The sequence below is a fragment of the Balaenoptera ricei genome, chromosome 19, assembly GCF_028023285.1.
Source record: "Balaenoptera ricei isolate mBalRic1 chromosome 19, mBalRic1.hap2, whole genome shotgun sequence".
Taxonomy (NCBI): Eukaryota; Metazoa; Chordata; class Mammalia; order Artiodactyla; family Balaenopteridae; genus Balaenoptera; species Balaenoptera ricei.
This window is the reverse complement of record NC_082657.1, coordinates 7050268-7183253: the sequence shown is the minus strand read 5'-3', so window position 1 is coordinate 7183253 and position 132986 is coordinate 7050268. Positions and strand designations below refer to the sequence as shown.

Sequence of the window (132986 nt, the reverse complement as noted above, 5' to 3'; positions counted from 1 at the left end):
TTATGGTTTTATGGTTGCCTTTGAATGGCTCTGTAGTTATTCTGTGGAGAAACAGGGAAGAATGATGAAATCCTCTAGGTGCAAGCATTTGTGCTACTACATCAGGGTGGGAAAAGTCAGACAGTTGTCACTTTATGGTAATAAAAACCCAAGGGAACATCTGTCGTACAGGAAGAAAAGAAAAGGAGTGAGGGGGACTTAACACAAAGGAACCTGCCTTACCGAAGATCAGCAAATAGACTTTACTCAAATGCCTCAAGCTGCAGGAAATTTCAGATACCTGCTGGTGTTTGTGGACACTTTCAGAATGGGTGGAAGCATATCCCACCTGGACAGAAAAAGCCTCTGAAGTGGTGAAAGCTCTCCTTAAGGATATTATTCCCCGATTTAGATTGTCTTACACCCTTCAAAGTGACAATGGACCTGCTTTTGTCTCCAGTGTAACCAAACAGGTATCTAAAGCACTGCAAATTAATTGGAAAGTACATTCCTCCTGGAGACCACAATCAACAGGAAAAACCGAGAAAATGAATCATACATTAAAAAGCATTGCTAAAATATGTCAAGAGACTAATTTAACTTGGGATAAGACCTTGACAGTAACTGTTTTGTTTTATCCGGAGTTTATAATTGTTATCTGTGGGAGGGTTGGAATTTTAATCCAAGTGTGACTCAAAAGCTTTTAATTATAAACATGATGACATACTGCCCCCTAGTGGCGGACTGTGTAGAATTGGTTTAGGAAGGAGTAGGGAAATTTTGTAGCTCTCTGGGGGCTGCATGTTTGAAAACATTTTTTTTTTTTAATTTAATTTATTTTATTTTTTATTTTATTTTATTTTTGGCTGTGTTGGGTCTTCATTGCTGCGCACTGGCTTTCTCTAGTTGCGGTGAGCGGGGGCTACTCTTTGTTACAGTGCGCAGGCCTCTCATTGTGGTGGCTTCTCTTATTGTGGAGCACGGGCTCTAGGGTGCGCGGGCTTCAGTAGTTGTGGCACGCGGGCTCAGTAGTTGTGGCTCGCGGGCTCTAGAGCGCAGTCTCAGTAGTTGTGGCGCACGGGCTTAGTTGCTCCGCGGCATGTGGGATCTTCCGGGACCAGGGCTCGAACCCGTGTCCCCTGCGTTGGCAGGCGGATTCGTAACCACTGCGCCACCAGGGAAGGCCAACATTTTTTTTTTAAATCAAAATAGTACGCATACATAGCAACAAATTACTTTTATGGAAAAACTTATGATAAAAAGCTGCCCAGCACCTGGACACTCTTAGTGCCTCTCCCCAGGTTTTTATTTTTTTTAATCTTTTGCACATTTTATTTTTAAATTTTGGCAATATACTCGTGGGATACAAAATTCTAAATACATATGATGATACTAAAACCAAAGTCTTCCTTCCACTAAGGTCGCCTCTTCTGGCAGCCAGTGTTTTTCTCAGGGAGAATTTACACAGAATTAAGCAAAAAAAAGCACAACTTGTTTTACTTTTAATGGAAATGACAGCAGATAAATAATATTTTTACCATTCTTGTTTCTCTTACTGCCTTTTTTTTTTTTAAGTCAGAATCCTCCAATTGTAAATTTTAAAAATTATTTATGGGCTTCCCCAGTGGCGCAGTGGTTAAGAATCCGCCTGCCAATTCAGGGGACACGGGTTTGAGCCCTGGTCTGGGAAGATCCCACATGCCGCGGAGCAACTAAGCCCGTGCACCACAACTACTGAGCCTGCGCTCTAGAGCCTGCGAGCCACAACTACTGAGCCTGCGTGCCACAACTACTGAAGCCCGTGAGCCTAGAGCCCGTGCTCTGCAACAAGAGCAGCCACGGCAACGAGAAGCCCGCACACTGCAGTGAAGAGTAGCCCCCGCTTGCCTCAACTAGAGAAAGCCTGCGCGCAGCAATGAAGACCCATCGCAGCCAAAAATAAAAATAAAAAAGGAATAAATAAAATAAATAAATTAAAAATTATTTATTTTTTCATTAAGGTAATTAAGAATACATTTTGAAGACTATTTCAACTCAGTCCACAAAGAAAGTCTTCATTTCCTTTCTCTCCCCCGTTCCCCCTGCTTTCTCTCTCTCTCTCTCTCTCACAGTCTTACAGCTGAGTGATATTCTCCTGGATAGATTATTTATTTATTTATTTATTTATAAATTTATTTTATTTATATATATATATTTTATTTTTGGCTGCTTTGGGTCTTCGTTGCTGTGCACAGGCTTTCTCTAGTTGCGGTGAGCGGGGTTTTCTCTTGCTGCGGAGCACGGGCTCTAGGCGTGCGGGCTTCAGTAGTTGTGGCACGCAGGCTCAGTAGTTGTGGCTCGCGGGCTCTAGAGCACAGGCTCAGTAGTTGTGGCGCACGGGCTTAGTTGCCCTGTGGCATGTGGGATCTTCCCGGACCAGGGCTCGAACCTGTATCCCCTGCATTGGCAGGCGGATTCTTAACCACTGCGCCACCAGGGAAGTCCCTGGATAGATTATTTAACCAGTTCTCTACTGAACATTTAAGTTGTTTCTAGTCTTTTCTCTTCCGAAGGATGCGGCACAGAAGGCACTAGCACATCCGTAATTTTCCATGAATTTAACTGCAGATAAATTCCTAGAAATGGAATTTATGAATTCGGTAGACACTGCCAAACTGCCAAGGACATCTCTTTGTTATTGCAGTGAATTTAAGGACATTTTTATGGGAGAATAACATATGAATAGAAAAGTGTACAACATAAGTGTTCAGCAACATGAATTTTCAGACTGCATGCACACACCTGTAACTAGTACTCAAGATGAAGAAAGAGAACACTATCAGCCCCCGGGAGGATCCAGACATCACTTCCCCAAGGATAACTACTACCCCGATTTCAAAGGGCATACTTTCGCCTATTTATTTAGAGAATTAAAAGCACGTTGTGTGCACTCATAGGTGTTTCGCAGAGTGGTCCTTTTCGTTGCTGTATAGCACTCCACTGGGAATGGCCCACAGGTCATGCATTCTGCTGTTGATAAACTTGGGTCATTTCCAGTAAGCGGCTATGACAAACAGAGCTGCTGTGAACATTCTAGTTTGCGTTTTGTTGAGGCTGTTTGTATGTGTGTTGGTTGCAGAGGTCAGAGTAAGATTGCCAGGTCATGCAGTCACCATTCTTTAGTTTTACTACATGTGGCCAAATCGTTTCCCCAGTTTCCATGCCTACCGGCGTAGTAAAGAAAATTCTAGTTCCTCCACGTGCTTACTGAGAACTTCGGGAACTTTGGAACTGTTTCTGCTTTTAGTTCTCCCACTGGTGACCCCTGACACCTCCAGATTAGTGATGAAATCCACCGGCTTCTGAGAGCCAGCCTGGGAGAAGCAGTCGGGTGGGGTCTCTTGACGATGTCAGATCTTCTGATTCTTTTTTTTAAATAAATTTACTTATTTTTGGCTGCGTTGGGTTTTCGTTGCTGCGCACGGGCTTTCTCTAGTTGCAGCGAGCGGGGGCTACTCTCCATTGCGGTGCGCGGGCTTCTCATTGCGGTGGCTTCTCTTGTTGAGGAGCACGGGCTCTAGGCATGCAGGCTTTAGTAGTTGTGGCGCGCGGGCCCGGTAGTTGTGGCTCATGGGCTCTAGAGCGCACGCTCAGTAGTTGCAGCGCACGGGCTTCGTTGCTCCGCGGCATGTGGGAATCTTCCCGGACCAGGGCTCGCACCTGTGTCCCCTGCGTTGGCAGGCGGATTCTTAACCACTGCGCCACCAGGGAAGCCCCTTTGCTTTGAACTCTAGACCAGTGTCTAAGGAACCTCTGCTGAGAAAACACAAAATTTGTCTCCACTTCCCGTCCCGCCCTTCTCCCACAGCTTCAGCTGTGGTCTGACTCTTGCTTCCTCTCCTTGTTACCTTTGAAATCTTAAAGGAAACCTATGGCTTAGAGTGAGGACCTTGACTCACACCCCACCCCTCCCCGCAGAGTGTCTCAAAGGGCCTGTGAACTAAAGAGTGGGATTTAGGCTCCTTGTGGAAATCCAGAATTTCCAATCTTGCACCTTTACATCTTTATTTGGGGTGCGGCGTGGTCTGCACTACACATAAACAGGATCCTTGGGTGGGGAGGACTGAGAGAAAAGACTCGGGGTGGTTGAGAGCTCTTAAGAGGACAGGGATTGGGGGTGTTTAGAGAAGGAGGGACGATCTCTATCATTCTGGGTAAAGGGATGGGGTGGGAGTTTGCCAAGGTGGAGAGGTCTGTGGGTGGCAGTGTGGGAAACCTAGGGGAGGAAGGGTGCGAAGGATGTGGAGGAGGGCAGGACTGAATGAGGAGGGGTGCAGATATCTGGAGGTGGCTGACCTCTGGGTGAACCTGGGCTCAGCTATGGCCTTGAGCAGTGTGACTTTGAGCACGTTGTCTTCTCAGCCTCAGTGGGCTGTTCTGCAAAATGGGTACAAGCATTCTTCTCCCAAAACGAGGGACTGGGAGCCCAAGAGTGGGGCATGAGGGCTCTTAGGGACCAAGGGAAGGGTCTAGAAGCGTCTGAGGAACTGCTGGGTTTCCGGGGCTCCCCAGGGTGCAAGGATGACCCACCCTCGTGCTAACACCTTTCCCTGCAGCCGGACACACCAACTGGTCCTGTGCCAGACAGGGGCTTGCCCAGCACTCAAGGACACTCTGAATCTCGCCTGGGCATTAGATGAGAAGACCTTTTACCAAAATGAAAAGGTAGAGACTGTTCAATGAACAGAAAAGTATTTGCATGGAAATCTCACTTTGTTGAAAAAACTCGTGTGAGAAAGACCTGGAAGGACAGGACCTGGGTATCGCTCAGACAGTCAGGACTTTTAAGTCTTTATTTTTGCAATCTTTGCTTGACTGTATGCTCTGGTTCTCCACACTGCACAGGGTCTGCTTTTGTGATTCAATGGTTATTAAAAACATAGCTTTAAAGGCCACCCCTGCCCTCCTAGTCAAGTCTGAACTCTGGGCAGGTCCACTAGGCCTGGTTGCTCTGAACTCCTCCCTCTCTTCACACCTGCCAAGTACTTTGCTGCCTCAGGGACTCTGCACTTGTGGTTTCTTCTTCCGCTTCACCCTCCAGCCTCCAGGTGGTGGGGGAGGGAGTGTTCCTGACTGCCTTCTCTAGACAGGATGCCGGCTGTTCGCTTTCTCAGTCACACACAGCACTTCATTTCCTTTGCGTGTCTTATCAAACTTTACAACGGGAGACGCGTTCCGGGTCGCCTCCTGGGCTTCAAATTTGGCTTAACTCAAAAGAAAGTGCGGGGATTTCTATAGTCCGTTAAAGTGGCGCCCTCCTGTGGTCGCGGCCCAGACTCCAGCTTCTGGCCACTCAACCCATTTAAAGCTGTGCGTTTGCATTCGATTCAGATATTACTCTTAACGTGAGAACACATCAAATATTCTTAGCCCACGCTTTCAAAGTGCAGTCATTCCTGAGCGCACGCCGTCACCGGGCTCCGGCGCGGTGAATGAAGGCGCCACACGGTCTGTCGCGTCCAACAAGCCCATTTATTTGGTTTCCCGTGCGCTCAGGCCTGCATCACCGGCCGGGACTTCTCGGCCTGCAGCTTCACTCCGGAGCCCGCGAAGCCCGTGCCGCCCTAGAGAAGGAGGAGGAGGAGGAGAGGCGTCGGGGAGCTGGGGTGCCGTCGGGGTTCCCTAGCCCTCGAGGTGAGGTTGGGCCCCGCCCCCTTGGTGGGGCGGGGCCTCGGTAAGGGGGTGGGCCCTCTGGAAGCAGGTCGGGGTTACCGGAAGGCGAGGGGACAGGGAGGAGGGGTGCCACTCACCCGCTGCAGCACGATGATGTCGCGGTCCGTGAGCTTCTCTCCGGTCACGGGGTCCACCATGTCCTTGCGAATCAGCTTCTCCACGCACTCCACGGTGACCACGGCCCCACTGCAGTGAGGGTGACGGTGGGGTACAACGATCAGAGGCCCCGCCCCAAAGAGAAAGCCGCACCCCAAGCCCGCCCCGTCCCGCAGGTCCCCAGGCTGTCCCCCAGGTGACTCACGAGGGCCGCAGGACGGCGCACGGCGTGGCGTTGCTCAGGCTGTCGCGGGTCACGGCGCACACGTAGCGCTCGCTGCGCGTGATGAGCCCCACGCGGTCCACGGAGCTGTCGAGCGGCGTGAAGCGCACGGGCGTCAGGTCGGACATGCGCAGCGGCTTCCCGGACATGGGGCAGGTCACGATGCGCGACTGGGGAGCAGGAGGGGGGCCGAGTCAACAGGCGGGGCTAGAGCCAGGTGGAGGGAGGATGGGGGTCCCTGTGAGGGAGGGGAGAGGGCCCTCAGGACCCTGGCTCTCTCTGGCAAAGTGGGCACACACGGGCGCTTGCTGGGGTAGGCGGCTCACCGGCTTCTCCAGCTTGGTGGCCTTGGCCTCGGGGGTCAGCGACGGGATCCAGAAGCTGGGCAGCGCTTTGTCCTTGTCCTTGCCTGTGGGGCCCGCGCTGGACCCGGGTCGGGCATCATCTGCGGGGGCGGGGAGAGGGGTTCGGACGCCGCACCCAGGGAGGCACCCGGCCCCGCGGGACCCCCACCCACTCGCATGTGCACTTCTCTCTCACCGGGGCAGTTCCCGGAGGCGGCCTTGGGCGTGAAGGGGTTGAGGGGCCGGCTCACGATGGCCGCCTCCTTCTCCAGGAAGCCCCGCACCTGGTCCTGCGCGGCCGCCCGCCGCAGCTCCTGCTGCTCCTCGCGCCGGACGCCCCGCTGCTTCTCGTAAGCCTGCGGGCAGCCAGGCAGAAGCGAGCTAGGCCTCCTCCTGCGGCTTGTGAGTTTGGGGCACCCTAGCTGGGGGCTGGGTGCCTCTTTGAATTTAAAGGTGGGTGAACTGTAACCCATACAGGGGAGGTTCCTGGCAGAGGCTCTGTTTGCTAGAGGCTGGTGACCGCCTGGGTGTGAATCTTTAATCGGCTGCACAGTTACCCATCGTGTGCCTCTGCTGCCTTTGCTTGTCCCTTCACCAACTGTAGGACGGTTAAGCCATTTCCAGTTTAGCTGGTTTGGGACTCGGTGGTCAACAGCTTGGCTGAAGGCAGACCGCCAGAGCTCAAACCCTGCCTTTGTCACTGATTAGCTCTGTGGCCTCCAGTAAGCACTGTGACCTCTCCTGGCCTCAGTTTTTTCATCCGTAAAACAGGCTGACAATGGTGACCTACCTCGGAGGCTCACTGGGAGGGTTACACACGATTTTTTAAAACACTTAGCACCTGGCCTGGCACATAGTAAGTGCTCAATAAATGTAATTTTGGGCCATATGATATTAATTATACAGTATATCTTATCACCTATCTATTATACAGTCCATGCAGTGTAGACTCTGTCCCTGCCCTCAAGGGCCCGAGTTCCAGGATAGTAGGGAGCAGAGAAGGTTTATGGAGCCATGAAGGCTCAGGCAGCGTGAGGGCAAGAGGAGACACTGCTCCGGCCACCCAGTGAGCAAGGAGGGAACGCTGACGCTGACTGATGCTCGGGAAGGCTTCCGATGTGGGCTCCACGATGAGGGGGCCACCAGGCCGGGTGGAGGACCTGGGCACAGGGGAAGCCACGCACTACAGACCAAAAGCTCAACAAGAATCTGGCCCCCAGTGCTTCCTGAGCTCCGGAAAAGCTGGCAGAACAAGGAGGGAGACTGGGTCCCTCCTAGCCACAAAATGAGCTCAGCCATGGAAGGTGGGCCGGGCTCCAAGAAAATGCCTAAAAATTTCTTATCTGTGAGCATTTCCCGCATGCCCTGCAGTGCCCTCTAGTTTGGCCCTGTCAGCCCATTTTAGAGACAATAAAACTGAGGCCCAAGGAGATGAGCTGGCATCCACTCATTTACCAAGTATGTCCCGAGAACCTAGGGCCTTGGGGTGGGTGAGAGCCCTGCTCCCTGCCCCTGGGTCCTGTATCAGACAGCCACAGGTAGAGTCACAACTGTGACAAGTGCCAAAGAAGAGGTGACAGGGGCAGGCTCTCAGGGCCCTGGACTAGCAAGAGGCCAGAGGAGGCAACACCTGGGCTGAAATCTGGAGAACGAGAAGAATTTAACCAGAAGTGGGAGGGGATGGTGTGCCCGGCAGAGGGAACAGCACAGGCAGAGGCCTGGGCAGGGAGGAATTTAGACGGGAGGCCCAGCATCGAAACCGCCTACCCACGCCTGCATCCCCTTCTCCCAGCCCCACCACCTTCATCTGCCGGGCGATCTCCTTCTTCTGGTGCAAAATGTACTCTAGGATTGCCTCCCGCTCATACAGGTAGCCATCGGGGCTGCAAAGAGAGGAAGGGATGAGAAAACAGGGCCTGGCCCAGGCCACATGGCCAGAGGTTAACAGTCACCTGCCAAACATCAGCTCCCTGCCCAGGGCAAACACTAAGCGTCTTATAGGCAGCTGCTCACTCAGGGCTCGGCTTAGCTCTCTGAGGTGACCGCACTGTTTTAACTCTCCTGGCTTTATAATGTTCTCTGATGCATAGGCAAAATCTCGCGCCGTAAAGGGTTAGCTCAGCAGGCCTGGGCTGTCCAAACCCTGCACATTCCAGCCAAAGGACTGGCTCCTGGGAGGGCACCTCTAGGCCTTGGAATGTCCTGCCTGTTAAGAGTGTCTCTGTTTGCCTGGGAGGCTGGGACCATGTGGTGTGAGCTGGACCTCTGGAGGGGCTGAAGACCAAGGTCAGCCAGGCCTAGGTGACTAACCTCCAATAAAAACCCTGGACACCAAGGCAGGAGCGAGCTTCCTGGTGGGTAGTAACTGCTGCTGTGAAAATTAAGCGCTTTCCTGCGACTCTACTGAGAGAGACAAAGGAAGCTTGTGCCTGGTCTCTCTGGGACTCTGCCCCATCTGTCTTTTCCCACTGATTTTATTTATTTAAAAAATTTTTTTTGGCCGTGCCACGCGGCATGTGGGATCTTTTATATTATTTTATTTATTTATTTTTGGCTGCGTTGGGTCTTTGTTGCTGCGTACGGGCTTTCTCTAGTTGCGGCGAGCAGGGGCTACTCTTCGTTGCGGTGGGCGGGCTTCTCATTGCAGTGGCTTCTCTTGTTGTGGAGCGTGGGCTCTAGGTGCGTGGGCTTCAGTAGTTGTGGCTCACGGGCTCTAGAGCACAGGCTCAGTAGTTGTGGTGCATGGGTTTAGTTGCTCTGTGGTATGTGGGATCTTCCCGGACTGGGGATCAAGCCCGTGTCCCCTGTATTGGCAGGCGGATTCTTAACCACTGCACCACCAGGGAAGCCCGGCATGTGGGATCTTAGTTCCCCGACCAGGGATCAAACCCACGCCCCCTGCGCTGGAAGCTCGGAGTCTTAACCACTGGACTGCCTGGGAAACCACCCCCATTGCTGGCTTTAATCTGTAACCTTTTGCTGTCATAAACTGTCATTTGAGGATAACTGCTTTGCTGAGTTCTATGGGTTCTTCTAGTGAACCATTGAGCCTCCCGGTGGCCTCGGGGACCCTGAACCACGATCTACTCTCATCGCGATGTCTACAAAATGGACCAGTAGTTGAGCACATATTTAGTCAGTGGACTAAGTATCTTCTACCCATTATCTCACTGAAGCCTTTGCCAGACGCTGAGAGGCAGGTAACAGTAAGCACTCCACACGTGAGCTGTTATTATGGGCTAGCAACTTTCCAGGAGCCCTACCCTCTATTGTGAATGTATTCTTTTCCACACCCCATGAAGCGTACTAGGATCATGCCCATGTCTCAGAGGAGAACACTGAGGCTGCGGGAGGGTAGGTGGCTTGCCAGGGCGCCCTGGCTGTGCAGCCCCCTCCTGGCGGTTCCCTTGCCCTCGCCACCCTGACCCGCCCACCCGCGTTCCCAGCTTACGTAACAACAGGGTCGTGGCAGGGCTGCAGAGAGAGGCAGCAGCAGTCGAAGTCCTTGACGGCATCCCGGCTCAGTCGAATGTTCTGGGTGCCGTAGCCTGAGGCCGCTGGGGACGGAGAGAGGTAGAGGGATGGAGAGGCAGGAGATGTGCCCTTCTCCAAACCCGGAGAGAAAGGCACAGAGAGGACTCCGAGGTGGGGGGACTCAGAGAACAGGCAGTCAAGAGCTTGGGCTGTGCGTCTGCGTTGGGGACAAGGCTGCACAACCCACAGGAAGGCGTTCATCCCCAGAGGATGAGTGACAGACAGGCCCTGTCCCTGAGGCAGCTCAGGGAAGAGGCTCGTAACTGGCTCCCCTCGGGCCTTCTGGCTCTGTGACCAAGCTCAAGCGTCTGTACCTCTCTGGGCCTCAGTTTCCGCCTCTGGAATATGGCCTGACAACAGTGATTCCTTCCTCAGTGGGTGTTCGGGAGGCTTAGCATGGAAGGCACTTAACACAGTGCCCACGACAAGGCAGGGAGAAGGTCGCTGGCTCACGTGGGCTGTTACGTTTCCGGTCATGACCATCAGTCACGTGGCTGTTACTTACATGGTCAGGGGAAAGACACATGCCCAGAAAGCACAACCAGAGGAGCAAAGTAACATGGGGACTTCAGGGTCCATTTGTCCCCCCTCCCAACCCCAGTACCTGTGTCCTTCTTCTTCTCATGGTAGGTGTAGACGGCCCCCGCCGTGCAGTTCTTGCCGTGGCGCGTCATCCCGGGGGGTAAGGAAGGGGCAGCTGCAGGGCTGTGTGACCAGAGGGAGCAGAGGCAGAGAGGACTGGACCTTTCTGGCCCCCGATCTGATCTGATGGGAAAGCTGGGAGTGGGGCAGGGGAAGAGAGTTTTGCACACGTTAAATGGTTAAGAAATGCCTATACCTCCAAAAAAAAAATATGGCAATTAACCCTGAAAAAGACCTGACGTTTGCTTGTGGAAGTGGTGTCCGAAGGGGTACACGTTGTGAGTTACTGTGAGGTGGTGGAAGGAGGGTTATCTGATGGAAAGTTCTAGCACCAGATGTGATCAGTGGGGCTCGTAACACAAGTGGGGAACTGAAGCGCCCAGTAGATGTTCTGGATGTGTTGAGCGTGTGCTCTGTGTATGCCTACACGCTCATTTCAACCAAGCGCACCTGGGTTCCTTTAGGTGCAACATGCCTTATGCTCAAATTGTTCCCTAATGTGTCAATCGCACTGGAATAAATCTCGAGTTTTCAAAACAAGTGTTAGAACAGAACTGACTGTACGCGGAACTCTGGCAAATCAACAAGAAAAACCCAGCTACCCCAATAGGAAAATGAGCAGAGGATATGAAGAGGCGATTTACAGAAGAAGCTCAAAGACTAACAGGTAGATGGAAAGATGCCTCAAATTCTCCTCACAGGAAAACCACAGTGAGACATCATTTTAAATCTATCACTAGGCTGGTGGGCGAAACTTTGAGAGCTGGATAAGATAGGAGCTGGATAGGGTGAGGGTGGGTGATAGGAATCCCCTCTGGTGATGCTGGGGGAACACAGGCTGGTGGTACTTCAGCAAAGTGAGTGCAGGCGATTCTGCACTTGGGTGTATGCGCCCCAAAGGCGACACCCACTAGGGAGCATGTATGAGGATGTTCACAGTGGTGTTATTTATACTGGAGGGGAGTCAAAGGCAACTGAATATCCCGCCCTCGCGGAATGGATAGTGACTGCCCCTCGTGGAGACCACCCAGCAGTGAGATGCAACTGACTAGGTGTGTACAGAGCACCGTGGGTGACTTTTTTTCTTTTGGCAGTGCCACGCAGCTTGTGGAGTCTTAGTTTCCCAACCAGGGATTGAACCCTCGCCCTCGGCAGTGAAAGCGCGGAGTCCTAACCACCAGACCAACAGGGAATTCCTGTGGGTGGATCTTAAAAACACAATGCTGGGTGAAAAAAGTAAGAAATAAAACAATCTGCACGTGCACAAAATGATACATTTTAAACACCTGCAAACAAAAGATGATGCATGTAAGAATGACTGCCCATGTAGGGGAGGGGACTGACTAGGGGATAAATAAGAATAAATGAAACAAGAAGGAGGGGGTTATATGGATCAAAGAAATAAGACCTGCCTGGGCTTGAGTCCAAGGTTGGCCCCCTACTGGCTGTGACTCTGGACTTGTAATTGACTCTCTGAGTCCTTTGGTAAGAAATGGGGAGAACCATGGGATCTAGTTGACACGATTGGATTGCTGTGTGGACTAAATGAGGTCATACTCAGAGCATGGCATATGGAATGTTCAGGAAATATTCTCTCTGGCTCTGTGGCTGCAAGGAGGATCCAGAAGGTGGGGGAGGGAGGCACAACCAGGAGATCCCAAAATGTAAAAAAGCAACTTCATCTTTATTTTCCGGTTCGGGATGCTTTCAGAAACTTGCCTTTCACTTTCAAACTCAAACACAAACCTCTCCTTGAGCTACAGATCTCGCACTCCCCCTACTGGCGTCTTCCTCCCAGAAACCCATTTTTTTGTTTTGTAGGTATATTTACATAGAATAGATGCACAGACCTTAAGGATGCAGCTTGATAGGTTTTGACAATTGCATACACCCTCGTAACTACCCCCCCCAAATCGAGATGCGGAACATTTCTATCACCCCAGCTGCGGCCACGGTGCTGCTTGCAGAAGGTAACCTTGGTGAAACACCCCAACTCCATCCACCGCCCCTCCTCCAGCTTCCCCTCACCCCCAGCTTTGGAGCAAGCCCAGCACCTGCTGCCACCTCACCTGCCATCCCCCTCCTCCGCCCTGGCCCCCTGGCTTCCGCCCCAGCTCCCCCCTCCCCACTGGCACTCATGAAGGTCGAGTTCACCTCCTCAGGGACAAATTCCCCACTCTATTCTTAGTTGTCAACTGCCTTGACCCTCTGCGGTATTTGGCACTGGGCTGCTTGTCTTGTAGCCAAGTTCTTTGGCTTTGTGGACCGGGACATTTTCCCTCTGAGAGAGAGAGAGGAACCGCTATAGATGGAGCATCTCTTTACTTCGCCAGGCGGTCATGGGAATAATCCCAAGGGACACTGCTTGACCCCTGACCCCCAGGCCAACTCTCAGTCGTCCAACCTCAGCCACCCTCTGAGGTCCGTGCCATCCCCATCTCCACTTTGGAGAGAGGCAAACTCAGGCACAGAAGTGAAGCCATTTGCCTAGGGCAGTGGTTCTCAAAGGAAGGTCCAGGGACCCCAGGGGTCCCTAAGATAGTTTCAGGGAGTCCACGAAACTATTTCTGTGATACTAAATCATGTTTGGGACTTCCCTGGTGGTCCAGTGGCTAAGACTCTGTGCTCTCAATGCAGGGGGCGTGGGTTCGATCCCTGGTCAGGGAACTAGATCCCACACACATGCCGCAACTAAGAGTTCGCATGCTCCAACTAAAGATCCTGCATGCCGCAACGAAGATCCCACGTGCTGCAACTAAGACCCAGCGCAGCCAAATAAATAAATAAATAAATATAAAAAGAGCTCTCTAAAAATAAATAAATAAAACAAATGTGTTTGCCTTTGTTCCTCTCCTTCTCTCGAGTGTCCAGTGGGGTTTTCCAGAGGCTGTGTGACTTGTGCTTGTACATCCTTGGGTTTTAAAAATGTCTGTTATATCATGTGGAGTGAACAGAGCCAGGTACAAAAGGCCACGTGTTGTTGATTCCATTTATGTGAAAGGTCCAGAATGGGCAGATCCATAGAGACAGAAAGCAGATTGGTGGTTGCCACAGGCTGGGAGAAGGGGGGACCGGGCGGGGGGGGGCATGCAGTGGCTGCTAAGGGGTATGGGGTTTCTTTCTGCAGTGATGAAAATGTCCTGAAATCAGAAAATGGTGATGGTTGCAAAAACAGTGATTATACGGAAAACCACGAATTGTATACTTTAAATCGGTGAGTTTTGTGTCATGTGGATTATATCTCAATAAAGACAGTTTCATGTCTATTTCCCTTTCTGATATGGAAAATCTTTTTTTCTTTCGGCCATGCAGCGAGGCTTGCAGGATCTTACTTTCCTGACCAGGGATCGAACCCAGGCCCTCAGCAGTGAAAGTGCCGAGTCCTAACCACTGGACTGCCGGGGGAATTCCCCTGATACGGCAAATCCTGCTAGACAGAACTCCCACAAACAAAGGCTTTTTGGAGTCCTTGATGATTTTTAAGGTCCTGAGACCAAAAAGTTTGAGAACCGCTGACCAGGGTTGACCAGGGGTCAGCAGCTTTATTGTCTCCTCAGTGAGGAAAACCTCAAAAGAGAAAACAGAATTACTACCATCTCACATCACTAGCTTTTCAGAGAGGCCACATCCAAAGTAACATCAGCTGTTATATATCCTCCTTCCCATTTTACAGAGGAGAAAACAGGCCCATGGAGTCCCCCAGCTGGGAAGTGGCAACAGAGCCAGACTCGAACCCAGGCAGCCGGGCTCTGGAGCCGCCCCCTTAACCGTGTGACAGCTGCAGAGCTCCCGGGGAGGTCACAATCCAAGAATACAGGCCAACTCATTCCCGTTCTCCTACAAAGTCTTCAAAATCCAGAATCTAGTCCACTCTCTCAACACATCTCAATTCAGACACGAAAGTTTCATTAGAGAAACTTGTCCTATATTTCGGGTTCATAAAATTTACAGGAGCAAATGTACATTCACACGCCCTGCTTGTGCCAAACGTACTTAAAAGTTTTCCAGGGATTGAATCCGGTATCGGTGCTTGAATTTAAACTAATCAAAATGAAATGATCAAAAAAACACAGTCCCTCGGGGGCACTAGCCACATATCAAAGTGCCCCACAGCCTCTGGGGACTCGTGGCTACTGTGTTTAAAAAACATGACCACAATACCATTAATGCATTAATAATCCCTTAACATCCTTTACTATTCAGCTTGTATTCAAATCTCCCTTATTCTCTCCCGACCGTCTTTTTCTGCAGTTGATTCGTTTGAATCCTGAATCTCTTGGGATCAGAGAACCCTCTGAGAACTAAAGGATGCTACGAGCCCCCTCCCTTGAATAGCATGGGTCACATGAATGCTGCAGGCCGTCCCAGGGGGGCGGAGACCTGTGTTAAAGGAACCCAAAGGGCCGATTACACTCAAGGAAATCACAGACACAAACAGGATGTGTTGGAAGCAGGAAAGAGGGAGCTCCCTAAGAGCAAAAGCGAGGGTCTGAGATTTTCTATTAATAATGACTGGTATTTATTTAAGAGGTTTGGTGAACCTGGCCCTGTTCTAAGTATTTGATACATATTAATTCCATCGGATGCCACAACCCAAACAGTTGCTACAAACAAGGAAACAGAGGCAGGGAGAAGGTGCCCAAGGTCATGCAGCCGGGGTCTGACCCAGGCATGTGAGTCTGTGGCCTTCACCATCCCTGATGCTGTCTGGCTGCAGGCAGCCTCAGGCACTGTGCTGACAGCGTGGAACGGGGCAGCTCCTGTAGGCCTGGACCTTCCGCCTGGAAATCCCGTCCCCTTCCTCCTCCCAGGCTCCATCAGGAGTCGCCTCTTCTGGGTAGCCTGGATTAGGCATTCCTGGTGCTCTGACAATGCCCTGATTTCCGTCCATTATAGCTGCCACCCCTCAGAATTTCTCCCCCCAGACTAGAAGCCCCTAGAGGCGGGGCCTGGGTTGGACTCCAGGATGGGTCCTGGCACTGCCTGGCACCTGGGGGGCACAGAGATGTCAGATAGGATCAGTTAACCACTTCCAACCCTAGGGCCAGGGGAAGTGTGTAATCAATGAATGAATCATCCATCCAATCAATACAAAAGCACTGCAGGAACAGAAATGACCATCACATCCTTCTAACACTTATGCACCAGGCCCTGGGCAAAGTGCTTCATAATTCTGAACGCATTCGGTCCTCGGGATAACCTCTGAGGTAGGTTCTCCCCATTTTAGAGGTGAGAAAACAGAGGCCCGGAGGGATTATCTGGTCTCTTCCTCAGTCTGTTCCTTGACAGAGGAACCCTGGTGAGCTTTTCAAAAGGGAGCTTAGATCACGTCACTCCCTTCTACTGATCCTTGGACGTGGCTCAGGTGAAAAACAGCTTGGATAAAGAAATGTGGGAGGAATGAAAGAATTGGAAAGCCACCATTTTGCAACCCCTGATGACATAACTGATTCACTAAGGCACCTGATGGCAACTGGACATCCGCAGGGTGTTAATACTCGCTAGTAGAAAGGAGAAAAACATAGCTTTACAATGGCATGTTTGTGCTGTTCCTACCTGTATTAGTCAGCTAGGACTGCCAAAACAAAATGCCATAGACTGGGTGGCTGACACAACAGACAATTATTTTCTCACAGTTCTGGAGGCCAGAAGTCTGAGATCAGGGTGGCACCATGGTTGGGTTTTGGTGAGGCCTCTCCTCCTGGTTTGCAGATGGCTGGCCACCTTCTGGCTGTGTCCTCACAGGGCGGAGAGAGTGCTTGCCCTCTGGCATCTCCTGCTCTTCTAAGGACACCAACCTCATGGAGTAGGACCCCACTCTTATGACCTCATTAAACCCTAATTACTTCGGGAAAGGTCCTATCTCCAAATAGTCATATTGAAGATATAAGATTTCGGGTGGGGTTGGGGACAAACGTTAAGTCTGTAAACACTACCTGAAGCCCCTGATCAATCTCACCATCCCTAAAAGTGGGACAGCCAGGCGTGAAGCTAGCAGCTCTGAAGCAGCCATGCCAAGATGCCTGAAGCTAAATTAATCAAGCCTTTCAATTTAATTTCCTGATTCTAGGAAGCCAGAGGCTATAGCAGGGATCCGCCAGAAAAGGCTAGAGAGTAAAGATTTTCACCTTTGTGGGCCACATGGCCCCTGTCACAACTTCTTTTATGGACACTGGTATCTGAATCACATATCACAAAATATTATTCTTCTTTTGATTTTTTTCCAATTTTAAAAAAATTGAAGTATAGTTGATTTACAGGATTGTGTTAGTTTCAGGTGTACAGCAAAGTGATTCATATATATATATATATATATATATATATATATATATATATATATATATATTCTTTTTCAGATTCTTTTCCCTTATAGGGTATTACAAAATATTGAGTATAGTTCTCTGTGAGATACAGTGGGTCCTTGTTGGTTACGGTCTTTTCCAATTACTGAAAAATGTTAAAAACCATTCTTAGTTTGCAAGCTGTACCAAAACAGGTGGTGGTTGCCAATCACCTGTCTGACAAAGGAATTGTATCTAGAATATATAAGAAGTTTACAACCCAATAATAAAAATACAAATAACCCAATTTAAAAACGGGCAAAGGATCGAAACAGACATTTCTCCAAAGAGGATATATAAATGGCCAATAAGCACATGAAAAAAAATGTTCCACATCATTAATCATGAAGGAAATGCAGTCAAAACAGCAGTGAGGGACTTCCCTGGTGGTCCAGTGATTAAGACTTCGCCTTCCAATGCAAGGGGTGCGGGTTCGATTCCTGGTCCAGGAGCGAACATCCCACATGCCTCATGCCTCGTGGCCAAAAAAACAAAACATAAAACAGAAGCAATACTGTAACAAATACAATAAAGACTTTAAAAAGGGTCCCCATTGAAAAAATCTTAAAAAAAACAAAAACAAGAAACAGCAGTGAGATACCACTTCATACCCACAGGATGACTACAGTCAAAAAGTCAGATCATGGGCTTCCCTGGTGGCGCAGTGGTTGAGAATCTGCCTGCCAATGCAGGGGACACGGGTTCGAGCCCTGGTCTGGGAGGATCCCACATGCCGCGGAGCAACTGGGCCCGTGCGCCACAATTACTGAGCCTGCGCGTCTGGAGCCTGTGCTCCGCAACAAGAGAGCCCGCGACAGTGAGAGGCCCGCGCACCGCGATGAAGAGTGGCCCCGCTCGCCGCAACTAGAGAAAGCCCTCGCACAGAAACGAAGACCCAACACAGCCAAAGCTAAAATAAATAAATAAATAAAAATTTAAAAAGCTAAAAAAAAAAAAAGTCAGATCATGGACTTCCGGTGGTTAAGACTCCGCTCATCCACTGCAGGGGACACAGGTTCGATCCCCGGTCGGGGAAGATCCCGCATGCCACTCGGCATGGCCAAAAAAAAAAAAAAGTCGGATCATAACAAGTGTGGAGAAATTGAAACCCTCAGACCCTGAGGGTGGGAATGCAAAATGAAGCAGCCACTTTGGAAAAGTCTGGCAGTTCCTCAGAAGGCTAAACACAGAGTTACCATTTGATTCAGCAATTCCACCGCCAAAAGAAATGAAAACTATGTCCACGCTAAAACTTGTACACAAGTGCAAGCAGCATATTCACAATAGCCAAAAAGTGGAAACAACACAAATGTCCATTGACTGACGCGTGGATAAACAAAATATGGTGTATCTCATACAAAGGAATATTATTCAGCTTTAAAAAGAAGTACTGATACATGCTACAAAATGGATGAACCTTGACAACATTATGCTAAGTGAAAGAAACCAGACAGGAAGAAGATTCCATTTATGTGAAAAGTCCGGATTAGGTTAATCCATAGAGAGAGGGTGTGGCAGTTGGGGAGAGGGGGTGCGGCGGGAATAATGGAGGAGTAAGTGAAAGGCCATCACCATTTCAAAGAAGCAAAGAGACAAGTTCAGATGGTGGGATGATAACGGAATAACTGACCCAGTTTCTTCAATGAATCAATTGCCAAAAAAAAAAAACCAGGGTGGGGTGGAGAGGAGACTGTTTGAAATTAAGAGCAACTTAAGAGACATAACAATGACTTGAATGGATTCTGATTCAAAAAAGTGAAACTTCTTTTTTTTAAAGGCATTTTTTCAGAAGCAGAATTTGATTATGGACCAAGTAATAGGTAATATTAGGGTTGCTTTTGTAAGTGTAATAGTATTGTGGTCATGGAAGAAAATGTCCCTGGTTTTTTGTGTGCGTGTGTGCTTTTTAAAAATTAAAAATTTTTTAAAAAGTTGAAGTATAGTTAATTTACAATGTTGTTAAAATGTCCCTGTTTTTTACACATGTATCCTGAGGTATTTACGGGTGAAATCTCACGATGGATAGGATTTGCCTTATATATTTAATTTTAAAAAATACCCAGCCAATATGTCAAAAAATATTAATAACTGGTAACTCTGGGCGATAGGGATTCTTCTATTATTCTCTCACTTTTATATAAGTTGGAACATTTTCATAATAAAACATAATAAAATATTAAAGTGAAAGGACCCATCAAGACCCGAGTTCACACCGAATCAGCAACACCATCAGGATGTGAACCCAGGACTGCCTGACCCCAAAGCTCCACAGAGGAAAACGTTACCTTACAGCTACTCCGAGAGGGAAGCGGCCGTCAAAAAGGTGCAGGGAGGCGGCGGCAGGCGACTGCACAATCCTTCTCCGCCCTCCCCATCACAGTCTGGGAAACGGAGGCCAGGAAAGGGGTGCTTCTTCCTCAACTCTCACTCATTAGACCCCTAGGAGTCCCAGTCTCCTCTTTCCCCTGGGATCCCCGGCCCATCCGTCTGCAGTGGAACCAAAGCTCTCCTGAGAACTGCCGGCTGAAGGTTTGGCTACCTCCAGGGATTTCTGGGACCTGCAGTCCGGCTTCAAACTTGGGGCGCCTAGAGTGCTCTATTAAGGATTGCCAGGAAGTCGGGAATTCAAAATCCTGTCTTAGTCTCCCTCAGGAGCCCAAGACTCTTGCCCACCGGAAGGCGATCTCACTAACACTATCCTTCCACCGCCTGGAACTCACCTCACGAACGACTCCTCCCTCGTCGGTAACTACTTCAACTGTACCCCTACACCGGAAAGGAGCGCTGTTTTCCCTCTCCGCTCCGCTCACTTCCTCCCGGCGGAAAAGACCGGAAGTAGATCTGCCCCTATTTGCGGAGGTATCTCTTCTGGCTTGGTAAGTGCTCCCTTCTTCTCTTCCTCCCTCCGGAAACGTGAGTGGCAAGTCGAAGGTTCCGGTCAGTGAAACTGGCGTGAATAGGGGGCGTGCTTAGCATATACTAGGCGTTTCCCTGCGCGGGCGATTTCCTGCTTGTAGCTAGGCTTTGCTTCTCCCCAAGCCTGTGTTTAAGGACTAATCACTTCGCCCAGAGATTGAAAAGCCCGCTTACCAAAGCATATCATCCACTTTTCTGCTGCAAAATAAGAGACAATAGAGAAGGGACAACTCCTCTGTCCCCACTTTATAAATGGAGCAGTTGAGAAATCGGAAGTCAGAGCCGTTCTCAGGAAGCAGGAATTTACTACGGCATACCCACCTACCCCCAGGGACCAAGGCACAAGTTTCCCGCCAGTTTCTAGATACCTAGATATCTGGAGACCTAGCTGTTTATTTCCCTAGCTCTGTCTGGCGAGCTCTCTGGGGGGAAATTGGATAGGCGGGGAGGGGGCGCCTATCCAACTCCCTAAGTGCCCCACGGTGTCGGAGACCTTGGCCTCGCTATGGGGCTCTGGACCTTAGACCCTTAATCATAAGGTCCCTTTAAATACTTTGTCCCTTACCTGAGTCCCGCCCAGGGCAGGTAATCGCAAACCCCGCCCCTCTGGCCAGAAACCAGGATTGTGCCGACTATAGTGAGCAAGGTACCCCCTCCTTCCTCTCCCCTCCCTTCTCCCCTGTCCCCCTTCACGGCTGGCTGCAGCTGGCCGAGGAGGCCCTGATTAAGGAGGAGGGGACAGTGCTCACAAGTCTAGGCAGGTAAGTGAATGTCCCTGGAGGCAGAGCTTGGCTTGGGGACCCTGGCTACCTGGCTCCCTGCTCTTCTGGGACCCAGAAGTTGGGGCCCCCAAACCCAAGAGTCCAGGACCGCTGCCCCCTCCCCCAACTCCTGGACCCCAGGATACAGGCCTCTGGTTTTACCTCTTCTGTAATCTTTGATTCTGTGGCTGAATGTGGCAATGGGCACAGAGAGGTGGATATACATGGAAATTACCAGGAAGAAGGAATCCCTATCAATGGACATGTTTATGAGCTCCTACTTTGTGCCAAAACCCATGCTGGGGGCTGCAGACACAGCAGAAAAAAAGATAAACTCCTGGCTCTGGTTTCTGGAGGGACACTGCCTTTGCTGAAATCCTGCCTCTGAATCTTGCAAACTGTATGAACTTGGGCAAGTTCTTTTACTTCTCTGTGCCTCAGTTTCCTCCTGTATCAAATGGAGATAATAATAGCACTGTGGTGAAAATGAAACTGAGTTGATAAAGGTAAATGACCTTGAACAGTGCCTGGTCCAGGATACAGGCCACGTAAGTATCTGCTATTATTATAATTCCTGGACCACAGAGTCCGGGTGGGGAGACCTGGCCTCATTCTCCAGGAGCTGAGGCACTTCTCATCTAACCACACCTGGTTCCTAGTGTCCACAAAATATGAGGAGCCACCCCCCTGTGCTGCTGCTGTACCTGGGATTGACCACCTGCCTGGACACCTCACCCAGTGGGGAGCAAGACCAAGGTGAGCGTTTGCGGGAAGAGCCGGAGTCCAGGCACAAACATCCACCTTCCTCTGGCCCAGGAAAAACCCTGCCTGCAGTTGCCTCCTCCCCCGGGACCCCATAGCTCTTCATCCCCTTAAGTTCTGGCTCCTTCATGTCCCCCATACTAGGAACCCTCCATTTTTCTGTCCCTTATGTCTTTTGGGTCCAGAAGTCTTCCTGGACTCCCCAGAGGCCCAGAGCTTCCTGGGCAGCCGTAGGCGGATTCCACGAGCCAACCACTGGGACCTGGAGCTGTTCACGCCAGGGAACCTGGAACGGGAGTGTCAAGAGGAGAGGTGTTCCTGGGAAGAGGCGCGGGAGTACTTTGAGGACAATACTCTGACGGTGAGGGCCTGGGGTCCCCGGAGTCCCTTTGTCTTCTCCAGGACCTGGGGCGGGGGTGTCCTGCCCCTCAGCTCCCTCTGCCCTCGTGCCTCAGAGATCATCAGGGCGGGCTGGTTTGGGGGTGTAGAATCTCCCAGTTGATGCCTTTCTGCCTTCTCTCCTCCTGCCCATTCAAGGAGCGCTTTTGGGAGAACTACATCTACAATGGCAAAGGAGGTGAGTCGGGGGAGCCCTCTCATTCTGTGCAACTAAGGCAGCTCCTTTCTGTGGAGGCTGAACGAACATCCCCCAGCCCAATCTCACCCCCTCCATGTTCCATGCTCCTGAGTTCCCGGAGGGGGTTGGTAAAGAAATCCCCTCCTCTGAGACTAGAGCCCTTGCCCAAGGAACCCACCACACCTTACTCGGGGTAGGTCCCATGTCCCCAGGAAGGAGGACACTTGGAAGGAGAGGTTACAGCCCTGAGGCCTCAGGCTCAGAGGCCCTGGCCCACCTGAGCCCCTCTTTGGAGTCCAGAGCCCCAGCCCCTTCTGCAGCTTGGTTGCTAGGGGGGTCGCTCCCTAGCAACGGGTCTGGGCTAGGCCAATTGGTGGAAACCTGTCTGTCCTCACCTGCCCGATCAGCCCAGCCCCAACCCCTCCTCTGAGTTCTGAGGCCCCATCGTGGCTGCAGCCTTGTTGCTAAGAGGGGGCTGCTCCTTAGCAACAAAGCCTGGTCAGGCTGGACCAAGGAAGACAGCAGCACTCACTACCTGGTTGGCTTCCCCTCCCCCACAACCCCATCCTGGCTTCAGCCTGGTTGCTAAGGAGGCCTTCTTCCTAGCAACCACACCTAGCCAAGCTCAGGACCCAAGGCCTCCTGCCCACAGGAGGACCCCCCTCCAGGCACCGGGCATCTCACCCCTGAGTGGCCTGGTTGCTAGGGGTGGTTCCACCTTAGCAACAGGCCCTAAGTCTGGGCTGAAGTCCTCACATTGGTTGCTAGGGGAGGTAACTGCTTTGCTACAGGCCTATCAAGGAGTCCACCTGAAACATGTCTGAATCAGGAAGGCTGCTCCCCACCCCCCACCCCCCCACCTTCTTAGTGCAGCTTTTTGCTAAGAGGGCTAAAAGCCTGAGGTTTACTGTTTGAGGAAAGTCCCCCCTACCCAGTGCTAAAGGAAGTTTCCCCAGCAGCAAGACCTAGCAAGGCCTCACAAAGCCAGGGTCCTCCCTGTGCCCCACCCCCCTTTTCCTCAGACATGAAGCCTTGATTGCTAAAGGCGCTTCACCTTAGCCAAGGGTCCACATGAGTTCTAAACCCCAGCAATCTGTTTTTGAGGGGATGTCCCTACATTCCTCCTTGATAGATAAATTGTTCCTAGCCTTCTGGTAAGGCCTTGCCCCTCTTTAGCCTGGTTGGTAAAAGGTATTGCATTCCAGAGGGGACGGGGTTGCCAGATAAAATACAGGACAGCTCTCCCCCAGCCCAGTTAAATGTGAATTTCAAATACACAGGAATAATTTTTTAGTATAAGTGTATCTCATATATTCCATGGGACGTACTTATACTAAAAAATTAGAATTCCCTGGCAGTCCAGTGGTTAGGACTCCGTGCTTTCACTGTAGGGGGCATGGACGGGTTCGATCCCTGGTCGGGGAACTAAGATCCTGCATGCTGTCTGCGGTGGCTAAAAAACAAAAATCCACTGTTTATGTAAAATTCACACTTAACTGGGTATCCTCATTATTATTTGCTAAATCTGGCAATGCTCAGTATGGGGGTTCAGAGAGTTGGCTGTCTGAACTCCCTACCCTAAGTAAGCATGTCAACTGCAATCTTAGGAGGGTTCTCTCTCCTCTTAGAGAGACAATTGCCCTATTTTCTAGTCTCAGATGAGGTTATCCCAGGTTTCTGCATTTAATTCATTGCATTTTTTGCAACCTATCAGGGAGGGGTTATTATTCCCATTTTTGCAACCTATCAGGGAGGGGTTATTATTCCCATTTTTGCAACCTATTATTATTCCCATTTTTGCAACCTATCAGGGAGGGGTTATTATTCCCATTTTACAGAGCAGGAAATGGAGGCTCACAGAAATGAGTGAGGTGAGTTGCCTGAGTTCACACAGCTAGGAAGTGGCCCCAGCTCTGCCTTCTTGGCCAGTCGTCTTCCCTCAGGGGAAATGTGGAAAGGTTTCCCCTACCTCAGGGGAAGGTATCTGGATGTTGGAGAGGGTGACAGCCCCTAACGCTGTGCCCTCCTCCCCCCCATAGGACGTGGACGAGTGGACGTAGCAAGCATGGCTGTGGGACTGACAGTGGGCATCCTGCTCATGGTCCTGGCCAGCCTGGGAGCCTTTTGGTATCTGCATTGCCGTCAGGACCGAGGCCAGCAGCCCTGTCCTCAAGAGTAAGGGGGCTTTGGGGAGGAGGGGCTGGGGAGCAGGGAAGGGAGGAAGGGTCAACCTAAGGAGATGGGCCAGATTGGGGGCGGTTAGGCGCTGCTGAAAGATCTGAGGAGACCGTCATGTGGAGAGTGAGTCTGTGAGATTCTGTGTCCAGTTGTGGCATCTCTCTGACTATATCCACAGCACCTGGCACAAAGTAGGAACTCAATATTTGCTGCCTGGCTGTCTTTGCAGTACCAGTTTTATGTGTGATTATCATTCTGTGGGTATTGTATCTGGTGAGGCTGCAGCCTGTGGTCTCTGGGTGTCTGTGGGATGTCAGTTTCCGTGGTGACAAGGTGTAGCTGTGTTTGTGTGTGCCTGTGTCAGTTGTCTAGGTGTGTCTCTCTCAGTGGCAGGGTCGAAGAGAGGGCTTGAGCATTAGTCTTGAAGTATAGTGGGTCTAAAGGTTTCTAGGAAGAGTTTATTGTTAAGAGTGGATCTGGGAAATTTGTGGCTGAGTGTATCTCTGTTGTGTCTGTCTGTTTCTTGTGTGTGTCTGCCTGCCTCTGCAGGGCTGCCTTTTTCTCCACGACTCTCTGCTTGTATCTGGAGCACGTGTGTCTGTGAACGAGTCTGTCTCAGCAGTTGTTGATTTCTGTGGCTGCCTGTCCCTGTGCATCTGCCTGTCACTTCGAGGTGCTTTTCTGTGTGTAGAGTCAGGTTGACGGTGACCCTCTTTTTCCTTGGTCCACCTCCCTTCCACCTCTGTCTCCCCACCACCCTCAGTGTCCCTGTCTCCCTACGTCTTTCCTCCTTCTCCTGCTAACAGTGCACCTTCTGTCCCCAGGGCCGAGCTCATCAGCCCCCTGAGCTCTCTGAGCCCGCCGACGCCCCTGCCTCCACCTCCACCCCCGGGACTCCCCACCTACGAACAGGCGCTGTTGGCCCCTGGGGTGCACGACGCACCACCGCCTCCCTACGCCAGGTATGGGGCTGGGCTTCTGCCTGGGGGCGGGGCACAGAGGGGAGGGCACTGCCGGAGGAGGGGCGCGGGCTTAGGGGCGGGATTTGGAATTTTGAGCTTATTATCCGGGGCGAGGCTTGGAGGGCGGGGGCGTGGCCCAGCCGTGTGTGTGTGTGTCTTGGAGAGCGGGGGCGTGGCCTAGGCGTGTGTGTGTGCGTGTGTGTGTGCGTGTGTAGTATTATAGGGGTGTGCGTGTGTGTGTGTGTGTGTGTGTAGTATTATAGGGGGGGTGGGTCTTGTACCCAGAGGATAGGCTGAGACGCCCAGGTTGGGTCGGAGTGGTCTTGGTTGAGGGGGCAAAAACAGCCGGGCCTTTGACTCCCCACTGTGCCCCTCCCCTTGCAGCCTCAGGAGGCCGCGCTGAAGAGCTGTTTCGGAGCCGGGGTTCTCCGCACCGTGCCCCAGATTCACACCGGATTCCGGAAACCCCCAGGCCTCTTAAACTCCGGAGCTGAGCTTGGAGGGGTGATGGCAGTAGGGATCGTCCGGCCTGAGGCCTACCCTAACACACGTGTTTCCGCCGCGTACGGATACACGCAAGTTCCCGGGCAAAGTGTTCCCGCGTCCCGGCGCCTCGCAGGCCCCCACGCTCTCCTAATGGTGGGGGTACCCACCAGCCCCGCCCCCGGGATAGGCGTGCGTGGAAACTCCGACTCAGGCGCGCAGTGCCTCGCAGACTCGCGTGTGAGCAAGTGTGACACGGCCATCGCCCTCAGTGTCACGGGCCACGGACAGGCAGAGCCCCGCCTGTGTTCACGCGTGTTTTCGTGTGCTCCCCGTGCGCGCACGGGGGCACTCTGCAATCCAGGGAAAGGGTGGGGGGCATATTTGCAAGCGTGCTTGGTTGGGGGCAGGCACACACTGCACCTGGGGGACTGGAATTGAGCTCTTTCCTTAAATAAAAACCCTTTGGAAAAGAGACCCAAAAGAGTGAAATAATGCAAAAAAAACCCCAACAAATAAACTGAACCGCGTACCCGGGCGCGTCTGCGCACGGCGGAGCTGGCTTTCTGTACAAACGCTGCGCCCTACACCCTCAGGCCCTGCTAACGCTCTGTCTGCCTCTCTCTCTCTCTCTTTTTTTTTTTGCATTTGCACGGGATTGTGGGAGGAAGCGGAGCGCAGCCAGACACCCCGCCGCCCGCCCCCCCTTCCCCTCCCCCCTCCCCCAGCCGCCTTGTGCAAAGATGGCTGCACCGTGAGCGCAGAAGAGGAGGAGGCGGCGGCGGCGGCGGCGATAGAGCGAGCACCCAGCGCCCGCACCCACCCCGGGGCCGCCCGGGACGCCCCCTCCGGAGCGCGCGCCCCCCCTTGTCTCCTGCAAGCGCCGGGGCAAAGGCGGAGACAGCGGGGTCCCTCCTCCCCCTTCTTTCCCTCCAGGGGGAACCCCCCTTCCCCCCTCGTTGGCTCGTCGGCTGCACCCCCTCCCTTGCCCGCCCCTCCGCCCCTCCGCCCTCCGCCCCTCCGCCCCTCCGCCCCTGTCCCCTCCCTCCCCCGCCCGGGGCCTTCCCGGGCCTTCGGCGGCTGCAAAGAAAAAGAGAGAGAGAGAGGGAGAGAGGGAAGGGAAAAAAAAGCAACAGCGGAGGGAGCGGCGGCGGAGGAGAGCGCGCGCGCGCCCCCCTCCCTCCCTCCCTCCCCCTCCCCCCAATTTCCACCGCGGCCAATTCATGGACAGGAACTACCCCAGCGCCGGCTTCGGGGACCCGCTCGGCGCCGGGGCGGGATGGAGTTACGAGAGGTCAGCGAAAGCTAGGTAAGGAGCCGGGGGTGGCCGGGAGGAAGGGGCCAAGAGGTGGGGGCCCAGCCCGGCCGGGCCCGCCCGGCTACGCGTGCATCGCAAACTCCCCTCCGGCTTGCAAGGGAGCGGCCTTCCTCGGTTTGCAACGCCGCCGCCCCAGTTTGCAAATTGCAAACTCCGGTAAAGCCAGCTCCGGCATGCAAAGGGAGAGATGCCGCGGAAAAATGGGGGTGCAAAACAATTTCAGACGGAAAGGCCTTGGGAAGGTGGGAGGGACTGGCGAAGCAAGGCCTGGATTTCCCCCCATCCTTGGATTCCCGGTTTGCTGACCCCTCCCCCTCGCGCCCTAGGTTCTGCTCTTGCAAAGGTGGGAAGGAAAAGAGAATTAGAACGCAGACCTGGGGGGCGCGGCCCCCCCTCAGGTCCTATTGTTACGGGACTGCGCGAGGCCGCGCTACTCGGGGGGCCCCCCCAGAAATTACGCGCCCTGAGTGGGCACGGGGCCCCGCCCCCTTCCTAAGCTGGGGTTCTGTGTGTGCAAGGTGGGGGTCCTGGCATCTGAGACACGCCCCCTCGAGCTCCCCCACCCCCAAAGACAGAATCCTAGTTGATGGCGAGGAGTGGAGTGTTTGACCTCTTGAGTCTGGGCCATGGTTTGGGGCCGTTGCACAGGAAGATTAGGCTATTTCCCGGGTGTGTGGTTGTGTGTGTGAGAGTGGGCCCAGTGCGTATGTAGCTGGCAGCCTTTTCACCTGCGAATCTGCCCCTTTCCTGCTGTGTCACACCCTCACTCTTCACCTGCCCCCGAATCCCCCTCCCCCTATACACCTGGGTTTCCCAGCTTGGCTGGGCATGACCCCACGTGTGTTAGTATTCTCCATGTGGGACTCCTCGCTCTGTATCTTTCCACACAAGTGAGTTGGATACTGGTTTGCACACATACCTGGCTTTGTATGCGCCCATGCATTTGAACCTCAACCCGGGGGGATGGACGGTGTTCATGTTCACACTTGTGCCTGGTACTTTGCAGGAGTCCTATCCTCTGCCCACCTCCCATCCTTGCCCTTTGGGGAACAATCTGCCTCCTGCTCCCGACTCGGTTTGCACCATCCCGTGAGGTTCAGGGCCTCTGTGTTCCCATGTGTCTGAAGAAGAGGGGGCGTCCCTCAGGGATTGGCCCCAGGGCCTTGTGTCACCTGCGGGGTGGGGGCTGTGGAAGCAGGTCCAGATTTTCAACTTAAGGCACTTTCTCTGGCTCTTCACCCTCTCTGTGTCCTCCCTGTGCATGTCTGTGTTTGTAAATGTGAGGCTATCTGGGCTGTATTCACTGGGGCTCGAGTGGGGACCATTTCTATAGCTCTTTAGTTGGGCACTCGGATTCCCTTGTCTTCTTTCCTTTAGGGCCCAAGGTTCCTTAGGGTAACCCCCAGTCAGCTGGAAGAGTCTCCCAAGCTCCCCAGGGGATTTGCTGAGTTCCCTTCTCCGAGGGTAGCTTCGGAGGATACCCTAACATTTCCTTCTTCCTCCCAGCTTGGTCTATGGCAGCTCCAGGACCTCGCACCCCGAGACGGACATCTTACACCGCCAGGCCTACGCGGCCCCCCACCCACTGCAAAGCTATGCCACCAACCACCACCCGGCAGGTACGGCCCCTGTCCCGCCCCGCCTGGCCCTCCCTCCAGAGCAGATGATTGGCTGCTGAAAGTTACAACCTTCCTAATTGGCTCTGCCCTCCGTTCTGGTCCGCCTCTTGCTACTTCTCCTCTGATTGGTTGTTCTGAGGCTGCTTAATTTCACGCCGGATTCGTCTGCCCCTGTTTCTGGCCCCGCCTCTTTTGTTCCAATTGGTCCCGTCGTCTCAGCCCCCAAATCCCACCTTCTCTTCCAGGCTTTTCCGCCTCTCCAGCCCACCCCAATCCCTTCCCTCTGGGTCTGCTCATCCTCTTGGTTCTCGGAATTCTTTCTTCCTGATTCCCTTTCTTCCTGATTGGCTCCGATTCTTTGGACCTCCCCTTTCTTCCTTAGATTTGCCCACTGCCTTATTCTTTTCCTGTGGCCCTGCCTCTAGTGCCTCGGATTGGTTCCCTTCCTTTGATCCTGCCGCTCTCCTTCCTAGATGGATCAGCAACGAGGCTGTTGTCCAGTTTGACCCTTGACCCTCTTGGTTGGCTCCTTCCCTTTATTTCTCTCTCTCTCTTTTTTTTTTTAAATCTGGATCCTCTCACTTTGACTCAACCCGTTTTGACTTGTTCTCTGGTTCTTCTCAGTGGCTCCGGTCATCCCATCCCTTCCCCTTCCTTGCTAGAATTGCCTGATCCTTTGGCCTCCCTTGGACCATAAGGATGCTCTGTGTTTTGCTCCCATTTTTTTCATGTATGGATTTTTCTACTCCTTTGTCTACTTTTCTCCTTCTGGGCTCCCTGCCCTTATGATTGCATCGTACCCCATCCTGCTTATTGTTTCCTTAACTTGTCTCTGCCTCCTTTCTCTTCTTTGAATCTACCCCTTCTCTCCAACCCCTTTTCCTGACCCAAGTTGCCTTTGGCCTGCTCCTTTTCCTTTTCAACCTTGCCCTGTCCCCCACCTAGCTGACTCTACCCCCCCCCGACCCTCACCAGGCCTCTCTGGACTCTTCGACACCGGCCTCCATCACGCAGGCTCAGCAGGGCCCGACGCCTCCGTCATGAACCTCATCTCGGCCCTGGAGTCCCGGGGCCCCCAGCCTGGTCCCTCTGCCTCTTCTCTCCTCTCCCAATTCCGCAGTCCTTCCTGGCAAACAGGTAAGGCCATTGCCAGTCCAGGAGGGCCAGGGTGGGGCTGGCTTGTGGTCAACTCTGACCTGTGGTCTCCTCCCTCATCCCCAGCCATGCACACGCCAGGCCCCACGGAGCTCTTCATCTCAGGCGCCCTGCCGGGTTCCAGCACCTTTCCATCTTCCTCTGCCCTGTCGGCCTATCAGCACCCGGCTTCCTTTGGCAGCCGCCCCTTCCCAGTACCCTCTTCCCTCAGCCTCCAGGACCCCCCATTTAGTCCCCCAGCTAATGGGCTCTTGTCTCCTCATGACGTGCTGCACCTGAAGCCCTCGCAGGCACCCACGGTGCCCTCCTCGCTAGGCTTTGAGCGCCTGGCGGGGGGTGGTGTCCTGGGGCCCGCTGGTCTTGGCCCAGCCCAAACCCCTCCTTACCGCCCGGGCCCCCCAGATCCACCCCCACCTCCCCGCCACCTCCCAACTCAGTTCAACCTGCTGGCTTCCTCTTCCGCTGCTGCTGCCGCTGCCGCCGAGCAATCCTCTCCCCAGCTCTACAACTTCTCGGGTGCTGCCCCTGGCCCGCCGCCACCCGAGCGGGCCCTGCCCCGCCAGGACACCGTCATCAAGCACTACCAGCGGCCAGCCAGTGCCCAGCCCCCCCCGCCACCAGCCCATGCCCTCCAGCACTACCTGAGCTGCGGAGGGAGCTACGCCTCCATGGGCCACCGGGCCAACTTGGCCTGCAGCCCCCTGGGTGGTGGGGAGCCCTCCCCGGGCGGTGGCGAGCCTAGCAAGGCTGGGCCCAGTGGAGCCACGGCCGGGGCATCTGGCCGGGCTGCGGGCCCCGAGGCAGCTGGAGGAGGTGGGGCGGCCGGTGGCGGTGGAGGTTACCGCCCCATCATTCAGTCGCCTGGTTACAAGACGGGCAAAGGTGGTTATGGGGCAGCTGCGGGCGGTGCCAACAGGCCCCCACCACCCCGTTCGACTGCCACGCCCAAATGCCAGAGCCTGGGTGGGCCAGCAGCAGCCTACGCCACTGGCAAGGCCTCTGGGGCTGGGGGGGCGGGAGGCCAGGCCTATTCCCCTGGTCAGCCCCAAGGGCTTCTAGGACCCCAGGCCTATGGGCAAGGGTTTGGAGGGGGTCAAGCGCAGGACTTGAGCAAAGGCCCTAGCTACTCAGGGGGGCCCCAGCAGCCCCCTAGTGGTCCCCCGCCTCCTGGCCTAGCCACATGTCAGAGTTATTCCCCAGACCAGCTGCAGGGGCAGCTATATGGGGTGCAGGGTGAGCCGTACCCAGGGCCAGCTGCCCACTCCCAGGGGCTGCCCACAGCCAGCCCCTCGCTCAGCTACAGTACTGGCCATTCCCCAGCACTCTCGGGCCATGGAGGTGGTTGGGGGCCCAGCTCCCTGGGGGGCGGCGGAGAGGCCAGCCCTTCTCACATCATCCGCCCGCTGCAGTCGCCTCCGGCCCCTGGCCGCCCGCCTGGAGTCGGCTCTCCAGGAGCTCCTGGCAAATACCTGAGCTCTGTCCTGGCGTCAGCCCCATTCCTGGCACCCCCAGGAGCCGGCAGCTATGCCGCTGGAGCAGGTGGCTACAAGGGCAAGGGGGATGGCTCAGAGCTGCTGGCGGGCCCTGGCGGGCCTCCTGCTGAGCGCACCGAGGATGAAGAATTCCTCATCCAGCACCTCCTGCAGGCACCCAGCCCCCCGAGGACCTCAGGGGCAGATGGCCTGGTGGGCGAAGATGGGGCGGCGGATGCCTCCAAGGGACTTGGGAGTGGCGGGGCTGGGGGTCCCCCGGGCACACCCTACGAGCTGGCCAAGGAAGACCCGCAGAGGTACCATCTGCAGAGCGTCATCCGTACCAGCGCCAGCCTTGACGAGGGTGCCACGGCGGCCCTGGAGCTGGGCCTGGGGAGGCTGAAGGAGAAGAAGAAAGGGCCAGAACGGGGTGGCGAGACCCCCGAGGGGCTGGCCACCTCAGTTGTCCACTATGGCGCAGGTGCCAAGGAGCTGGGGGCCTTCCTCCAAAAGAGCCCTCCACCCCCAACTCCCACGGCCCAGTCTGCCCAGCCCGCCCCCCACGGCCTCCTCCTAGAGGCCGGGGGCCCTGACCTCCCACTGGTGCTGCCTCCCCCTCCCCCCCAGCTGCTCCCCTCGGTCCTCAGCCATGCTCCCAGCCCCTCTTCCAGTGCTCCCAAAGTTGGCGTCCATCTCCTTGAACCGGCCGCCCGTGATGGGGCACCCCAGCCTCCCCCCCCGCCCCCGCCACCTCCACCACCCATGCCCCTCCAGCTTGAGGCCCACCTCCGCGGCCATGGCCTGGAGCCGGGTGCCCCCAGCCCCCGCCTGCGACCCGAGGAGAGCCTGGAGCCACCCGGCACCATGCAAGAATTGCTCGGGGCCCTGGAGCCGCTGCCACCTGGGCCTGGTGACACTGGCGTGGGCCCACCTAACACCGAGGGCAAGGATCCCTCTGGGGCCTACCGCAGCCCTAGCCCACAAGGCACCAAGGCCCCCCGCTTTGTGCCACTCACCTCCATCTGCTTCCCTGACTCCCTGCTGCAAGACGAGGAGCGCAGCTTCTTCCCCACCATGGAGGAGATGTTTGGCGGCGGCCCCGCAGATGACTATGGAAAGGCTGGGCCGCCCGAGGACGAGGGCGATCCCAAGGCGGGGCCTGGGCCGCCTCCGGGCCCCCCTGCCTATGATCCCTATGGGCCCTACTGCCCTAGTCGGGCGTCTGGAGCCGGTCCCGAGACTCCGGGCCTGGGCCTGGACCCCAGCAAGCCGCCTGAGCTGCCCTCCACCGTCAACGCCGAGCCTCTGGGCCTGATCCAGAGTGGGCCCCACCAGGCGGCCCCCCCGCCCCCGCCTCCCCCGCCCCCGCCGCCACCCCCTGCCTCGGAGCCCAAGGGAGGCCTGACCTCGCCCATCTTCTGCTCTACCAAGCCAAAGAAGCTGCTTAAGACGTCCTCCTTCCACCTGCTGCGGCGCCGTGACCCGCCTTTCCAGACGCCCAAGAAGCTGTACGCCCAGGAGTACGAGTTCGAGGCCGACGAGGACAAGGCCGACGTGCCCGCCGACATCCGCCTCAACCCCCGGCGCCTGCCTGACCTGGTGTCCAGCTGCCGCTCCCGTCCGGCTCTCTCACCGCTGGGCGACATTGACTTCTGTCCACCCAACCCTGGCCCCGATGGCCCCCGGCGCCGTGGCCGCAAGCCCACCAAGGCCAAGCGTGATGGGCCGCCCCGGCCCCGGGGGAGACCCCGAATTCGCCCACTGGAGGTCCCCACCACTGCTGGGCCAGCCTTGGCCTCCACACCTACTGATGGGGCCAAGAAACCCCGGGGCCGGGGCCGGGGCCGAGGCAGGAAGGCCGAGGAGGCTGGGGGCACTCGGCTGGAGCCCCTGAAACCACTGAAGGTGAGGGGGAGTGAAACCCCGACGCCTGAGGGTTGGGACCACATTTGAGGTTCTTGGGCGTGGTAGGGGATGTGGTTTATCTTCCTAACACCCACGAGGAAATGAATCCGAGGGCTGGAATTCCAGGGTTCCAATGTTGTAGAGGTCTGAGAATTGAAACTCTTGTGTCTAGAGGGAGGCGGGGGGTTAGCGCTTGTATTCTTAGGTTCGAGATCCTGCAGGACTATTGATCAGGAGTCCTAGATTCCTGGGTCTTGTGGGAGGAGGGTCCGTGAGTAATGAGGGAGGGACCCCAGTCCTGTCATTCTGGAATCTGAGTAGAGGGGTCCGCAGGCATGAATTCTAGGATTCTGCAGGCTGACACTCTGAGAATTTGCACTTTAGGGTCTTAACTGGGGAGAGGTCTGGGGCCCCAGACCCCTGGGTCTGAGGGAGGAGGGGGCTTGGGGCCCTGGGCTTGTGGGCCCTGACTCCCCACTGCCCCCATATCTAGATCAAGCTGTCTGTGCCCAAGGCCGGCGAGGGTCTGGGAGCGTCATCGGGCGACGCCGTGTCAGGAGCTGACCACAACAGCCTGGACTCCAGCCTCACTCGGGAGAAGATCGAGGCCAAGATCAAGGAGGTGGAGGAGAAGCAGCCCGAGATGAAGTCCGGCTTCATGGCCTCGTTCCTGGACTTTCTCAAGTCAGGCAAGCGCCATCCACCGCTCTACCAGGCCGGCCTGACGCCCCCGCTCAGCCCCCCCAAGAGCGTGCCGGCCCGGGGCCTGCCTCCCCAGCCCCCCGCCGCGCCTGCCGTGCCACAGCCCCCACCCGCCGGCGCCTTCGGGCTGGGGGGTGCTCTGGAGGCCGCCGAGAGCGAGGGGTTGGGGCTCGGCTGCCCTTCGCCCTGCAAGCGGCTGGACGAGGAGCTGAAACGGAACCTCGAGACCCTGCCCTCCTTCTCGTCGGACGAGGAAGACTCTGTCGCCAAGAACCGGGACCTGCAGGAGAGCATCTCCTCGGCCATCTCCGCCCTCGACGACCCGCCGCTGGCCGGGCCTAAGGACACCTCCGCCGCGGACGGGCCCCCCTTGGCTACTGAGGCTGCAGTCCCCGGGCCACCCCCTCTCCCGGGGCTCCCCAGTGCCAGCGGCAGTGGCACGCCTGGTGAGCTCTGGGAAGATGGTTTGGGGGCGGGGCAGGGGTTTCCCGACATTCAGGTCACCAGGCCTGGTTGTGTAGATCAGGCCCTGTTCACAGTACAGGTGATTGATAGAGATTTGCCTGTTTACGAGGGTAACCTCCTACTTGAGGGCAAGCCTTTTGAGAAAGGGGCATCTTTTTCTAATCCGCCCACAGGTGCTAAGGGGACTCGCAGGGGCCCCAAGGTGGGCAGTGGAGAACACTGGGGGACAGGGCAGGCTGTAAGTGATGGGGGCAGGTGGGTGACAGGGACGGAGAGAGCTTTTAAAACTGATGGGGGACATGGGACCTGAGAAAGGCTCTAGGAGTTAGGGATGTGTAATAAAGGAAAGAAAAGGGTCTGGGGGGCAGAGAGAGACTTGGGAGGGTTGTTTAAAGAGAAACGTATCAACAATAACTAGTCAGATCTCGTGGGGGGCCATCGGAAAAGTCTTGGGGTACAGGCAAGTCTGGATGGTGTTCTGTCCTGAGAGGGGGGTTGGACAAAATTTGAGGGGCTTTGATGGGGGGGAACAGAGGCATTGGGGGAAGAAAGAGGTGGCGTTTGGAGAAAGGCATTTGGAGCAGTTAATGAGGCGGCTTGGGAGCTCACAGGAGTCTTAAGGAATGAAGTCTTCTGAAAGGTGGTAGAAAGATGGGCAGTGGGGAGTGAGACAGTGAGAGGCCGAAGGGAAGCATCAGGGAAGAGATGAGAAACACGAGGGTGCTAAGTAGAGTCCCTGGATCTGCCGTAACGAGGAGTGCCTGGATCTGCCGTAACGGCAGAGAGCATCGGGGGGAGAGGGAGCCTTGGAAGGGTCAGGAAGGCTCATAGCTTGGAAGGACCCAGGGATGGAGCAAAAGCAGTCGGGGGAGTCAGAAGATCTCGAGGCGTTAGAGGAGGAATGTTACAGAATGTCACAGGGAGTTAGCGGGAAGGAGAGGGTATTGCCGTTCCCGAGAGTGGAGAGCAGGCTGAGGAAAGGAAAGGGGAGAGCTTGAGTGGAGGAGTTTGAGACCTCTGAGCAGGAAAAGAGGAGGTAGAAGCACAGAAGGAGTGGTTGAGGAATTGGGAGGAACATTGAGGAATGGAAGGTAAGCGTCAGACTGGGGCTCCAAAGCAACAAAGAGACGTTTCAGGACTAAAATGGACATTGTGGTTGGGAGAGAGTTTCAGGGGCTCACAGAAGCCGCTGGGGCTGGGAAGGGGTCTCAGGGAGGGAGTCAGGTGTGGCACAGTGGTGACTGGGGAGCTGAGTGGCAGTAAGGGGCAGAGGGGCTGTTGGCACAGGGAGGGACATTCAGGGACAAGAGAAGAGGTGCTGGGATGGTGAATGGTATTTGGGGACTAGGAGTTAGGGCAGGGCCAGGAGCTTTGTAGGGACTAGACTGGGGGGCGGAGGGGGGTGTTGATGGGACCAGAGAGGCCTCCTGGCCATTGTGGTGGGGACACTGAGCAATGTACTGGGGCACAGAACTGCACTAAGACGCAAAGGGGGTCTTTGGAGGCTGGGGAAAGATGGGGAGGACCAGAGCGGCTTGTCTGGGTAGGAAAGTTTATTAGGACCTTGGAGAGAGAAGTTAAAGGGTCCTGGGCTTCTGGTAGGTGTCTGGGGACAGGGGTGGGTATTGAAGGTCAGGGAGGGGTCAGACAGGAGCTTTGCAGGAAGAGGAAGGTCAGCAGAAGAGGAATAAAAAGTGGAGATGGAGGGGGATTGAGGGCAGAGATGGATGCTAGGTGAAGAGCTCAGTTTGGTCAGGAGGGATGTTGGGATGCAGGGCGGGAAGAGGGCTGTGTTGAGACCCCCCAGAATAGGCTGGGAGGCCTTTCACTGGTAGCAGATAACAGGTCTGGCGGGCTGGGGTTGAGCGGGGCTCCAGCCCTGATGCCTGTCTCGCCCCCAGAGCCCCCACTGCTGGAGGAGAAGCCCCCGCCCTCGCCGCCCCCCGCCCCGACGCCCCCGCCGCCGGCCCTGCCCTCGCCGCCCCCTCTGGTGGCCCCCACGCCCAGCTCGCCGCCCCCACCGCCCGTGCCAGTCCCACCGGCCCTGCCCTCGCCACCCGCCCCGCCGCCCCTGCCCACCGCCGCCCCTGCCCCCCCTCCGGAGGAGCCTGCCGCCCCGTCCCCCGACGACCCCGAGCCGCCGGACGCCCGGCCCCTGCACCTGGCCAAGAAGCAGGAGACCGCGGCCGTGTGCGGGGAAACGGACGAGGAGGCTGGCGAGAGCGGCGGGGAGGGCATCTTCCGGGAGCGCGACGAGTTCGTCATCCGCGCCGAGGACATCCCTTCCCTCAAGGTGAGTCTCCTGTCGTGTCGGACAACTGGGCCCAACGCTTTGGTCACTGGAGCGTTTATCGAGCGCCTGTTGGATGACAGGCCCGGTGCTGGGGGCTGCAGGTACAGTGATGGCTGAGGCAGCCCATCTGATCCTCCTGAGTTGACAGTCATGGGGCTGATAGAGGAGGCCAGCTGGACCCCTGCAGAGGACTTGCACGCTTCTGAGATGTTATTTGGGTGTGTGTGTGTGTCACCGATAAATAAGGTAAACCCATTGTTAGCATTTATTGCAGATATTTTTGCTGTGGGTGCTAGGGTTATACTAAGGGACAAAGCTGATGAGGACGGCCTGATCTTAGGGAGCTTCTAACACAAGCCAAGGGATGCTTTAAAGGCAACTTGTGCCTTGTAGGTGGAAAGCTGAGGTATTGACGTGACATACCTATAAAAAGGCACACATACAACGTGCAGATGTAATAGCCAGTGGTTTGGGAATGCTTGTGTGTCAGGCCACATCTTAAATACTTTATGTTGGGACTTCCCTAGCTTCCACTGCAGGGGACACGGGTTCGATCCCTGGTCAGGGAACTAAGATCCTTCATGCCATGCAGTGTGGCTGAAAAAAAACAAACACTTTTTGTACACCAGCGCATCTGTTACTACTTCCTGTTATTCTACACAGGGGTGGGCACACTATGCCCCCCCTGCCCCCCCAAATCCAGCCCCCTGCCTGTTCTTATAAATAAAGTTTTATTGGCACATAGCCCCACCCACTCATTTACATATTAGCTATGGCTGCTTTCCCCGTCCACTAGCAGAGTGGGGTAGTTGCAACAGAGCTTAGCTGATCCACAAAGCCAAAAATATTTCTTGTCTGTCCTGTTATGGAAAAAGTGTAGTGACCTTTGCTGTACTTTGTTCATTGGACAGGTAGTTGGATCAGAGGGTTAATATAAGTGCTTGACAAGGGTAGGTGACATCAGATGCCTGTGTAGTGTTTCTCACAGAGCATGAGGTAGAGCGAGTACTCGGTAGGTCAGCAAGCCATTATCACCTTGATGGTGACCCCAAGGGCTAAGGCCGTTCTTCGTGTTACTGTCACTGACTGGGTAGCAACTATGGGGCAGGAACCATGTTTGGTCTTGGATGTATGTTAACACGTTTAATTTCTTTCTTTTTTTAAAGATTTTTTTCTTTTTTTTTTTTTTGATGTGGACCATTTTTTAACTTATTTTATTTATTTTTGGCTGCATTGGGTCTTTGCTGCTGCGCGCGGGCTTTCTCTGGTTGTGGCGAGCGGGGGCTGCTCTTCGTTGCGGTGCGCGGGCTTCTCATTGCGGTGGCTTCTCTTGTTGCGGAGCACAGGCTCTAGAGCACAGGCTCAACAGTTGTGGCGCACGGGCTTAGTTGCTCCGCGGCATGTGGGATCTTCCTGGACCAGGGCTCGAACCTGTGTCCCCTGCATTGGCAGGCAGATTCTTAACCACTGTGCCACCAGGGAAGCCCTAATGTGTTTAATTTCATCTTGGGTGTTGTTTCTTCTGAGTTACAGATGGAGAAATTGTAGGGTGAATTCATTATAAGGATAGTGCATATTATTATACTTTTGTCTTTTGGCCGTAGCTCGCAGCTCGTGGGATCTTAGTTCTCCAACCAGAGATTGAACCCAGGACCATGGCAGCGAGAGTGCCAAGTCCTAACCACTGGACCGCCAGGAAATTCCCTATTATACTTCATTATTAAGTGTGTTTTGGGAGAGGAACTTAGTGTGCTTTTTCCTATCTTATTTTCAATCTATTTTTTAAAAAATATTTATTTATTTATTTATTTATTTATTATTTGGCTGCACCAGGTCTTAGTTGCGGCACGCAGGATCTTCGTTGTGGCATGCGGGATCTTTTTTTTAGTTGCGGCATGTGGGCTCTTAGTTGTGGCATGTGGGATCTAGTTCCCTGACCAGGGATCGAACCTGGGCCCCCTGCATTGGGAGCACGGAGTCTTAACCACTGGACCACCCGAGAAGTCCTTTCAATCTATTTTATTGTGGGAAAAGTAGAGCAAATACAGCAACGGGGCTGTGTGTATCCATCACTCAGCTTCCACCGTTATCACCTCCTGGTTGGTTCTGCTTGCCTTCCACCCTGCCACATTCTACTCTGTCCACCCCAGCTCACCAATCCCAGACTGTATCTTTTCATTGTTACTTTGTCATCTTCTCAGTATGATATATGATACAAGAGAACATTCACAAGAGATATGTAAGTTGTCAAAGCAGGATGGTAGAGTGAAGGCTTACTTCTCCACTCCTCAGCCAGCTACCAGAACAATCCCAATGCCTTGAGTCTCAGTATCCCTCCCTGGCCAGTCCTCCCATCTCCCTCATAGTTGTACTCACTCTGCTAGTGCCCTGTGTACATTATTTCATTTTAACTTCAAGACTTCTGAGGCTCTTTGGCCATCAGTCTGGGACAGGCGAGGGAGGTGTCAAACGAACAGCAGTGACAGGAACGGCTACCAGCTCTCAGGGGATAGGATTTGGGGCACATCACATTCGGAATTTAGTTTAATCGTGGTAACCGATACATATCACGAAGTTTTATCAATTTAACTATTTTTAAGTGTACAGTTCAGTGGCATTAAGTATATTCACTTTGTTGTGCAAAGCTTCGCCACCACCTGTAAGTTTTATCTTTGTAATCTCCTTTCTTTATAGGGATTACTATCCCCCTTTTACAGGGAAGGAAACTGAGGCTCAGAGGATTAAAGTGGGCTTTCCAGGCTTTCACAGCTTGGGACCCACACCCAGTTCTACTGGCCCTGGGAGCCCACGCTCTCAGCACCAGAGTCAACCACTCTCTGTGTATATTCTACCAAACATTGATAGTGCTCCTAGGCGCCCAGCACTGGGCCAAATGAACAGGGCTCTGGGGTGGGGACCCTGACCGTCCCCAGTTTACGGATGAGGAAGTTCACGTTCAGGGAGAGGGAATCATTTGGCTGGTGGGTGCCAAGCCGGGATTAGAGCCAGGGCCATCTGATACCACCTCCCAGCTGGCATGGGGCAGGGCAGGGGGCCGGGCAAGGACTAAGATGCTTAAAATACAACACTAGTATGTGTTCTGATGGGGGACTCACAGCCCCAGGATTGAGCCACTCAGGCAGATGAGGACTCCTTCATGTGTCAGGAGTCAGGGCAGGCTGGCAGCATGGTCATTAAGGGCCCAGCTTTGGCGTTAATCTGATTGGCTTGAATCTCTGCCACTTCTGAGCTGGACTAGTGTTGACCCTTCCTGAGCCTCAGTTTCCTCATCTGTAAAATGGGGGCTGATGCTGTTAGTACCCCCTTCGTACAATGTGAGCACTCAGGCTTTACGGCTTGTCCAGTACTCTGACTGTGGGTGGCACGCCGAAAGTGCCCTATAAACTTTGTTTCTATTATTCAGTGATCTTGGGCAGATCTCTAGTGTAGAGTTTGGCAGACTTTTTTTTTTTGTAAAGGGCCAGATGGTAAATCTTTTAGGCTTTGCAAGCTACGTACGGTCTCTATCATGTATTCTTGGGTTTTTGTTTCTTGTTTTGTTTTTCTTTTTCACACTCCTTTAGAAATGTAGAAACCATTCTTAGCTCATAGTTCTATAAAAATGGGCCACGGGTCATAGTTTGTTCTAGAACAGTGGCAGCCCGATAGAAATATCGTATGAGCCATGTACAGCATTTTAAACGTTCTTGCATCCACACTTTTGAAAAGTTAAAAGATGAGTGAGGTTAGTTGTAAGGATGTATTTTCTTTAACTCAACATGTCTAAAATGTCATTTTAACATGTGGTCAATATAGGGAAAGTTAATGAGATGTTTTATGTTCTCTCTTGCTTACCGAGTCTTTGAAATCCAGTGTGTATTTTACACTCATAGAACATGTTGATGCAAATGAGCTGCGTTTTAAATGCTCAAGAGGCACATATGGGGAGGGGCTGCTGAATTGGACAGTGTAGGGTTAGCCCCCTCTCTGCTTCAGCCTCCCCACCTGTAAAATGGGAGTGATAATATTAACTCCCAGTCCTTGGAGATGTTGAGGGTTTATCAGGATGTAAATTCTGAGCATATAAGTTTGTTGGATGGAGAAAAGTATGGGGAGAGCGGGTCACGCAGAGAGAACAGTCTGTGCAAAAGCCCTGTGGTGAAGCATGTTTATGTGATGGGTAGGGAGAGATGCAAGGGGTTGAGTGACTGACAGCGAGTGCCGAGGCTGGGAAGGTGGGCAGGGTCCAGATCATCCTGTGGTGAGATCAGTGGGTGCCTGCTTGAGAATCTGCTCTGGGTTGTCTGGCAGCTTCGAGGGCCCTGGCCAGCAGGAAGGTGGCTGGGGAAGTGTGCAATCCTGATGACAGTCTGTCCACTGCCTTAGTTCTGTTACACTGACTCCCCTGTGTCTGATCCTGCAGCCTTCTCCTTAACACCAGGCTGGGTGCTTCTAGCTTACTTACTCACATCCTGCTACTTACTGCCCTTGTCTCAGCTTGTCACAGTTCAAATTCCCAGAAGAGAATCTGATTGGCCCAGCACAGCATTTTGGGTCAGGATGGGGTTCGTGTTATGCCTGTTGATTGGCCACCCCTTGTCAGGTTTCCTCCAATCAGCTGTGGCTTCCACTGAATGGGTGTTATGGGTGGGGCAACTTCCCACCAGGTGGAAGTGGGTGTGGTCAGTGACATGATTGACATGAGGAGAGGCAGGCAACACGTGGCTTTGGGACTAAGTGACCCTGGTTGGGGAGCAGGCAAGGATGATGATGCCATGGCCTGATGGCTGGGGGATAGTGGGGATCCTGGGAGGAAGAGCGGTTTGGGGAAAGAAGCCAAGCCCAATTGGGATGTGGTGAGTCAAGGGCCCCACGTCCAGCTAGAGAAACAGCTGAATCCTTAGAGGAGGAAGATCGGCAGTGGGAAGAGACAGAGGAGGGGGTTCCCTCCCCTGGCTGGGGGAGGGGGTGCTCTGATGGATTTTTCAGAAACTTCTGAGAACTGGAACAGGGAACATTATATCCACAGTGAGAGGGAAAAAGACACCCCTAGTGGGGAGCCCTGCATGTGCAGAAACCTGGAGGTCAGAAAGTCTGGGGCTTGTCTGCTGAGCTTTGAGGGGCTGGATGACCTGCTGGGCAGGGGTAGGAGAAAGGAAAGGAGACTGAGGCAAAGTCTCTATGCCAGGTTGTGGAATCTGCATTGGGGGCCCTGGAAGGTTTTGGAGCAGGGCAGGATGTAAATGAGCTTTTCAGTCCTTGAAAAGGATTTGAAACGGACTTTTCAATCCTTGGGCCTCTGACCTGGCTCCCTGAGGAGCCCGGAGGGAGGATTGAGAACCATGGTATCCTGGAGGAAGGCACTTGGGATTGACATGCCCATATCCCTGTCTCATCCTGCCTCACTCTTGTCCAATGGAATTTCAGCCAAGAACCTTTCTGGACCTCATTTTCATCTGGTTATTCTAACTCCTTCTTTCTGTTCCCCTGGGTGATCTGCAGGATATGAAAAAGCATTTGACCAAAAAACCAAGAATAGATAGCAAGTACTTGACACTCAGGCTCCAGTGCTGCAGCTGCTGCCAGTGGCAGACATCACTAATTAATCCCAGAGCTTGCTCCTGCTGAGCCTAGTGCTCAGGGCAGCCATGATCAGTCAGTTGGAGTTATCTGAATACTGTTTTTCACTTGACTATGGATTCTTTATTTTACTTATTTACTTTTTAAAAATATTTATTTATTTATTTACTCTTGGCTGCGTCGGGTCTTAGTTGCGGCATGCAGGATCTTTTGTTACGGCGCACAGGCTCCTCTCTAGTTGTGGCGTGCGGGCTCAGTAGTTGTGGCATGCGGGCTTAGTTGCCCCGCGGCATGTGGGATCTTAATTCCTCTACCAGGAATCGAACCTGCATCCCCTGCACTGGAAGGCAGATTCTTAACCACTGGACCACCAGGGAAGTCCCAACTATGGATTCTTTAAATGCAAGGGCTTGTCCCTCATTCATCTCTGGGTTATCACAAAGCTCAGTGCATATTTCCCACTATGTTCTTATTATTTACTTATCTGTGCCTGTCAGTTGCTTTTTTTCTAGAGCCACAGCTGTCACACACTTTACCTGGCAGTCCCTGGTCATCACCCAACCCCCCCACGGAAGATACAGTCCTTCCAGGACTCATTTAGGTATCACTTCTTCGAGGAAGCATTCTTGGATTCAGATTGAGTCCAGAGTCCTTCTTCTAGGCTTCTGGGGCACCTGCTGTTAGCACATTTATTACTTGTGCTGTTATTTTTTTGTGCCCGTGTCTGGTCCCCTGCTAGTCCCCTTACTCCCTGAGATCAGATGCTGGGTCTGACATCCTTTGGTTCCCAGTGCCCAGCTGGGGCACACAAGCCTTGGGGTGGGGATGGGGGTCTGAGTGTGCTGGGGGGAGTGGAGATCGGGGAGCCTTTGTGTCACTGTCCTGCCCTGTTGTGGACAGGCTGATGAAATAAATGGTCTCAGGTAACCCATCACCTGTTTATTCTTAGCACAAGCCACAACCTCACCCTGTTCTGTTTATTTGCTTGTCTGTCTTATTACCTCTGTAACGAAGACCCCAAGAAAGGCTTTGTCGATCTCGTTCACCACCAAACTGTGACGCCCAACACTGTATCTAGAAGATGGTGGGTGGATGAGTGCTCAGATTTTGTCATTTCTTTGAGTCATGCGGATGGCTTGTACCATCACACTGTATAGCTGTAATAACTAAAACCTTGTAGCCCAGAATGAATGGCCTATTTGCGGCAACATGGATGGACCTAGAGATTATCATACTAAGTGAAGTAAGTCAGAAAGAGGAAGATAAATGCCATATGATATCACTTATATGTGGAATCTAAAATACGACACAAATGAACATATCCACGAAACAGAAACAGACTCACAGACATAGAGAACAGACTTGTGGTTGCCAAGGGCGAGGAGGGGCTAGGGAGGGAAGGATTGGGAGTTTGGGATTAGCAGATGCAAATTAGTATATACAGGATGGATAAACAACAGGTCTATACTGTACTATATTATATAGCACAGGGAACTATAGTCAATATCCTGTGATAAACAACACTGGAAAAAAATATGAAAAAGAATATATATATGTATAACTGAGTCATTTTGCTATACAGCAGAAATTAACACAACATTGTAAATCAACTATACTGCAGTAAAATTTAAAAAACAACAACAACAACAACAACAACAGCATGAACGGCCTGATTGAGAGTATAGACGGTTCCCTGATGGTTCAGTTTAGGATTTGTAAACGTTATCACGGTGCAGAAGCAAGAGGCATTTGAATTTTGAGTTTTGTTCTTTTCCTGGGCTAGTGATAGGCGCTACGATACTCTCTTGTGATGCTGGGCACTGGCAGCGAGCAGCAAGCCACCAGCTCCTGGTCAGCCATGCAGTTAATCGCAAGGGTAAACACCTGATACACTTCCAACCCTCCTGTCCCCAGACAACCATTCTGTTTTTGACTTTCAGTACAGTATTCAATAAATTACATGAGATGCTCCATACTTTATTGTAAGATAGGCTTTGTTTGAGATGACTTTGCCCAACTGCTGGCTAATGTAAGTGTTCTGAGCACGTTTAAGGTAGGCTGGGCTAAGCTATGATGTCCTTAGGGGTATTCAGTACACTTTCGATTTAGGATATGTTCAACTTACGATGGGTTTATTGGGACGGAACCCCATGGTAAGTTGGGGAAGCTTTGCATCCCCAAATCTAAGAACCTCAGACAGCCAGAAGATACCTGTCAGCTGGAAGTCTGCTGATGCTTGTTAACGATGATGCCTTTTCTCTAAGCGGGTGTAGAGGGAGGACAGAGGGCCAGGAATTGGGGTTGGGAAGGGCAGGAATGGGGGTTGACCCTGCCGGCCTTCCTGTGCCCCTCCTCAGCTGGCGTTGCAGACGGGGCGCGAGCCTCCACCCATCTGGCGAGTCCAGAAGGCACTGCTGCAGAAATTCACTCCGGAGATCAAGGACGGGCAGCGGCAGTTTTGTGCCACCAGTAATGTGAGCCTGCAGAGGGGAGCGAGGGCTTGAGGGGCCCTGGGTGGGGTGTGTGGAAGCCGCTGTCCTCCTCACACGATTCTGATTCACCTTGGGTCCAAGATGTGTCCAGATGGGGGGTCTCCACCTCCCGGCGGGCTCCGGGTGCCTGCCGTGGTGGGCCAGGGCAGGGGTTGGGAGTCTTGGGTGTTGGGCTGCCTAGCTGGGGCGGAGGAAGGAGTTCCTCATGTGCTTCTTTTCCTCCGTAGTATTTGGGGTATTTTGGGGACGCCAAAAACCGGTACCAGCGCCTTTACGTCAAGTTTCTGGAAAACGTCAACAAGAAGGATTACGTGAGGGTCTGTGCTCGGAAACCCTGGCACCGGCCCCCAGTGCCTGTCAGGTACCATGGGGGCGGGGATCAGGTGGTGGGCAGGGCCAACAGGCATGGAGTGAATCATACAAGGAAATTTACATAACATAAAAACCATTTTAAAGTACACAATGCTTAGAAACAGAGTCGGGGAGGGGGTGCAGAGACCCAGAGAGTGGGGCCCCCAGAGAGAGGGGGACAGAGACCAGCTCAGCAAAATTCTGTGCTTAGAGCTGTGGGCTAGGCGGCGGGGGCGGGGGTACCCCAAGGAGGAGAATTTGGGTTTCAGGGGGTGCTGACTGCAGTCCCATCCATGTCCCCTTCCAGACGCTCTGGGCAGGCCAAGGGCCCCGCATCTGCCGGGGGCAGCTCCGCACCTCCCCCCAAGGCCCTGGCACCACCTCCTAAGCCCGAGACCCCTGATAAGACGACATCCGAGAAGCCCCCAGAGCAGACGCCCGAGACGGCCGTGCCTGAGCCCCCTGCCCCTGAGAAGCCATCCCTGCCTCGGCCCATGGAGAAGGAGAAAGAGAAGGAGAAAGAGAGGGCAACGCGTGGGGAACGGCCGCTGCGGGGTGAGCGGGGCACGGGCGGCCGGCAGATTCGGCCAGATCGGAGCCTCACCACGGGACAGCCCGCCACCTCCCGGCTGCCCAAGTCCCGGCCCACCAAGGTGAAGGCTGAGCCGCCCCCCAAGAAGAGGAAGAAGTGGCTGAAGGAGGCAGCAGGCAACGCCTCGGTGGGCGGGGGCCCACCAGGCAGCTCCTCGGACTCAGAGTCATCCCCCGGGGCGCCCAGTGAGGATGGTAAGGCCATCGGCAGCCGTAGAGCTGGTGGTAGGGAGGCAACTCTGGCTTTCAGAAGGAGGCATGGGTGGGGGCTATCCAGAGGGCTCCAGGTAGCATCAGCAAACAGTCACAGTAGTAATAAGTAAGTTAAAAATAATAGCAGTAGCTAACAGCTATATGGCACCTAACCACGTGACAGGCTGTCTTGTAAGTTCTTCATAGATGTTAACTTGTTTGAGTTTTTCACTGTGGTCCTAGGAAGTAGATACCAATATTATCCTCAAATACAGGTGAGGAGACTAAGACACCAAGAGAGTGCAGCACAACTGGGATGTGACATCCCACCTGAGTTGGAATGCAGCCAGTGGAGCATTGGGCTCTGTTCTTCAACACTGCGCTGTTTTGTCTCAGAATAGGCGGTTTCTGAGGGCTGAGGAGGATTGGGGACCAACATCTATCATGGGGACCCAGACATAGTGGTGTTCCCTGTGACTCCCTGGGTGACTCCAGGAAAGGGGCAACACCTCTTTGCACCTCAGTGACCTCACCTGTAAAATGGGTTAATAATAAAGTAAAAATGGGTATTCACAGAAAAGCACATAGGAGGGTAATCACCTGTAGTGGGCACCAGGTGGGAGCTCCATTGCTTAGAATGATGTCTGGTTTATGATGACAATAACAACAACAAAAATATATGTACACATATGTAAAATAAATATAACAGCTGACTTTTGTTGAGTGCTTACTAAGTGCCAGGCATCACTTTAAGCATGTTACACATTGGCTTATTTTATCTTTACATAAACCCTGTGAGGTAGATGCTGTAAAATTATCCTCATTTTATTTTTTATTATATTTTTCGGGGTTTTTTGTTTTTTATTTTATTTGTTTATTTTTTATCCTCATTTTAAAGATGAGAAATCTGAGGCCCTGGGAGGTGACATGACTTGCTCAAGGTCACATACTCTTTCAGGTGTAGTGCAGGGATAGCTGTTGTAACAGAGGCTAGTCACATGAGAGAGTTGGAATTATCTTTTCATCAAAGCCCTGGTGAAGTTGCGAAGTTCTGATTCAGTGCCAGATCTGGGAATGGCCCACATCCTATCTTCTCTTATCCCATTGGCCAGAACTAGTCACCTGGCCACAGCTAACTGCAAGGGAGCCTGGGAAATGTAGTCTTTTAACTGGGCAGTTGACTCAATCTGGCCAGGTGGAAGCAGTTAAAGCTGAGTCAGGGCAAGGTGCTGGCAAGGGAGGAGCTTCACAAAAGGCCCAGATTTGCAGGTTCTTTTTCTTTTTTCTTAAACAAGTTTATAGATCTAATTCACATACCATGTAGTTCACCTAATTTAAACCCATAATTCTCTGGCTTTTAGTATAGTCAGAGCTGTGCATCTACCTGGCAGTCAAGTTTAGAACATTTTCATCACCCCAAAAGGAAACCCTGCTTCCTTTGGCCATCACTCCCCTTTCTCCCCACCCTCATCCCTAAGCAACCAGTAATTTTCTATTTCTATAGATTTGACTATTCTGGACATTTCATGTAAGGGATATCATACGTACAGTGTGCAGTCCTTTGGAACTGGCATCTTTGCTTAGCATAATGTTTTTGAGGTTCATCCATGTTGTGGTGTGTATCAGTACTTCATTCTTTTTTTTTTCTAATTGAAGTATAGTTGATTTACATTATTATATTAGTTTCAGGTGTACAACATAGTGATTCAATATATTTATAGATTATACTCCATTTAAAGTTCTTATAAAATATTGGCTATGTTTCCTGTGCTGTACAATATATTCTTGTAGCTTACTTAATTATTATATATAGTTGTTTGCAGTACTTCATTCCTTTTTATGGCTGAATACTATTCCATTGCTTGGGTATGCCACATTTTGTTTATCCATGGACTAGCTTGATGGACATTTGGGTTGTCTCCACTTTTTTGGCTGATGCTGCTATGAACATATGTGGACAGCCCAGAATTTTCTGAGCCTATGAAATGGGAGAAACTAAACTCCGCACTCTTAGGGAAGCAATTCCCCCACCAAGGGGCAGTATCTTTCTTTGGGCCTGGGTCTCTCTCTGTTCACCCCATTTGACCAGGAGCCCCTCCTGGGCAGGATGAGCCTGACTCAACATCTGGATGCCCTGAAGGTTCTGCCCAGACTAGGAGGTCTCAGAACCAGGCCTCCTGCTGGTCCAAGACTGGTGATCCTCCATGTGCTAGAAGCTGATGTCTCTCCTTTCTTAGATGCACAATGAAAGTTCTAGAAAGAGGCTGCAGTGATGTTCCCTCTTCCCCTTCCTTTAGTCCACTCTCATCTGGCTTCCTCAGCCCCTTTCTGCAGGTGTTAATTGAGCACATACTATGCCATGAACTGAGGGTTCCAGCAGTAAACAGGAAAGACAAAAACATGTATCCTCGTGGGAGTTTACAGTCTCAGCGGGGGAGTCGATCAGATAAATATGTTATGTAATAGAACACAAAATAATAGGAAAAATCATCAGTGTAAGGCTGGGTCGGATTAAAGGCAGTAGAGAAAAATAAATCCGGTAAAGAGGATCCAGGCGGGATCCTGGGTGATATTTTGGGGGGAAGGGGGAGTTGCAGAAGGCTTCTGGAAGTGACATTGGAGCAGAGATCCGAATGCAACAGGGTTGGGGTGGTGTGACTTTGGGAGAGAGAACATTATGGACTGGGTGTGTCTGAGGATCAGGAAAGAGGCCAGCAGCTGGAGGAAGTGAGGGCAAAGAAGGAAGAGGACCACATCTTGGAGAGACAAGGATCCTGGGGCTTTGTGGCCCCACTGGCAGGATTTTATCAAGAGTGAGACAGGAGCCTTAGGAGGGTTCAGGCAGAGGCTTGATGGGGTCTGACTCCCATGGCTAAATGGTCACTCTGGCCTCTTGAAACAGCTGTCAGCAAGGACCGTCCATGTGGGTAAATCAAGTGGACATTTCTCGTGCCTTTTCCTAAGGGATGTTTTGGGGTCTCCCCACACGTGGTCCTCCTGCTTCTCTTTTCTCCCTGATGCTCTTTCTTGAGTTTCTGGTGGCTGTCCCTCCAGTTCCGTCCTTGGAGAATTCCCTGGTGGTCCAGTAGTTGGAACTCAGTGCTTTCACTGCCAGGGCCTGGGTTTGATCCCTGGTCAGGGTACTAAGATCCCCCAAGCCATGCGGCACGGACCAAAAAAAAAAAAAAAGAGTCCCGTCCTTGGCCTCATTGCTTGGCGTTCCGTATCTCTCACTTGGCAAGCTCCCACAACTTCCGTGAGCCTCAGACTCATTTCTTCTCCCTGCCACCTTCCAGCCCTACCCACCAGCAACCCCCTCCTTCCAGACCCCACCGAGCTGGTCCTAGTTTCTCTATCTCAGACACAGCCCCACTGGCAACCAAGTCACCAGGCCAGACCCTCCAGGAACCTCCCTCATCTCTGCTGCAAGGAAGCCCCCAGCCCTACCCCTCTGGCCCTGACTTCCCCCATCCCCTCTGCTCTTTCCCACAGCCCTAGCTCAGATGCTGGCCCTCCTGCCCCTCAATCTCTGTATCCTGATCCTCCAGCCCTGGGCCGGCCTCATCCTTTCTCATCTGGTCCATTGCCCTGGCCTCTGGTCTCATCCCTCCAATCCATCCCCTGGCCTTGGCGTGGTCTCCCTCCACTTACCTTCGCCCGTCCCTGCTCATAGCTCTCCCATGGCTCCCTAGTACCCCTCCCTAAGAAAGGCCCTCCCCTTTCTGCCTCATCTCAGAGGCCCCACATGGTCTGGCCTGCCCTGACTTGTGCAGTCTCAGCTGCCATCTCCTTCCTCAGTCTTGCCTTTTGTGACCTGATCTCTCAGACCTGATTCACTGGTTTGGAAACCAACTCACCTCTCGGACTTGATTCACTGGTTTGGAAACCAACTCTGATCTCTTGGACTTGATTCACTGGTTTGGAAACCAACTCTGCTGCTTCTTTAGACTTTACTGAAGCTACACTGAACTAGTCAAACACAATGGTCACCGGCCTGGAATACTCTTTCCTATCACTCAAGGCTCAGCGTGTGTGTGACTTTTAATAGCCTTCCCTGACTTGCCAGGCTGAGCTCATTACGGTACCTATGATTCACCGTTAGAGTATATTGTCCTGGTGTTGGAGAGTCTTCCCCAGGGGACGTGTACCTCACTGAGGGTAGGAATTTCTCTCCTGGTCCCTGGGGCTTAGAATACTGTCTGCCACACAGGCGGCCTAGGAGGAAGTTGGAATGATGGGCCATGTCTCCCTTTTTTCCCCCAGAGCGGGCAGTACCCGGGCGTCTGCTGAAGACCCGCGCGATGCGGGAGATGTACCGGAGCTACGTGGAGATGCTGGTGAGCACGGCACTCGACCCGGATATGATTCAAGCCCTGGAGGACACACATGGTGAGCAGAGGCCTGGGGGCCCAGAGCCCCCTACCCCTCCTTTGCCTCCCATACATCGTGGGGCTGCATCTCTTCTGACACCCCGTCTTGCCTTTCAGACGAGCTGTACCTCCCGCCCATGCGGAAGATCGATGGCCTCCTGAATGAGCACAAGAAGAAAGTCCTAAAGCGGCTGTCGCTGAGCCCAGCCCTGCAGGTGCTTGGGGGGGGGCTTGGCCTGCGGCGTCTGGGGCCCAGAGCTCAGGCACAGAGGAGACACGTGCATGTCAGCCACTGCGCTGGTCCCCAGAGCATCAGGCCCTGGAGGGGCGATCGTTGGAAGGGTCGGGCTTGGCCAGGAGAATAGTGGAGGCCGGGCTGTCTGGAGGGAGTCTCTGGGTTCCCAGCAGTCCTGCAAGCACAGATGGAGGTGAGCTGGGATGGCGTGGCGGGGTCATTGGCAAGGTCTGGGGTGGGCTGGTAGGCAGGCCCAGCAGAGCGTGGTCGTGGAGTACAGGTTTGGGGACAAAAGGTGCACTAGGGCCTGGGCCCAGGGCTCGCTCTGGGGCAGAGCGTTGAGTGGATTTTTTTTTTTTTTAGAATAGAGGTTTTTTTTTTTTAATAAATTTATTCATTTTATTTATTTATTTTTGGCTGTGTTGGGTCTTCGTTGCTGCACGCAGGCTTTCTCTAGTTGCGGCGAGCTGGGGCTACTCTTCGTTGTGGCGCGCGGGCTTCTCACCGCGGTGGCTTCTCTTGTTGCAGAGCACGGGCTCTAGGTGCACGGGCTTCAGTAGTTGTGGCGCGTGGGCTCGGTAGTTGTGGCTTGCGGGCTCTAGAGCGCAGGCTCAGTAGTTGTGGCGCACAGGCTTAGTTGCTCTGCGGCATGTGGGATCTTTCCGGACCAGGGCTCAAACCCGTGTCCCCTGCATTGGCAGGTGGATTCTTAACCACTGCGCCACCAGGGAAGTCCCCGTTGAGTGGATTCTGATGGCTTCTCTGTCGACGTAATTCAGGCTCTTCGAATCTCAGGCTCGAATCCGAAGTCATCTATGTAATTTCCCTTCTGGGATGGGATATCACGGTGGCTCCGAGAATTCTGGGAGAGAACATTAATTTGGTTTTGAGAATTCTGATGGGGATGTTAATGTGGTGCTGAGAACCGGGGGGTAAAATGTTAGGATGGCTCAGAATTCTGGAATGGATTTTAGGCCAGCTCTGAAAATTCTTGCTGGGATGTTAGTCTGACTATGAAAACAGGGGTAAAACGTTAATCTGGTTCTGGAACTCTTCATGGGATGTTAGGATGTCTCTGAGAATCTTGGGATTGACTGTTCATCTGGCTTTGAGAAGGGGGGTAGGATATTACGCTGGAGTTAGGAATTCCACTGTAATGGGAATTCCCTGGTGGTCCAGTGGTTAGGACTCCGCACTTTCAATGCCGAGGGCGTGGGTTCGATCCCTGGTCGGCGAACTAGGATCCCACAAGCCGCGTCGTGCGCCACCCCCCCCCCCAAAAAAAAATGAATTCCACTGTAGAACATTAGGATAGGTCTGAGCATTATGGGGTGGAATATGAGTCTGATATAATTCTGGGATGGACGTTAGCCCGGCTCTAGGGATTCTGGATTTCAGGCTGACTCTTAGAATTTTTATAGGATGTGATGGTGGCTCTAGAATCCTGGGCAGGATGTTAGGTGTCTCGGAGAATCCTGACATTATAAGGGTCACCAGACAGACCTAGGCTTCCACTGTCCTTTGAGGAAACCGACACTCCCAAGTGTCTTTCCTGATCTGCAGTTTCCTGGGGGAAACTGAGGCATCTGATCACTCAGGATCTGAGAACTGGGGGGGTGGGTCTGGGGTGTGCGGGTCCAGGGAGGTCCCCCTGACCCCTCGGATTCCCGCAGGACGCCCTGCACACGTTCCCCCAGCTGCAAGTGGAGCAGAGTGGGGAGGGTTCCCCTGAGGAGGGGGCCGTGCGTCTGCGGCCGGCCGGGGAACCCTACAACCGCAAGACGCTCAGCAAGCTCAAGAGGAGCGTGGTCAGAGCCCAGGTGCGGCGGAGCCCGGGAGGGGCGGGGCCGGGGGCGGGGCGTGGGGTAGGGGCCGCCCGGCGCTGAGCGGGGTTCTCCGCTCCACCTGCCCAGGAGTTCAAGGTTGAGCTGGACAAGTCGGGATACTACACGCTCTACCACTCACTCCACCACTATAAGTACCACACCTTCCTGCGCTGCCGGGACCAGGTGAGCCCACCCACGCCCCGCACGGGTCACCCTGGGATTCAAGCCATCGCAGGCTCCCCCCCTGGACCCGGGAGTGCAGCTCCCAGCCCCCCTCTCCCTGGGACACTGATCCCTAGGCCCCCAGCCTCCTCCCACCCCAGCTCCATGTTTAACCCCCCTGCAGACCCTGGCCATCGAGGGCGGCGCTGAGGACCTGGGCCAAGAGGAGGTGGTCCAGCAGTGCATGCGGAACCAGCCATGGCTGGAACAGCTCTTTGACTCCTTCAGCGACCTGCTGGCCCAAGCACAGGCCCACAGCCGCTGCGGGTGACCCCACCCTGGCTTGGGGGGGCCACCTCCTCCATAAACCGAGAATTGGGACAGAACTGTGCCCTCAGGAGCTAACCCCTGGGCCCCATCGCTGGGGTGGGGTGGGGGGGTGGTCATTGGTCAGGGTGTGTCCATGCTGCCCCCACAGGGCAGGGTTCAAAGTTCGACTCCCCCCATGTCCCAAGCCCTCTCCACTCCCTCCCATTCCTCCCGCTGTCCGGTGTACAGAGAAATTATTTATATATATGTATAAATGTCTATTTAGTAACGGTTTCCCTCCCCCACCTTGCCCCAATCCCCCCTCCATGGCATAGCCCCAGCCCCCTCCACCTTGTACATAATGTATAGGAAAAGTCTATGTATGGTTGAGGGGGGCGGGGCGGCTTCGGAGAGCTGGGGGACCCCTTCCCCCCAATCCCCCCCTCACAGGCCAAGATCTTTGCTAAAGGCCATTCCCTCCCCAGGGCATTTGGTGTCGGGTGGGAGGGGGAAAACACATCTTGTTAATTATTTTTAATCTTATTTATTGTACATACCTAGGGCGGGGGGCTGGGGAGGTGGAGGGGGGAGAAGGGTCCCCTCTCTTTGCCCCTCCCACTCCTTTTCTACTGCGATTTGTCTGTGTCTGCCCCCTCCCCCCGCCCCCATCCCATTGTCATCTGGATGTGGTTCTATTTTTTATCGGTCTCTTCTCCCCTCCTCCCTCTCTCTAACCCCTCTGCTCCCATCTCCCCACCAGCCTTTGTCTCATGCTCTTTCTTGGGCTTCTGTACAACTCAACTTGTATACACTGTGTACACACAACCAGCCAAACGAAAACCCGACGGCAAACACTTTATCGGCTGGCTGGAGTGCCTCTGTCCTGCGGCATGTTGGGGGGCCAGGGGGTGGCAGGGGCAGAAGGTCTGGATCTGGCATGTGGCTTTTCTGGAGCCCTGGGACATGGTTGGGCTGGGGTCATAGTATCCATTATGTCTTGCTGTGTAACAAATCAGCCCACCCCAAAACTTAATAACTTGAAAACAACAAACATTTATCATCATAGGGTTTCTGAGAATCAGGAATTTGGGAGCAGGTTAGCTGGGTGGTACTGGCCTGAGGTCAGTGGTGAGGGTGCAGTCATCATGGGTTTGACTGGGGTTGAAGGATCTACTTATCTACTTTTAAGGTGGCTCACTTGTGTGGCTGTTGGCTGGAGGCCTCAGTTTCTTGCCATGTGGACCGCGCCATAGGGTGGTGGTGGCTTGAGAGTCTTCCAGACATGGCAGCTGCTTCCCCCAGAGTGAGTGAGTGAGGGGAGAGAGCAAGGAGGAAGCCACTCAATCTTGATGTCCTAATCTCGGCCATTGTACACCATTGCTTCTGCCACACTCTTCATTAGAGGAGGGTCATTAAGCCCAGCATCCACTCAAGGAGGGGAATCAAGGTCTACTTTGTGAAGGGAAAAGAATATGAATTTGGGGGTGTATTTTTAAACCAGTACAGGCAGTGATGGGTGTTGGGAGTTAACCAGCTTTCTCTTGGCTCCCTGAGATAGGCTTGAGGGTGCGTCTCTGTTCTCAAACCCTGAAACTACAAGGTCACGAGTGGACTGGCATTTTAGAGGTCGGCCTGCAGAGTTGAATGTGGATTTCTGTCTTCTCATGCCTTCTTAGAGTCCTTGAAGAGCTTGTGGAGATGTAGACTCATGGGCTGTTTCTCAGCTCTATTGAGTCAGAACCCATTTTTTAATAAAATCCTGGGAGGATTCTACCATACGTTCAAGTTTGAGGAACAATGTTCTAGAATAAGGGTGTTAAAAATTTGGAGGTTGGGAATTATCTGGTGGTCCAGTGGTTAGGACTCGGTGCTTGGCCTGGGTTCAGTCCCTGGTTGGGAAACTAAGATCCTCAAGCTGCACAGTGCAGTCAAAAAAAAAGTGTGGAGGTCAACTGGCGGTCTACTAGAACCCAGCCTATAAGGTAGTGAGTAAGCCGTTGTTCTAGAGCCTGGACACATCCTCAAAGATAGACCATTGGTATTCTTGAACTCTGGAGTTGGCACTGAAGATGGCTGGTCAGTAGGTAAAGACCAAACGTGAGATTTAAGGGTGGATCATCAGGGACTTCCCGGGTGGTGCAGTGGCTAAGGCTCGGCACTCCCAATGCAGGGGGCTCAGGTTCGATCCCTGGTCAGGCAACTAGATCCCACATGCATGCCGCAACTGAGAGTTTGCATGCCACAACTAAGGAGCCGGCGAGTTGCAACTAAGGAGCCCACCTGCCGCAACTAAGACCCAGTGCAACCAAATAAATATTAAAAAAAAAAAAGGGGGGGTGGATCATCAGTGTTCTAGATTGATTCTCTTCTGGGTGAAACTTGAGGAAGAACCCCTGTTCTAGAACCTTGGGTATTGGCTAGACCATAACCAATGTTATCAATTCTAGAGCCCTGGTTTTACAGAACAGAGGAGTGAAGTAGCATTTGAGGACCGCAAGAGAGTGAATGATGGGCCATTTACTTTCTAGAGTAAAGATGGGTCATTAACGTCCTTGAACTCTGGCCTGGAGCACATCAGGAATGCATCCTCTGAGAGGGAGTGGCATGTTCAAGTCTCTGGACTGGGATGTTATACTGGGGCCAAAGGTTCCAGGATTGTCCCAGGTTAGAGATCCAGGGCAGAAATTGGATGATGTGCTCAGAAAGTGACTTGTGGGGACAATATCATCCCTTTGGGGACAGAATAACCTTGTGGTTGGCCTTTGGAATTCAGTTTACCAAATTTGAATCTCAGCTCCGGCACTGACCAGACAAGTTGGATAACAGCTTCCATCGTCAGCTTTGTCATCTGTAAAATGGGCTTTTGTCAAGACAAAGGAAAACAATTCGTTTGAAGCGCTGTTCAACGCTTAGCTGCTGTCACCCATAGCAGGAGACTCTGGGGGCTTGGTGGAGGTCCAAGAGATGGCAAGAGGGGGTAGAGGCTGAGGACGACAAAGATGGAGAAAGAGAGGGACATTAAGATCCCAAGAGACTTGGAATTTTGACAAGCACTGCCAGGCTCAGGGGAGGGCAGGAACCAGAGACTCACAGGCACACACATAACCTAGGGAGATGCCAACGGGGCCATCCCAGCCTCTTCGCTGTTGTCTGATGAGCTTTGGCATGGTGGTGACTGCAAACCTTCCAAAAATGGCCTGCCAGCTGTCATGTGGGTTTTGTATGTGTGCCTTTTTTAGGGGCAAGCGGTAGCTTTCGTCACCTCCTCAGAGTGCCTTTAGGTCCTCTGAGAAACGGGGTGTCCCGGCCAGGAACTTAGCCCCATTAGACAATGCAGAAAAGACTCAGGCCTGCTTGTGGCATGTCAGCGGTGGGACCCTGGGGAGAGAGAAGTTGGCCTGGGACTCGCTGGTTCCTGTTGAGAGCTCCTCACCCCTGGCTGGGGCTCAGGTGGAGAGGTCAGATCTTAACCTGGGAACTGATTAAAAAACATCCCCGTCCCACAGGGGAGGGCCCCCGCTGAACAGAGGTTCTGGGGGCGGTGGGTGGAGGGTGAATGCGCAGCACAATGTATCTGAGCCACGCTTATTCCCAGGGCGGAAGGTTGAACCCAGGCCAAGGATTCTGTGATAATGAAACCCGGAAAGGGATATTTAGCTAATCATTGTTCTAATCTGGAATACAGAGGGACATTCATGGTTCTGGGGCAGGAGAACAGTGGGGCCTCCGTCATTGCTCCTGGGCACTTAGTACGTCCCAGGCGCTGCTTTCATTCTCTAGTTGCAGATTGGGCTCCTAAAGGCCTCTGGCTCTGGGAAGTGGCTCTGTGGTCAGCCCCTCTTTACAGATGAGAAGAGTGAGAAGCACTCGCCCAAAGGTGCTCAGATGGGAGGGGGCAGCGCCAGATTTGAACCCAGGCAGCCTGCTGCTGGGGCCACGCAGGGTCGTTGTCTACCCTAGAACCAGGAAGCGGGTTCTGGGGTGGGTGTCAAGGGAATATTTTGGGATTGAGGCCCGGAGATTCTGTTGAGACTGAGCAGATGTAGGGGTCGGGGAGCAGATCATTGACTGGTGACAGTTATAAGGTGGAGGCCAAAGTTCCAGGGCACGGTGAAATCTTGGTTGAGATTTCTGGCCTGGTGTGTTGAGTAGGTGTTGGAGTTCAAAGATGGCCTGTCAGACGGGCCTGGGAGATAGGGGAGTGGTGGTCTCCAGTTCCGGCTCCAGCCTTCCAGGTTAGCAACTAGAGTACAGAATTGGGGGTCCTGATTCTCAAATTGAAGTGTGTTGTCACCTTATATGCGGTGGCCTTGAGATGCCCCACACTTCAGGCCCCCCCGGGAGAGAGGGTCAAATGGGGTGCGTCCACACCGGCCTCCAGTTGAATTCAGGGTTTAGACTCAGATGTCAGCCCAACTGAGAACTTTCTAGAACAGAACTTGCCAGTCGGCTGCTTGGACACCATTCAGCCCACCTGTCCCTTCTCCCTCCTGCAGCCAAAACGCCTTTCTCAATATACACTGGAGGTGGGAAGCAGGTGGGCAGGCTTTGTAGCAGTTGCTGCCTCTCTCCGAGATCCTGGAACCTCCTAGAACACCACTGTCCCATAGACCTTTCTGCAATAAGGAGAATTTTGTGTATTTGCCCTGCCCGTTCGGGTAGCTGCTGAGCCACATGTGAATACTGAGCTCTTGAAATGTAGCTAGTGTGATTCAGGAACTGAGTTTTAAAATTTTATTTAAGTTAAATTTAAATAGCCACATGTAGCTTCCGGCTGCCAGACTGAAAGGTGCAGTTCTAGAGCTTTCCGGAGGTGGTGGGGGGGAATGTTTTTTTCAAACGTTAGTACTTTGTTAGTACTTTATTAGTACTGGGCACTGGGGAAACAGAAAAGGGTGCAATCGTGCTGTTGGAGTGGAAGTGGGGGCCCAGAGGCCTGGCTCGGCTAGTTCTGTATATCCCCTGTCCCTCCCCCAAGCAAAGGGTCCTAGATCCAATGGTTCTCGGCGTATGGTTCTCCGTGGAGCGAGGCTTTAGTGTGTCTGCGCAGCCTGAGTTCACCCACCTCCCCTGCCCTTTTCCCTTTTTAAAAAGCACCTCCTGACATTGGCAGTGACGTTTTATTTCTCTGGGGGAGGGGAGTTATATACAGCAGTGACCCGGACGCCCGGGAGCCCTCACCCTGGGACTCAGGTGGGGGAAGGAGGCGGTGGCAGAAGGCACACAGTGGTGATGGCCCCTGGAGGAGGCCAGGAATCACGGGTGGGAGTGTAGTGTTCCTGGGAGACCCAGATGGGGAAAGAAGCTCGGCGAGGGCAGCTGGTCCCGAGAGCTCGTGCCGGTTGCTCCTCTCCCGTCCCTACAGGAGGACGCAGGGGCAACCCCCGTCCTTCTTCCTGGGGGCGCTGGGCGGGCAGGGCGGGAGCTCTTGTTCCTGGTACTTCCTGCGGGAAGAGGCTGGTGAGTTTGGGCCGCAGGGAGCAGGGTGGTGGAGGACGACGGCAAGGGGGCAGTGCTCACCGGACAGCCCGCACCAGCTGCTCGAAGGCCTCGTCCACATTGAGGCGCAGTTTGGCTGAGGCCTCAAAGTAGGCCACGTGGTGGGAAGCGCTGAAGGTGGAGGCTTCGGATCGGGGAACCTGGGGCGTGGGACATGGAGGAGTCAGGTCCCTGCATTCAAGGCTGGTCCCAGGGACTTCCCTGGTGGTCCAGTGGTTAAGGCTCTTCGCTCCCAATGCAGGGGGCCCGGGTTCCATCCCTGGTCGGGGAACTAAGATCCCACATGCCGCCTGATGCCGCCCAAAAGGCTGGTCCCAGCTGGGGGAGGCAGAAAGACACACTGTGTGCTCTAGCTGGGGTTACATACTGTGAGGGCCCAAGAGAAGAGGAAAAAGTCCAGGAAGGTCCTGGCGGAGATGCCCAGGGGGTTAGCTGGGTGCCATCTAAGTAAGGAGTCAGGGAAGGTTCCAGAGACCTTCTCCTGCAACCGAGTTGTCAGAGAAACAGAAAAGTCGGGGTGTTCCCAGCAGAGGCCCAAGCAAAGTCCCAAAGGGTGGAAATCCCCAAAGGCTTAATCAAAAAGACGAGTTCTGTGTGGAAATCACACAGTCTGTGTGTATAGGGAAATGGTGAGAACAGAGAAAGGAAAGGACAAGATCACGGAGGGCATCAAGGGCCAGGTGGAAGAGCTGGGGTGCTGGGAAGCCATGGGAGGGCTGTGAGCAGGGGAGGGGCAGCCAGAGTGAGAGGTTGACGGGGGGGGGGGGGGGGAGAAACAGGAGGCTGAGGCCAGGGTCTAGGTAGGAACAAGAGGAGGGGACAGGACAGAACACTGGGGCTGGTTGACCCTGGGGGAGGTGCCCTTTTTTCCATCCAGCCACCTCTCCTGAGAACACCTGTGTGCAACGCTGTGGACTCAGAAGGTCCAAGGTGGGGCAACACGTCTAGTGGGGGTGTGACAACGGACCAAGGGAGCCACAGGAGGATCCTGACATGAGGAGTCTCAGGAGGTGCACTAGAAGGAGCCTCCCAGACTGAGATGGGGTCCAGTCGGCGGCGGCCGGGGGGTGGGGTGGGGGTGGGTGGGTGTCCCAGACCTGGCGCTGTGTCTCCAGATCTGCCTTGTTCCCGACCAACACGATGGGGAAGTCATCTCGGTCCTTGACTCGGAGGATCTGCGTGAAGAGCTTGCCCACCTCGTTGAAACTGCGGATGAAGCCAGAGGTCCAGACAGCTGCTCACCCCCAGCGCCCCCCCCCCGCTCCCCACCCCCCATCACTCTCACCTCTGCCGGTCGTTAATGGCAAACACCAGCAGGAAGCCATGGCCGGCGCGCATGTACTGCTCCCGCATAGCACCGAACTCCTCCTGGCCGGCGGTGTCCAGGACTGCAGGGAGGGGAGAGGGGCCTCTGTGGGGACGAGGCTCCCTCCAGCCACCCCCCTCCCGCCAAGCCTTCAGCCCTGCCACTCCCCCTCCCACCATCTCCCCTGCCGCCCTCACTGTCTAGGCGGGCTGGGACGCCATCCACCATGCAGATCTTCGTGTAGGAGTCTTCAATAGTGGGGTCGTAGTCAGACACGAAGTAGGACTGGTGGGGTGGGAAGAGGACACCTTTACTGCAGTGTCCCAGCAGAGGTGATGTAGCCCTGCCTCTGAGCCCCGACTTTCTCGGCCCCCCTCCTTCTGGGTCTCTTCCCCTCTTTTGAGTCTGTCTCCCTCTCTCTGGGTCTCTGGCCCTTCCCATGGCCCTCCCCAGGCTCCTCTCTCTGTCTCCTGGTCCTGTTTTTCTGGTATAAAGTACATTTCCCACATCACGATTACAATCCTGGCTATGTGGCATCGAACGAATCACTTCCCCTCTCGGAACCTCAGTTTTCTCATTTGGAAAATGAGGATAAAAATAGCACTAGGCTTAATCCACTGTTGGTGAGATTCAGGGAAAATCCCTGTTCAGTATTTAATATATCCCCTGGGCATAGTAGGTGCTCAGTTATTGAGAGCCACTGTTGCCCAGAATATCTGCCTGTCTATAGCTCTCCCTCCTCCTCCTCTTTCTCTTCCCTCTTTTTTTTCTTTTTCTTCCTCCTCCTCCTTCTCCTCCTCCCCCTCCCCCTCCTCCTCTTCGGGCAGCTTCCAGTGTCTCCTCCCAGGGGAAGGTCCCGGTTCCAATACGGCTGCGGAGAAGCTGCCCCGCCCGCAGGCCGGGCCCCTCCCTTCCTGCCCGGGTCCCGCCCGCCTCCAGCCAGGCTTTGGGCCAGCTTTGGGTCTGCCCCTGGGTGCAAGGGGCCCAGGGCTGGGGCCTTTCTCTACACAGACAGGGGCTCCCTTGCAGGTGCTGGCTGGGGTCTCTTGAGCGGGGGGCCTCTGCGGTAGCATCTCAGTAGCGGACACCTTTCTAGGGTTTTTCTGAGGTGGGAGGATTTCCCTGGGGAATGGGGTGGAAGTTTCCTGGGCAGGGGTGGATTCTCAGGAGAGAAGTGGTGACTTGGCAGCTGGGGGTCTGCAGGCTGCATCCTGCCTGTTAGGGGGGGTGCTTGGTGAGGGAGGGTGTAGGGACCTGGCCCTGGGGGGATTAGGGGTGTATCTGCAAAGTACATCAGGAGAAGCTCAGGGGTGAAAACTGGGGGCTCGGGAGCATTTGGGAGGTTTGTCAGAGACTTATAGAGTCCAGAGAATCTTAAAGACCCTGAGATGCATTTAAGATATCAGAGAAACTCCCAAGGAGCAGGTCTTTCTAGGGGTGTCAAGAATCTGGGGACTTACTCCATGGAGATGATTTGGGGGCTAGCCAGAGTTTCAGAGAGGGGCTAGGGGAATCGGAGTGGAGGAAAACTCAAGATGGAGGAGTGGTGCGTTTTCCTTGGGGAAGGGTGGGGGTCTGGGTCTGGTGGGATAGGGGATCCCCAGAACTTGGGGTCTTAGAGTTCTCTGGAATGGCCAAGGGGCAGGATCTTTTTGAAATCTCTCAGGTCTGAGGGTGCCTCTCTCAGGACTGGGTGGTCCTAGATGGGCCTCAGGGGCAAAGCCTGGGCATAATTTCCAGTTTCTGGGGGAGGTCCCTGAAGGGGCTAAGCATCCAGACTGGGGGAATCTCAAGGGCATCGGGCACAGGCATTCTCTCAGTTAGGTTCTGGGTGGCTCAGAGGGGAAGTTTGGGTCTGCGATCTGGGGGAGATGGTGCTCAAGGTTGCGGGGAGGCGGCACCTAGGGGGGTGGGGGCCCATGAGAGTGCTTAGGGTCTGGATGGGGTGACTCTTCTGGATTTAGGGTGCTCCCAGGAGGCACCCACGGTCAGGTCAGTAGGGAAGCGGGGTCTTGGGTACTGGGGGTAGGGGAGGTGGGTCTCAAGATACAAGTACAGGAGGAATGTCCCTCATGTAGTGGGTGGAGGCCCTGAGGGGCTCAGGGTCACATCTGAGGGGGACTTTTTTAAGATTAGAAGGCCTCACAGGAGGGTATCAGTGATGGATCGAGGGGAAACCGGGGTCTCAGGGATCCCGCAAAGGGCTCAGTTCTGGGTCCCGGGGGCACCCCCCCGGGGTGAGGGCCCACTACCTGGATGAACTGGATGGTCAGCGCGCTCTTGCCCACGCCGCCGCCGCCCACGACCACCAGCTTGTGTGTCTCGCTGGGTGGGGGGTCCCCGGGCCCCGGCCCCCCGCCCCGGGGCCGCCCCCGCCCTGTCCCGGACGCCGCCCCGCTGCTCATGTCGCCACCGCTGCCGCTGCCGCCGCTACCGCCTGGGGGGGAACCGGGCGGGGCCTAGGGGCGGGCCACGCTAATAAGGCTACTGCATAATCATGAACTCCAGCAAGAAGGGCTAGTATCTCGGGACACTTAAGAAGGAGGCAAGGCCAGGGAAAAGGAGGAGCTATGATAATAAGGGTAGGGGAAAGGCGTTCGCTGAGAAGGGGAATTCCAAATGGGGCGGGGACACGCTAATAAGAGAACTGGGCTCACCCCGAGCGGCGCCACGCGCTCTCGGCTGGCCGGCCGTCTGAGGGCGGGGTTATGCTAATAAGCTCTCATTCTCTCGGCGGATGGGTCGGGAAGATAGCTCGGGGTGGGGCTATGCAAATGACGAGCCCTGTGATGCAGTTTCTCAGGGCACCTTCTCCGAGGCCTTGTTCCAGTAGGCGGAGCTCGCGGACTCGCGCGCGGCCGTATATAGGCGCGCTCCGAGAAAGGAGCAAGTCCTGAGGGCAAGCTCAACCTCCGTCCTGGGATCCTAGCCAAGCTCCCGACCCGGGCGTCTGGGCTGGATGCTGGAGGCTCCGCCCGCTAAGGGACCCAGGTTTCCGGTTCCCGCTGTCCCAGCCAAGCGGAAGACAGACTGGGAGGGAAGATGGGGCCCTGGAGGGGGGACAGCGGGTAACTGGGCAGGGAGGGGCCGTGAGATCACTGCATTCCTAATCCATGAGCCAGTTCGCCCAAGCCGGGATGCCTGGATTATGAAGGGTCTAGGGTCAGGATTTCTGGGTCTTGAAGGAGGAGGAAGCTGAGAGCCCAGACTCCTAGGAGTACCTAGGGGAGAATAGGGCTGGAGGCTTGGACTCGTGGGACCCCAGAAGGAGGGGACCTGGGGGTCCTTACTACTAGGTTCGGTAAAGGAGGGAAGCTGAGGGCCCAGACTCTTGGATCCAGAGGTTGGAGGGGCTGGGGACCCAAAATTCTGGATCCGAGGGAGTTAGGGTGGGGAACCCGAACACTCGGGTTAGCGTAAGGTAGTTGTTTGAGACCAGGAATGGTCTGAGGATGGCTTGAGGGCCCGACTCCTGGATTTAACAGGAAGGAGGGCTCGGCTTCTGAGTCCCAGGGAGGAGGGAAATGTGAGTCCGGACTCCTGTGTTCTGAGTGAGAGGAATCGGAATCTGGACTTTTCTGTCCTAAATGAGGAGGAAGCTGTACGGCCGGGCTCCTTGGTTCTAAATTTAGAGAGAAATTGGTATCGGGACTGTGGGATCCCTAGAATGTGGGCGGGGCAACTCCCAGTCTGTCCTGTTGTTTTTTTTTTTCCTACGGCCCACTCCGCGGAACTACAACTCCCTCGCATCTGTCACGCTGACCGCTCTTTCCGTCACTTCCTTTTCCGCCGCTCTTTCCGCGCGCGTGCTGGGTACTTTGGAGCCTAATCGCGGCCTACCGCAACCCCGCCCACTTCACCCCTCACCCCGCTTGCTGTCCCCGCGCGGCGGAGGCGACGCGCGGACTACGCCTCCCGGTGTGCGTCGCGCGCACCCGGCCTATGTGTCCTATTGGCTGCTGGGAAACTGAGTCCGGAGCCTTCCCACCAGCCTTCACGGCACCGTGCTCGGTACTTGAAGTCCCGGCAAGCTCGGCGGTGTTTTAGCTCCACCCCTCTCCTCCCTCTGCTCGCGAGCCCCGCCCCAGCCCGCCCCGCCCCGCGCCGGGGCCGGAGCCGCAGCCCGAGCGGCGGGGTAAGATGGCGGCGGCGGTCCGGGCCGCGGGGCTCGGGCCTATCGGGGTGGGCGGGGCGGAGTCGGGTCGCTAGTTGTCCCGGGGTCCTCCCGGCACGCCACAGGGCCTGGAGGGCTTAGCGGAGCGGCCTCGGGCCTGGTAGCGGCGGCGGCGCCTGGCGGCGAGCGGGGGGCCTTCTGAAGGCCCCGGGACGCGTCTGTGGTGCCGGGGGGCATCTACGGGGCGTCCCCGAGAGGATTGGGGGCGTCCACAGGGCCTGGACTGAGACTAAGCCTGCTTTCCATCATATAGCTGGCTTGGGTCATTTTTGTAGGCACTGTTGATCGTCTTTATGAGCTGACCGGAGGCTAGGGTCTGTTTAGAGGGTTCTGGGGCCATCTTGAGATCTTGAGATATGTCCCGGGGTGAAGGAGATCTGCAAGAGCTGGGGAGTATCTGCAGAGCCAACTATAGCGCCTAGGGTATGTCTGTTAGGGCTGGGAAGTGTCTACATGGGCTGACCTGAGGATGCGGCTCACCTACAGGGGTCTGGGGCCATATAGCTGGGCCTGGAAGAACTGTTCCAGGGCTAGGAAGTCCTTTATAGCTACCCAGAGGAGCGGGATGTACCCACGAAGGGAGAGAGGCAAATACTGAGATGTTCTGAGAGGCCTGGATGGGTCTCTAGCTGTCTGGGGAGTGTCTAATCTGGGTGACAGGAGGCTGGGGGCACTTAGAAGGACCTGGAACCATCTAGGTGGCTTTGAGTGTGACTGCAAATTCGAATGCCTTGTGGGGGGGGGCATATAACTGCGTGGAGATAAGACAATGAAGAGTATTGGAAAATTTGCCCAGCTGTATTGTACTTGCCCTTAGAAAGTAATTCAAATGCACAATGTTGAAAAATTCTGCGTGGCCCTGGGGCTACAGAGAGAGTTAGAATCAGTCCTCCTTGGTCTGGGAAAGTCTATAGGATCGGCTAGACTCATCTAGTGCTGTGCTTTTCAAACTCTTTTGACCTTGATCTACAGTGAGAAATACATTTTTTCATTGAGACCCAGTGTACACCGTCATATGAATTTCATACCCAAGTCCCATTAATTAGTATTTCCATTTACTTGTGATGTATTGTGAAGAATCTTCTACTGTGTTCGATTTGCTTTGATAACAAGCTATTTGTGAAGCACTGAACTATCAAGTCTATAGTTTGGGAAACTGATCTAGAGGGACCTAGCAGCGTCTGCAGAGGCTTCTCAGGTCTAAAAGACCTAACTAAGGAGCCAGGGGTGTGTCTGCAAAGCCTGGGGCATGTGTGAATGGGCAAGGGAGGATATTCATTCTACAGAGGGTTTGGGGCTCTGTGGGTCTGTAATCAGCACATCTTGATTAAGCTTCTCTTATGTGACAGACGCTGTTCTACATAGCGTGTGCTCCCCCCAGCCCCACCCAGGTGCCCAGGTGCTGGAGAGCAGCCCCAGGGCTGGGAACTGTCCAGAGGGGCTTATCATGGTGAGAGTTGTCTATGGGAGTTTGGGAAGGAACTGCAGGCTCTTAGAGAGCCAGGAGGCAGCATGGGAGAGCTTTCTGAAAATCTGGTACGAGGGAGACCAGGACCGAGATTTTTTTTTTTTTTTTTTTTTTGGCAGGTATGCAACCGAGGGTGTAGGGGAGACCGAAGTAAGGGAAACCTGGGCGTTAAAGGTCGATGATAATTATTGTTACTCTGTATAGCCGGCTTGGGCTGTTAACTCTGTGTCAGGAGTCGGTCTCCTTTCAATTCTCACAGCCTTTCTCTGACTTAGATACTCCTATTGGGCCCACTTAGAGCTAAGCACACGGAGTTGAGGGTTAGGGGTTTTGAAGCTTTCTAGGAACTGTGGGACCAGATATTTATTGTCTTCAGAGTAGGAGATTTGACAGTTGCAGGGAAGCCTACAGCTGAAATCTTCGTATTTTCTGAAGCCCTAATCAAGACCCCCATCAGTCTGAAGAGTGATTTTTCACCTTCTGTATAACCTGAGAATTTCTGTGACATGGCGAAGCCTTGAGCCGCGCTTCCACACAAGGGGCAGACAGGTGATCGAGGGTGTTCCCTGCGGCGTCTGGTGGACAGCATTCCTGAAGTTCGTGTTTTCGTTTTCAAAGTGGTGTACTGGTTTTGTAGCTCATTCTATTATAGTTCCATCTTCTGTGTGTAAATACATTTTGTTGGGTCCCTCACCATTGAGGAGAATCGATGCTTTAGGAAGTGGCGTGGTGTTTGAGGCGCACCCAGCACACTGGCACGTATCTCGGTTTGGGAAGGGTGGGTTTATGAGACTTCTTGATGCGGTGTTTGAAATGACAACTCAACAGAAAAGAGTCTTGGCTTCCGTGAAGGCGGGCTCCCGTGAGGTCTTAAAGTTTGGTTGTGCAGGAAGGTGCGGAAACTGGGGAGGGGTGTGTGGAAATAGGCCGGGAGGGCCTCCCTTTGGCAGAGTAGGCAACTGAAATTCAGACGAGGGAAGAGAGTTGCTCCAGTCCCTCTAGTGTCTGCACTGGGCCTGGTACTTGCCCGGGCCTGGGATGCGGTGGAGGAGAGGAGGGATGCTGAAGGGGATACAGTGTTGGAGGCCCCTGAGGTCTTCATGTCCGTCCTCTCCTTCCGCCACCTGGCACCCCCGTGCCCTGCCCACCAGCCTCTACTCCAGACTCTCCCCCCACCTCCACCACCAGGTGACCATGGAGGAAGAAGATGAGTCTCGAGGGAAGACAGAGGAGTCAGGCGAGGATCGGGGTGACGGTCCGCCAGACAGAGACCCTTCGCTTTCTCCTTCTGCTTTTATCTTGGTGAGGCAGCCAGACGCCTGGGGCCGAGGGAGGGAGGGGCCGGGAGTCCAGATTCCAGGGCCCTGACTCCTGGACCCTTGGGGAAGGAGGGGTTGGGGGGCCGGGACTCTTGGCCTGTCTGTAGGGTTTGAGTCTGGTTGCAGGGGTGTCTGGAATGGCTGTCTCCCAGCAGCAGAGCTTGTGACCTTCTGCATGCATCCCCTGACTGCTCTTTCTTTCCACCCCCTTCACCCTCACCTTTCCTTCAGCGGGCCATTCAGCAGGCTGTGGGAAGTTCCCTGCAGGGGGACCTGCCAAATGATAAAGGTATGACAGCTTCTGGTTCTTCCCAGCCCCCTGCCCCATCTCTGCATTCTTTCTCCTAATCTCATTCATATACGCTTTCCCGAGGCCTCCTGGGTACCACCCTTGTGCTGGCACAGGGAGCCCAAGATGGGTTGGACTCCGTGGCCATCTTGGAAGGGCTCACAGTCTGGCAGAGGGGAGACACAGTCCCAGCACAGAGGTAGCCCGAGGCACCGTGAGAGGGCAGGAGGCCCAGCTAAGCTGGTGTGGAGGGAGATGGGGTCCAGGAAGGGTTCAGCGAGGAGGTGACAGGGGACCTGTGTCTCTAAGGCTGTACGAGCATTGTCTGGTGAAGAGGAAAGCCTGATAGGCGGGGGCGGCACCAGCAGGCACGCAGCACAGGGACCACGTTGCTGGACCGAGTTGTGGGTCTTTGGGGCTGGCGGGCAGAGGATGTTGGTGGGAAGGGAAGCAGGATCGCTCCGTGGGGACTGGGTCACAGCAAGGCTCAAAGGCCAAGCTGACTTGTCTGGACTTCATCCTGAGGGTGGCTGGGAGGACAAATGGGTGAGAGAGTTGGTGCCTCAAAAGGGGGTTGGGAAGTCCTTCTGGGACCCAGGTTGGGAAGCGGTTGGATGGAGGCCGGGAGAGTAGGCAGGAGCTTGGTTCCCTTGTCAAGAGCTAGGCCGGCTCTTTTTCCTCTGCCCAGCAAGGTCTCTGCATCTAGTCCCCTGTCTCCAATCCCCCATGCAAATCTCTCTCCAGATGGTTCTCGGTGTCATGGCCTTCGATGGAGGCGCTGTCGGAGCCCACGTTCAGAGCCCCGTTCCCAGGAATCAGGGGGGACTGACACGGCTTCTGTGAGTAAGAAGAGGGGACTAGGGACCTGGACTTCTGGGGCTGGGGGAGGAAGGTCAGTGGGGCCTGGATCCCTGAAATGGGGAAATGGGGTTGGGACCCAGGCTCCTGGGTCTGGGGTGCTGATCGGGGGCAGTGTCGGAGGCTCTGAGGCCTGGTCCCTTGGGTCCTGGAGGAAGTCAGGTTGAGGAGTCAGTTGGATCCTCGTGTTCTCATAGGGTCTCAGATGTTTGGGTTACTGAGAGCTTAGGGCCTATGTGGGTCCTCACACGAGCAGGGACAGGGTGGAGCCCCTCCTGGCCTATTCCAGGTGTTGGACGTGGCTGCCGATGGCCTCCTCGCGGGGCTGGTGAGCATCCTGGATCCCCCAGATACCTGGGTTCCCAGCCACCTGGATCTGCGGCCTGGCGAGTGAGTATCTGGGCAGCTGGAGTGGGAGAGGCCCCCGGCGTGGGAGTTGGACGCACCTCTGAGGCTCACTCACCCCCTGTCTTGCAGAAGCGAGGACATGCTGGAGCTGGTGGCCGAGGTCCGAATTGGGGACAGGGATCCAGTCCCTCTTCCCGTACCCAGCCTGCTGCCCCGTGTCAGGGCCTGGAGGACGGGCAAAACGGGTATGTGGGGCCAGGGCTGAGTTGGCAGGCAGTCAGCCTTGGCGTCGCGTGAGCGTTAGCTGCTGTTGGTAGTAGTAGCGGTGCTGAGTACGTCATTTAGACAAAATCTGTACTTTCACGTCTTTCTCCTGTTAGACTTCAGTAAAGGCTATATGCATGTGCAGATGTAATTAAAGTTAAAACTGACGTGAGAGCTACCATGTGGGAGCAGTTAGTGTGCGTCCGGGGCTTCTGAATATCAGTGTAACTGCGTTAGGAATTCATCTCCCCAGGACGGGGGACTCTCAGTGTCTCCGCCTCCAGGAAGAGAAGAGTCTGAAAGAGGGAAGTCTCTTGCTCGAGGTGGCACAGCCAGTTGCTTAGTGGTGGCCCTGAGCCCGGGGCCTTCTGTGTGTAAAGTGCAAGTTTTTGACTTCTGCGATGTGCACCTGCCAGAGGGAGAGTCTGCTCCCCAGCCCCGCACACGGTGGTAAGCCCCTGAGCAGTGTAGAGCAGAGGGTCTCAAACTCGAAAGGGCATCACAATCATCACAGAGGACTTGTTAATCCACAGGTCACTAGGCCCACCCCCGGGGTTTCTGATGCAGCAGGTCTGGAGTTGGTAGGGCCCAGGCATTTGCATTTCTGACCAACTCCCCAGTGATGCTGCTGCTGGTCCCCCGGGACCCTGATGAGAACCCTGGGTTTGGACTTCCCTTCTGCGTGGACATACATATCTGGGGAGGGGTGAGGGGAGAGGAAGGCGTAGCAGAAGGTCAGCTACGAGCAACTGTTCTGTCAGAGGCTTGCACACCCTCTGAACCAGTTCACGTTTTCCTTGTCCTTTTTTTTTTTTTTAAGATTTAACTTTATTTATTTTTGGCTGTGTTCGGTCTTCGCTGCTGCACGCGGGCTTTCTCTAGCTGTGGCGAGCAGGGGGCCACTCTTCACTGCAGTGGTGGCTTCTCCTGTTGGCAGAGCACCGGCTCTAGGCGTGTGGGCTTCAGTAATTGTGGCTCACGGGCTCTAGAGCGCAGGCTCAGTAGTTGTGGTGCACGGGCTTAGTTGCTCCACGGCATGTGGGATCTTCCCAGACCAGGGCTCGAACCTGTGTCCCCTGCGTTGGCAGGAGGATTCTTAACCACTGCACCAACAGGGAAGTCCCATCCTTGTCCTTTCTTTTTTCTCACAGATCTGGGGTGACTTACTTATCCTTTAGGCTCAGGGGACATGGTGCCTGGGGCCCACCATACTCTTAGGGGCCCACAAAAGTATTTTCATTTCTTTTATTATTTTTTAAAATTTTATTTATTTATTTATTATTATTATTATTTTTTTGGCTGCACCGCATGGCTTGTGGGATCTCAGTTCCCCAACCAGGGACTGAACGGGGCCTCAGCAGTGAAAGCCCAGGATCCTAATGACTAGGCCACCAGGGAACTCCCTCTTCATTTCTTTTAAAATCAGAAGCCTCAGGGGATAAGTAAACAAGTGGGCGGGACAGGGTTCCAATCAAACGTTATTTACAAAAACAGGTGGTGTGTGGGATTTGGCCCTTGGGCTTTAAGTGATATCCGTAACTGTGTCTGGAACCTAATAGCTGTTTTCAGCAGGACTCCGGGGTTATGTTTTGGGTTTTTGTTGTTGTTGTTGTTGTTTTTAAATATTTATTTATTAATTTTTGCTGTGCCAGGTCTTAGTTGTGGCGTGCGGGATCTTTTTTTCTTTTTTAGTTGCAGCATGAGGACTCTTAGTTGCGGCATGCATGCGGGATATAGTTCCCCGACCAGGGATCAAACCCGGGCCCCCTGCATTGGGAGCACGGAGTCTTACCCACTGGACCACCAGGGAAGTCCCTATGTTTTGTTTTCTTATTCCAAGTGTTTTTTGGTCTTCGTTTGGAAAATATTAAGAATGCAAGAAAAATTCACCCGTAGTCCTTTAAAAAAAACTATTTCTAAAGAAGCGGATGCCTCGAGTTTGCAGACCGCTGCAATCTGCAGACTTGGTTTCTGCCTCAGGTGGTGGTAGTAACAGCCCGGGTAGTCAGAGTTCTTGCTCATCAAGTCCTTGAAGGCAGGGATTTTTGTCTCTTGTTTGCAGTTCTATTCTATACCCCAAACCCCGTCTCTCAGACTGATGATCAGAAAAAATGTGTTGAAGGAATGAGCAAACTCCCATTTTATAGTTGAGGAAACCAAGGCAGACAGCAGTTGAGTTGCTTGCCCTCGGGCATATTGCGGGAGAGGGCTGGAGCCTGGGATCCGGGTGGGGAGGTGGCTCTGGTGCTGCCTTCTTAGCCCCGGGCTTCCCTGGCACTGTTCATGTGACCATGTCCTTGCTGGGGCAGGATCCTGGCAGTTACATGTTGTTGAGAGAGTGGCCTCTGGACTCTGATGTGTGTGTCTGAATCCTGGCCCCGTCACCCGCCCCGGGGGCAGCCTCGATCAGTTGTCTCCACATGTGTGACTTATGGTGCTGAGACCGTGGAGTGCTTCGAAAGCAAGGTCTCGGGAGGGCGGACAAAATAACGGAGGACAGCACGATGCCTGGCCCGGTCAGTGATGTCTGAGTCCCAAGCAGATGTCGCCCCTGGGATGGGGCTCATCACAGAGTGATGGGGGCACGGTGAGGACTCGGGCTATCAGGGCTCGCCAGCTCTGCCACTTTCTGACTCTGGAGAGGGAGTTTCACCTTCGCAGCCTCACGTTAGGCCTTCTGTACAAAGGGATAGATTCCCTCAAGAGGCAGCTGGCTCAGCAGGCCAGGGCTTGACCCCTGCAGGTGGTCCTAGGTTGGAACCCTAGCTCTCCCATCCCAGCCTGTGCCTCCTGCGGGAACGTCACTGCTGTCATTGGTCAGGGTGGTCTTGGGCCGCAGGCCAGCTTACGTCTCCGGATATGAGAGTGCGGGCTCGGGGGCCACACTGACCGAGTTTGCATCCTGACTCCCCCCTGCTGACTGTGCTCTAGAGGAAGATGCCACAGCTCTCTGTGCTGCAGTTTCCTCCTGGGACCCCGGGTCGCAGTACCTACAGCGTGCAGCGTAGGTACTGTTGTGAGGAGCATCTTATGTGTTGACACACGTGAAGCACTGGAAGCAGTGCCTGCTGGTGTGGCGAGTGCTGAGTGAGGGGGACCAGCAGATGGGGTGCTGACCTACCTGCGGGCCCCTCTGCTGCACCGGGACAGGCACCTGACCGCCACCCTGTCTCCACTCTTCCTTTGCAGTTTCTCCACAGTCTCACTCTTCTCGACCCACCTGTGCCCGCCACCTCCTCACCTTGGGCACTGGAGACGGGGGCCCTGCTCCGCCCCCTGCCCCCTCCTCTGCCTCCTCTTCGCCTTCCCCTTCCCCCTCATCATCCTCCCCTTCCCCGCCTCCCCCTCCACCACCCCCGGCCCCCCCGGCCCCTCCTGCACCCCGGTTTGATATCTATGACCCCTTCCACCCCACCGACGAGGCCTATTCCCCACCGCCTGCTCCAGAGCAGAAGTACGACCCCTTCGAGCCCACTGGCTCCAACCCCAGCTCATCGGCGGGGACCCCCTCACCTGAGGAGGAGGAGGAGGAGGAGGAAGAGGAGGAGGAGGAGGAAGAGGAAGAAGAGGAGGAGGAAGGCCTGTCCCAGAGCATCAGCCGCATCTCAGAGACCCTGGCGGGCATCTACGACGACAACAGCCTGAGCCAGGACTTCCCAGGTGACGAGAGCCCGGGCCCGGACCCCCAGCCCCTGCAGCCGACTCCAGCCCCTGGCACACCGCCCCAGGCCGACTCCACCCGGGCCGACGGAGCCACCCGCCGGCGCGTCTTTGTAGTGGGGACCGAGGCGGAGGCCTGTAGGGAAGGCAAGGTCTCCGTGGAGGTGGTGACGGCCGGTGGCGCCGCCCTCCCGCCCCCTCTGCTGCCACCGGGCGACTCAGAGATTGAGGAGGGCGAGATTGTCCAGCCTGAGGAGGAGCCCAGGATGGCGCTCTCCCTCTTCCGGGCCGGCGGCCGGGCCGCACGACCCCCTCCGGCGGCCCCGGCCCCCCCTGCGGCCCAGCCCCCGCCCCCGCCGCCCGCCCCCCGGGCCCCCGAGGGGGACGACTTTTTGTCTCTGCACGCGGAGTCCGACGGCGAGGGCGCCCTGCAGGTGGACCTGGGGGAGCCGGCCCCCGCCCCGCCCACCGCAGACGCGCGCTGGGGCGGCCTGGACCTGCGCCGCAAGATCCTGACCCAGCGGCGCGAGCGCTACCGGCAGCGCTCGCCCTCCCCGGCCGCCGCCCCAGCCTCCGCTGCCCCCACTGGCCCGCCCACCCGCAAGAAGTCGAGGCGGGAGCGCAAGAGGAGCGGCGGCGAGGCCAAGGAGGCCGCCTCGTCCTCCTCCGGCGCGCAGCCCGCCCCGCCGGCCCCGGCCTCCCCCTGGGACTCCAAGAAGCACCGCTCCCGGGACCGCAAGCCGGGTTCCCACGCCTCGTCGTCCGCCCGCCGCCGCTCGCGGTCCCGCTCCGCTCGCCGCCGCTCGCGGAGCACCGACCGGCGCCGCGGGGGCAGCCGCAGGTCCCGGTCCCGGGAGAAAAGGAGGCGGCGGCGGCGCTCGAACTCCCCGCCCCCGGCCACCTCCTCGTCGTCGTCTTCCAGGCGCGAGCGGCACCGCGGCAAGCACCGGGATGGCGGCGGCAGCAAGAAGAAGAAGAAGCGGTCGCGGTCCCGGGGCGAGAAGCGGTCTGGGGACAGTGAGAAGGGCCCTGCCCCGGCCCAGCCGCCCTCCGGCTCCACCTCCTTGGGCGGAGAGCGCGACAGCCGCCGCCGGGGGGCCGTGCCGCCCTCCATCCAGGACCTCACGGACCATGATCTCTTTGCCATCAAGCGGACCATCACCGTGGGCCGGCTGGACAAGCCTGACCCCCGCGGCCCCTCACCGGCTCCGGCCTTATCGCCCAAGCGCGAGGTCCTATACGACTCCGAGGGACTGAGCGCCGAGGAGCGGGGAGGCAAGAGCAGTGAGAAGGACCGGCGCCGCTCTGGGGCTGCCTCCTCCTCCTCTTCCTCCCGGGAGAAGGGATCGCGGCGGAAGGCACTGGACGGGGGGGATCGGGACCGGGACAGGGACAGAGAGAGGGACAGGGACAGGTCATCCAAGAAGGCCCGGCCCCCCAAGGAGTTGGCGCCCTCCTCAGGGCCCCCGCCAAAGCCACCTGTCAGCAGCGGCTCAGGCTCCTCGTCCTCGTCGTCCTCCTCATCCTCCCGGAAGGTGAAGCTACAGTCCAAGGTGGCCGTGCTGATCCGAGAGGGTGTCAGCAGCACCACACCAGCCAAGGAGGCCACGTCTGCTGGCCTGGGCTCCATCGGAGTCAAGTTCAGCCGAGACCGAGAGAGCCGCTCCCCCTTCCTCAAGCCGGATGAGCGGGCCCCTGCTGAGGTGGCCAAAGCAGCTCAGGGCAGCACCAAGCCCAAAAAGACCAAGGTCAAGGCCAAGGCTGGGGCCAAGAAAGCCAAGGGGACCAAGGGAAAGACCAAGCCATCCAAGACCAGGAAAAAGATCCGCAGCGGTGGGGGCAGCAGCGGAGGCAGCAGTGGCCCTGTGACACTGAAGAAGTCCAAGGCGGATAGCTGCAGCCAGGCGGCGGGAGCCAAAGGGGCCGAGGAGACTTCCTGGTCCGGGGAAGAGCGGGCATCGAAGGCCCCTAGCACCCCGCCCCCCAAGGCGGCCCCTCCACCCCCTGCTCTCACGCCCGACTCACAGACTGTGGATAGCAGCTGCAAGACACCTGAGGTCTCCTTCCTGCCAGAAGAGGCCACTGAGGAGGCTGGAGTCCGAGGTGGGGCAGAGGAGGAGGACGAGGAAGAAGAGGAGGAGGAGGAGGAGGAGGAGCAGCAGCAGCCGGCCACCACCACGGCCACCAGCACGGCCGCTGCCGCTCCCAGCACCGCCCCTAGTGCGGGGTCCACGGCTGGTGACTCGGGGGCGGAGGATGGGCCAGCCCCCCGTGTCTCCCAGCTGCCCACACTGCCCCCACCCATGCCCTGGAGCCTGCCCGCTGGTGTAGACTGCACTACCAGCGGTGTCCTGGCCTGTGAGTGTCCCCTGGGGGGGGCCGGGGCAGATGAGGGTGGAGAGACAGGATCGGGGAGGAGGTCATGTGGGGACAAACTTGGAGGCAGTGGAGATACTTTGGAAGGGGTGGGTGTAGTGACCAGGACCCGGAGGGCCTCGGGTGGGGGAGGGCCAGTCAGGGTCTGTCCAGAAGGCTCCACGATGTTTGGGTGCACTGGGAGAGCGCTGGGCAGATGGGAGCAGCGGGCTGCCAGTCCAGCAGAGACTGGAGGAGTGGGGTGTGTCCTGGGGTCCACCTAGAGGTAGACTGGGGTAGGCTTGGTGGAGGGACCGGAATGGGGGAGCAGGGAGCAGTGTCCCTTAAGGGATGGCAGGAGCCTTTGCTAGACTGCAGAGGTGGGGAGGGAGGCTACGGGGGCTCGGGACCAACTCGTCACTGTGTGACCCTGGCCACACGCCCACCCACACACACCTTAAGTCCTAAGAACGTACAGGGTGTGGGCTGGTTCTCTTGGTGGCTGAGGCCCCCTTTCCCAGTTATGAGCCTGAGACCTTATAGCCTGTCTGGGGGCCCGGGGTGGGAGGTGGCACGTGGCTGGGTGAGGGTCACCCTCTCCTTGTGCGTCAACTCCCAATCCTTGTCGTCCACTCTCCACCTACTGCAGTGACTGCACTTCTCTTCAAGATGGAAGAAGCCAATCTGGCAAGCCGAGCAAAGGCCCAGGAGCTGATCCAGGCCACCAACCAGGTGGGCTTCCTTGGGGAAGAGTCCCCGCAGCCCCTTCTCTTGTCCCCTGCTCCGGGTTAGGAGAGGAACTTCAGTTCCCAGCAGGCTTTGGGGCAAGGTGTTTGCCGGAAGAGGAGCCTGTTGCCTCTGGGACTGTTGGGAAATCAGGGTGGGAATAGGGGTACATGTTCCGTCCTCCCTGCCACCTCCCTTTGCTTATCCTCCAACCTTTTCCCCCAGATCCTCAGCCACAGGAAGCCCCCCTCAAGTCTGGGGGTGACGCCAGCTCCTGTGCCCACCTCTCTGGGTCTGCCCCCTGGCCCCTCCAGCTACCTGCTCCCTGGCAGCCTCCCCCTGGGGGGCTGTGGCTCTACCCCTCCCACGCCCACTGGGCTGGCTGCAGCGTCTGACAAGAGAGAGGGCAGCAGCAGCTCCGAGGGACGTGGTGACACAGACAAGGTGAACTGGGCTTGGGAGAGGTGGGGTGGTGGTGACAGTTTTGCAGAGAATGCAGGCAGATACTGAGATGCAGGGGCCCGAGGAGAATGCCAGAGACTGATGCCAGCAGATGAGGACTTAGAGAAAGCTGAAATCATTAAATTATAAGGAACTAAACTTTCACTTGATTAGATGATTGGGAAAGGGGTGCTAGACAGGTTTTTAAAGAATTTCGTATAGAGATGAGATGCAGGTAGGGAGAAAAAGAGAGAAATAGATATGGATATAAACACACGCATATTTATACATATACCTACTACAGTCTACCCTTTGGTCATCTATATCTCTCTCTCTCACCCCTATCTTTTTGTGTAAGGGGGGCTCGGGGTGGCTTACAAACAAAAAATCAAGCGTCTGTTCCTGGACGGAGGGAGGAAGAATGGGTGCAGGGCAAACAGCTCCCCCTCCCCCACTACGTCTGGCTCCTCCTCCCGGGCCTGGGGGCTGTGTACCTTTTGGTTGCATCTGGGTGCTGGTCGCTATGGCCCTGTCACCAGATGATGGCGCTGCTCACCCTTTTCGCACCCTACATACAGCGCCAGAAGGAAAGCAGAACAAACCCCTGTGTTATAAGCCCCGTATAAACGGAGGTGGGGCCACAGCTTTGATGTGTACTTGTCCATGGCCTGTGCCATGGGCTGCGGGACAGGGACAGTACAGGCCCTGGGACGAGCAGCAGGTCCCTTTTACGCCAGTGAGGCTGCCCTGTCTGTTCCCTGCCATTGTCCTCTCTGGCCACATACGAGACGGGTGCAGGCCACAACCCCTTTCTCTTGGCCGCATATTTAGAAACCCACTCCTGTGGGGCTAGGGAGGCCTGAGGAGTCCCCCCGGGGTGTCCATGGCTCCCGCAGCAGCTCAGTAGCTCACCTGACAGTTGGCATTCTTGTTTCATGGGAGATGTTGGCCCTGAAGTCTGGGGTGTCCTGCCCTTCCCAGGCCTCAGTTTACCTGCCCTCATCTTCTCTGGGATGGTAGGGAACAGCCGCCTGGCTCAGGTCTGTCTCCCTACCAGACTGTAAGGGCAGGGGACACATGGGTCCTGGTCATGGACGCCTGGGACAGCCCAGGGTCCAGCCTGGAGGAGATACTAGTGACATTGAGAGGCCCAGGCCTGGCCTGGGGTCTGGGGCGACTGCAGCAAGGGGAGAACAGGGCAGACCCGAAGCAGGATTTCCACCTCTGGGAGTAGCTGGATGGTCAAGAAGTCTGAGCTGGTGGGCAGGTGAGTGGAGGTAGGGGTTCTGCAGGAACTTACCTGGCCTTTGCTGTCCCTTCTTCCCACTGTTGCCACCCCCGCCAGTATCTGAAGAAGCTGCACACGCAGGAGCGGGCAGTAGAGGAGGTGAAGCTGGCCATCAAGCCGTATTATCAGAAGAAGGACATCACCAAGGAGGAGTACAAGGACATCCTGAGGAAGGCCGTCCACAAGGTGGGGCCCAGAGGGGGCAAGATGCGCAGAGGTGGGGAGAGGATGAGACGGAGTGATGGACGTGAGCAGACAGGCGTACAGAGATGGGGAGACAGAGGGGCAGTGGGTCACTCCAGAAGGCGAGAGGGTGACAGGATTGCCTCAAGCCCACCTGGGCCTGTTCTGCTGGCATCAGGGGGACAAGTAGGGACGTTGGCCTGGATCTTGGTGGAGGGGTTCCCATCCCAGTCCCCACCTGCGCTCAGCAGTCCAGGTGCAGGGGACCCTGGGGGCTGGCGGTGACTGCAGCTGCCCCTTGCCCCGCAGATCTGCCACAGCAAAAGTGGGGAGATCAACCCGGTGAAGGTGAGCAACCTGGTGCGCGCCTACGTCCAACGCTACCGCTACTTCCGCAAGCACGGCCGCAAGCCGGGGGACCCCCCGGGGCCCCCACGGCCGCCCAAGGAGCCGGGACCCCCTGATAAGGGCGGCCCGGGCCTGCCCCTGCCCCCTCTCTGAGATCCCCAGCCGCCCCTTTCTTCCTTTGCTGCCTCTCTGGAATTCTGGACGTATTTATGGCTCTGCCTCCCTACGTCCCTCCCCTGTCAGTGGGATGATTGGGGGAGGGTTGCTGCGGGAAAGAGGAGAGCCCCCTGCCCAGCCCCACTGCCATCTCCCTCGCCCCAAGCCTGTGCCCATCGCCCCTCCCCTCTGTTCGTGCCCCTACCCCAATTTCATTAAAGATTTCATGAAATGTTACCCCTGAGCCCCATGACTTTTAGCCCTTTCTTTTCAGAGTCCAGTTTGGGAAAGGGTTGGGGAGGAGCTTTGGCCCAAGTGTGAGGGTGGTTAGCAGGGAAGTAGACGGTGTGACTTGGGAAAAGTGCATTCCTCTCACTGGGCCTGTTTCTTCGTCTATAAAGTGGGTGTTGTGAGGATTAAGAAAGACGCAGGCGGGTGAAGCACTTAGAACCGGACCTGGCACATAGGAAGCCGTTGCTACTGATAAAGAGTGGTGGTGATGGGAGGGAGAGGTCCCTGCCCCACCTGACCAGTGTCTGCCCAGCTCAGGGCCTCTAGGTGCTATTTGTCTAACCTTGGAATTGCCCCAGAAACAGGATCTTTGTCCTCCATTCAGTTGGATTCTCTTTTTATCAGTCCTATGCGGCTGGGGTGATCTAATTGGCTCCCCCGAGATGGAGAGGGAAACTAAGGCACAGAGCAGCGAGGGCCACACAGTGAATCAGGGCTGCGCTGGCCTCCGTCAGTCCCGTTGCCCAGAACCCAGGCGCGGTGAGGAGAGCTGGGTGCAGCCAGGCCGCGGGGGGAGGGTGGGCTGCGGTTGGGGGTGGGCTCAGAACTCCGTTACAACTGGCCCTCGTAGGCCCACACGGAGGGGAGCCCAGGGCCTGGAAAGGAGAAGGACTTGCCTGAGGTCACCTAGCAGGAGTTGGGAGGGGACCCAAGGCCCCTGACAGGCAGGACAGTCAGGCGAAAGGCTCTGTGCTTGCTGGATGTCGGCCTGAACTGTTTATAGGCAAGATGGGGGTTCCAGATTGAGCCCCAAGGCCGCCCTCAAAGAGTGGCAACCTTAGAGTCAGACCTGGATTCTGACCTGTCTTGTATTTTCCTACTTTGTGAACTTTGCTCCTCTCTAAGCCTCAGTGTCTTGGTCTATAAAGTGGGGGTGACTGTCACCTACTCACCAGGCCACAGGGAAGAGGTAAGGAGTGTCAGCTGCCCCCTGCACGGTGCCTGGCCTTTATGCAGTGAGCACCTAGGATATGAGTGGCTTGCACAGATGGATAAACGGGCCTTAAGAAGGAATAACCCCCAACGTGGGTCAGGGCTGGCCCAGGGACAGTGAACACCAGACAGACAAGTGATGACCATGGCCGGAACCAGTTTATTGGTTGAGGTGGAAGCTGAGGGCTCAGGCCTCCCCGGTGACCTAGAAGTCCATGTCCTCGACCAGGTCCTGGAGGTAGGCCTTGTACTGGTCCGAGGTGAGGGAGAGTGGGTGGCTGTTGGAAATGTGAAGGTCCACAGTGTTCTCCAGGGAGGAGGCACCCCCTACCCGCGCCATGTCTAGCAGGGCTCTGAGGCACATGGGGACAACCTGAGGGAGGTGGGGGAGAAACAGTCAGGGGAAACAGCCAGCACCATCTCCTGTCGGGGATGGGTTGAGTGGACTACAATTCCCGACAGCCCCCACTGTAACCCAGGATGAACCGTTAGGCCCAGGGCTGCTGGGCGTTACAGTTTTCCCCATATTCACCACCAAGGTAGGCCAAAAATGGGTCTTAGGGCTGAGGCTGCTGAGGGGTTCCTGGAAGCTAGAGCCGAGCAGCTTGTGATGAGAAGGACTCCTGGGAGCTGTAGTACCGCACCCAGCCTGCTAGGACTTGCAGTCCACCAACTTGCACATGGTTGGGAGAACGCAAAGTAGGCTTTGGGGGTGAGGCCGTGGGAGGGACACCAGAAGCTCCTGAGGAGGAACTGGTACTTGCAGAGACTCTTAGAAGTTGTAGTTTCTCCGAGGGGACTGTGGGAATTGTAGTTCCCAGAAGCAACCTCCTCCCTTTTAGGATCTACCCCTCAGCTCCAGGAGCCTGGGGCTGCAGTACCTTGACCATCACGAGCCTCTTGATCCATGGTTGGTCCTGGGGCCATGACTGCCCCACGCAGAACCAGAGGGTGTAGCGTGGTGAGCGTCTGCTTCCTTCGATGAAGGCAATCAGATCTGGGGGCCCAGGAACCTAGTCAGGGATGGGAAGAAGACCCTCTACCTGCCCCTCCCTGCTCCCCGAAAACCTCAGTAACATCCTCATCTTCTTCCCTGATCTAAAGCTCAACATGTCTCTGCCACCATGACCAGGGGGCTGTTGATTTGGGGGAAGTCCCTCCTGTTCTGGCACAAGCTGAAATGTTCCTCCTCCCTTCCATCAGGGCTGGGCTGGAAGGTAGGCCTCCCCGCACACCGCCCGGAGCCTCAGCACTTGGATGGGGAAACAGGCCCAGGAGGGGAGTCCACTCCCCCAAGGATGCTCAGTGATGCTGGAGTATAAGGTGGTTGGTGGTTACTGCGCTTTAACCCTTCAAGGCCATGCTGTCCAATATGTAGCCATTAGCCACCGTGGCTATTTAAGTTTTAATTGTATCTAATTAAAATCAAATAAAACTTAAAAAACTCACTTCCTCATTTGCACTCACCTCACCTAAGTACTCAATAGCCACACGTAGCTAGTGGATACCATATTGGGCAGTGGAAATACAGAGCATTTGCATCATTGCAGAAAGGTCTGTTTGGAGAGCAAAGCCCTAAAGGATTTCTTTCTCCTGCATCTGTCTTTCCACCATAATTGTAATAAATGATAACGACTATGGCAGCTAATTCCCCGAAGCACCTTCTGTACGCTGGGCCCTGTGCCTCCTGCCAGCTCCGGGCAGGTGAGAGAGAGGAGACAGTCCTCAGGCTCCACAGGTTCAGGGCAGTCCAGTCCTTCTACCCACAGGTTCAACCACAAGCAGAGCAGCAGGGTCTGAATTCGATCCCAAACCTCCTGACCCCAGAGTTTTTAACCACCGTTGCCTGCCGTTTCCACAGCAGAGCTGAGGCCCCGCCTCACTCACCTGCTATGAAGGGCCCCATGTTGAACACGCCTCCTTCCCTGTCCTTGGGCACCTCACCATCAGGCCTGTGACCACTGTTGGGGAGGAGTTCCTCGCCCACGGCCCAGTACACATGGCAGTGCCCCAGCCTCTGGGCGCAGAGCCACTGCCCGGCCCTCCACAGAGCTAGTCCCCCGCCCAGGCAGCTCAGCACCCGCTGCACGTAGCCTGTCACGCCCCTGTCTGTCAGGGACGCCGCGGGGTCTGGCAGTCTTATCGGCTGTCCAGGCAGTGTCCTGTCCCCTGCTTCTGATCCCACCAGCCGCAGGCCCCCCGGGCAGAAGACAGTCTGCTGGAAGACTTGGCAGCCCCGATAGAAGACGGTCACCTCGAACTCCCAGTCTGAGCAGCAGCAGCAATGTGAAGGGGGAGAGAGGATGAGGGAACGTCAGGGGGCTTGCGGCCCAGCCCTGACCCCTCCCACCCCGCAGCTGGCGCTCACCTTCCTCGCTCACCAACAGCTGCTTCAGTGGGTTTTCAGGGGGTCCCGGCTTTGGGCAAGGAGCAGGGACATCTAAGTTGGGGCTCAACAAGAGCTGAGGGGGGTTCTCAGGGGCCATGGTCAGACTTGAGGGCCCTCCATCTGGGGCCAAGTCCATGTCACTCAGTAACTTCTCCAGAATGTCTTCCTGGAGAGGGAAAAAATAAAAGGATCCAGGTACTTCCACAGCCTTTTCTGGAGACTTCCCATGGACCAAGCTTTGTGCTCAGCGATGTGGGGACCCAGAGAGGAGACAGACCTGAGCTTTGCCCTCAAGGGGCTTCTAACCTGGGGCACAGACAGTAAAATATGTACAGCTTTGATGTATGCCGGGCACTACAGTGGCCCGAGGGGAGCAGCTAATTCCACCCAAGGATCTGGCTCTCTGCAAGCAAGACCTGGGCAGAGAGGGCTGCGAAGAATTTCAGAGGGGACTTCCCCTGGCACAGACATCGGCAAGATCAAGGATAGAGAGGTTCTGAGTTCCCAAAACGCTGAGAGAACCCTGCACAGGGAGGAAAGCTATTAAATCCTAGAAAGGTGGATTAGGGCCTTGAATGCCTGCTGAAAGCTCTGAATTTTCTCCTGAGGATGCTGGGAAGCCACGGAGGGCTGTGGGCAGGGGGTCGGGGGACAGGGTCAGCACCGAGTCAGGTTGGGGACAGACTGCAAGGGAGAGAATGGAGCCTGGGGTGATGGTCCAGGGGAAGAAGATGAGGCCTGAATAGGCCCATGAGGACGCAGAGAGGGGATGGGGCAGAGACTGAGAGCAGGATGGTCGGGGCGCATTCTTACCTGGATATCAGAGGTACTGTATCTGCCATTGGTGTCTAGAGAGGTGTCTGGCTCAGATAAGTCCCCAACTCCTGTGGAGAAAGGTGGGGAGTGGAGTGGGGGTGCCGGGGACACTCGAAATCCCATCCCTCTAAGTGAAGCCTCACTTCCAGCACACCTGAGGTCACAAACTCATAGATCTTGTGCGGGTCGTGGGGGTCCTTGCTGTGGTCCTCTGCTAAACGCAACGCTTCCTTCCGGTTCAGGGCGGACCGGAAATTCCTCTTCCAGGTGGGCAGGTCGGGCTTATCCTTCCCAGGAGTGTAGGCACCGCTGGCCTCAGCCCAGGCCTAGGGGACCAGTGATACCAAGATAGTGGAGAGGATGACTTAGACCTTGCCCCAGGGGTCCCAACCCTGTCTCCTCTTGTCCTAACATCGTCCTCCCCCCGACACGTTCTAACTTGGCAAGGTTCCATCCCCAAACTCTCAGATTCTCTGCGCCCCGAATCCCCCTACCACCACCCTTCAAACACCTTTGCTTTCTAAGCCAGCCTTCCAGGTCCTAATGGGTGTCTAACTCTGCCACCAACCTGCCCCAGGACACCCTCTGTAGTAACCCCGCCCCCTCGCACTCTAACTCGGCTTACCACCACCGGTGTATCCTAATTTGGTGGTAAGAAACCTCAGTTTCAGGGCCAAGTCTCGCCTCTGATAGTCCAAGACCGGCCCCCAGAAATTCTACAACCAAGAGCCCCACTCCGGGGGCCCCGAACTCCCCAGGATGCATTTCCTTCACTTTCCCGATTCTATTACCGGAATCTGGCAGCTCTAATCCTGACTGCTCTCCGACACCAGTCCGTGGATCCTACTAACTTCACCCCTTCCCGTTCTAACTCCACCCATCTCAGTCTGTCAGAATAAGAGCGGGCCTCTCCAGGCTTGCTAATCCCGCCTTCTCGGCCCCGCCCCTCGGAGTCCACCCCGCCCCCTCGGAGTCCAGCCCGCCCGGCGCGCCCGCACCTGGAAAATGCCGAAGTCCTCCAGCTGGGCATCCTGCCGCAAGCCGTGCTTCCAAGGGATGCGGAAGCGCGTGCGGCTCTCATCCAGCCAGGCCACGCCCTCCAGCTGCCCCTGGTCCAGCTGAGATACCAGCCAGGGCAGGATACGAGGCTTTTGTGTTCCCATGGTCCGGCCTGCGCGCAGAGAACAGGTCCTAGGTACAGGCGGCCTCCCAGGGCCACCCCGTCCGGGGGTTCCGCACCCAGACCTCCCTCACGGGCCACGGCGCAGGTCTCTCACCTATATCTTCCTGGGGTACCAACAGGAGACCTTCTCCCATCCTCCAGCGAGGCTTTCTAATTCAGCGAGAACTCCCTCCCAAACCCATTTTACACCCCCCCTCCTTTCCCCAGCTTCTTCTGTGTAGATACCTCTACCTCCCTCAACTGCGCCCGTGTAGACCTTCCCTCTTCCACTGAAAGCCCCTCCTTCCCCCCACATCACCCAAGGCAGGTACTCCCACTTCCAAGGTAGAGCCCTCCCTCTAGTTATTGCAATGCAGACGCTAGTGACCTGTAGACCGCTACCTGCCGCAGTTACCCCAAGGTAGACCCCCTTCCACAGTTCCCCCCGTCCCGGTGATCCCCTCACCCATTCCCACCGTAGACCATCCACAATCCCTCCCAGACAGACAGCTTCTCTCCTCCAGGGCACGTCCCCACTTTCTAGAGTGGACTGCTTCCCACCGTCGATCTCTCCCCTAGATCCCCCAGTGTAGACGCCTCCTCTCTCCTCCTCTCCACTACTTTTTCTACGTTTGCTTTTTTTACAGCCGATCTCGGCGCCAGTCATTGCTTCACTTTCCCCCAGACTACACAACCCCCCTTCTCCACTGGCAGGGTAAACCCATCCTTTCTCCGATTCCTCACTTCTGAACGCCACCTACTCGCCAGTTACCTATGTTTCCTATGTGGCGGGTCGGGCGCGCCGAGTGCCCCGGCCACTCCTGTCTTTGGGGTTTCGTACCTCTCGAACTCTCAGCTGCACACCCCACTTCCTGTCAGCTGAGCTTTAGAGGTGGGGCTTCCTTTTCTATCGATTTCCTGAAATAAAAACGACTTCACCGTCGTTTGGGTGACTCCAAAACCAAAGAGGCTGCTCGATAAGCGGGTGCGCCGCCCCCCAACCCCATGCTATTTTTAGGCCTTCCGACCGCGGGCATGCTGGGAACGTCACATGCAAATTAGGCGGGACCCAACGCTCCGCCCCTCTACGTTTGGGCCGTCACCAACCTGGCCCAGGGCGCAGGCGCGGGAAAGTTCAACTAAGAAAAGAAAGTTTATACAAGTTCAGTGGAGGAGGTGGCGGCGGCGGGGCCCGGGACCAGGTGAGCGGGACGTTAGCGAGGGCTAGGTGAGGAGGGAAGAAGAGGGAGCCGGGATCCAGGAGGGGGCAACTCAGTCCCGCTTCTCCGACATCCGAGTGTCCTGGGTCCCCCAAATTCTAGCCTCAGAGAGTGGAACTACACCTCCCAGCAGGCTGCGCGGCGAACCAGTAACGGACGGAGGGGAATGTTTGCTATGAAGCCTGCTGGGATTGGTAGTTCTCGACCCTCTACGGACGTGAGCAGCTTGGCATATACCTTCAGAATCAAGAAGTCCCCAAGCCTCCTTCTGCCTCTGGGACTCAGAAGTCTGAGGCCCCCGCCCCCTTCTCTCTTAGACTAAAGAGCTCACACCCCCAGCCCTCTTCTCCGAAAACTCAGGAGTCCAGGCCCCCAGCCCCTCCTCCCTTAGACCCAAGAATCCGGATCCCCAGCCTTCTCCTCTCCCAGGATCAAGGTGTCTTCCTCCTCATCCCTCTTCTCCATCTGGAGACTTAAGCGTCTGGGCCCCCAGACCCCCAACTCCCGTAAAGGACCTGGGAATGCAGACCCTCAGCCCCTTCCCTCTTTGGGGACTCACAAGTCCTGGTCCCCTCCTCATTCAGGGACTAGGAATTTGGGCCCCCAGCCTCTACTTCCCGCTGAACCCTGGAGTCCATCCTCCAGCTCCCTCTCTCACAGGTGCCCCCATGGCAGGCTCGGAAGAGCTGGGGCTCCGAGAGGACACGCTGAGGGTCCTAGCTGCCTTCCTAAGGCGGGGTGAGGCTGCGGGGTCTCCCATTCCGACCCCACCCAGGTAAGAGGAGTTGCCCTCTTCCCTCCGGGAACGGCATTTGGGGTGGGCCCCTCTCCAACTCCTGCTCCTGGACTCAGTCTGTCTCCTTTCCCCCCCTCTTTATATCTGGCTCCACTCCTTGTCCTGGGGGTTGCACGAAAAGGCCCTCAGTGGGAGGACAAAGGTACTGCTTGCAAAGGGCCTTTGGGATCACTCTCTGAGGTCCCCTTCCCCAGGAGCCCTGCCCAAGAGGAGCCAACAGACTTCCTGAGCCGCCTTCGAAGATGTCTTCCCTGCTCCCTGGGGCGAGGAGCAGTTCCCCCTGAGTCCCCTCGGCCTTGCTCCCTGCCCCTCCGGCCATGCTATGGTTCAGAGCCTGGTAAGAGATTTCCCTCGATCACCCAAGAACTGGCAGCTTTGATTCTTAAAGCATAGAGAGGATAAGGAACTAGTTCAAGATCACTCAGCTAAGGGGGTAGCTGTGGGGGATCTCCAGCACCTACCCTCACCCCCGACCCCCAGTTGGTTTACTAACTGTCAATTCTGTGAGCAGGCTTCAGGAGGGCTTTTGGTGCCTTTCTTTCTTTCTTTTCTTTTCTTTTTTTTTTAAACATCTTTATTGGAATATAATTGCTTTACAACGTTGTGTTGCTGCTGTATAACAAAGTGAATCAGCTATATGTATACATATATCCCTATATCCCCTCCCTCTTGCGTCTCCCTCCCACCCTCCCTATCCCACCCCTCTAGGTGGACACAAAGCACCGAGCTGATCTCCCTGAGCTATGCGGCTGCTTCCCACTAGCTAGCTATTTTACATTTGGTGGTGTATATATGTCCATGCCACTCCCTCACTTCGTTTTGGTGCCTTTCTATTTGTTATCTCTCTCTTTCCACACATGCTTCCTTGCCCCTAAGATTTTGTAACCACCAGTGCCCCCATTAGGGAGGCAGGAAACCTGATTTCCAGTCACAATTCCCTGGCTGTTTTGGTTACATGAATCCTTTTCTCCAGTAGCAAAGTAGGAATGGGGGGAGCGGTGGATACTGGACTTGATCAAGAGTGACCAGTAGGTTTCTTCTCATATGTGATACTGGATAGACTAGCAATGGCTCCTGGGAGTGCTCGCTTGGAGAGGATTTCACAGCTGGGGAGAAGAGTTCTGTGATGAGTTGTTGCCTGAAATGGGCAAGGGATAGATTGGTAGTAGCTGGAGTGCCATGTGTTTGCCTTCCTTAGATGGAATAATCTTCAAGGTCCAGTTCGGCTCAAACATTCGAAGTCCAATTTGGGGAAAAGTAAAAGGGTCTTTTACCAACTTTGCTCACTGGGCCTCAATTTATCCCATTCTGAAATGGAAATCATTGCTACCTGGCAAGGTGGTTGGGCGGAGAGAATCCCTAAGTTCCTTATGTCCTGAAGGCCCATCATTGGCTCTTTTCATCCCAGGCCCAGCTACTCCAGATTTCTATGCCCTGGTGGCCCAGCGGCTGGAACAGCTGGTCCAAGAGCAACTGAAATCCCCACCTAGCCCAGGTGAGGTGCAGAAGGGCCCTGGAGAAGGATGAGGGTAGAAGGGTCGCCACGGTTCTGCCCCCAGCCAAATTCTCTTCTGCCCCCCAGAATTACAGGGTCACGCACCCACAGAGAAGGAAGCCCTGCTGCGAAAGCTGGTGGCCTTGCTGGAGGAAGAGGCAGAAGTCATCAACCAGAAGGTGATGGGCGGTCTGTTCCATCCCTTAGCTAGGATAGGAGTTGCGGCATGGTTCCGCACTGGGACTTGAAGCTGGATTTGCATTCTCATTGGATGGTCAGGTGGGGAGAAGGTGGGACAAGGCTTCAGTGAAGGGGTGAGTGACAGGTAAGCCAGGGCAATACCTTAAATTAGTGACGTTCTTTGATCGTCAAAGGGGCGTGGCCTGAAGGCAGAGGGGTGTGGCCACCAGAAACTGTTCTAGGAAGGAGATTGGACGAGGTGAGGCAGTAAGGGAATGTATGGTGATGGGAAAGGGAGGAGGGGGTAGCTTGAAGACAGCTGTCTAAAATCTGAAGCCCTGATTGACTATATAGGGACGTTGCTTAGAACATGGGGAAACGGACTGCTGGAGGGAGTGTGGCTTGTGACTCTGTCCTGGAATCAGGTTGGGTCAGGAGCTTGGGCAAAGTGTATGGCCTTATAATATTCATTGTCTGGTAGAAGGCAAGGTTGCCGTAGTCACTGGCCTGGCCTTCGGGGAAGCCCACAGGGGCGTGGCTAGAATGTTAGCATGCTAGAACACAGCTAATACAGGGCTTGGTCCTGATTGGCTGTCGAGGCCTTGGCAGGGGCGTGGCTTGGCTTCTCCGGTTCTAGGCCATCTTGCTGTGAGTAGTTTGGCCGAGATCATATAGTCTCGTTTGTGATTGGCAGATGTGCTGGATAGGGGCGTGGCTTAGGGCGTCAGTTGTATCTAGAGCTTGCTTGAAGCCACGCCTCCCAGCCTCCCATTGGCTGGCTACGAGGGTGTGACTGAGGCAGACCCTGCCTCTTCCCCTCCCCGCCCCACAGCTGGCCTCAGACCCCGCCCTGCGGCGCAAGCTGGCCCGCCTCTCCGCCGGTTCCTTCAGCCGCCTAGTGGAGCTCTTCTCTAGCCGGGAGGGCAACCCTCGCCCAAGCCAAGCACGCCCCTCGCTGCCGTGCCCCGGGCCCCCACCGCCTTCCCCGGAGCCTCTGGCCCGCCTAGCCCTGGCCATGGAGCTGAGCCGGCGCGTGGCCAGGCTGGGGGGCACCCTGGCCGGTCTCAGCGTAGAGCACGTGCACAGCTTTGCGCCCTGGATCCAGGCCCACGGGGGCTGGGTGAGCCGCTAAAGCCTCTCTGGGCTTCCCTTTACCTAACTGTAATTGTAATTGTATGTGTGTGTATTGGGGGTGGGTGGGGAGGTGGGCGGGGAGGCTCTTAGGCTGCCTTTCAGACATCACGGGTGTTCTCCCAGCTCCACCATTCATCCGTTTCGTGTTTATTGAGCACCTAATGTACACGAGGCACTGTAGTGATCAGTGCAGATGCTATGCCCAACTTAAACCACTCTGGTATACACTAACAGTTATGAGCTAGAAACAAGTTTCTTCATCCGTAAAGGGAGGAGAATTGTATACCTACCTCAAAGGGTTATTGTGAGGATTAAAATGGGATCATCCTTGTAAGTACTTGACATTTATGTGATTATCTGGTGACTGTCTGCCTGTGCAGCACTGCCTGCGGGAATGCCCTTTGCCTGGTGTCTCCCTGCCTTGCTTCCTCTGCCCCTCTGCTCAGGTATCACTCTCAGCGAGCCCTTCCCTGATCCCCATTTAAAATCGCAGCCACCTCCACACCGTCCCACCTTACCTTGCTTGCTCACCGCTTTAAATCCAGTGCTGGGCTCAGAGCTGGATTAAGCTCCTGTGTACTGGCTGTGTGACCTAGGCAACTGTCCCCGTCTCTCTGAATACCAATCTCACGCCGCTCGATGGGCACCATCTCACCTGCCTCATCACTGCCAGGCTCTCAGAATGTAAGCATTGCTTCATAGACTAGCAGGAGCTGGCTAGGTGCGTTTGAGGAGCAGAGAGACAGCCAGTAGGGCTGGAGCAGGGTTAGTGAGGGGGAGAGGGTGGGAGATGAAAGCAGGAGGGGCGGCCAGATCATGCAAGGCTTTAGGCCTTGTGGTCAAGGTAAGAACTTGCACTTTGACTCAGTGAGCCAGGAGTCCTAGGAGGGCTCAGAGTAGACGGATGTGAGCTGTCTTGGGTGGTCACAGGTGCCCTCTGGCGGCCGTGTGGAGAATACTGTAGGGGGCAAATACTGTAGAGGGCAAAGACCCAAGGGGGTGACTGGGCTGGTCCAGGGAGAAGGTGAGGGTGGATCAGACCAGGGTCGGGGTAGTAGAGAATTCTGGATTTAATTTGGAGGTAGACCTGACAGATTTTGCTCATGGAGTGGATGGGAGACAGGAGTCAAGGATGATGCCAAAGATGCTGGCCTGAGCAGCTGCAGGGCTACATCTGATGTCCTCTGGGACCAGGAAGAGCAGAGTGGAGGGGAAGGTGGGGAGCAGGTTTGGGGAAGAGGCAGAGGTGATCGGAGGTGGTCCAGTTAAGGGAGAGAGACCCCTGAGACCTCAAAGCAAGATGATGACAGGACAGTCGATATTAGTGTCTGTAGCTCAGAGCAGAAACTGGTTTATTTGTAAAATCATTTTATTTGTTAAGGAATGATAACGGGTAAGCTTGGCCAGGTACTCAGCCAAGGACTTTAGTGGAATGATCCCATTGAAACCCCACAACAACCTTATGGGATTCGATTATTATCCTAGTTTTATGGAGACTGAGGGAAAGTCACTTATGCAGGGTGGGGGATTGGAATTAGGGCTTTAACACAAAGCCAGGGCTCTTTATCATTAAAGCTCCAGGACTCTGTTTGTTCCCCTTCTTTGAGTCTCTGTCCACCCCCGCTGGGGCTCTGTCTCCCCCCGCCCCTTCTAGGACTCTGTTCCCATCCACCCCGAGTCTCTGCGCCTTTCTTGGGGTCTCCATCCCTCATCCCTGTCCACCTCTCTCTGGGTCTCTTTCCCCTCCCCCTCTCTGGTTCCTTGCCTTCCCCGCCTCTGCTCTCACTGGGCTGGTGTGTGTGCTGCTGTGAGTGGAAGACGCCTCTCTGCTCATGGGGCTCTGCCACTTTTCCCTTCCAGGGGGGCATCCTGGCAGTTTCACCTGTGGACTTGAACTTACCCCTGGACTGAGCTTTTCCTCAGAAGCTGCTACAAGATTGGACCTCATGTCCCTGCACTCTTTTTCCAAGCCTTCCTATTCCACTCAGGGCTGTGGGGTGGTGCCCACCCTCTCTGTTTTTGCCAAAAAAAAAAAAAAAAAGTTTAAAATGTTTTGACATTAAAAACTTTTTAAAGTATTTAATGATTTGTCCTTTCACTCAAGAACTAAAGTTCTAAGTAGAGGAGATTCGGTTCGGAGACCTCTCTGGTTTATAAATTGAGGAAAGAACCAATTCATTCATTCCAGAAATATTTATTTGGGGTACCTACAAGCACCTGTCACCTAAATATACAGCATATTTGAGGATACCTGTAAATATGATTCCAGCTAATTATATTTTTCCCTTATTGCATGATTTATTTATTCCACCTAATCCTGTGTTGATAGTCCTGGAGTCTTTCTAGCTATTTCCAGAAGAAAGCTATGATCTTTCTTCACAAGACATCCAGAACACCACCCTCTTCTCATTTTTCTCTTCACACAGCTCCTTCTGAGCCTTTTTGCTGGTTTCTCCTCATTTGCCTGTCCGCCAGAAATTTGTCACCTTTTTAGGGCTGTCACCCCCTTCACCGAATTATGTTTGTAAATGCCTAAAATGAAACGCACAGGATCACAAAGGAAGCCAATTACAGTCGAGCCTCAGTATTCGCGGATTCTGTATTTTTCGAATTCACCTACTCGCGAACATTTATTTGTAGTCCACAAACTAATACTCACGTGCTTTCGCAGTTGTTGGCAGGCGTGCTTGTGTTCAGAGCAGCAAAGGATCTGACTCGCCCTGTGGGCACCTTTCAGCTCAGATCAGGTGAGGCAACGCGCCTTCTTGTTTCAGCTCTCACACTGTATACAAGCGTCCTTTCTGCAGTCTATTTAGTGGCACATTTTTCACATTTCTGTGCTTTTTTGTGGTGATTTCGCTGTTTGAAAGGGCCCCAAGCATAGCGCTGGAGTGCTGGCTGGCGTTCCTAAGTGCACGAAGGCTGCGATGTGCCTCTATTAGACAAGCTTCGTTGTAGATAATTTTTGTAACACTGCTGTTGGCTGTGAGATCACTGTGAATGGACCAACTCTATATTAAATAACGTGTCTTTAAACAGAAAACACACAGAAAACCTGATTATATGTTGATGAGTTGGCAAAAGTATTGTGACAAGATGCTCGTGGGAGCCTGACCCTGTATCTTCCCCCAGGATCAATGGCTCGGTGTTTGCCAGTTCAGTGTTCACAGCGACTTTATAGGACGTAACTGGCACAAATAATAAGAATCGAGTGTATGTGGAAATAAAGCTTTCAAGATTTTTTTAAAAATATTTATTTATTTTATTTGGTTGCGCCGGGTCTGTAGTTGCGGCAGGCGGGCTCCTTAGTTGCCCCATGCAGGCCCCTTAGTTGTAGCATGCGAACTCTTAGTTGCGGCATGCATCTGGGATCTCTTTCCCTGACCAGGGATCAAAGCCAGGCCCCTGCATTGGGAGCGCGGCCTCTTAACCACTGCACCACCAGGGAAGTCCCAAAGCTTTCAAGATTAATATAAAAATTAGTGGCCTAATAATAGGCATGCCAGGTTTGTTGGTGCAGTGGTTAAGAACCCGCCTGCCAATGCAGGGGACACGGGATCGGGCCCTTGTCTGGGAAGATCCCACATGCCGCGGAGCAACTAAGCCCGTGCGCCACAACTACTGAGCCTGCGCTCTAGAGCCTGCGAGCCACAACTACTGAGCCCGTGTGCCACAACTACTGAAGCCTGTGTGCCTAGAGCCCGTGCTCCGCAACAAGAGAAACCACTGCAATGAGAAGGCCACACACCGCAATGAAGACCCAACGCAGCCAAAAATAAATTAAAAATAAATTAAAAAAATAATAATAGGCATTCCTCCTCATTAACACATTCATTAAAAACACCTAGGGTGGGTCTCATAACCATGATTTCTAAATAGAACAGGAATGACATTTGGAGGCAGATTAGTTATTACCGTAACAAGTCATATACATTTAGTGGCTTATAATAACACACTAATCTCAGTTTCTGTGGGTCAGGGACGCAGGTGCAGCTTAGCGGGGTGCTTGGCTCAGGATATGACTATGCTGCTATCAAGGTTTCAGCTTCAATCTCATCTGAGGCTCGGGGGCCTCTTCCCAGTGCACGTGGTTTTAGCAGGACAATCAGTGTGGCCTCACCTGATTAAGTCAGGCCCACCCAGGAAAATCTCCCTTTTGATGAATTTAAAATTAACCAATTTGAGGGACTTCCCGGGTGGTCCAGCGGTTAAGACTCTGCTCTCCCAATGCAGGGGGCTCAGGTTCGATCCCTGGTCAGGGAACTAGATCCCGAATGCTGCAACTAAAACCCGGCACAGCTAAATTAATTAATTAATTAATTAAAATAATTAACCAATTTGAAGCCTTAATGTCATCCGCGAACTCCCTTCACCCCTGCCATGTAAGGTCACCTAATCAAGGGAGTGACATCCATCTCCTTTGTCATATAACACAACCTACTCCTTGGTATGTAACACCAGGGGGCAGAGATCATGGGGGCCATCTTAGAATCCTGCTCACCACAGGAGTATCTACAGCAACTGTCATGTGACATGCAAACCTCTGTGATTTATATTGCGGAACCAGGCACAGGAGCTAATCCTATTTTGATGTGTTGCCCAAATTCTCAGTTGAAGGAAGGACCGAGTTCCAGCTTAGCGAGAGATGTAAGTTTCTACCATCGCAGCTCGTGGACACTTGACTCTCCAGTTTGACTCAGGTCTTCTAGCCACACTTCTTTTTTTTTTATTTTATTTTTTAAATTTTTGGCTGCGTTGGGTCTTAGTTGTGGCATGCGGGATCTTCATTGCGGTGCGCAGGCTTCTCTCTAGTTGCAGCGTGTGTGTTTTCTCTCTCTAGGTGTGGCACGCAGGCTCCAGAGTGCGTGGGCTCTGTAGTTTTGCGGCACGTGGGCTCTCTAGTTGAGGCGCGCGGGCTTAGTTGCCCCGCAGCATGTGGGATCTTAGTTCCCCAACCAGGGATCGAACCCGCATCCCCTGCATTGGAAGGCGATTCTTTACCCCTGGACTGCCAGGGGAGTCCCTCTAACCACACTTCTAATCACACCAGCTCCCCGGTGCTCTTGTCCATTCCGTGACCTAGTGCAGCACTGGCCAATAGAAATATAATATGAACCACATGTGCTATTTAGAATACACTAGTAGCCCCATTAAAGCAAAGTAAAAAGTAACAGTTAAATTAATTTTAACAATAATTTTTATTTACCCCATTTATCCAAAATAGAATAATTTCAACATGTAATCAATATAAAAACTATTAATGATATATTATAGATTCTTTTTTTACGTGAAGTCTTCAGAATCTGGTGTGTGTTTTACAGCCATAGCAAATCTCAGTTGAGACTTGCCATGGTCCATTGCTCAGTTGTCCCATGTGGCTGCCATCTTGGAAAATGCAGAATTTGACTCTGACGACTCCCCCAGTTTTGCCTCCAGCTCAGACTTCTCCTCTGTCTCCAATGACATTAGGTTATTTCCTAGTGTTGTAGAGAGTTTGTTACAATTTTTCGTTCTTCATAGCAACACAAAGCAAAAGTAATTGATTGGGTTAAAATGCTTGGAAATCAGAAAAAAAAAAGGTAAAAAGAAACAAACACCCTGCTGAAACATTTGGAGAAATAGAAAAGGAAAAAAAAAAAAAAAAGATCCATGCAACATACAATGTAGGGGTCAAGACGTGGGTTCAGATAACCGATTAATTGGAATTCATCAAAATGAAAAACTCTCTGCTTTTCAAAGGCAACGTTAAGAAAATGAAAAGATAGGTGACCGACTGGGAGAAAAATTTAAAGTAGATATACCGGGCTTCCCTGGTGGCACAGTGGTTGGGAATCCGCCTGCCAAGGCAGGGCACACAGGTTCGAGTCCTGGTCCGGGAAGATCCCACGTTCCGCGGAGCAACTAAGCCCCTGTGCCACAACTGCTGAGCCCACGTGCCTGGAGGCAGTGCTCCGCAACAAGAGTCCACCGCAGTGAGAGGCCCGCGCACCGCAGTGAAGAGTGGCCCCCGCTCGCCACAACTAAAAAGAAAGCCCGCGCGCTGTAGCAACGACCCAAAGCAGCCAAAAATAAGATAAATAAATTAAGGAAAAAAAAAAAAGTAGATATACCTGACAGAGAGCTGTATCCAGAATCTATAAAGAACGTTTATGATTCGTGAATAAGAAAACAACACCGTTTGTAAAAATACACAAAAGGCTTGAGCAGACACTTGACAAAAGAAAATACACAAATGGCCGATAAGCACATGAAACGATGCTGAACAACACTGGCCGTCAGGGCAATGCAAGTCACAACCAGGAGATAATCTCTTCATACCTACAAGAGTGATTAAAATTATAGACTGATTTTATGACGTGCTGGAGGGGATGTGGAGCACCTAGAACTCTCTTGCATCACTGATGGGAATGCAAAATGGTAGAACACCATGGGAAACTTTTGGGCAGTTTCTTACAAACATACACCTAGGGGACTTCCCTGGCGGTCCAGTGGTTAAGAGTCGGTGCCTCCACTGCGGGGGGCACGGGTTTGATCCATGGTCGGGGAAGTAAGATCCTGCATGCCGCATGGCGCGGCCAAAAAACCAAACAAACAAAAACCAAACAAAACAAAAAACCCATACACCTAGCCTATGACCCAGCCATGTGCTCCTAGGTTTACCCAAGGGAAGTGAAAGTGTACGTCCACAGAAGGACCTGGACATGATCGTTCATAGCCACTTTATTCATACCAGCCCTATGAAAACCACCCAGATGTCCATCAACAGGAAAATGTGATCCATCCATACAATGGAATACTCCTCAGCAGTAAAAAGGATTGGACAACCATTATATGCGACATGAACGAATCTCAAAAACATTATGCTGAGGGACAGACCCAAAAGAGCACATACTGTATAATTCCATTTATACGAAATTTTAGAAACGGAAAAGCTGCACTATAGTGACACAAAACAGAAAGTGATTGCTTCTGCGGTTGGGTGGGGGAGATGTTGACTAGAAAGAGTCGTGAAGGAACTTTCTGGGTGACGGATACATTCCACAAGTTGCATTTATCTTCATTCAACTAGTAACTTTTTCTGCAGGTCCAGGAAAGCTTCCTGGAGGAGGTGGCGACTAAGCTGTGCCCTGACTGACGTATAGGAGTTGGCCAGACGAAGGGGGTGGGTGTTCCCGGCAGGGGTGGGGTTTGGCAAAGGCCAAGTGACTTGAATGGAGTCACTGGGTTTAAAAAACTTGGAACAATTAAGTAGAGGGTTAGGGGTTCAATGCCTCGACACCTGAGTCCTATTCCTGACTTGCTTCGGGACCCCGGACATGACCTCCCTCTCTTTGGGCCTCTCATTGCTTCAGTTTTCCCTCAGGAAAATGGGCACGAGCTCCCTTGTTCCTCCTGGATTTCCCACAGACTGTGAGAAGCCACCGAATGGACGATGAGTGACAGTTCGTTTGAGCCAATCGCTGGAGCCTAAAGCCCTGCCTTCTTTTCTCGTGGGCCAATCGCCATGTTCTCCTTGAGGCCTGCCGCTTGGCGGAGGCTGGCCAAAGGCCTCGTGACGTCACAGATTTGATAAACCAATAGCAGCTATGAAGAGGCGGGTCATTTTGGTGATAGACAGCTCTATTTCAAGATGTCCGCTTAGCGCAGGGTCTGCCGGGAAGCTTTGAGGCGGTCTTGGGGTGTAGGGGCGGGAACTCCCGGTAGATTTTGCCCAATCATCAGTCGCACTTCTTGCGACAGACGGGCAGTCTTTCCCATCCCGGTCGACTTATGGGGGCGGGGTTCGGCACGCCAGACTGGGCGGGCCCCTCGACTTTGATGGGCGTCTTCTTCACCCAATTGCTAAACGGTATTCCCAGACGGGTCGCCTCCATTGCCAATGAGATCTCCTGGCGGGGTCGCGGTGGGCGGGCCTTGGACCCTCCGGTATAAGGCGGTCCCGGGGGAGTGCGGAGAAGGGGGGGGTCTCGGCGGCCGGAGGAGGAGTAGGCGCGGGTGAAGATGGCGGCAGCCGAGGCCGCGAACTGCATCATGGAGGTGAGCGCCTGGAGCGCCGTCGGGGGCAGGGGGCGGGGGGCGGTTTGGAGGTCGGTATTTTATGCTTCCGTCTTGGGGAAGGGGCTCTGAGTCGCCGGATTGGGGCTGAAGGCCCCCAGCCGTACGGAGGGGGCGCCGCATTCAACGGATCTGGAGATACCGTTTGAAGTGCGGGTTCCCTAGCTTTCGGGGGCCTGAGGCAGCACGGCGCTCCGAGGCTCTCCTGCCCCCTTCCACGTGGAGGAGGGCTGGGGGCGCTTCCGGCCTAGCCCCCACGTGGCCGCGGCGCGGTGGGTGGGGAGGTGGTGTGCCGTGCCCGCTGGCCCGGCGGGTTCCACGTGCGGGACAAAGGCCCCGCCCCCGGCCGGGGGAGGGGCGCCCCGGGGGGGCGGAGAGGAGGCTCCGACCCTCCTGAGACCCCCTGCCCTCCTCCCCGGGGATCGTGACAGGCACCTCGGGATGGGACTTACTTGGGGACCTCCGCGAAGTAAAGAGTCTCTTGGGAGGGGCAGTGTATCTCGACTCTCAACAAATCCCTTCCCGGGACCAGGGCATCTGTTTAGGCATCCGTCCAGGTTTCGTGCACTCTTGCGTTGGGATTGTAGGAAGACGAAGGATTGGTTCCCTCCGGGCCCCCCTCACACCCCCTGTTTCCTGTCCCTGGATTCTCCCCGCTTTGGGAGCTAGGGGGATGGGGCATGCCCCTGTGACCTCCCTCTGGTTGGTGGGGGGGCATCTAGCTGAAGGAGATCCTTCCGGCTTAGGCGCTGTGCACCCCCTTGTGGCCATTTCTGGGTGTGTGGGAGGGACATCTTTTTCATGGGGCGTGTCCCAAAGCCCACCTCCCCGTCGAAGCCCTCCCGGGCGAGGGGAGGGAGAATCTGTACTGGGAAAGGGATGTGAGGGAATGGACGCAGCGAACTTTACCCGCTTCTGGAGCCCGTTCTCTCCCTGGGGCATTTGTGAGGGTGGGAGTTGACCTCCCCCTTCCTGAGGCCCTGTTTGAGGGTCCTGAGCCTGGTTGCCTGAAATGGTGCCCCGTGAGGTTTGGTTCTCGTGCAGCCATGTGGGGCTGGTTCCGGTGCTGTGTTTCAAGCGCTCTGGGGGCTTGTTTGGCGGTGGTATCGGCGGTGTTGAGAAATGCGCCCCAGTGGGAAATCCTCTCACCAGCAGCCCTTCTTAATCCGCGTCATTCACTGGCTTGGGAGGATAGAGGTGGGGCTTGGAGCCCAGGGGGTCATGTCTGTGATTTCACGCTTCTTGGAGCCTAGAGGGTGGTTACATCGGGAAAAGCTGTAATCTGATGGGGTCTTCCTACTCTCACCCCTTACCTTGTAACAGTCTCTGGAATGGGAGGTCGGCTCCCAAGATGCATACCTTGGGGGGCAGCCCCTAGGGGTCACTTCAATGACTCCTATCCCCCTCGGCTCTCTCCTGGACCAGGGCCTGTGTGGGTGGAGGAAATATCTTCCCCAGAGGTTGCCCCAGGACTGCGCCCCACACCGGGGGGGTTTCAGGGCCTGGGATAGTTGTTTGAATGGAGGGTAGGTGGGCTTGAGGATCCAGGGTCTGGCCTCCTCCCTCCTGGGCAGAGGGTGATAATCGAGAAGGTTGGCTCTCACTGGTTTTGTTTGGGACTCCCTGAGTCCAAGGCAGGAGCTAGCGGCCGGGGTGCCAGCTCTGGTGGGGGCGTCTGTGTGCCACACCTCCTTTCTGGAATCCTCTCAGACGAGAGACTGGTTTGCAGAGGTGGCAGGTGCCCAGTGGGTACCCCCTGCCAGCCACCCTCCCCCAGCTACTCATGGCACCCCAGGATGGGGGTTTGTGTCAGGAAGTGTCACCTAATCTGGGGGGATTAGGTGATGAGGGGGAGTGACAGCTGGCAGTGCCTGTGTGCCCAGCGGGTGCCAGTTCCTCTGGCCTGGATGGGGGAGGTGTGTGTCATCAGGTGCCTGGCCAAAGAGGGGCAGTGTGGGTGCAGGCCACCATCTCTCCAGCCACAGCTGGGATAGAACCCCCCTTCCCCCTCTACTCCCACCCACCCGCCCTGCACCCTTTTAAAAACAGCCTTGCCTCTTTATTTGTTCCCTCTACCACCACTCCCCTCAAAAAAAAGCAAAATTGTAGGAAACACCTCATTCTCCCCCAAGAGCCCGGGTCCCCTGGCCTGGCCCTCCCCTAGTCACTCCCAGTAGCTAATCCTTTCTCCCTGTTACTCTCTCCTAGAATTTTGTAGCCACCTTGGCTAATGGGATGAGCCTCCAGCCGCCTCTTGAAGAAGTAAATATCCTTTTGTGAGACCCTTCCCCACATATACATATCTTGTCACACATCAGGCCCCTTCTAGTGGTCTTAACTATGATCCCTCCTGCTTCAAACCAGTTCACCCTGTGCCCCGGAAACACTTAGTACAAACTCCCTCCAGGTTTGTGGCCCCTATCTGGCCTCCCCCAACACTGTGGCTACTTCCTTAACTCCATTTCCAGCCCCCCTTTGTCCTTCCCTATGTCTGCCCCCGTTCTGCCTTCCCCTCTCCTCCCCTCCCCAGCTGTGGGCTGAGCTAGAGACGGGGGCAGAGAGACTGGAGAGATGGTAGGCGTGGCTGAGGTATCAGGGGTGCTCTCCTGGATGGTGCTCTGGGGGGGGTCCTGGAAGAGGAAAATGGGGTGTTAGGTTTGGGGGTTCCTGGGAGAGGCAAGATGGCAGGCGGGGGCTGTAGGGTTGCCATGGTACGGTTTGGGAGGGTGGTTCTATACTCCAGGGAGAAGTAGGGACCTGGAGACTTAAGAGTCTGTGGGGAGCCCCCAGGTTTGACCCCTGCTCCCATCCGCCCGCTCCCAGGTCTCCTGTGCCCAGGCAGAAAGCAGCGAGAAGCCCAACGCTGAGGACATGACGTCCAAAGATTACTACTTTGACTCCTATGCTCACTTTGGCATCCACGAGGTGAGTACGGACAGACGGCTCTTAAAGCTGCTGAGTCTTCAAGGGGGTTAATGTTTAGGAGGGCTGGGACTTAATTTCCAACGCATGCACACTGCCTTCCCTGGCAGCGGGCCTCCCCTCTGCGCATGCGAGGCTCACTCCAGGGTCGCCTCTCCCAGCCATTCGTTGCCTTGGAGACAGAGGTTAGCCTGGCTCTCTGCCGGGCCCCTCTTGGGAGGCTGGGGTTGGAGCGTGCATGTGTGCCTGAGACTTCAGCTAGAGGTCAGGGCCTGCCGGTCTCTGCCGCCCTCTAGTGACCGGCGGCGGGATTGTCCCCCAGCTGCTCGTGCCCAGTGTGCCGAAGGCTTCTCGACCCTTTTGCACGCGATGGAGGCTGAGGTCCCAGAAAGCAGCTGGGATGGAATTGTGAAGATTTTTCTTTTTTTAATTGTTATAAAATATACATAACAAAATTTACTATTTGCAAGTATGCGGTTCAGTGGCATTAACTTGCTGAGGACTTTTTAAAGCCAAGGCTCACAGGGGCTTAGGTGGCAATGGTAGAACCTGGCTGATGTGGGAGTTTAGTCCACCCAATCCGATTTTACAAATAGGGAAACTGAGGCGTGTGGAAGGGAAATGACTTGTTCCAAGGGGACTAAAGCAAGTTTGAGGTCTGAGCTCTAGCTCTCGAAACGGTCAGTGTGTTGGAGGCCAGGGCACCCTGTTTTCCAGCTGGGGATGCAGGCCCCCTCATGATATCTTTGTACCCACCTCCTCCAGGAAATGCTGAAAGATGAGGTCCGCACCCTCACGTACCGAAACTCCATGTTTCACAACCGGCACCTTTTCAAAGACAAGGTGGTGCTGGATGTGGGCTCGGGCACAGGGATCCTCTGCATGTTCGCTGCCAAGGCCGGGGCCCGCAAGGTCATCGGGGTGAGTGTCCTAGGCAGCGGGCGGGCCTGGGCCTGGGGACGGAAAGGGGGCCCCTTGGGGCTCAGGGATTGGGTGGAGGGGGATGGGGACTGAGGGTGGGCCTGGGGGGGCTCTCACCCTCCCTTCTTCCTGGGCCCCCAGATCGAGTGTTCCAGTATCTCTGATTATGCGGTGAAGATCGTCAAAGCCAACAAGTTAGACCACGGTGAGCCCAGGAAGAGAACGGGTTTGTGGGGAGGGAGCGGGTGATCCCAGCTTCCCCGGGGCCCTCAGCAAGGGGATGGAGGCCACTGAACTCAGATTCAGGCGTTCCTCCTCCATGGACTCTGGGCTGCCGACAGCCCAAGAATCCAGCCTTCTCAGAACCTACCACCTGACAAGTCATCTTAGAATCTGAGTGCAGAAGTCGCAAGCTCAGTGCCTCAGTCTTTAAAAAAGGGGGGGAGGGGGAGCGGGGCAAGAAGCAGTCTTTAGTTTTTTCAGTGAGTGTTAGAGTCACGTGGTTGGCATCTGAGGGCCTGTAGTAAGAAATCTCCTACCTGCCTCTCAGCCGCGCTTCTCTGAGTGCAGCCAATGGTCCCTTCCAGAGAAGTCCGTATTTATGAGCAAATATACGTGTGTGTGTGTTTCTACGTTCACGTGCCGGTTTTTGACACAGATAGCATTTTATACATATTGATACAAGTCTTCTGCCCTTTGCTTTTTTCACCTGCTTATTGTGTGGTTTAACACTTTTCACAATGTTGAGAGGATCTTGCTTTTTGATGGCTGCCATCATCTGTCTACACATACACCAACTTTCTTAACCAAGTCCCTGGTGATGAGCATTTAAGCTTCCGAGGTTTTCATTCCCCCACGCGTAACATCATTGTCATCTCATATACGAACTAGTGTATCTGTGAGGTCAGTTCATAAAAGTAGGATCGTGTGGGTCAAAAATGGAAGTTGGGCAGATACTGCCAAATTGTCCTTCCCACCTGCAAGGTTTGAGGGGCAGAGAACATGGGAAGATGGTGGGTTTTCCAGATGTGAGGACTCTTGGTATTCTAGAAGCTGAAGGGATTTTATTAAAAGAGACTAATATAACGCATCCCCAAGTACCCATCACTCAGCTTTAAATATCTCCTTCTGGAGCAAATTCCTACTGTATGAGTACTGCTCTGTGTGTCTCTAATAGATAAGGCCATTTTAAAAGCATGACCTGGGCTTCCCTGGTGGCACAGTGGTTGAGAATCCGCCTGCCAATGCAGGGGACACGGGTTTGAGCCCTGGTCCGGGAAGATCCCACATGCCACGGAGCAACTAAGCCCATGTGCCATAACTACTGAGCCTGCACTCTAGAGCCCGTGAGCCACAACTGCTGAAGCCCGTGCACCTGGAGCCTGTTCTCCGCAACAGGGGAAGCCACCACAATGAGAAGCCCGTGCACCACAACAAAGAGTAGCCCCCTCACCTCAACTAGAGAAAGCCCATGCACAGCAATGAAGACCCAGCACAGCCAAAAATAAATAAATAAAATAAGTAAATTAAACCCCCCCCACACACAAAATGTGACCTGGCGGTCCAGTGGTTAGGACGTGGCGCTTTCACTGCTGGGGCCGGGGTTCGATCCATGGTCGGGGAACTAAGATCTCACAAGCTGCAGAGTGCAGCCAAAAAAAAAAAAAAAAAAAAGACCTTGACTGTTAGTGGGAAAATTTTTTTTTTTTTTTAATTTTTCTTTTTTTGAAAAACAAAGCAAAACCCTCGCGTCGAGGGCTGACTTTTAATAGACTGCAGCGAGGGAGCGTCTCTGCTGCGTATGAAACCCTGACCCAGAAGCAGGTCGTCTACGAATGGTTTAGCAGCTTCCCCACGAATGTGCAGTGCGTGACGGGCGAGGGGTCAGCCACCTTTCTGACCGGGCCTCATGTCCCAGGACGAAGGGCTCTCCGCACCGGGCCCCAGGCCTGACTGTTAGTGGCAAAATCTTAACATCACCTAATACCTAATCCACGTAAAGTTTTTGCTCCTGCCTCAAAAATACCCCATGATGAATGAATTTTAAAACTAAGTTAACAGGGTGTGGCTTCAGCTCGCAGAGTTCTTTGTAGATGCCCCAATACAACCCCCAGCCCTTCCTTGAGAAGACAAGGGCTGTCCCAGTGGGGTCCCTAGGCCCTGGGCCACCCCCCATCCCCCCCAAGGGAGGCGAGCAGATGGGCCTCCTCTGGGCTGGTGGCATGTGCCCTTGTCTGCCCCACAGTGGTGACCATCATCAAGGGGAAGGTGGAGGAGGTGGAGCTTCCGGTGGAGAAGGTGGACATCATCATCAGCGAGTGGATGGGCTACTGTCTCTTCTACGAGTCGATGCTCAACACCGTGCTCTACGCCCGGGACAAGTGGCTGGTGAGGCCCCCGGTGGGGTGGGAGCAGCTGATGCAGGCCAGGGCCCTTCAGCTGTTTGTTGAGCGTATGTCAGGATCCAGGCAGAAAAGGAAAGCCATGCTAGGTATTTCCCACAGTGGCAGTGAATACAGGGGATTGAATACATCTTGTACACAGATGTTAGGAGGCCCACAGCCAAGACGGAGGGGAGCCAGTACTGGAAGCTAGACAGGGACAGGGAGATGGTACAGTGTCAGGAGAGTTAGTGCTGGGAAGAGAACGATAGCAGGGCATAGGGATAGGGAGGGACTGGGGGGCTGTGGTCCCAGGTGCTCAAGTCAGAGCAGGCCTCCCACGGGAGGTGACTGAGACCTGAACAGAGGATGGGAAGGAGCTGCATGGGATCTGAGGGGAAAGGCACACTGGGCAGAGGGTCTCAGCCAGTGCATAGGTTCTGGGGCAGGAGTGCGCTTGCTGTGTGTTGAGCAGCGGCGAAGTTGTAGTGGAATGAGGATCTGGAGGAGTGCCGGGAGGTGAAGTTGGAGGTGAGGGGTGGAGGGGCCTATGCAGATCTCGCAGGGCCTCGTGGACCCCTGAGAGATTTTGCTTTACTCCTCAGGGGAGTGGGGGCGGGGGTGGTGGTTCTGAGGATCCCTCAGGACCTCTGAAGGACAGGGTCTGACGTAGATGCTCCTGGGAGCCATCAGGCAGCCATCCGGGGAGTAAACCGAGGGCCGAGGCTGGGGACCAGTGAGGGGGCTGCTTCAGGAATCCACGTGGGAAATGTTGGTAGCTCAGACCAGGGCGGGGGCAGGGGTGGTGGATAAAGAGACAGAACGGGCAAGGAGACAAAATGGGGCAGCGTTGCCAAGGCCCCCCATCCTTCATGCCCTTGCCCTGCTCCTTTGCACTCTGCAGGCACCCGATGGCCTCATCTTCCCGGACCGAGCCACGCTGTATGTGACGGCCATCGAGGACCGGCAGTACAAAGACTATAAGATCCACTGTGAGCTCGGGGCCCGAGGAGCCCGAGGGGTGGGGCAGGCTCGGGGCCGGGTGCCCCCACGGGCTCACCCCTCCCCTCCTCCCCAGGGTGGGAGAACGTGTACGGCTTTGACATGTCTTGCATCAAAGACGTGGCCATCAAGGAGCCCCTGGTGGATGTGGTGGACCCCAAGCAGCTGGTCACCAACGCCTGCCTGATAAAGGTGAGGGGGGGCGGGTGGCTGGGTGTCCTGCAGGGTCAACCCAAGAAGGGCCAGTGCGTGGGACCTCAGTGCACAGAGTGCTTGCTTGCCTGAGGTCTTGGGAGCCTGACGGATCTGCTGGAGGTGGCGCTAGACGCCTGGAGAAGCCACTTCATTTAAAGAGCTTTGTGAGCCAGGCATGGCCCTCGGGTTCCAGAACAAGGCAGTGACGTGGGCTGGCCCTGCTCCCAAGGCACACCTCCCGGAGGGCACGTCCGCCCGAGGCAGGCAGCTAAGACCCCAGGCAGGGCCACCAAATGCAGAAAGCCCAGCGCCACGAGTGAGTTTATATGCACATGGATCCCTGATAAAGACTACCAGCAGCCATCATTTTTTGAGGTCCCCCTCCCGACCCACAGTATCAAATCTTGCTGGGATGCTCATGGCGGGCAAAACTGGGTGGAGGAGGGAGTTTGTAGAGGTAGATGGCAGGGCAGGCGCCCTGACTGGACGAGCCTCCACGGCCTGAGTCGGGAGCCCCGGTTTTGTTTTGTGCACCGGGAAGCAGTCAAAGGATTTTCAGCAGGGATGTGACATGATCTGTTTTTAAATAGTCGCACTGGCTGATAACGTGGAGTAAGGGATGTGGGGGGAGAGGGCGGGAGCCATGGAACCCTGTTAAGGTGCTGCCGCATCGGAGTGGGGGATGGTGGCCATGGGCAGGGTACAGGCAGTGGAGAGGGGAAAACGGTCGATTCTCTAAGGAACAGTAGTTGTTGTAGGAGGTCGAACTGTCAGATTTGGGGCTGGAGTTGGGAGAGCAGGGAACAAGGGTTCCAGCGGGGCCCCCCCAGGTTTCCCCGCTGGGCCAGAGAGGTCGGGGAGTGGGTCTCACGAGGCTCATCCCGCAGGAGGTGGACATCTACACGGTCAAGGTGGAAGACCTGACCTTCACCTCCCCCTTCTGCCTGCAAGTGAAGCGGAATGACTACGTGCATGCGCTGGTGGCCTACTTCAACATCGAGTTCACCCGCTGCCACAAGAGGACCGGTTTCTCCACCAGTGAGGCGGGGCCCTGGGGCGGCGGGGGCCCAGGGACCGTGGGGCACGTGACAAGAGTGGCCAGAGGGAGCCATGGGGACACCGAGGACCCGGGTTCTGACGCCGGCTCTGCCAGCCAACCTGAGCGTGCGGTGCCTCCGTTTCCCTACCCGTGAAACAGCCCCTCCCAGGCTTGATAAGGGTGAAGGGGCCACAGTCACCGCTTAGCCGGTAGTCACTGGCTGGTGGGATGTCCAGGCAGAGGGAAGGTGCGGGCTGGGAAGGTTCGGAGGCGGGTGGGCCCGGCTGACCCGCCTCCCCCGCCTCCCCCGCCAGGCCCTGAGTCCCCATACACGCACTGGAAGCAGACGGTGTTCTACATGGAGGACTACCTGACGGTGAAGACAGGAGAGGAGATCTTTGGCACCATTGGCATGCGGCCCAATGCCAAGAACAACGTGAGGCTCTTGCTGGGGGGTGGACTCAGGGGCACCTCTCCCTGTTCTGGGGCCCCAGCACCCCTCAGCCCCAAGCCTGCCAGCCGGCCTGGCTACACTCTGCTCTGGCCTCATCTGTCTGGGGGCCCCCCAGGTCTGTCTATGGACCACAGTTTTATTGAGCACCTACTAGAAACCAGGGGGCCGCGGGGCCCCAGCGGTGATCAGGCTGAACCCCTGCCGTCCTGGCACTCATGTTGTAGACACAGGACAGTCATGTGGTAAATGCTAGCAGGAGGTGACTTCTGTGTCCACCTGGGAAAGGGGCCGGCAGTTATTGGAGCAGGTGGGGGCGGGGCCAGAGGGAGACCTGACAGGATATCCTCGCCCAGGTATGGGGGTGAGGGAAGGGAAGGAGGGCCGTTTCTTCCCCTGCTTTTTTCTCCTGAGTACCTGGCAGGACGGAGCTGCCATCAGCCTGAGACACGGTGGGGAAGCAGGTCTGGGGCAACGTCAGGAGCTTCTGCGCGGCCAGTGTGGGTGCGCCCGCTTTCTAAGTCAGGGAGATGAGAACCGGTTTAAGCAGCTATTCTCAACCAGGGATGATTTTGCCCCACCCACCCATGTCATTGTCTGGAGACATTTTGGGTGTCACAACTGAAGAAGGGGTACTGGTGGCATCTAGTGGGTAGAGGCGGGGGAGCTGCTCTATCTGCAGCGCACAAGATAAGAATCCCCCCACAGCGAGGAGTGGTCCAGCCCTAGATGTCAGTAGTGCAGAGGTGGAGAAAACCCAAACTAGAAACTGAAAGAGACCCAGAGAGGGAGGAGGAAGCTGGGAGCCAGGGGTGAAGTGCAGTGAGGACTGAGGGCGGAAGTCATTGAGGTCATTGGTGACTTTGCCCCAGTTTTTCCAGCGTGCTGGGGGTGGCGGGCACAGGAGGGTTGGCGTCCAGGAAGCCTTGGAGGAGAGGAAGTGCGGACGGTGGGGTAGGACCACAGAGTTTTTTGAGAGGAGGAAGTTTGCTTCTTGTAAAAGAAGGAGAAAATAACTTGCTGATGGGGATGGTTTTGATGGGGGAAATCATGATGCAAGAGACAGCAGCTGAGCTCTGCCACCCCACCCAAGGCGGGGGCGTGGCTGGGTTCCAGGTGGGTTTGAGGATGTCACGTGGAGCTTCTCACGGGGAGTCAGGCGGGGTTCAAGACAGATGCTGGGAGTGGGACCGGCAATGTGGGGTCTCTGGGGAGGGTGTGTAGACAGCCGGGGGGCCCACGGCACCTCAGGTGGGCTGGGGTGGCCACCGCTCCCTACCGCACCCCCGCTGCCCTCTGTCTCGGCCTGCCCTGTCCCGGGTTCCCCCTCACGCCCGCACTCTCCCCACAGCGTGACCTGGACTTCACCATTGACCTGGACTTCAAAGGCCAGCTGTGTGAGCTGTCCTGTTCCACCGACTACCGGATGCGCTGAGGCAGCATCCGGCTTCTCCCACCCCGGCCGGGCCGGCCCTGCAAGGGCCCAGGGGCTGCAGCGTTCTTAGGCAGTTTCGGGGCTCCCCCTTACTCTCCCTCCCTCCCACAGAAGGGGGTTTCCGGGGCCTGGGCCAGGGGCGGGGAGGGGGGCGGGCACATCGTGACTGTGTTTTTCATAACTTATGTTTTTATATGGTTGCATTTACGCCAATAAATCCTCAGCTGGGACGGCTCAGCTTCCTGGGGGCGAAGTGGGGTTGGGGTTCCGTCCACAGGTGCTGAGATGCCAGGCACCCAGAGCGTGGGGACAGCGCCTGCTGGTGGCTGCCGGTTTCTGTCACCACTTCTGTGTCTCTGGGTCTTACTACACCTCCACCCCACCCCCGCCGTCTCTGGGGTTCCACAGCCCTGCTCTCAAGTCTTTGTCCCACCTCTGCCCTCAGGTCACTCGCAGGGCCTTCTCCACTGGCTCTCGGGGTCTGTGCCCCCCACCTCCCTCTCTCTCAGGCCTCCTGAGGCCCTGGTCCCTCTTGTCCCCACTGGGCCAGACTCCTGCTCCCAGCTGCCCTGCTGGGCTGGGGGAGGGCTGGAGTGTGGGTTCCCGGCACAGCTGGGCCCTTAAGTTCCTCAGAAAGCTCTCTCTCCCGCCTTCCCCCATCACACACATTGTTCCTCTCTGGCTGTTTTTTCCTGTCCAGGACCCTCCAAGGCCAAACCAGGGCTGACTGGCAGAGACTACTGCCCTGCCCTCTCCAGCTGGGGAAACTGAGTCGGGGGGGGGTGTTGGAGGGGGATAGAGTTCTTTTTTCTAAATTTTTATTTATTTATTTTTGGCTGCGTTGGGTCTTAGTTGCTGCGCGCGGGCTTTCTCTAGTTGCGGCAAACGGGGGCTACTCTTCGCTGTGGTGCGCGGGCTTCTCATTGCGGTGGCTTCTCGTTGCGAAGCACGGGCTCTAGGCACGCGGGCTTCAGTAGTTGTGGCTCGCGGGCTCTAGAGCGCAGGCTCAGTAGTTGTGCACGGGGTTAGTTGCTCCGCAGCATGTGGGATCTTCCCAGACCAGGGGACCAGGGCTCAAACCTGTGTCCCCTGCATTGGCAGGCGGATTCTTAACCTCTGCGCCACCAGGGAAGTCCGGCGATAGAGTTCTTTGTGGGGTTGGGTGCCTGCTTCCTCCCCCAGCCTGGCTCGGAGCTCGGGGGGTTCCCACCCTCTGCCCCACTTCACGGAGATGCACACTGAGGCCCCACTAGCCTGCTTCACAACTCCCCAGGGGCTGTCTGTTCAGCCTCTGCTGCCGACATGGTGTCTACACGTGCCTGCCCTTCCTTTCCCAAGAGTTGCTGGTCCCCCAGGTCTCTGTCCATACGATCTGGATCACCGGAGACAGAATCCCAGGCTTTTCTTTCCATGGCCCTCCTACACCTGCTTCAGTACAGCTGGAGCGCTAGGCCTGCCCGCAACCCACACCCGACTACACCTATTCCTCTTCTACCAGGAGGGTGTTAGGGCCCAGACTCTCTCTACAACTTCAGGTGGCTGTCTTTGCCACCTGTCCCAATTGCCAATGTCCCACATTGCCCAGCCCCCTCTCTGGAAGTCGCCTGTCCCCTGAGACTAAACGCTAGTCGGGTCCCTGACAGAGATGAGGGCGAGTTCGCGTCTAAGTAGCCTAGCGCTTCCCCGCCCCCACCCCTTTCCTGGAAGCCCGAAGCTGCGACGTCAGTTGCAGGTGTCAGCTGCCCCGCCCCTCCTCCCTCCGCCTTAAAGGGGTCGCGTCTCCCGAGGCCTCCCAGGGGCGTAGATAGCACCTCGGCGGGACCCGTGAGGGCTCCGTGGCCGCGGTGCGGGAGGTGGGCGTCCGGATCCTAATCCTGCCCTTCTGGCATGGTGTGGCTCTTGGCCTCTGTTTTCTCGGCCTGAGAAGTGGGGACGCCCGGATTCCTCGCACTAAAGCAGTCTCTCAGAGGGCATTTTCCAGGCTCGGGAAGAGGGCGGGGCCGCAGCCCAGAGGAGCAGCTTCCCCCACCGGCTTCTCGGACCCCGCCCGCCCCACCCCCACGATGACCGCCCACATCCTCCTGCTGTTGCTCCTCGCCTCCTCTACCCTGGGGTACCCGGACTCCGCGGGCAGGTGAGAAACGCCGGTGGCAGCGGGGACAGAGCCGGAGGGAGACGCGAGGGGCGTGCGACCTCTCTAGGCGGTTTTCCGCTTCGGTGGAATGGGAAGTTGATCAGGAAACGCGCCCGCCAATCTCGGAGTTCTGGGTCGCCCACGGGGCTCCATTTCTCGAGTGGATTGTTTGAACCCGCTCTTCTCCCACGCTCCATCCCCAGGCGGCCCCGGCACCAGGTCTCCCAGCTGCGCGGGCACCTCTGTTCACTGGGCACGTGCCAGACGCACCGCCTGCCAGAGATTATATACTGGCTCCGCTCTGCCTCCACCAAGGAGCTCTCAGGGAAGGCGGGCCGCAAGCCTCAGGATCCCCACAGCTATGGGCGCCGCCGGCGGCGCGCGGCCAGACTCTTGCTGCGTCTTCAGGACCCCAGCCTGCGGCAAGGAGGCCAGCTCAGTGCCCAGCTCGCTGGGTGATGTTGGGCACATCTCTGCTCGTCCCCTGGCTTCAGTCTACCCATCTGTGTATCGGGGCCGTGACCCCAAGTTTCTTTTCCCCTAACTCCACCTCCTGGGCTCTCCCCAGGCTGCGACTGGGCTGGACCACGTGCACACCGGACCCAGCATGGACAAAGAATATTAACGTCCAGAGCTGAATAAAACGAGAGTTCCATGTTTCAGTCTCTGCTTGTCTGTGCCCGTTCTGGCCACCCAATCTGAGCCCGGTCCCTGAGCCCCTCCCCTTTACCCACGCACTTTTCCCCTCACGGAAGTCCCTCTGACTAACTTGAATCCAATCTGCTGTAGCACCTCCACGCCAACTTAATCCCTGCAGCTGCATCTTCCGTGGGTGGTTTTGGTGGGCCGACCTGACCCCAAAGCAGTCCTCCTCCCTCCCCTAGGTGGTAGGGCTGAGATTCACTCTGGCTCCCACGCGCGTGGGCTCTGAGCTCCAAGCTGAGCTTCCTTCCTCAAAGAGAAAGAAAAGAGACAAAGAGTGGACTGGGGAGCCGAAGAAACTGGGGTTCGGAGGAGAGGTGCTGCGTAGAACGGGGGAGGCCCAATGGTGGAGAATCAGGCGGGTAGGAGTCTGTGGGCTGGGGATCGAACGGAGGGAGGGGATTGGACGCTGGGATTCGAAGGGGGCGGGAACTGAGCGCGGAGATTGGAAAGGGGCGGGGATAGAAGATTGGAAGGGGGCGGGGATAAAACCTAGGACTTGAATACCCTGCGAGGCACCCGTGAGACAGAAATCCGGGTTCCTGGATGTTGGATAGTCGGAGGCGGACAGGTGCTCCGGAGGCCCATCGACCAAGTCTTGGACTCATAGTCACTGGGATTGGACATATGCAAGCGGGAGGCTTGAGTCCGGCGCTCTAAATCGGGGGTCGGGGGTGTGTACTCGGGCTTGGTCTCCAGGATCCAATCGGCGGACCCCTGACTCAGCGTGGTAAGTGCCGGACTGGAGGGGCCCGAGCTCCTGCGGGGGCTGGAGGATTGTGTCTTGGGTTGGGAGTGCGGGCCTCTCCATCACTTGTCCTCGACGCTCGCCTCTGCTCTCAGCCTCAGCATCCCTGCCCGCGAGGCATGCGCAGTAGGGTGCTTCCCCCCCATCCCCTTCAGCCCGGGGGCGGGGGGAGGGGACGCTGGGCTACCCCAGAGCGTATGAATTTATAGAGAACCCCCACCCAACTCCCCCTCACTCCCACCCCCCAGCCCCAGCCTTGGAATGGGAAGCGGAAATGGAGTGGACAATGCCAACGTCTGGCAGGTGTTCATTTCAAACGGGTTTGGGACTAATGTTTTTCCCTAGATCCCGCAACTCACCCTGGACCGGTTTCCCGCCCCGACCCCCGAATCTTGAAAGGCCCTTGGGGGGGGGGGCACTGTTCCCGCACCATGTTCTCAGAATAGCCGCAAAAGGGGTTAACGCAAATTATCCCTCCTGCCTTTCTGTGCGTTCACAGAGGTCCCCAATTGAAGTCCCCCCAATACCGGAGTCTTCGGCCAGGACCCTCAAGACCCCTCAGGTGGTTAGGGAAGGGTGAGCTGGCGTCCTATATTCCTGGGTCTGCGGAGAAGGGGCTGGGGGTCTGGAGAATGACCCTCTGTCCTCCTCCCAGGGCTGTAGCGTGACATGGCTGAAGCGCACCAGGCCGTGGGCTTCCGACCCTCGCTGACTTCGGACGCGGGAGAAGTGGAGCTCAGTGCCCCGATGTTGCAGGAGATCTACCTCTCCGGACTGCGCTCTTGGAAAAGGCATCTGTCCCGTTTCTGGGTGAGGAGGGCTGCGGCTTGGTTTCCTTCCAGGAATCCAGTTACCTGCTTCCGGGATGCCTAAGGCTCCCTTCCGGCATCCTGGTGGTCCCACTTCTGGGATCCTGTCACCCCTTCTGGGAATTTTGGTGTCTACTTCAGGACCCCTTAAAGCCATTTCCGGGTTCTCTATGGCTCACTTCCGGGATCCTCAACCTCACCTACTGGGAACTGCCATTCACCTCTTGTAGCCACTTCCTGGAAGCCCTTCCCACTCTCCCCACACCCACAAACACAACTTCCACCCCAATTTCTAGAACTCAGTCCCCTTACCGTTCCCTTTCATCTCTAGCTCTAAACGAGGTGCTTCCCGTTCCAGAACCCCATGGCCTGATCAACATCTTGGGTAGCCCACACCCCAATCCTGAAGGCCCCCCTTTCCCATAGTCCTTACCCACTGGGTCTGAGAGGCCCCTCCTTGCCCCTGCTGTGAACCTCCAGTACCCTCTCCAGTATGTGGCGCACCCTCCCTACGGCTCTGAGATGTGAACCTCCACTGTCTGTATCCTCTAGTTACCCATCACCACAAAGCCTGCTGCCCCAGCTCTGGAAAAGCCAAGCTCCTGCTCCTTGCCCTTGCCCTAGAATGCCCTAGAATGCCAACATCTACCCAGAGCCCACGTCAGCCCCAGACTCCCCGGTTCTAGAACTCTGGCACCATCTACGTGTGGAGCCTCCCTGCTGGTCACACCGTCTTTCTGTGAACACAGGTCTTGAACACCTGTGGGGTCTGCCAGGACTGAGTTTGAATCCTGGCTCTGCCACTGACTAGCTGTGTGGCCTTGGGCAGGCACGTTGCTCTGAGACTCAGGTTCCCCACATGTGAAACAGGAGTGATGGTAGCACCTCCCTCACAGGACAGTTTCGAGGATTAAACGAATTCTTACATGTAAGCCCTGAGCCAAGTGCTTGGCCCATGGCAAGTGCTGAGTAAGGGTTAGCTTTAGATTATAATATTGTTTGTCATTTACCAAATATCTGTGGAGCATTTGTTAAGGGCCTGGCACTGTTTGGAGCACTGGGGACACGGCAGGGAGCAAGACGGACAGATCTGCCCTCATGGAGCTCTTGATCAAGCTGGAGGAGAAGGCAATAAAGAAGATAAATAAGCAAACCATAGAGTATTTTAGGTGGTGTCATGCTATGCAGGAAGATAAAGCAGGCAGGGAAGAGGGAGCATGGAGGTGTTATAATAAAACCAGGGGGCAGCCCAGGAGGATCTCTGGAAGCTGAGACATTTGAGCAGGGTGGATCACACTTCTATGGCCATATTGGTTGTTAAAATGGTTATTAAAATAGAGATGTATCTGCTCCAGTGAGTAAATAGCCACTAACCCAAAGCCCCAGAGAGACCCTGCCCCTGGAGCCCCCTGCTCCTCAGGCCAACCCAGCAGTTAAAATGTTAACCTGTGGTTAAATACACACATTTATATATATACACATAAATAGACACTTAAACTAAGATCTAATTATATACGGAAAAATGCACAGATTTGTTTTAAGTGTACAGTCCTTGAATTTTGTAATATCTTTGTAACCGGTATAATACCTGTGTAACCAACTCCCCATCAAGACAGCACTGCCATCATTCTAGGATGTTCCTTCGAGCTCCTTTCCAGCCAGCACTCCCTACCTCACCCTCACTGCAAGGCAACCACTGTTCTGATTTCTATGCTTATAGATGGATTTGGACTGGTGTTGCTGTGTCGAATATTTTGACTGTCACCCCTGTATTTGAGTCACCTCTGAAGCTCTTTTCTGACTCATGTCACCTGTTGCCAATGGCCCCCACCAGACCCTCATATTAGTATTAATTGATAATTGTAATAATGACAACTCTTGCCTTTCTATCGCATAGCTGCCTCTCTCCCTGATGATCACGTGGAGCTCTCACATCCTTCCTCTCCAATCTGGGACCCCAGGAACTACCTGAAGCCGTAGCTCCTGGAACTTGGTCCCAAGATGGGGGCTGTGCCCTCAGCAATGCCAGAGCTGTAATTCCATAGACTCATTGCCAAACCTTACTTTTTTTTTTTTTTAATTTATTTATTTTATTTATTTATTTTTGGTTGCATTGGGTCTTTGTTGCTGCGCGCGGGCTTTCTCTAGTTGCGGCGAGCGGGGGCTACTCTTCGTTGCAGTGCGTGGGCTTATTGTGGTGGCTTCTCTTGTTGCGGAGCACAGGCTCTAGGCATGCAGGCTTCAGTAGTTGTGGCACGCAGGCTCAGTAGTTGTGGCGCACGGTCTTAGTTGCTCTGCGGCATGTGGGATCTTCCCGGACCAGGGCTCGAACCCGTGCCCCCTGCATTGGCAGGCAGATTCTTAACCACCGCGCCACCAGGGAAGCCCTAAACCTTACTTTCTTCACGTAAAAAATGGGAACCTTGACAGTCCCTGCCTCAAGGGATTGTTGTAAGCATTAGTTGTCTTAGCAGAAGGCCTGGCTCACAGAAGTGACCACTCCAGCATCACGATTCTTGTCTTATGTGCCACGTAGGTGCTGTGTAGCCTCCAGCATGTTAGTCACTTCTCTGAGCTTCTGCTTTCTCATTTCTAAAATCAAACTAGGTAGTAATGTGTCTCAGGCTCTGTACCAACCAAGCCCTTTGACTCTGTTGCTCATCTGGTCCTCATTAGGACTTTTTGTTTTTGGCCGCGCTGCGCGGCTTGTGGGGTCTTAGTTCCCCAACCAGGGATCGAACCCGCGCTCCCTGCAGTGGAAGCGTGGAGTCTTAACCTCTGGACTGCCAGGGAAGTCCCATTAGGGCCTTCTAAGGTAAGCCTATCATTAGTCCCATTTTACAGATGGGGAAACAGAAGCCCAGAGAGGTGCTTTCACTTTTCCCAGGTCACACAGCTGCTAAGATGCAGAAGTAGAGGCAGAGCTAGAATTAGCAGTCTGGCTCTGGAGTCCATGCTGAGGCCCCACTACCCTGGGGTGCTTTTCTAGAATGTGATCTCAATATCTATGCCAAGAGAGCTGTTGTGAATTATGTGCAGTGGGTCACTTGGGCCAAGCATGTGGCATGGCATCCGGCACTTAGTGGGCGGTTCATTGGCAGGAGATTTGAGTGTCATCTGAAATCATTTCCAAATGAATATGAAATTCTGAGATACGGCAGACTTCACAGTTCGGTGCCTTGTGGTTCATCCTGGTGCATTAGGGTCACAAGGCATCCCGGATGGTTTAAGTGATTGACAGTGGACCCTGGAGCCAGGAAACCTGGGTTCAAATCCTACCTCCACCACTTCCTGGCCATGTAGGCTTCGACGAGTTCTTCAAACTTCCTATCTCCTCAGTTTCCTCACCCATATGATGAAGATAATAATAATTTCTATCTTACTGAGTGACAGGGGAACGAAATAATTTAATAATGCTCCTTGTACTTGGGAAGTGCTATGGAGACATTTCCTGTTATTAGGATGCCCCTCTTCTATTGCAATACAGAGCCCTAGATAGAAGAACTGAAAATTTCTTTTAAAAAGAAAAATTAAACAACAAAAATAACCACATTTGCCAGTAACCTTTTCCTGCCAAGCCAAAGGGAGACTGTCAAGTAACTACATCTCCAGTGAGAAGTAGATTAGCAACAGAGAGGATCATCATAATAATTATTGAGCACCTACAGTGTGCCTGGCTATGAGCTATGCAATTTACCATTCTGCTCCCCCCACCCCGAGCCCTCTGCTTTATTTTTCTCCATAGCACCTCTCGTCATCCGACCCACTTCACTAAAGCCTTTACTTATGTAGGTATTGTCTCTATCCCCCATGAGAGCAGGAATCTTGCTGTCTTGTCACTGCTGTTGGATTGCAGTAAGCATTTGTGGAATATTTCCTCATCCAGCCCTTGTGACAGCCCTATGAGCCAAGTACTGGGATTGTTCCCATTCTACAGATGAGGAAACTGAGACAGAGAGGCAAAGTCACTTGCTTGCAGTCACTCAACTAGGTAGTGACAGAGCAGAGATCTGAACCCAGAGGGTGGGGACTCCAGAACCCAAGGTCTAAACCATGATCTCTGAGGCCTTCTTGGTCATTAAAATGTGGGAAGAGGAGAGGGAGTGGTTTCTTGAGCCCTGGTGGTGACACCAAAACCAACAGTAGCTCTTATCCCGGCTTAACCATGCTCTCTGTGTGACTTTGAACCTACGTGTTTTCTTTTGTAAAAAGAGAACATCTTAGTACCTACTTCACGGGGTTGTTGGGAGTTAATTAAAGAGTTAAGCCTTGCAAATGGCACCTGGCATGTAGTAAGTGCTCATTAAATGTTAGTCAACTCTTGGGGCTTCCCTGGTGGCTCAGTGGTTAAGGATCCGCCTGCTAATGCAGGGGACACGGGTTCGAGCCTTGGCCCAGGACCATCCCACATGCCGTGGAGCAACTAAGCCCGCGAGCCACAACTACTGAGCCCACGTGCCACAACTACTGAAGCCTGCGCGCCTAGAGCCCGTGCTCCTCAGCAAGAGAAGCCACCACAATGAGAAGCCCGCGCACCACAACGAAGAGTAGCCCCCGCTCGCCGCAACTAGAGAAAGCCCGCAGGCAGCAACAAAGACCCAACGCAGCCAAAAATAAATAAATAAATAAATAAAAATTAAAAAAGAAATGTTAGTCAACTCTAGCATGCTTCCCTGGGAGTCTGATCAGTTACCCAACACTTCCATTCATTCTTCAGTCATCCCATGGCCAGCTCCTGAGCTCTGGACACTGCTGTATATGGGATACCAGTTTGCTTTTTTGACAGTTTCACCTTCGGGGTCCTGCCTGGGAGTAACCTCTCCTCCGGGAAGCCCTCCCTGACTCCTTCAGGCTGAGCAACCTGCCCTATCCTATCGCCATTAGTACTCACTTCATTCTGGTCTGACCTCCCTGGGGGCAAGACCCAGATGTGTCTGTTCCCCACGGCGTCTGGTGCACCCAGCTCAGTGCTGAATCAACATCTAAGAATGGTGCTGAGCAGATGGGATAATTGATTGAATAGGTGCCCTTTCCTTTCCGCAGAACGATTTTCTCACAGGTGTGTTCCCTGCTAGCCCCCTCAGCTGGCTGTTCCTCTTCAGTGCAATCCAGCTTGCCTGGTTCCTCCAGCTGGATCCTTCCTTAGGACTGATGGAGAAAATCAAAGAGTTGCTGCCAGACTGGTGAGGTCTCCCACTTCAGCCCAGTAACCTCCTAATCCCTTTCCCTCCACCCAGTAAGTTTCTCTATCAGCATGTATGCCAGTTAAAGAAAAGTAACCCTTGAGACTTACTTGGGGTCAGATAAATAAAGGTACAGACTCAAGTAAAAGGAGGTGATTTCCTCTCTTGTCTCTGTACATTTTCCACCCTGGCTGCTTCTTGCTAAAGGGGATGGTGGCAAACTAGACAATATCCAGTTATGATTATATATACTAATGGAAGTATGAACTCTGCTAATCTACAGTTGTGTAGTCTTGGGCAAGAGACCTCGCCATTCTTGGTGTCAGGGTCTTCACCTGTAACGTGGGGATAATAATAATTGCTTCTTAGGGTGGTTGGAGGAATTAAAATCATGCATGTGGAATATTCAGTACAGTACTAGGAGGTTATTAAATGGGAGTGGTTGAATTATTATAGTTGTTGGGGAAGGTTTGGAAGCCAGATGTGGGTGATGTGGCAGGTTCTAACTCTTGGATTAGTCCTCCTGGGGAAGACGATTCAAACTTTGTGCATATGGCCTCAAAGGGCAGATCCAGGATCAGACGTAGAAATTTCTAGGAAGGCTAGATTTACCCACAGAGGGGAAGTGACTCGCCCCGAGTCCTCCAGGTGGGATTTGCTCACAGCCTGTCTGATTGCAACTTTGCAAACATGTTGATTTACTGTATCTTTAGACCAGCATTTCCTGAACTTGAGTTTGTATTGAAGTCACCTGCAAGGCTTGTTACACCACTGATTGCTAGCCTGAACGCCAAGAGATGGAGATCATGGGGCCCAGAAAGTTGCATTTCTAACAAGCTCCCAGGTGGTCCTGATGCTGCTGGTCCAAGGGCCACACATTGAGAACCACTGCCTTACAGTGTAATTTGATCTGGTATATTTCAATAGAAATACCAGCTCTTATTTATTAAGCACCTGCCAATTTCCATGGGAAGTGATTTTAGAAACTTGGTGTCTCCGCAGTCCTGGGAGGAGACGGTGGGCGTACCGAGAGAAAATCACACCTAGCACTTCACAAATGAGGAAACTGGACTTTTTCTGACCAACTCTAATGCTACAGGATATTCCTCCAACAGCTAAAAGATCAGAGTCAGAGAGTGTTAGGAACGGCAGGCGCTAGGGTGGGGCTGGAGGGGACGGGTGTTCTGAGGCCAGGAGACCCAGGCTTATACTCGTTTTCTCTATCCCCCGACCCCAGGGGTGGACAGCATCACAGGCTTCGGGGGGTCCTGGCGGCCGCGCTGTTTGCTTCGTGTCTGTGGGGAGCTCTGATCTTCACGCTTCATGTGGCCCTGAGGCTACTTCTGTCCTACCACGGCTGGCTCCTCCAACCCCACGGAGCCATGTCCTCACGCACCAAGACCTGGCTGGTATGGGAGGGGCAGAGCCCTGCTCAAACTCTCTCTGCCCCATTCTCTCTGTGGGTTGCCACCCCGCTACCCCCAACACCTGGCTGCCGGGCTGCAGTGAGGAGTTTAATGAACCACTAATTTTCCGCCAGGCCCTGGTTCGCATCTTCTCCGGCCGCCACCCAATGCTCTTCAGTTACCAACGCTCCCTGCCGCGTCAGCCTGTGCCCTCCGTGCAGGACACCGTGCGCAAGGTGGGCCAGGTCCCCGGGGATGGGGCGGGAGGCTGCTGAGCAGTGGGGTGTGACCTGCCGTCTTCTCCTCCTTGCCCCTCAGTATCTGGAGTCTGTCCGACCCGTCCTCTCCGACGAGGACTTCGACTGGACCGCGGCCCTAGCCCGGGAATTCCTGAGGCTGCAGGCGTCACTGCTGCAGTGGTACCTTCAGCTCAAGTCCTGGTGGGCGTCCAATTACGTGAGTACCGCATCCTGTAGGCAAAGGTTCTGAGCTGGCCCTCCTAACCCTGCGAGTTTTTCGCCCCGCCCCACGCCCCGCCCACAACCCCCAGGCCCAGCGGGGATTGGCGCTTCACTCCAGACGTGAGAACATTCTGAGCCCCACCCCCACGCTCCAATAGTTTAAACCCAGCTCCAGATGGCTTCAATATTCTGAGCTCCTCCCTCCTCTCCCATATTCTGGAACCCGTCCATCCTGTGCCAACATTTTGAGCCCCGTCCCCACATGCTCCCGCATTCTGAGCCCGGCCCTTCAATAATCTAAGCTCCGCCTTCAGGGTCCGCCCACATCCAGAGCTCCGCCCCCAACCCTCCAATATTTAATCCAGAATTCCGGGCCCCTTCCAACATTTCAGCCCCTCCTCTGACCTGCCGAGTCTCTAAGCCCCGCCCCCAGTTCTTGTTTCCTCTCCCCTGTCTGGGCAAAGACGCCAAACGGGCTTCTACTATGATTTCAGGAGCTAGAGCCCTAGAACGCACTCTGAGTTGAGATCCTTGGGAAACCGAGGCATAGAACCAGTAAGCGAGTCACCCTGTAAGCGGCTTCCAGGCCTCCCATTCCGTAGGAAGCCACAAATATCTGTCAGGCAGCATGTGATGAGGTGGAGGTAGGAAGAAGAGACAGATGTTATCACTTTTTTAGATTTCACATATAAGTGATACCATATAATATTTGTCTTTCTTTGACTTACTTCACTTAGTATGATAATCTCTAAGTCCATCCATGTTGTGCAAATGGCAATATTTCATTCTTTTTTATGCAAGCCTTAGTGGTTTTTTTTTTTTTCATAAATTTATTTATTTTTGGCTGCTTTGGTTCTTTGTTGCTGTGCACGGCTTTCTCTAGTTGCAGCCAGCAGGGGCTACTCTTCGTTGAGGTGCGCGGGCTTCTCACTGCGGTGGCTTCTCCTGTTGCGGAGCACGGGCTCTAGGCGCACAGGCTTCAGTAGTTGTGTCATGCAGGCTCAGTAGTTGTGGCTCGCAGGCTCTAGAACGCAGGCTCAGTAGTTGTGGCGCACGGTCTTAGTTGCTCTGCGGCATGTGGGATCTTCCCGGACCAGGGCTCGAACCCATGTCCCCTCCGTTGGCAGGCGGATTCTTAACAACTGTGCAACCAGGAAAGCCCAATAAAGCCTTAGTTTTAAGGTTTGTTTTTTTTTCCCTTCATGCTCTTGGACCAGATTCTGCTCTTAAAAATATATATATATATATACACATATAAATAATATAGCAATTATATAATATATAAATTATATAAATATGTGTTGTTTATTATATATAAATAATGTATGTACACACCATATTATATATATTTCATTGATATATTTCATTGTACCTCTAAGGCACTGCCAGTTATAACATACACCATTATCTATGGACAACTAAGGGAAAAGAACTAGTCTAACACAGTGCTTTCTTATTACTTATTATATAGGTCGATCCTCATTATTCATGCATTCTGTATTTGCAGATTTGCCGACTTGCTAAAATGTATTTGTAACCCCAAATCAGTATTCATGGCACTTTCATAGTCATTCACGGACATGCGCAGGATGGCAAAAATTTTGGCTTGCGCGATGCACACGTTCCAAGCTGAGATGGAACAGGGCTGGAAGGAACCTGACCCTGATTTCCCCTTGGAACAATGGCTCAGTGTTCGCTAATCAGCGTTCACTGCCACTTTATAGGACATAACGACCGCGAGTAATGAGAATCAACTGTATACGTTAAAACAGCTCAGACTTACTTAGACATAGATTTGTATCAACTATCACTCCCAAGCAAGCTCAGAAAAACGGAAATGTAAATTGTAATAAATTGGCCTAGGCATCCCTAAGACTTTCACGCTCAGAATCCATCTCTTCTCAATTGCTTTTTGATTCAGACTTGTCCATATCTTCCTACTTTCCGCACAGCTTCATCCTCTGTGTTGTCAAGAACCTTGACAATGCAGCATTTCCTGAAAGATCCTATAATGTACCTAAAGCCATTGGTGCAGAGCACTAAAGTGGCCTTTATTAAAACCAGATTAATTTTTGCTTTGCTTTGGAGATTTTCTGATTCATCGCCACCTCCCCAACGCCCCTCCCCCCCCCCCACCTCCCATCCCAACAGTTGGGTTCCTGGAAGTTAAAATCTTGCTCCACAATTATCTCTAGGATTTTCTTCTGAGTCATAGACTTTAGCAAGCTTTGATGCTGGTGAGGCTTTTCTTTGAAAAAAATGGTACATGATATGCATATAATGTTACAATTTTTTTTTTTTTTGGCCAGGCCACAGGGGCATGCAGGATCTTAGTTCCCGACCAGGGATTGAACCCATGCCCCCTGCAGTGGAAGTGCAGAGTCCTAACCACTGGACAGCCAGGGAATTCCACAATATTATACATATAGTATTGTAAAATACACAAATCTTACATGTACAGCTTAATGAAGTTTTATGTATGCATATAACCAGATAACCCCTGGCTAGGTCAAGATATAGAACTTTTCTACCGTTTGCTGGAAACTTATGGATTTTTCCAGAAGATGTTGCACATTCCCAGGGAATGACAACTACATCCTGCCTAGTCTAAGTGTAAGGAAGTGTCGGATGCCATCAACTTTAAGACGCAAGCAAACATGTATGTCTTCATAGACTCTATGCGATTCTATGACATAGAAGAAAGAAAAACATCTAGAAAACATTCAAGTCCTCTCTGACTACCTCCCTTTAATTCTTGTTTCTCCCACCATCGCCTGTGAGAAATACTTCGGTCAGAGTCTTTTCTGAGTGTATATATACATATATTTATACCCAGGGAGAGAGATATATATATATATATTTAAGTATATAATTTTTATTTATAATATATAATTTTAAAGTATTTAGTAATATGTTATAGATCATATAACACATTAATATTTAATATTATATATAAAACATAAATATCATATATAATTTTAATTGCGATTAAAACATACATAATATAAAATTTGTCACTGTAACCATTTTTCAGTGTACAATTCAGTGGTACTAAGTACAGTCACAGTGTTGTGTAACCATCACTACTATCTCTCTCTAGAACTTTTTCATCATCCCAAACAGAAACTCTGTGTCCACTAAGCAAAATATCCCTAGTCTCACTTCCCCAAAGCCCCAGGTAACCTCTGTTCTACTTTGTCTCTCTGAATTGGCTTATTTTAGATTTTTCATAGGAATGGAATTTGTCCTTTTGTGTCTGAGTCATTTCACTTAGCATAATGTTTTCAGGGTTCATCTATGCTGGAGCCCCGAAGACTTAGAACTTCATTCCTTTTTATATTAACATTCCATCGTATGGCTAGACCACATTCTGGTTGGCTATTCATCCACTTGGTGGACAGGTTGGGTCTTAGTAGTATTTTTTTAAATAAAATGGGATCGTTTCATATATCTTGTTGTGTGCCTAGCCTTTTTCATTCTGCAGCCTGTCTTGGTACTCATTCTCTGTCAGTAATATAGATGTAACTTTTTAAAAAAATTAATTCATTCATTTATTTTTGACTGCGTTGGGACTTCATTGCTGCACGCGGGCTTTCTCTAGTTGCGGCGAGCGGGGGCTACTCTTCGTTGCGGCGCGCGGGCTTCTCATTGAGGTGGCTTCTCTCGTTGCAGAGCACGGGCTCTAGGCGCGTGTGTTTCAGTAGCTGTGGCACGCGGGCTCAGTGGTTGTGGCGCACGGGCTTAGTTGCTCCACGGCATGTGGGATCTTCCCGGACCAGGGCTCGAAGCCGTGTTCCCTGCATTGGCAGGCGGATTCTTAACCACTGCGCCGCCAGGGAAGCCCAGATGTAACTTATTTTTAACAGCTATGAAGTATTCCGTAACTTGAGGGTTACATGGTTTAGCTAACTGATCCCCCATCGATGGACTTCTAGGTTATTGCTAGTTATTGATCTTGATGCCCCCTTTATGGAGCTCCACCCTCCCTGTTTGCCATAGCAAAGTCTTGGGGGGCTCCCCTCCCCCACTCACCCCCCCGTACCTTGACCCCAGCCACCGCAGCTGTGTGTCTCTCTGCCCCACTCCTAGGTCAGTGACTGGTGGGAAGAATTTGTGTACCTACGCTCCCGGAACTCACTGATGGTGAATAGCAACTACTATATGATGGTGAGAAGGGGAGAAGGAGGTTAGGAACCAGGCCGGGGATGGGGTTCATAGTTCCTGGGGTCTAGGGTTGGGGTGTCTGGGTAGAATGTGGGGTTTAGGGTCAGTGACCTCAATCACAATCTGGATTTCGCCATCCTGCCTCTGTTGGGATCAAGACCTGTGTTTGGGGTCAGTGCCCCCATCAGAGGCAAACCTGACCTCAGGCGTTTTGCTATCCCCTGGACCTGCCCACAGGACTTCCTGTATGTCACGCCCACTCCAGTCCAGGCTGCCCGTGCGGGGAACGCGGTCCACGCCCTCCTCCTGTACCGCCACCGCCTGAACCGCCAGGAGATCCTGCCGGTAAGAGGGCTGCGCCCGCAGGCTGGGGACAGAGGCTGTGGTCCTGAGACCATGAGGCCACGTGGGTCCTGGGAAGCAGTTCATGGACCCATGACCTCCTGCAGACTTTGCTGATGGGAATGCGGCCCTTGTGCTCTGCCCAGTATGAGAAGATATTCAACACCACGCGAATTCCCGGGGTCCACAAAGGTGAGCCCCCTCTCCCCTCCTCACTGATAGAGGCAGAACAGTGTAGTGGCTAAGAGCACGCTCTCTGGAGCCAGCCTGCCTGGGTTCAAACACCAGCTCTGTAACTCCCAAGCTGTGTGACCTTGGGCAAGTTATTACCCTCTCTGAGCTTCAGTTTCCTCTTCTCTAAAATGGGATAATAAGGGTACCTAGGGTGGTGAGGATTAAAGGAGTGTGTCGGACAGTGCAAGCCACTTGGTAAGTGCCTAAAAAAGGTCATTATTTATTTTTTTTTTTTGGAGTATAACTGCTTTACAATGTTGTGTTAGTTTCTGCTGTACAATAAAGTGAATCAGCTATATGTATACATATATCCCCTTCCTCTTGGACCCCCGCCCCCTATCCCACCCATCTAGGTCATCACAGAGCACGTTATTCTTATAATATATCACCCCTAGACCACATCCGCCACCTTCGTGACAGCAGGCACGTGGCCGTCTTCCACCGGGGCCGATTCTTCCGCGTGGGGACCCACTCCCAGAGCGGCCTGCTTTCCCCGCGGGCCCTGGAGCAGCAGTTCCAGCGAATCCTGGACGACCCCTCTCCTGCCTGCCCCCACGAGGAGCATCTGGCGGCCTTGACCGCTGCTCCGAGGTGAGGGTCACAGATCTGGGGGCCCGGAGGCCCAGCCAGCATCTTGAGGTTGCAGGCCGGGTGGAGGCTGAGCATGGTAGAGAGTCAGCCGGAACTCAGGCACTCCCCCGACAGGGACATGTGGGCCCAGGTGCGGAGGTCCCTGAAGACCCAGGCCCAGGAGGCCCTGGAGGCCGTCGAAGGGGCTGCTTTCTTTGTATCACTCGACTCTGAGCCCGCGGGGCTCACCAGGGAGGACCCTGCAGCTTCCTTAGACGCCTACGCCCACGCCCTGCTGGCCGGCAGGGGCCACGACCGGTGAGTCAGCCTGGGGATTTGGACCCCACCCCACATGTGACCCCAGACCCAATGCATTGAGACCTGGGGACCTCTGAAGCAGATAACTGCTAGACGTGGGACCCCCAGATCCAGAACTGCAGATCTAAGGACCACCAAACCCCTGACCTGGACCCTCAGACCTTGAGAAACTCTAGACCTGGGACTCCAGACTCAGAATCGCAGACCCAGTGACCCCAGATCTGAGGATTAACAAATGCCAAACCTGGGACCCCTAGACCCAGAGACCTGCAGCTAGACCCCAAGCCTGGGGACCTCAGACTCAGAACTGCAAACCATGGAATCCTCAGACCTTAATGCAGGCACCCCAAACCCAGGACCTCGCACCTGGCACCCCGCCTACGTAGAGATCCTCAGACAACTTCCTTGGTGCCCACCAGGCACCACTCTGATTTCTGAGGCTCCTGGGAGAGTCCGCCTAAGCTCTCAGCACCCGTAAACCCTGAACCTTTTTTATCACATTCTTTCAAAAGCCCTGAACTCTCCAAACCTGAGACACATCTCAGAGACCATCAGTACCTCCACCTTCTTAGAGCTCCCCATACCAGGACCCCAGCCCTGATTCCTAGATCTCCCCACGGAAACCCCCTGAGTTCCCAAAGAGAGACCCCCAACGTCCCTTCTGGCCTCTTTGGTGAATACTCTGAACTCTCCCCCCACAGCTGGTTTGACAAATCCTTCTCCTTAATCGTCTTCTCCAACGGGAAGCTGGGCCTCAGCGTGGAGCACTCGTGGGCTGACTGCCCCATCTCAGGACACATGTGGGAGGTATGGCAGCTGGCCGGCCCCACCCTGGGGGCTGCCACCCCCACCCCCACCCCTTTTCCAAAGACCTTCCTCTCCAGCGCCTTAAGGTCAGAGGGAAAATGGAGGCTCAGAGAGAGGCAGAGACCAGACCAGGGTCGCCCTGCAGCAAAAAAGGTTGTCTTGGGATTATGACCTTTCTTTCTCTCTCTCTTTTTTTTTCGGCCGTGCCACACGGCTTGTGGGATCTGAGTTCCCCAGTCAGGGATCGAACCCAGGCCTCAGCAGTGAAAGCGCTGAGTCCTAACCACTGGGCCACCAGGGAATTCCCTATGACCTTTCTTTGACGAATGGGCATTTGGGGCTCAGAGAAGGGAAGTGATTTGCCCAGAGTCACAGAATCAGAAGTTGCAGAGTGAGAATAAGAATCCAGAATGCTCTGAGACCAGAGTGTGAGTGAGGCCTTCCAACCATATCATACTCACACTGAGTCAGACCTATCTCCCAGCTCTGGTTTGCTGTGTGACCTTCAGCAAGTTACTCCCCTCCTCTGAGCCTCAGTTTCTGCTTCATCAGGTGAAAAGCTTGGATTTTCTTTTATCTTTAAGCTCCCCTCCAGTCCTGAGAACCTTAGCATCTCTCTTTTCTCTATTTCACTTAGTACCTAAATCATAAGGGGTGGTGTCTGCACCCCACCAGTTTCCCAGTCTTCCGTGGTGTTGCATGAGGGGTTAGCTGGGATCCAGGGTGCGGATCAGGCATGTATGAGGGGAAGGGAGGTTGCTTCCAGATCTTGAGAGCAGCCCCAGGTAAGCACTGAGTCTTCTGTGCCGGTTTATTGTTTATAAAATGGGAATTTGCCTTTGATTATATTGGTAAATAACACTCTCAATTCAATTTAACCTCAGACCCTCAAGACACTGCCTGTCATCTGCCATCTCTGCATATTGACTTTGAACAAAGAGATGTCACATAGAGTAAGATAAAGAGAAGTGGAAACTCTAAGGCATAAAGTGAGAGGTTCTTCTTCTCATTTAGTTCTAATGTCAAAATGGGGATCTTAATCCCTTCTTTCTAGGGAGAAATTAAGTGGGAGGCTGGCCCGTAGTAGGTGCTCCATCAGGACTGATTTAAAACATTTAACCACCAGCAGGGCATGGGTACCACTCAGTCAGAAGGAATGCTGACCCCTAGAAGCCCATGCTATGCCCAGCTTTCTCTCTCCTCTCCTAGGATCATGGCGGGGGTTGTCTTGGGAGGGCTGGGGCAGCCATTGGTGGCTCTTTATCCACCTGTCAGAAGTACAAGGGCAGTAAGCACCGAGTATTAGTATTAGCCTTGCTCTCAATGAGTATGACCCCAAGAACCCACCTGTGACCATCAGAGGTTTCTGTTTCTCAAGGATTGTCCCTGACCCCCTTAAGAAGGGACTTAAGAGGTCCCTGGTTAGATGTCCCTTGGTCCAGAGGGAGGAAGGGACTCTGACAGCTTCCATTTGTACACAGTTCACTCTGGCCACAGAATGCTTTCAGCTGGGCTACTCGGCAGATGGTCACTGCAAGGGACACCCTGACCCCTCACTGCCCCAGCCCCAGCGGCTGCACTGGGACCTTCCAGACAAGGTTAGGCCTGGTTTCTAGGCCTCTCTTCCAAGTCCCCAAATTCCTGGCTTTGACTCTAACCTCATCCCCACCGCAATCTCAACCGAAATATCAACCCCATCCCTAACCCAACACCAAACCCACACCCCATCCCCCAAAAAGCCCCAACCTCAGACCCCAACCCTATCTTCAGTCTAACCCCATCCCCAAATGCAAACCCACCCCACACTAACCCTCTTCCCACCACCCAACCCCACGCTCAACCCCAATCCCAGCTCCATCCCCAGCGTCAACTTAGTTCTATCCCCACTCAAACCCAACTTCATCTCCACCCCAAACTCATCTCCATCCCCAACTCCATCGCTATTCTTAAATTCAATTCCATCTCCAACCCTAACCCCATCCTCAACCCTAACCCCATCCCATACCCAACCCTAACCCCATCCTCAACCCTAACCCCATCCCATACCCAACCCCAACCCATATCCCATCCTATACCCAATCCCAACCCCATCCCCAGCTCCAATTCAGTCCTCATTTTCAACCCCATTCCCCATCCTATCCCTATCCCCAACCCCAATCCTATCCCGACCTTCACTGCCAGCCCCAGCTCCATCTTTAACCTAGCCCTTCAGCTCCATTCCCTTCTTTGTCCCCTTTTCCATATTCCACCCCAACCTCACTCCATTTCCATCACTTCCAGCCCCATGCCCAGCTCTAACCTACCCCTTTCTGTAACCCCTGGCCATTCCTCCCTCCTCCTTCTCTGGCAGATCCATCTATCCATCTCTCTAGCCCTGAGGGGAGCCAAGACCTTGTCTGGAAACATCGACTGCCACGTCTTCCCTTTCTCCCACTTTGGCAAGAGCTTCATCAAACGCTGCCACCTCTCTTCAGACAGCTTCATCCAGATGGCCTTGCAGCTGGCCTACTTTCGGGTCAGTTGGGTTCCCGACCCCCACCCCCTCTCAGGACCTCAGTTCACCTGGGCCCCCAAGACCCGCCGCATTGACCCCTTTAATGACTTCTTGGTTATTGCCATGGTGGGTCCACCATCTTGATTTCTCTCTCCCAATCGCATGTCCATGGGTAGGAGGAGCTGGAGGTCCAGACAGAGGTGGGTCAAGTCCGTGAAGACTTCCTGAACCTAGCTGACAGGCTCCTCTCCTCCTTGTCCCCAGGACAGGGGTCAATTCTGCCTGACTTATGAGTCGACCATGACTCGCTTGTTCCTGGAAGGGCGGACAGAGACGGTGCGTTCTTGCACGAGGGAGGCCTGCAACTTTGTGAGAGCCATGGAGGACAAAGAGAAGACAGTGGGTGTGGGCCTCGTTTGAGGCTTCAGTCATTTCCACATACTCATTCATACATATACAAACTTTTAAGGAGCACCTTCTCAGGTCCAAGCTCTGTGATGGGACAGGGGAGGAACCAAGCCCGGTCTCTGACCTCAAGGAGCTCACTGATGGGGGAGACAGAGGTAGTTCAGCACAGTGTGATACATGCTTTAATGGGGGTCACACAGAGGGCACTGGGGGAGCACCCAAGAGGGAGCCCTGGTTCCACAATGTAGGTCTCTTTATGTAACCTCTGTGTGACCTTGTGCCTTTCATTTGTACCATTCTTCATGTTCCCTATATAACCTCTCTGCTCAGAACCCCCCAGGCACCTCTGTTGCCTCTCCCCCCAACCTACGAAGTATTGTGGTTCAATGGAAGGAGTTTGGGCCCTAGAGTCAGACAGCCCTGGGAATCCACCTGATTCTGCCTTGCTGTGTGACCCTGGGCAAGTGACTTCCCCTCTCTGTGCCTGTTTCCCTTCTGCAAAATAGAGTTGATATCTCTGCCTTGCAGGGATGTTGCAGGCTGGGTTGAGGCCGGGAGTGTGACAGGCCTCAGCAGTAAGCCCACTTCCTGTCTTTCCATGACCTGTGACCTCCCCGGGGACCCCAGGACCCACAGTGCCTCGCCCTGTTCCGCTTGGCGGTGGACAAGCACCAAGCCCTGCTGAAGGCAGCGATGAGTGGACAGGGGGTCGACCGCCACCTCTTTGCTCTCTACATCGTGTCCCAGTTCCTCCACCTGCAGTCTCCCTTCCTGGACCAGGTTGGGGTGCAGGGAAAGGGTTAAAGAGGGAAGTGGCAAACCACTGGAGACGGGAGGCACTTCCGGGCAAGGAGGGTGATGTTGGAAAATGGAGGTATCAGCAGAGGAGAGAGTTAGGGAGACCCGGGAAAGAAAGCGGGAGAGAGCGGAGAGGGCAAAGGGGCCAGGAAAGAGGGGCGTGGTTATGGAAAGAAACGCGAGGGGCGTGGTCAGAGAGGAGAGGGGCGGGGTCAGGGGTTGAAAGGGAGAGGGGCGTGGTTGGGGGAGGGGGGACAAGGAGAGAGGGCGGGTTCTGGGAGAAGGAAAGAGGGGTGTGGTCAAAAGGGAGAAGAGCAGAGGCGGGACGTCAGGAAGCGGAGGGGCAGAACGGCACAGATTTAAGGGAAATAGGCAGTTCAGCCAAGGCGGCGCGGACCTGTGGGTCAGTTTGTCTTTATCGCACACGTGACCGACTTCTGTCCCTCAGGTTCACTCGGAGCAGTGGCAGCTGGCCACCAGCCAGATTCCTGTTCAGCAAATCCACCTGTTCGACGTCCACAGTTACCCCGACTATGTTTCCTCTGGTGGTGGATTCGGGCCTGTGAGTGGAACTGGGCCCTGAGGGAGGGAGGAGGGGGCTGGGCGTCCGCACTCCTACCTAGTGGGGGTGGGGAGGGGGACCGGGGGCTATGTTGTTGCCCTCACTCTGTCCCTGTCAAGGCTGATGACCATGGTTATGGTGTTTCCTACATCTTCATGGGGGATGATGTGATCACCTTCCACATCTCCAGCAAAAAATCAAGCACAAGAACGGTGAGACTAACCCACCCCCGCCCCTTCCTCCCTCAGGACTCCCACCTCCCTGCTCTCCTACAGCCTAGGAGTGCAGACTCCCAGCTCCCGACCATCCCATGATCCAGGAGTCCTAATACCCAAACCCCTCATCCCTCAGACCCAGGAGCAGGGACCCCAGCCCTCTTGTTTCTCAGCCCCTGGGAGCTCCTCTCCCAGCTTCTCCTGGACGTGACACATCTCTCCTTCCAGGACTCCCACCGGCTGGGGCAGCACATCGAGGATGCATTGTTGGACGTGGCCGCCCTTCTCCAGGAGGGGCAGCGTCTTAAGCGCAGAGGGTTAGCGGAGGAGGGCTCGGAGCACAGCCGTGACTCTCTCCCTTGCCATACCAGGGCCTCCAGGGCACCCACGACAGCCACTAACTTTTGACACCTTCCAGAGGGGAGCTGGTCTCCCCAGGAACTAGGGGGAAGGTCTCTATGGCTGGGCTGGTGCAGGACAGAAGCAGCCTGTTTGGGTTTGGGAATCCCACATCTGGTCTAATAAAGATGTGTGCGCTGGGGATGTGGTGTCCGCCGTGCTCTCGAGCTGGGCAGGGATGGGAGAGGTGAGGGTCAGGGTGGAGGAGGAGAAAAGTTCCCATCCATCTCCGGGCCCCACCACGAATTCCCGGTTACAATCACCACATCAGCTATAACCCCCAACACCTGCCCAGTTTACTGCATTCCCAGCCCCGGTCACACCAAACCCAACCATTCAAGGCCCATCCCAGTCAGACAACCCCACGAGCTCTCATGAGCTCAGGTGCAACACCAACTGCCCACCCTAAACTTTTTTCTTTTTTTTTTTAATATTTTCTTGGCCAGGCTGCAGGGCATGTGGGTGCTTAGTTCCCCGACCAGGGATCGAACCTGCACCCCTTGCAGTGGAAGCACAGAGTCTCAACCACTAGACCACCAGGGAAGTCCCTGCCCACCCTAAACTTAAAGGTTGACATCTAAATGAATCCCCCAGGATTCTTATTACTTCTAGAGGCTGCCCACATTCCTAGGTTATGACCCCATCTTCCATCTTCACAACTAGCATTGCTGCATCCCTCTGTGGCTTTCTCCTCTAGTCATACCTCCTGTGACTGACTCCTGCCATCATCTTTCTTCTAAGGACCCTTGTAGTCCTTAGGACCCTTGTAGTTAGACTGAGCCCACCCAGCTAATTCAGGATTAGCTCCTAATCTTAAAACCAACTGATTAGCAACCTTAATTCCATCTGCGACCTAATTCCCCTTTGCCATGTAGCATAACACATGCACAGGGTCCAGGGACTAGGAGGTGGGCATCTTTGGGGGAACCATTGTTCTGCGTACCACAGGGGCATAGATGAAACCAGACTGGCCACGAGTTGATAAGTAGTGAAACTAGGGGAAAGGTCATTGGGATCGGGATGGTTCATCATATTATCTTACTTTTTTTTTTGTCATTTAAAAAAATTGACGTATAGTTGATTTACAATGTTCGTTAGAGATTGTCCTACTTTTGTAGATGCCTAAAAGTTCCATGACAAAGAGTTAAATGAGGGGGCTTCCTGGCGGTCCAGTGGTTAAGACGCCGCACTTCCACTGCAGGGAGCACGGGTTCAATCCCTGGTTGGGGAACTAAGATCCCACATGCTGTGCTGGGCAGGGGGGGGGGGCCAAAAAAAAAGTTAAATTCAAGGTTATTGAGCTTTAAAAAAAAAAGAATTAAATGAGTGAAAATACTGCTCAGCTTTTTCCCTCCTTTGTCTGCTGATTATAAGGAACACCTCCCCACTCCAGCCTGTCCAATATAGTCATAAGCGGGGGCAATCATAAGCGGGGGGGGGGGGGACGGTGAATGTCACGGGGGTCTGACCCACCTGCTTATGCAGCTTATTTGTGTCTTCTGGTCCTGCTAATGCCTGATCTAGGATCCACCTCCCGACGGATCACTGTTGGATCCGCCCACCCTGAAATACTTGGGGGTTCCAACAGAATAAACTCATGATGGGCCACGCTAGCTGCATGGCATGTGATAGCCTGTGTTCTGATCCTCCGTCTCTATCGGCTCAGTAGCGCACCAGGAGTTCCTCTGGAACACGGTGCATGGCCTTGCTTCACAACCCTGGGGTCGACATTGTGCTTTCTCTGTCGGCAGAATCCTTGGCAGAAACCGTGTGTGACATCTTTGCCAATCTACAGATATTTCTGGGCCCCATGACCCAACCGGCAGGGCTGCTTGCATTGCAGCTTGTACCTACTGCAGGTCTTTTCCTGGCCTGGGAGTCACTCAAAGCTAGAAGTCTTCCGTGTCACCCAAAAAATGGATCAGAGCAGTATTTCCCAGTGTAGAATATGCTTCCTCCAGAACCTGAAGATGCCTGAGCCCGTAGGATGAAGAGCGTGGGCTTCTTTCTTAGTGGTAAGATGCAGTATTTGTCCTTCCCTTTCCAGTAGGTACTGCCCACTCCTCAGATGGCCGGGCTCCTAAAACCTTCACTGATGTGATAGGTCCCTGAAACTTTGTAAAGTTTATTTCCCGTCCCCTGGGCAGCATGTGTCTTATCAATACCTCCAGTGCACTTCCTGCTTCTTGTTTATCCAGTCTGATTAATGTGATATTATTGATAGGGTGAACTAATGTGGTGTTTTGAGGAACGTTTAAGCCAGTACTGTGAGCCACACATGTAATTAAAATTTGTTAACATCTCGTAAACTTGGCTTGGAGGACAATAATGTTAAGATGTCCATACTATCCAAAGCGATCTACAGACTTGATGCAATTCCTATCAAAATCCAGTGATTTTTTTTATCAAAATAGAAAAAATCCAACCTAAAATTCATATGGAATCTCAAGGGACACTGAATAGCCAAAACAATCTTGAAAAAGAGGAACAAAGTTTGAGATCTCACACTTCCAGATTCCAAAATTATTATAAATCTACAGTAATCGAAACAGTGTGGTACTGGCATAAAGGCAGACATATGGAACAATGGAATAGAATAGAGAGCCCAGAAATAAACCCTGGTATGAAACGTTGCCAAGACCGTTCAGTGGGGGAAAGGACAGTCTTTTCAACAAATGGTGTTAGGAAAACTGGATATCCATGTGCAAAAGAACAAAGTTGGAGCCTTATCTGACACCATATACAAAAATGGACTCAATATTAAAGACCTAAATGTAAGAGCTAAAACTATAAAACTCTTTTTTTTTTTTTTTTTTCTGCAAAAAGCTTTATTGTTTCCATATGGTCCATGGCTGGGGAGAGGGCTCCAGTGTGGTTAACAAGCTGCCTACTGGCTGCAGAGAGGGGCTTCAGGCAGAAGCCCTGACATCAGGGGGTCTCCTCATAGTCTGCTGGGCTCTGCAGGCTCCTAGTCGTGCTTGAGGGTGAGCCTTTCAAAGAAATGCTCGCCCAGCCCAGCCTGGGGACCAGCCAGCTTGCGGAGGTCGAGCAGGTGATCGCCCATCTTCTGGATGAATTTCACCTGCTCATCTAGGAAGTGGCTCCAGGAAGTCGCAGAGATGGGGGTCTGCATGGGCAGAACCCAGGACATGCAGATCCACAAGGGCCTGGTTCAGGTTCTTCTCCGTGAACACAGCGGCTTCCACAGCGTCCTGGGTTTTACCCTACCACCAGGTCCTGGGTTTTACCCTACGCATCTTGGGACAGCTTCTGCACGTCCTGGAAGAGGGCGCAGCCGCCATGCTGGTTTTGCATTTTCAAGAGACGCTAGGCGCCCTCGAGCTTCTCTTCGGCCAATTCGCAGAAAAAGTGGCCTACGCCCTCCAGAGTCAAACCCTCCCGGTGGAAAGAGAAGCCCTGCGGGAAGAGATGGCGGGAATAACGGTTAGCAGGAGGCGGGGCCAGGCATGCGGACTCCGCCTTCTGACTATCCAACAGGACAAAGGAGGCCAGCGCGTGCGCAGAGGGCCGGAGGTGCGCCGCTGAGGGGAACTTGGGCTGGGGTTGTCCTGGGGACCCTCACCAGAGAGAGGTAGGTGTAGGAGGCCCGCAAATGCATGTTGACCAGGCGGTTGACGGCGGCCTCCACCTCGGTGGAATAATTCTGACGAATCTGGGAGCTCATGGTTGATTGGTAATAAGGAGTTAAGCCCGAAAAATGGTGCTGGCTGGTCCCATTGAGCGAGGATAGCTGAGTGGCTGATTCGAAGGTTGCGACTGGAAAAAAGGTTGGAGGCTGGTGGGAGGCTGGAGCAAAGGGGCGTCCCTGGGTCTGTTGAATTCAAACACTGTTGAAGCAAGAGACAGATCGGGGGGCCGCAGAGCGCACTCTTATTAAAGTCGTAAAAGAAAACAGGGGGCAGGCACTTCCCTGGTGGCGCAGTGGTTAAGAATCCGCCTGCCAATGCAGGGTACAGGGGTTCGATCCCTGGTCTGGGAAGATCCCACATGCTGCCGAGCAACTAAGCCCGTGCGCCACAACTACTGAAGCTTGCGCGCCTATAGCCTGCGCTCTGCAACAAAGAGAAGCCCTCGCAAGGAGAAGCCCTCACACCGCAACGAAGAGTAGACCCCGCTCGCCACAACTAGAGAAAGTCCGCGCACGGCAATGAAGACCCAACGCAGA

At 54.4% G+C, this 132986-nt stretch overlaps 10 protein-coding genes and 1 pseudogene across 28 annotated transcripts; 7 read left to right on the top strand and 4 right to left on the bottom strand.

Annotated features, from left to right (window-relative positions):
- Positions 1 to 4788: 4788 nt before the first annotated feature.
- On the bottom strand, positions 4789 to 19732 carry NOSIP (nitric oxide synthase interacting protein). 2 transcript variants are annotated; one of them, XM_059904738.1, is made up of 9 exons: positions 19592 to 19732; positions 10493 to 10665; positions 9806 to 9911; positions 8156 to 8237; positions 6551 to 6710; positions 6337 to 6455; positions 5993 to 6180; positions 5769 to 5877; positions 4789 to 5582 (listed from the first exon to the last, which is right to left on the bottom strand). In XM_059904738.1, the coding sequence occupies exons 2-9, from the start codon at positions 10560 to 10562 to the stop codon at positions 5511 to 5513; spliced, it is 906 nt and encodes a 301-aa protein (XP_059760721.1). In that variant the 5' UTR covers positions 10563 to 10665; positions 19592 to 19732; the 3' UTR covers positions 4789 to 5510. The 2 variants fall into 2 exon arrangements, with proteins under 2 accessions (XP_059760721.1, XP_059760722.1); XM_059904739.1 differs by lacking the exon at positions 19592 to 19732 and adding an exon at positions 19157 to 19585.
- Positions 19686 to 26093, top strand: PRRG2 (proline rich and Gla domain 2). 3 transcript variants are annotated; one of them, XM_059904744.1, is made up of 7 exons: positions 19686 to 19747; positions 21208 to 21304; positions 21496 to 21671; positions 21848 to 21887; positions 23927 to 24062; positions 24890 to 25027; positions 25412 to 26093. In XM_059904744.1, exons 2-7 carry the CDS (start codon positions 21220 to 21222, stop codon positions 25428 to 25430), a joined length of 594 nt encoding a protein of 197 aa, XP_059760727.1. In that variant the 5' UTR covers positions 19686 to 19747; positions 21208 to 21219; the 3' UTR covers positions 25431 to 26093. The 3 variants fall into 3 exon arrangements, with proteins under 3 accessions (XP_059760727.1, XP_059760725.1, XP_059760726.1); XM_059904742.1 differs by lacking the exon at positions 19686 to 19747 and adding an exon at positions 20390 to 20548 and having other exon boundaries at positions 25412 to 26092; XM_059904743.1 differs by lacking the exon at positions 19686 to 19747 and adding an exon at positions 20557 to 21096.
- Positions 26094 to 26330: 237 nt separating this feature from the next.
- On the top strand, positions 26331 to 53406 carry PRR12 (proline rich 12). 2 transcript variants are annotated; one of them, XM_059904737.1, is made up of 14 exons: positions 26331 to 26819; positions 28335 to 28447; positions 29423 to 29584; positions 29669 to 32979; positions 33473 to 34127; positions 36048 to 36439; positions 44377 to 44493; positions 44739 to 44872; positions 45170 to 45648; positions 49909 to 50034; positions 50133 to 50230; positions 51924 to 52070; positions 52164 to 52259; positions 52423 to 53406. In XM_059904737.1, exons 1-14 carry the CDS (start codon positions 26734 to 26736, stop codon positions 52567 to 52569), a joined length of 6063 nt encoding a protein of 2020 aa, XP_059760720.1. In that variant the 5' UTR covers positions 26331 to 26733; the 3' UTR covers positions 52570 to 53406. The 2 variants fall into 2 exon arrangements, with proteins under 2 accessions (XP_059760720.1, XP_059760719.1); XM_059904736.1 differs by having other exon boundaries at positions 26600 to 26819; positions 33494 to 34127.
- A 4405-nt stretch (positions 53407 to 57811) lies between these two features.
- RRAS (RAS related) lies at positions 57812 to 61801 on the bottom strand. The gene is made up of 6 exons (XM_059904741.1): positions 61605 to 61801; positions 59550 to 59637; positions 59332 to 59434; positions 59144 to 59252; positions 58068 to 58186; positions 57812 to 57991 (listed from the first exon to the last, which is right to left on the bottom strand). The coding sequence occupies exons 1-6, from the start codon at positions 61755 to 61757 to the stop codon at positions 57907 to 57909; spliced, it is 657 nt and encodes a 218-aa protein (XP_059760724.1). The 5' UTR covers positions 61758 to 61801; the 3' UTR covers positions 57812 to 57906.
- A 1610-nt stretch (positions 61802 to 63411) lies between these two features.
- On the top strand, positions 63412 to 77473 carry SCAF1 (SR-related CTD associated factor 1). 5 transcript variants are annotated; one of them, XM_059906348.1, is made up of 11 exons: positions 63412 to 63487; positions 66183 to 66296; positions 66545 to 66602; positions 67347 to 67441; positions 67750 to 67850; positions 67938 to 68053; positions 71262 to 74090; positions 74737 to 74819; positions 75039 to 75257; positions 76600 to 76728; positions 77035 to 77473. In XM_059906348.1, exons 2-11 carry the CDS (start codon positions 66189 to 66191, stop codon positions 77224 to 77226), a joined length of 3930 nt encoding a protein of 1309 aa, XP_059762331.1. In that variant the 5' UTR covers positions 63412 to 63487; positions 66183 to 66188; the 3' UTR covers positions 77227 to 77473. The 5 variants fall into 5 exon arrangements, with proteins under 5 accessions (XP_059762331.1, XP_059762332.1, XP_059762330.1 ...); XM_059906349.1 differs by lacking the exon at positions 63412 to 63487 and adding an exon at positions 63580 to 63949; XM_059906347.1 differs by lacking the exon at positions 63412 to 63487 and adding an exon at positions 64001 to 64976.
- Positions 77474 to 78593: 1120 nt separating this feature from the next.
- Positions 78594 to 83860, bottom strand: IRF3 (interferon regulatory factor 3). 4 transcript variants are annotated; one of them, XM_059903992.1, is made up of 8 exons: positions 83593 to 83860; positions 82657 to 82829; positions 81813 to 81984; positions 81656 to 81726; positions 80822 to 81008; positions 80341 to 80721; positions 79335 to 79450; positions 78594 to 78826 (listed from the first exon to the last, which is right to left on the bottom strand). In XM_059903992.1, the coding sequence occupies exons 2-8, from the start codon at positions 82819 to 82821 to the stop codon at positions 78659 to 78661; spliced, it is 1260 nt and encodes a 419-aa protein (XP_059759975.1). In that variant the 5' UTR covers positions 82822 to 82829; positions 83593 to 83860; the 3' UTR covers positions 78594 to 78658. The 4 variants fall into 4 exon arrangements, with proteins under 4 accessions (XP_059759975.1, XP_059759976.1, XP_059759974.1 ...); XM_059903993.1 differs by having other exon boundaries at positions 83662 to 83860; XM_059903991.1 differs by lacking the exon at positions 83593 to 83860 and adding an exon at positions 82936 to 83006.
- Positions 83758 to 89723, top strand: BCL2L12 (BCL2 like 12). 4 transcript variants are annotated; one of them, XM_059903998.1, is made up of 8 exons: positions 83935 to 84022; positions 84171 to 84257; positions 84701 to 84815; positions 85031 to 85173; positions 86245 to 86331; positions 86419 to 86510; positions 87344 to 87631; positions 89506 to 89723. In XM_059903998.1, exons 3-8 carry the CDS (start codon positions 84709 to 84711, stop codon positions 89554 to 89556), a joined length of 768 nt encoding a protein of 255 aa, XP_059759981.1. In that variant the 5' UTR covers positions 83935 to 84022; positions 84171 to 84257; positions 84701 to 84708; the 3' UTR covers positions 89557 to 89723. The 4 variants fall into 4 exon arrangements, with proteins under 4 accessions (XP_059759978.1, XP_059759980.1, XP_059759981.1 ...); XM_059903999.1 differs by having other exon boundaries at positions 83956 to 84022; positions 84174 to 84257; XM_059903995.1 differs by lacking the exon at positions 84171 to 84257 and having other exon boundaries at positions 83758 to 84022; positions 84686 to 84815.
- Positions 89724 to 95591: 5868 nt separating this feature from the next.
- Positions 95592 to 106276, top strand: PRMT1 (protein arginine methyltransferase 1). 3 transcript variants are annotated; one of them, XM_059905546.1, is made up of 11 exons: positions 95592 to 95682; positions 97909 to 97962; positions 98524 to 98625; positions 99388 to 99543; positions 99685 to 99748; positions 101789 to 101931; positions 102829 to 102916; positions 103003 to 103118; positions 104009 to 104159; positions 104475 to 104596; positions 105963 to 106276. In XM_059905546.1, exons 1-11 carry the CDS (start codon positions 95647 to 95649, stop codon positions 106044 to 106046), a joined length of 1116 nt encoding a protein of 371 aa, XP_059761529.1. In that variant the 5' UTR covers positions 95592 to 95646; the 3' UTR covers positions 106047 to 106276. The 3 variants fall into 3 exon arrangements, with proteins under 3 accessions (XP_059761529.1, XP_059761530.1, XP_059761531.1); XM_059905547.1 differs by lacking the exon at positions 97909 to 97962; XM_059905548.1 differs by lacking the exons at positions 95592 to 95682; positions 97909 to 97962 and adding an exon at positions 98177 to 98289.
- A 552-nt stretch (positions 106277 to 106828) lies between these two features.
- On the top strand, positions 106829 to 128942 carry CPT1C (carnitine palmitoyltransferase 1C). 3 transcript variants are annotated; one of them, XM_059905544.1, is made up of 19 exons: positions 106829 to 108180; positions 110286 to 110440; positions 115483 to 115622; positions 116860 to 117031; positions 117163 to 117264; positions 117347 to 117484; positions 121579 to 121656; positions 121891 to 121998; positions 122103 to 122187; positions 122625 to 122820; positions 122935 to 123117; positions 123819 to 123924; positions 125406 to 125522; positions 126275 to 126439; positions 126683 to 126817; positions 127454 to 127606; positions 128073 to 128186; positions 128306 to 128398; positions 128630 to 128942. In XM_059905544.1, the coding sequence occupies exons 2-19, from the start codon at positions 110300 to 110302 to the stop codon at positions 128807 to 128809; spliced, it is 2406 nt and encodes an 801-aa protein (XP_059761527.1). In that variant the 5' UTR covers positions 106829 to 108180; positions 110286 to 110299; the 3' UTR covers positions 128810 to 128942. The 3 variants fall into 3 exon arrangements, with proteins under 3 accessions (XP_059761527.1, XP_059761526.1, XP_059761528.1); XM_059905543.1 differs by having other exon boundaries at positions 122583 to 122820; XM_059905545.1 differs by lacking the exons at positions 125406 to 125522; positions 126275 to 126439; positions 126683 to 126817 and having other exon boundaries at positions 106830 to 108180; positions 122583 to 122820.
- ADM5 (adrenomedullin 5 (putative)) lies at positions 108110 to 108639 on the top strand. Its single transcript, XM_059905449.1, has 2 exons — positions 108110 to 108180; positions 108384 to 108639. The coding sequence occupies exons 1-2, from the start codon at positions 108110 to 108112 to the stop codon at positions 108637 to 108639; spliced, it is 327 nt and encodes a 108-aa protein (XP_059761432.1).
- Positions 128943 to 131728: 2786 nt separating the features above from the next.
- On the bottom strand, positions 131729 to 132501 carry LOC132353945 (ferritin light chain-like; annotated as a pseudogene).
- Between the last annotated feature and the right edge of the window lie 485 nt (positions 132502 to 132986).

Excerpts from the sequence above, each read along its gene's own strand:
- PRMT1 (XM_059905546.1), top strand. The coding sequence starts at position 95,647 with ATGGCGGCAGCCGAGGCCGCGAACTGCATCATGGAG. Across the intron at positions 99,749-101,788 it reads AGCCAACAAGTTAGACCACG|TGGTGACCATCATCAAGGGG; the intron begins GTGAGCCCAGGA and ends TCTGCCCCACAG. Across the intron at positions 104,160-104,474 it reads GAGGACCGGTTTCTCCACCA|GCCCTGAGTCCCCATACACG; the intron begins GTGAGGCGGGGC and ends CTCCCCCGCCAG.
- SCAF1 (XM_059906346.1), top strand. The coding sequence starts at position 66,033 with ATGCGGTGGAGGAGAGGAGGGATGCTGAAGGGGATACAGTGTTGGAGG. Across the intron at positions 68,054-71,261 it reads CTGGAGGACGGGCAAAACGG|TTTCTCCACAGTCTCACTCT; the intron begins GTATGTGGGGCC and ends CTTCCTTTGCAG. Across the intron at positions 74,820-75,038 it reads TGATCCAGGCCACCAACCAG|ATCCTCAGCCACAGGAAGCC; the intron begins GTGGGCTTCCTT and ends CTTTTCCCCCAG.
- IRF3 (XM_059903991.1), bottom strand. The coding sequence starts at position 82,975 with ATGGGAGAAGGTCTCCTGTTGGTACCCCAGGAAGATATAG. Across the intron at positions 81,985-82,656 it reads AGGACTTCGGCATTTTCCAG|GCCTGGGCTGAGGCCAGCGG; the intron begins GTGCGGGCGCGC and ends CTGGTCCCCTAG. Across the intron at positions 81,009-81,655 it reads ACAGTACCTCTGATATCCAG|GAAGACATTCTGGAGAAGTT; the intron begins GTAAGAATGCGC and ends TTCCCTCTCCAG.
- CPT1C (XM_059905543.1), top strand. The coding sequence starts at position 110,300 with ATGGCTGAAGCGCACCAGGCCGTGGGCTTCCGACCCTCGCTGACTTCG. Across the intron at positions 121,657-121,890 it reads ATAGCAACTACTATATGATG|GACTTCCTGTATGTCACGCC; the intron begins GTGAGAAGGGGA and ends ACCTGCCCACAG. Across the intron at positions 123,118-123,818 it reads GCCGGCAGGGGCCACGACCG|CTGGTTTGACAAATCCTTCT; the intron begins GTGAGTCAGCCT and ends CTCCCCCCACAG.
- RRAS (XM_059904741.1), bottom strand. The coding sequence starts at position 61,757 with ATGAGCAGCGGGGCGGCGTCCGGGACAGGGCGGGGGCGGCCCCGGGGC. Across the intron at positions 59,638-61,604 it reads TGACCATCCAGTTCATCCAG|TCCTACTTCGTGTCTGACTA; the intron begins GTAGTGGGCCCT and ends CCACCCCACCAG. Across the intron at positions 59,435-59,549 it reads CGTCCCAGCCCGCCTAGACA|TCCTGGACACCGCCGGCCAG; the intron begins GTGAGGGCGGCA and ends CCCTCCCTGCAG.
- ADM5 (XM_059905449.1), top strand. The coding sequence starts at position 108,110 with ATGACCGCCCACATCCTCCTGCTGTTGCTCCTCGCCTCCTCTACCCTG. Across the intron at positions 108,181-108,383 it reads TACCCGGACTCCGCGGGCAG|GCGGCCCCGGCACCAGGTCT; the intron begins GTGAGAAACGCC and ends CTCCATCCCCAG.
- BCL2L12 (XM_059903995.1), top strand. The coding sequence starts at position 83,872 with ATGCAAATTAGGCGGGACCCAACGCTCCGCCCCTCTACGTTTGGGCCG. Across the intron at positions 85,174-86,244 it reads ATGCTATGGTTCAGAGCCTG|GCCCAGCTACTCCAGATTTC; the intron begins GTAAGAGATTTC and ends TTTTCATCCCAG. Across the intron at positions 86,332-86,418 it reads GAAATCCCCACCTAGCCCAG|AATTACAGGGTCACGCACCC; the intron begins GTGAGGTGCAGA and ends TCTGCCCCCCAG.
- NOSIP (XM_059904738.1), bottom strand. The coding sequence starts at position 10,562 with ATGACGCGCCACGGCAAGAACTGCACGGCGGGGGCCGTCTACACCTAC. Across the intron at positions 9,912-10,492 it reads TGAGAAGAAGAAGGACACAG|CGGCCTCAGGCTACGGCACC; the intron begins GTACTGGGGTTG and ends CTCCGTCCCCAG. Across the intron at positions 5,878-5,992 it reads TGCGCCGTCCTGCGGCCCTC|TGGGGCCGTGGTCACCGTGG; the intron begins GTGAGTCACCTG and ends CCCTCACTGCAG.
- PRRG2 (XM_059904744.1), top strand. The coding sequence starts at position 21,220 with ATGAGGAGCCACCCCCCTGTGCTGCTGCTGTACCTGGGATTGACCACC. Across the intron at positions 21,888-23,926 it reads CATCTACAATGGCAAAGGAG|GACGTGGACGAGTGGACGTA; the intron begins GTGAGTCGGGGG and ends TCCCCCCCATAG. Across the intron at positions 24,063-24,889 it reads CAGCAGCCCTGTCCTCAAGA|GGCCGAGCTCATCAGCCCCC; the intron begins GTAAGGGGGCTT and ends TTCTGTCCCCAG.
- PRR12 (XM_059904737.1), top strand. The coding sequence starts at position 26,734 with ATGGACAGGAACTACCCCAGCGCCGGCTTCGGGGACCCGCTCGGCGCC. Across the intron at positions 36,440-44,376 it reads AGGACATCCCTTCCCTCAAG|CTGGCGTTGCAGACGGGGCG; the intron begins GTGAGTCTCCTG and ends GCCCCTCCTCAG. Across the intron at positions 45,649-49,908 it reads CGGGGCGCCCAGTGAGGATG|AGCGGGCAGTACCCGGGCGT; the intron begins GTAAGGCCATCG and ends TTTTTCCCCCAG.